General features: G+C 41.9%; 11 protein-coding genes across 12 annotated transcripts; 5 read left to right on the forward strand and 6 right to left on the reverse strand.

Annotated features, from left to right (window-relative positions):
* The first annotated feature begins 3,590 nt into the window (after positions 1-3,590).
* rorb (RAR-related orphan receptor B) lies at positions 3,591-22,771 on the forward strand. Of its 2 annotated transcripts, none has more exons than XM_085787308.1 (10): positions 3,591-3,940; positions 18,954-19,039; positions 19,172-19,313; positions 19,510-19,941; positions 20,428-20,549; positions 20,811-20,943; positions 21,083-21,190; positions 21,400-21,510; positions 21,595-21,707; positions 21,853-22,771. In XM_085787308.1, exons 1-10 carry the CDS (start codon positions 3,934-3,936, stop codon positions 22,015-22,017), a joined length of 1,419 nt encoding a protein of 472 aa, XP_085643434.1. In that variant the 5' UTR covers positions 3,591-3,933; the 3' UTR covers positions 22,018-22,771. The 2 variants fall into 2 exon arrangements, with proteins under 2 accessions (XP_085643434.1, XP_085643433.1); XM_085787307.1 differs by lacking the exon at positions 3,591-3,940 and adding an exon at positions 18,209-18,483.
* Positions 22,772-26,598: 3,827 nt separating this feature from the next.
* trpm6 (transient receptor potential cation channel, subfamily M, member 6) lies at positions 26,599-41,879 on the reverse strand. Its single transcript, XM_085787309.1, has 40 exons — positions 41,654-41,879; positions 41,443-41,522; positions 41,182-41,220; positions 40,462-40,651; positions 39,926-40,139; positions 39,572-39,696; positions 39,318-39,489; positions 39,054-39,228; positions 38,772-38,895; positions 38,622-38,694; positions 38,270-38,370; positions 38,043-38,177; positions 37,369-37,422; positions 37,017-37,151; positions 36,768-36,890; positions 36,365-36,636; positions 35,834-36,062; positions 35,431-35,583; positions 35,192-35,332; positions 34,892-35,020; positions 34,462-34,713; positions 34,203-34,377; positions 33,665-33,779; positions 33,369-33,565; positions 33,132-33,264; positions 31,662-32,100; positions 30,722-31,400; positions 30,503-30,600; positions 30,251-30,353; positions 29,933-29,979; positions 29,730-29,791; positions 29,606-29,635; positions 29,443-29,495; positions 29,228-29,293; positions 28,807-29,102; positions 28,570-28,652; positions 28,224-28,429; positions 28,082-28,133; positions 27,811-27,923; positions 26,599-27,049 (listed from the first exon to the last, which is right to left on the reverse strand). Exons 1-40 carry the CDS (start codon positions 41,669-41,671, stop codon positions 26,955-26,957), a joined length of 5,976 nt encoding a protein of 1,991 aa, XP_085643435.1. The 5' UTR covers positions 41,672-41,879; the 3' UTR covers positions 26,599-26,954.
* Positions 41,880-43,790: 1,911 nt separating this feature from the next.
* Positions 43,791-45,684, reverse strand: LOC146981779 (uncharacterized). The gene is made up of 2 exons (XM_085788197.1): positions 45,155-45,684; positions 43,791-44,873 (listed from the first exon to the last, which is right to left on the reverse strand). Exons 1-2 carry the CDS (start codon positions 45,557-45,559, stop codon positions 44,703-44,705), a joined length of 576 nt encoding a protein of 191 aa, XP_085644323.1. The 5' UTR covers positions 45,560-45,684; the 3' UTR covers positions 43,791-44,702.
* A 2,877-nt stretch (positions 45,685-48,561) lies between these two features.
* carnmt1 (carnosine N-methyltransferase 1) lies at positions 48,562-54,889 on the reverse strand. The gene is made up of 8 exons (XM_085787310.1): positions 54,752-54,889; positions 54,084-54,279; positions 53,799-53,965; positions 53,497-53,637; positions 53,106-53,284; positions 52,729-52,842; positions 48,935-49,038; positions 48,562-48,845 (listed from the first exon to the last, which is right to left on the reverse strand). The coding sequence occupies exons 1-8, from the start codon at positions 54,883-54,885 to the stop codon at positions 48,651-48,653; spliced, it is 1,230 nt and encodes a 409-aa protein (XP_085643436.1). The 5' UTR covers positions 54,886-54,889; the 3' UTR covers positions 48,562-48,650.
* Positions 54,890-55,865: 976 nt separating this feature from the next.
* On the reverse strand, positions 55,866-58,136 carry LOC146981781 (serpin A3-5-like). Its single transcript, XM_085787319.1, has 6 exons — positions 58,095-58,136; positions 56,985-57,615; positions 56,811-56,881; positions 56,478-56,671; positions 56,227-56,374; positions 55,866-56,141 (listed from the first exon to the last, which is right to left on the reverse strand). Exons 2-6 carry the CDS (start codon positions 57,607-57,609, stop codon positions 55,947-55,949), a joined length of 1,233 nt encoding a protein of 410 aa, XP_085643445.1. The 5' UTR covers positions 57,610-57,615; positions 58,095-58,136; the 3' UTR covers positions 55,866-55,946.
* Positions 58,137-59,247: 1,111 nt separating this feature from the next.
* LOC146981782 (dual specificity protein phosphatase 26-like) lies at positions 59,248-60,790 on the reverse strand. Its single transcript, XM_085787333.1, has 3 exons — positions 60,347-60,790; positions 59,652-59,863; positions 59,248-59,562 (listed from the first exon to the last, which is right to left on the reverse strand). Exons 1-3 carry the CDS (start codon positions 60,523-60,525, stop codon positions 59,366-59,368), a joined length of 588 nt encoding a protein of 195 aa, XP_085643459.1. The 5' UTR covers positions 60,526-60,790; the 3' UTR covers positions 59,248-59,365.
* Positions 60,791-61,355: 565 nt separating this feature from the next.
* Positions 61,356-65,460, reverse strand: bag4 (BCL2 associated athanogene 4). The gene is made up of 5 exons (XM_085787331.1): positions 65,191-65,460; positions 64,496-64,615; positions 64,072-64,302; positions 63,584-63,853; positions 61,356-63,163 (listed from the first exon to the last, which is right to left on the reverse strand). Exons 1-5 carry the CDS (start codon positions 65,281-65,283, stop codon positions 62,693-62,695), a joined length of 1,185 nt encoding a protein of 394 aa, XP_085643457.1. The 5' UTR covers positions 65,284-65,460; the 3' UTR covers positions 61,356-62,692.
* Positions 65,461-65,957: 497 nt separating this feature from the next.
* On the forward strand, positions 65,958-68,901 carry lsm1 (LSM1, U6 small nuclear RNA associated). Its single transcript, XM_085787335.1, has 4 exons — positions 65,958-66,144; positions 66,271-66,339; positions 66,517-66,632; positions 68,377-68,901. The coding sequence occupies exons 1-4, from the start codon at positions 66,099-66,101 to the stop codon at positions 68,545-68,547; spliced, it is 402 nt and encodes a 133-aa protein (XP_085643461.1). The 5' UTR covers positions 65,958-66,098; the 3' UTR covers positions 68,548-68,901.
* A 2,307-nt stretch (positions 68,902-71,208) lies between these two features.
* On the forward strand, positions 71,209-96,253 carry grk5l (G protein-coupled receptor kinase 5 like). The gene is made up of 16 exons (XM_085787311.1): positions 71,209-71,652; positions 85,496-85,591; positions 85,695-85,807; positions 90,005-90,082; positions 90,388-90,485; positions 90,622-90,714; positions 91,791-91,854; positions 91,956-92,096; positions 92,179-92,369; positions 92,504-92,541; positions 92,675-92,764; positions 92,858-93,066; positions 93,162-93,299; positions 93,531-93,668; positions 93,785-93,916; positions 94,048-96,253. The coding sequence occupies exons 1-16, from the start codon at positions 71,601-71,603 to the stop codon at positions 94,129-94,131; spliced, it is 1,755 nt and encodes a 584-aa protein (XP_085643437.1). The 5' UTR covers positions 71,209-71,600; the 3' UTR covers positions 94,132-96,253.
* Positions 96,254-100,010: 3,757 nt separating this feature from the next.
* Positions 100,011-102,078, forward strand: star (steroidogenic acute regulatory protein). The gene is made up of 7 exons (XM_085787332.1): positions 100,011-100,137; positions 100,424-100,531; positions 100,615-100,745; positions 100,933-101,091; positions 101,247-101,431; positions 101,605-101,698; positions 101,845-102,078. The coding sequence occupies exons 1-7, from the start codon at positions 100,074-100,076 to the stop codon at positions 101,962-101,964; spliced, it is 861 nt and encodes a 286-aa protein (XP_085643458.1). The 5' UTR covers positions 100,011-100,073; the 3' UTR covers positions 101,965-102,078.
* Positions 102,079-104,005: 1,927 nt separating this feature from the next.
* elmod3 (ELMO/CED-12 domain containing 3) lies at positions 104,006-111,940 on the forward strand. Its single transcript, XM_085787312.1, has 13 exons — positions 104,006-104,162; positions 105,839-106,649; positions 107,443-107,514; positions 107,596-107,670; positions 107,757-107,826; positions 108,176-108,238; positions 108,336-108,424; positions 108,934-109,057; positions 109,176-109,298; positions 109,580-109,710; positions 110,196-110,272; positions 110,373-110,500; positions 111,050-111,940. The coding sequence occupies exons 2-13, from the start codon at positions 106,614-106,616 to the stop codon at positions 111,298-111,300; spliced, it is 1,239 nt and encodes a 412-aa protein (XP_085643438.1). The 5' UTR covers positions 104,006-104,162; positions 105,839-106,613; the 3' UTR covers positions 111,301-111,940.
* Positions 111,941-118,747: the final 6,807 nt, after the last annotated feature.

A 118,747-nucleotide genomic window follows, 5' to 3' on the forward strand; every position in this document is an offset into this window, starting at 1 on the left:
GCTGACAGTAATGTGTTAGCAGGCTGGGTGTATAGACCCCTTTCAGAAACCAGGAGAAGAAAAAAACCTGGAAGAAATCAGTGTAAATGGTAAAACTGCAATTACCATTTAGTGGTTGTATCCCACCTGTCAAGCAGTCTGAACTTCTGTCCAGACTGATAAAAATGTATGTACTGTAGTTAATAAAGATGTAGATAAAAGCTATTAAGTGTATTTTATCATAATAAGCATATTCATTTTTGAGTTACGGCAAAAACATATGAGAGGTCCCATTGACCTTGACCTTTGACCTCAAAAGTGAATAGACAATTTGAAAAAAAGAAAAACTCTGTATTGTACTGTATCTATGTAACAACTGTGAGTGAAATTGGATTTATAAACAGAGCAATATGGGCATTTAAAAGGAAATGTGTTTCCCATGTTCTGCTTCAAGTGTCCTATGCTGAAATGTATACTCCAACTGGAGATCATAACTCCCTTTCTGTGGTTTACTGGGACAATGTTATTCATTTGTTATGTATTTCTGGAGACATTATTCCAGGTTTATCCTGAATGTCTTGGAATCCATTGAGGAGCTGTTGAGATACAGTATATCACTCAAATCCATGCAAGTCAGTCTCACGGAAACACAACAGGGACAATCTGAGCATCAACAAAGCCATCAGGACATATTGTCTGTAATGTCTATACACATTTCAAGTCAATCCATCCAACAGATGCTGAGGCGTTTCAATAGAGGCCAAAGTGGTGGACCGACTGACAGACCAACATTGGCAACCCTGAAGCCATGCCGCTAGCAGGGTTTTAAAAAAGGGATGGAAGAAAGGACGGAAGAGACAAAGTGAAATAAGAGATACATTTAAATCAGAAAAAACAGATGCAAGCCCCTGAGATAAATAACAGACATGACAGACACAAAACAGATTCACAATCAGCCAAGCAATTAGTACAGACTTGATGAGTGTCAGTCAGACGAGTCGACAGACAGCGATGCAGCAGGCGATCGGGGAGCCAACAGAAATAGACAGTGAAACATAAAGGCAGAAGGACCTGAGATCCCATCTCGGCACAGAGTGCTGCTTTCTCCTTCTCCAAGTTCCAGCCTTAGGCATGGCCCGGTCTGCTTCTCCTGCTCCCTTCCTCCCTCTTACCACCATATGGACAGGGCAGCCTACACTCCAGTGTATCTCATCAAATGCAACCCTTTATTTTCTTTTTTCTTTTTTCCCCCCATCTTGCTCAACAGACAAAGCACATATTTGCTCATGTTTAAAGTCATTTCTCTGCTATCTCTGCGGCTTTGGGAGAACAGTGACTAGTTGGCAATGAGGGGTAATCCATCTTAATGGAGTCCCCAGCTCTCAGATGCATTGAAGTCCACGCAGCACTCAGATCACATAAGGACACATTTTATTGCTTTGACAAAAAGGGATGAAACCTTTATTGTATTTTGAAGAGCTAACTACTCCCTTGTTTCACCCCCCCCCCCCTCTCTCTTGTCTGTCTTCCACTGTCTCTTCTTTTCTTTATCTCTTTCTTCTGTCTGCCTGTCTTCAAGAGTGTTTCATCCTGACCAGTCTGGCATTTTATCACGCTTGCTTTGGTCATTACATCACAATTATGGAGCTGTTGGTACAGGAGAAATAAGAGATGAAAAAAAAGGGAAGAGTGGAAAAAAGCGACAGATGAAATGTAGGTCAGTGGAGATGTGCTCGGGGCAGTTTCTCTCTCTGTTTCTCTGTGTGTCTCTCTCCCTGAGCCACAGCTAAAGAGGCTAAAAGAGACTGGGGGTGAAAGTGCCTCTCACCCACACCTGCCTCTCTCCTACCTCGCACACACCGACAGAAGCTCCGACAGTGTTATCTCTTAGAAAACCGCTCTAATGACAGACGCTGAACACCGGCCATGACGCTAACTGTGTGTGACAGGAGTGGCTCTTTTTAGTACTGAAAGGACTGACATTTATTTCTGCACATTCATGACATGATCAGTTTTTAAATTCTGCTTATATTTCACCAGAGGTCACCAGGAGTTGGTGCAGGACCTGGCACTGTTTCACTTCAGCTCAGTCAGTCAAGGTTTACCCCCTATATGCTGATGACTTATGTGTCCTGTACACTGCAGTAATAAAACATGAATAGTCTAATTGATCAATTGTCCATGTTTAGCGCTGCAAAAACACCAAATAAGGCAAAAAATAATGTGCTGCAGCCTCAATTATTTAAAAAATGTAGCAGGTGAGCAGAAATATTACAATACTATACTGTAATTCCATTCTGTAATTTTGTTATAAGATAAAGTAATGTATGATCCATTTCTACATGTGTCTGTTTTTGTGTACGGCAGCATCAGTGACAGCTGGAGTTTTTGATAACAGTGATTACAGCACACACTGACAGGCAGTGTCTCAACCTGGATGTGGTCTTGATGTCAAAGCAACATCCAATACAATGTAAAATGTCCATGGTCCTGAGTGTTAGTCCATGAAACACACTGTAACTATTCACAAATGGTAGCCTAAGTGTTGCCATCCCACCCTGAGAGCAGTGATGGCTTTGAAGATGCTATTTTTAAAAAAATAACTGAAAGACCACTGTTCATTATTATGATATGCAAGAATCACAGGTTAAGGTAGTTTCATATATATTGTTATACATCTAATAACTGGAGCCTACACTGGGTCGGTCATTGTTCAGCACAGTAGTGGACCTACTCTTTCATTTTCCAGGTCAGTGTTTCAGTGCTTCTCAGAGGAAGGAGACGACCCCACCCTGAAAGCCATCCTGAGGACACCTGAGACAACTCCTGTCACCTGAGCAGCTCTTCTTTCTGTGACATAAGATCTATTAGCCTTTCTGTGCATGTGGGTATATATATATATATATATATAAAGTTTTTGTTTCTTTCTTTTTTTTTAATGCGCACATACTTTTAAACCATAATTATAGTGTTGTGTCATTTACTAATTTACTATAACAACTGTGATTTGAGTTGAACATCAGCAAACTCACAGAGATCATGGTGCTCCAAACACTTCAAACCTGCCTCATATTCTATCTCCACAGATTACATGACTATGTTTCTATGATATATATATTATCAGTCTGAGGACTATTAGTTAGCTCTTCTGTCTATTTTTATTCTTCCACAATTCTTACTTATCTAAATGTCCCGTTTAAACCACAACCTTCATTCATAAAATCAGGTTTTAAAGTTTTACTTCTCAGTCAAAGAGAGATGATCAGTTTTGTTCCCTAAGTTTCTATGAAAAATTGCAAACAAGTAAAACTGCAATGGGACAAACAAGGGAATAAAAAAAAACATTTGCACAAGATTGAGGCCGGAACTATTTTCTATGCTTGCATGAAATATAGTCGAAAGGCAATATTAAAAACTTTGTTGTGACTGTATCAGTGCATTTTAGCGGCAGAGAGCGCTCAGGCCGTGTGTGTGCGTGCGTGTGCGTGCGTGTGTGTGTGTGCAGGCTCCGGGCTGGAGGCTGAGCAGGAGAGAGTGGGAGGAGCGGAAAGTGCTCCAGTCCAATCCGGGCCGCCGGGTAAAGCCTCTCCTATGCGCTCTTCCCTCCCTCAGCCCGCAGAAAACAGTGAAACCCTCCCATAGAGGTGAGAGCGCAGATGTCATGAGAAAAGCGACCACACGACCAGAGCGCAAAGACCGACGCACCGTCCAACCTCAGCCCGCCTCCCTGCGCCCCGGTCTGGGATGCTTTTAGCGCAGAGACGCTTCCACTCAGGGCAGCCAGTGGACGTCGACGCAGATCATCTACACTCTCCGTTGTTGTTATTTTTAACCGAGGATCTTCCCCCAACCCCCCGCAACCCCCTCCCCATCTTTTAAGTGTTTATGTTTGTTTCTTCATGACTGCTGCTTTGGGAAGCGAGCCTCAGCACCAGCTCCAGCAACGCCAACACCATGCGAGGTAAGACCATCACACTGCTCCAAACACCGCCGCCACTTTTTACCCCAAGCTTCAACCCGCATAACACACACACATGCACACACACACACACACACACACACACAGCATCGCAGGCTTTATCCAAGATTTGGTCTTGAAAGTTCATCCTGGGAGTTTTTATTTTGCTAAAAAGCGGTTTTGTCACTTTTTTCCCCAGCAAAACTGAGGGACTGTGGTTGTGATTTGTCTGCAGCCTCATCAGCCACCTTAGGCATAAAACTTTATTTGGATCTGTCTGTATGAGTATGAGTGTGTGTTATGTGTGAGTGTGTATGTGTTTTGAGTCTAAGTGTGTGTTTGTGTGAGGGACAGGCCTGCAGTTTTTGCAAATTCATGCGTAAAGCCGCTGGAGTCTGTGACTGGAAATTAAAAGTGGCGCATGATATTTGATTAAAGCTTTAATCATTTGAGCTGCTCTCCACACCAGCGGAAATTACGGATAGGCTCCCACCAGATCCGATCAGATGATGTGCAGGAAAACAAACTTTCATTTGTCATTTTATGGTGATAAACTTTATTGAATATGTTTCAGGGATACGCTAATTTTCACGCGCTCCACTAACCCATTTCCATAACGCTCTGCACCGCGCCGGGTATGTTGAAATTCAACGTCAATGTCTTCCTGTGTGCGCGCACACACACACACACACACGCACACACATGCATACACACACACACACACACAGTCTAACACGCAGATAACACATTCACACATACACACAGGTTAACGCAGCTCTCTCCACTCTCACTGCGCCTCTCCTCCATGTTTGAATTTCCTTTAAATCAGAAAAAAAAATGGTTTAGCAGCTTTTTTTTGTTTCTGTTGATCAGTTGTTTAACATTAAATGTTTCAATATTTGACTTGATTATTATCAGCTATACGTTTGTTTTTATTTGTTTTTGGTCCTTTTTTGGATTTATCTTTATATTTTTCCGTGGCAGATTAATGTGCAATTATCGCTGGCGCAAAGTTGCAACACTCGTTCAAGTGGATGATCATGAACACTAAATTCTGAGTGGATCTGACATTTCAAACAATTAATGTCATGGACAAGTGGATGTGTTTGAATGAACCCGCGTCAAGTTGGAGAAGAAAGACAGGATTATTGGTAGAGAATTTCGATCCACATGCATGAAAGTCTAAACTTCATTTAAAATAAAAACAGCTCGCCGTTATAATCTGAGGAAAAATAATATCATAAACTAGAATACACCTCGAGTCTTTCCAAATAAAACACACTGACAACATTTCCCACTTCTTATTGTAATGAGTTGTACAGTTTTGTAGTAATTGTTCTAATATCAGAGGGTAAATCATTTTAAACATCTATCTATCTATCTATCTATCTATCTATCTATCTATTACACTTATGTATTTTTTTGTTTTGTTTCAATGTAATATAAAGCTTTCTGCTACCAAAACTTCAGGCCATCAATCCTCAGGCAAGAAAAAACATGAGAAGGCCAAACACCCCCCACCTCTCTCTCTCTCTCTCTCTCTCTCTTTCTCTCTCCTCTTATCCCATGGCAAACTCCTCTGTCATGCACCTTGTATTTTATCCACATTTTAATGGGCCTCGCGACCACTCTCGTGCATGGGAAGCTTTGGGGGGTATACGGAAAGCTCCTGCTTTCACTTTATAGCTGTGGTTGGCAGAAGAGGCCCCTGAAGCGTCTCTCTCACCCCTCTTTCTCCGTGTCTCTCTCTCTCTCTCGTTCTCCCTCTCTCCCTCTCTCTCCATCTTCCTCTCTCCCTCTGCACGCCCCAAAGGGTTTTGTCAGATAGAATTAAATCAGTGTGGGCCGTGCGGCCCCCACTCTCGACCTGTGTGTGTGTGGAGTCTCGGCTGCCCTTACACAGAAATGTGCTCACAACCACAAGGTTATAAAAAATAGAGGCCCCTCATGAGCTGTGGTAATTATCATTTAACAATAGCCACAACTCCTAAAGCCCTGACCGAAGATGATGTCACCCCATCACCCGGCCAGGAAAACACAGAGAAATAACAGATAAAATAATATCATCAGGGCCTTTTCTTCATGTCAGAAAATGGAGCATTGTGAGTTTCTCCCAACATGGCTCAGTGTTGTGTAGGATGTTGTAAACAGGATAATTATTGCACCATGATGATGTAGTGCTGTGAATCGTGTTCCTCTCAAAACCAGCAAAGAAGTTGCGTGATGAAATAACAACAGTAAAAGGAGCATTATATTTTTCCATTCAAAAGTTTTGGTGATAGCAAAGTTTTAGTTTCAGGACATAATATGAATTATAACAAAGTCTAAATGGATATATAAATAATATAACACGTGACTAAATTCTTGGAACCTGCTCTGATCTTAATTGACATTAGTCATAATTATCACAATTACATGTTATGTTGGAGAAATAAGCACAGGTTTCCAGAGCCAGTCAGCAACACCTACCTATAGGAAATGTTTCACTTACAGTCAGTGTGAGAACAGCACTGAGGTCTCTGCTAAAGCAACAACCACACTTAAATTTATACAATCTAACAAAACCACACTTAACTGACATTGTAGATGTGAATTCTGTGCCTCAATATTTTTCTATTTTCTGTGATCTTTACATTAGTCCCCATTAGTCTGTGTGTGTGTGAATGTGTATTACTGGCAGAAGCCTGTAAGAGCGTTTTACATCTCACAGATGCACCCGGGTCAAGCATGTCAAAGAGTTCAACAATGGAGGGAGCAGCAAAGGGAGGAGGGGCTCACAGCGCCATTTGATCTCCTCTGTTAGCGATATGTGTCAATCACATTCTCTCACACTCCTTCACCATGGGAAAAGATAGAGTGACAGAAACTGGGAGAGTGTAAGAGAGCAATAAACCAGAGAGGTGATGACGAGCGGCGTCAAAAGACAAGGACAGGGACCGCTAAGTGGCTGGAACATACAGCAGCATCATTACTCTTCAACATTATTACCTTGCAAGATGGCATGTGCACACATACAAACGAAGATAGCACTGACGCACGAGCGCACACATACACATACACACACACACACACGAATGGCTGCAATACTATGCATGACGGCCCCATGCCAATAGAATTAGTCCTATCCAGCTTTGCTTTGGAGGCTTGTGTGAGCATTGATTTGGCCGATCCTAAAGCATCCCAGGATCAATTTTTAGTCACAGTCAACGGAAACAGTCTGTTTAGATAAATCTATTTCACATAACGTCAATGGGTTTCCTTTACTCTTAATGCTAAAAGTCTGTACCTTTTAGTAATTTGATCTCTTAGCAGCAGTTCTAAATATGTAGGCTAATTCTTGCTTTATTTCTTATTTGTTTTGCTGTTGTAATGTTTGTTCATATCTTTAGTTATAATAGGCTATGTTGAAATGAGTCCATGTGTTTTAAGATATTGATAACACTTTAATTTTAAGTTCCCTATTTAGCACTTATAGGCAAAAAGTAAATGAATGTATATGAGAAGTATATATAAATGAGAAATTACAAATGTTGACAAATACTGTAAAGATAACTGAAATCATTGTTGAAGAGTTGTATGATGACTGAACTGCACTTAGCACTTAGTATTCGGAGCCTGTTTGGAAACTGCTGCTCCAACCTCAGTCAGAAACAGTAGGTAGTACTCACTGCTCTCTGTTTTCACCACTGCACTCAAAGTGGGCACCTGGCCTGAGTGAATCTCTCTGGTTTGCAGTGTTATCAGAGTATGTGTGGTCTGTTGTGGATCTCTGTGTTGTTGATTGTGTTGTTTATTGTGTGTTTGTGCTGACTAATGGTCCAGTGTTATGTAAGAAGAGAGGAGAGATTACCCCAAGCCCATGCAGGCCACACTGTTAATCCCTCAACACAGCCCTACTGACTGACTGAGGTACCACCAGAGCACTGTTGCAACACACACACACACACACACACACACACACACACACAGGCTCACATTCAGGACTGACTTCCCACTGTCTGTGCACCTGTCTTCAGACACCCACAGTCTACTCCTCACCTTAAGTGTCTGCTTGACCTTTTTTCAAGCCGTCTACTAAAAACATCCCACCATGCTGTGTGTGCATGTGTGTGTGTGCGCGCGTGTGAGGCCTGGATGGCACTTCTGTGGTCCCACTGAGCCTATCATAGCCTGTGTTTGTTTAGCATGTGCTCAGCGTGCACTCCATGTTGGTTTTATCTCTCCGCGGCTGTCTGAGGGAGTCTAGGCGAACAGTTTTTCTACCCCTCTCTCTTTCCTCCTATTTCTCTAATCTTTACACACACAAAGCGTGGGCTATACGGCACGCTTCGGTTTGTGTCTTCACTTTATCTCAGCCGGGAGGGATTTTAGCCTGAACCACTCCTAAACTCTAAATCTGCCTTGAAGTCATAGAGTCCTCTGACAGCTCCCTCTGTTTTGTCAGTTTTACTCATCCATGAAGGCAGCATGTCTCAATGGAGGCACAATGATATTCAATATTCACATTTTCCTCCAATTTACACTCAAGTAAAAACTGAGGGAAGAGAGTGACTGCGCTTGTTAAACGCAGAAACCGATTAATGTATGAACAGAGAGACCAGAAATATCATTGGAGGGGTAGCTTTCATGAAAAATGTGCTCATATCAAGGGCAGGAATTCATTTTGCTGTCTTATAATCAATCTCATTTTATGGAAAACGCTTTAAAGGGTCACTGTCTGACAGCTGATAGTAAGACAGCATGTTCATCTGCACTTCTGAACTCTGGTTTCAGGGGTCATCGCCATGTAGAATTGAGAATCTGTGGAGTGAATGCATGTCAAATTAAAGTTGAAGTGGGAGATAAACAGAAAGTGAATGAACGAGTGAGATAAGAAAAGAGAGAGCAAGTGAGGGAGAGACTTAAGAGTTACATAATAGTGCATGTGTGTGTGTGTGTGTGAATTTGCTTGAGCAAGAGAGAGTGAAAGAGTGAGGGATAACAGAATAGAGGGTGGATAAAACGCTGAATCTGTGTTTACTTGCACGGTGACGCAGACACACACACACACACACACACACACACACACACACAACCAGAAATAAACTATCCTGTCCTCACATTACACTTGCAAACCTTAGCAATGAATAACGACAGCACCCATAATAGTAGAATCCAAAGTCCACACTGGCAAACCAACCATTAGACTTTAGTTAACACTCAAAGCAGATTAGCTCATTTTCTGTAGGTGTATGTGTCACTGTAACATTCCAACGTTTGCTTCATACATAATCATATACATATACATTACAGTAAATGCTCTTTTGTAGGTTAAGAAAACTTTGTCTCAGGCTAAAAAATAAAACCTTGATTTATAAATATTTTTTATTAGAAAAAGAAAATGATTATGTGACAGTAGTTGAATTGTTGTTACTCTGACTACTGTCCTTTTAAAAAACAAGCAGTGACCCTCTCCCCATAGTCACTAGAACAATGTAAGACTGATACTGTATTTTCTCTTTTACTGAATGTTACTAAATGCCTCTATTCTGTGAAGGTGTTCGGTTCTGGCAGGTGCATAGTACGCACTAACAACAATAAGCCTATAATATGACTTAGCCTAGTGCGGCATCTTTTCTTAATGACAAAGATTAGCCTGTTTTAGTGCTTGTAATCTCATTGAAGAGACTCTTATTAGGTCTGTTTCTTTCTCTCCACTTCGCTCTCTCTCTCTCTCTCACTGTGTCCAAATCCTGAGTTACCCTCACTTAACCCATGAGTGCGCGCGCGCTCACTTGTGTGTGTGTCCTAAGCAGCGACTGTTGACGAGAAGTCTCCTGTCATTCACAAAGAGAATGCAATTATGAAACCAAGACTGTTGCTTCTGCTGCTTTTGTTCTCTCAACTCAGAATTAATGTTGATAACACATTCTGTTAAATCATCCCACAAGAGAAAGAGAAAAAGAGAGAGAGAGAGAGCAGGTGAAGAGCAAAGCAGGCCGGGTCGAGCCAAGCTGAGCTGTGTGATAGTCTTTGTGATCAATTTGCCTCTGTGAGAGATGCCCCTGGGGCCACTTTGGGGAGAACCTTGTTAGGCTGAGTTAAATTGTTGCCCGAGGCGAGCTATTAGCGGCCATCCCTGGGAGAGAGGACACACACATACAAATTCACACACGTGTGCTCACACGCTCGCTCAGACGAGCCGAAACACACACATGCATTCAAACCTTTTGAAAACGCACTCGAACTCAAACGGGAACTCATTCATTCATATGCTCATGTTCACTCTCAAGGAGCCAGTTAGTCCCACTCAAAGAGACACGTACACCCACGACCAGAGGGGTGGCACATGGGTGAGCGGCAGTGACGCTGCAACGCTCTGCTCCTGAGAAGTGCTACAGAAAGAAACTTCCTTACAGGTGATACAACAGTGTAAAAATACCACTCTCCAGTGGCTGCACTGGCCACAGTGGTTAGCTTTGAAGATTTTTTCTTTTTTTCCTGCACGTTGAAGTGCTGTGCCATTTTTATTACAACTTAATTCATCGCTGACAAGCCAGCTTTGAAGAATTTGTTCATTTGACTGAAGTGCTGCAAAAGCTTAAATTCTGTTGCATGGTTGAAGATACAGCTGGTAGAAATGTAAAGTGCAGGTAGTTATTTGGCTCAAACATTAAAAAAAAAAAAAAAAACAGTTGTTATTGTTGGACATATGTAATGGATGCATAAATGTGCTCAAATTATTTTAACGTTGTAGGAGCCAATCTTAGCTATGTTATATAGTGCACTGCTCACATCTACACTTCTACATACACACATCTGTATATGTCTATACAGCCTATACAGTATGTATAGATGCACACACAAACAACCAGAGCCGGCCCAAGGCATAAGCGAACTAAGCACCTGCTTGGGGCCCCGTGACTATTGGGGGGCCCCCAAAAGGCAAGTAACTTTTTAAAATTGTTGTGCGTAACTTTTGTCGATCCTTATAGAAACACTGTGTACTTACAAAAAACTTTGATTATTGTTGCATTTCAAATTGTTGTTGCACTTTTCTGTAAAAAATGTAAAAAGCAGATGATGTGTTTACAGTAAATGCATTGTCTGTTGGTTTATTTTGTTACTTTTAGTCGACCTATAGGTGACATTCAGTATCCAAGTACTATATCAATTTGAAGATTAAATGTAAATCAACCCCAGGCTGCACTTTTAATTAAATTTGGTGCCATTTCAGAATAAAAACCATAGATGGGTACAAACCTGCCAGGATATGATGATTCGTAATGACAGAGTAAAAAATGAAATAGTATTATTGGCAGTAATAGAGGGCACCAAAATAAAGATTTTGATTAGGGCCCCATGGAGGCTTGGACCGGCCCTGCAAACAACCGCAACATTTAATTAGAATTAAAGGGAAGCAGTTTCGATAGCGTTTCAAACAAGCTTTGACACACATGGTTTCCATCCTTCTCAGTGATTTAAATCTGTCAGCTATTCACTCTAAGTGCTGCTCTCTTCATTAATGCTTTAAAGTTCATTCAGCCTCACTCATGTTGATGTTCCTGTTTGCCGATTTTATCTGACTAACCACAGACCATCACAACAAAGGATGTGACTCCAGCGAATCTGAGGGCACATTTCTCTACACCTTATGTAAGAACTGAGAGTGATTTTCTGTCTGTCTCTCTGTGGATGTCCCTCTCTTTCTATTTCTCTCTCCACACTGGGAAAGCCACCTTTTCCTCTCCCTTCCCCCTCAAACACACACACACACACACACTGTCATCTACAATTAGGCTCAAGAGAAACACCATAGGAGGCGGAGCGTGAGGTTAAGGGAGGATGAGGACATGGCCAACGCCAACAAAACATTATTTCCTCACTTAAGAGATTGAAACAGCAGGATCTCTGTCAGAGTGTGTGTATGTGTGTGTGTAAATAATATATTCCTCTTTTGTTATCTCATCCTAAACAAAACAAGAACACCACAACTGGCTCGGTGTTTTACAGCTCTGTGTGCACACATGCATGTCTGCTAACGTGACGGAGAAGGCGTGAGAAGAAAGGAAAAGAAATATATAAGAGACAGAGCTTAAAGCACTGTGTGTTTGTGTGTGTATGTGTGTGTCTGTGTGTGCGTGCATGTCTGCTGCAGCAAGTACGCCTCAGTGTGTGTGCATTCTCATGGCTGCTCTCAGGACGGTAATGACCAGATGCAGACCTCTCACACTTGGACTCGTTGCTTCCACTCTGATGCACTCTCTCAGTCCTTAAGGAAAGGTCAAAGGGCGCCCGGGTCCTACAGGTCACCCAGGGGGCTGGAGTGTGAGCGCACGCCTGTGTGTGCGAGTGTGTACAGTGACCATGAGAGGCAGATCTGAAGGGGCAGATGGGCACACTGTGTGTGTGTGTGTGTGTATATATATATGTATGTGTTCAGGCAGGGGTTGGGTTTACCCTGTGGATTTTTTTCCCACGCCTCCCTCTCCTCTTATCCATCTGAGGACACATGCTGCACTGGGTGGGAGAGTGCGTGAGTATGTGTGTGTGTGTGTGTGTGTTGGGGGTGCGGTTGGGGGGTGGGGTGGGGGGAGGCAAGCAGAAATCATACAGTGTAGTCTGCTTTTTCAAAAGCAGTTTTCAGTAATGTATGCATTCAAGCATGTCTGAATGTGTGCCTCTGTCTGTCTGTCTGAATGTGTGTATGAGTGTGTGTGTGTGTGTGTGTGAATCGATGCACTGGATGACAGCCAGTGGCCCCCTTCTGTTCCCTTTCTGTAGCGTCCAATCACGCCGCAGCACAATATTCTATGAGCAAACTGCAGCTGATCCCAGACCTGCTATCTGAGCAATTACCCAGAGTGCTTTGGGGCCGCATGGCAAGCTGGACAAGCTCATGCCCTATGACATACAGCATGGGGGGAGGGCAAGAGCGACTGTTTTTCTGACTGTTTGTACATTTGTGTGTGTGTGTGTGTGTGTGGGGGGGGGGGGGGGGGTTGATGACGTTACACTGATGGGAAAAACAGAGGTGGGGGGTAGTAGCATACTACATGCAGCAACAGTGTGACTGTCTATATTACAGAGTGGACAAAGACATGCTTGGCAGCGAGGGATGGGGCTGGGGGAGGGGAGATGGGCCTGCTGCATGGCATTATGATTATTACAGTAGCACACAGCACAGCAGACTGGACAAACAAAGACAGAACCGGCACACCGTGGTGTCACCTTGTGTTAATGAGGATGCACTGAGTTTGTTAGTCGCTGTTCTGTTTATCAGTCAGCTCTGGCCTTGATGGTGGAGTCGAGGGATGGTCATCTCCAGTGTCAAGTTCACTGCTGCGCTGTTGGAGCTGTTTTTTTTTTTTCAATTAACTGAGCAAACCTTTGCTCTATTGAATGTCATAAAATAGGAAATAAACATACACCTTATTTTCTCAAACTCCAGGGAGACTTTGGGAAATATCATGTATTAATTTGGTTAAATGTTCCAATGACATAAACCAGAGAGAAACAGGAAAGCCTAAACCAGGGGCACTTTTGCTTACTGTAAATAGTTACCCACTAATTTTTGTGTTGATCAGCCAATCAATTAATTAAATTATCATTTGTAGCATGTCTTTTGGTGTTTATAAGCTGTTACTAAAGCAACTGCTCTGACCATGGTGCTGTCATCCAAAGAGCTCATGTTTAATATGAGCGTTCAACAAACTGAAATGAAGAGCAAATGTTCAAGTATCAAAAGTCAGCTAGATGTGGGGTCAAATTTTTTTTTAAACCATACTGCCTGTGTATATTGAATTTAGTTTAGTTGAATCCTGTTATAACCACTTGTGTTTGTTTAAAAAAAAGAAATTGTGGGAAAATGACATTGTTTTGGCACTAGGACTGAAAAACTTTTTCAGTGTACATATATAAAGCCTTAATGAGAGAGCATACAGTAGACAGAGGCAGTAAACAAAGAGAGAGGCTTTGTACTTTGAACTACACTGTCAATGTCTAAACCATAATGCTATTTAGGCTCCCAAAACAATGGAATTCATGATAAATACTGCACACTGGTTTATGTAAAGAAGATGCACAGTATGCAGGGCAGATAAAAGTGAATGAAATACATTTATTTTATTGTATTTCCTTTTTTTTTTCAAAATCAGAGCAGATAGTCCACCACTCTTCAGAATATTCATATATATTTCAGACAGTAAAAAGCGACAGGAAAGAGAGAAAAGTGTGACAGCACACAGCACAAGTCCGTTTGAAACCATATGCAGTGGCAGTGTTTCATTGATTTTAATGGGACAGTATGATGTGAAAACATGACAGGAGACACAGGGGAGGTAACCCAAGCAGCACTGCTATACGCTATTCCCAGCTGTGTGTGTTCATCCACTCAGCGATCACGCCACCAAAAGTTTTCTCAGTGTTTTTCATCATCGGCGGAGGAAAAAGGAAAAAAACGCTTGTTCTTTTCTAAGCTCTATGAGAGACACGGAAGACAGAGTTACACTGAGATATGGAAATAGATCATGAAATACAGAAACTGAAATGATTTCCCAGTCACACAGCCACTTACAGCGTGTAGGAACACTCATAGAGGAATGAAAAAGTCAAACAGACTGAAGTGGAGTGGATGGCGAACAGTGATAGCATAATTCACAGTATAGAGACATCTAAGAGCAGCGTCGGAGTTGTTCAGATTTAACAAGGAGGGGAGGGGTGGGGGTGGGGTGGGAGGGATGGGGGGGTAAAGTGCTGATCTCCTTCATTTTCCCAGAAGATATCTAGTTAACTGGGAAGAAGCTATGCATATTTTTAATGAAGTGAAGATACCACCCACATTCATCCCCAACAAATCAACCCCTGGGACTGCAGTAGGAGTTGTGTTTGCATTTCTGAAGTGCCTTACATTTGGCAAAAGTTATGCCAGAAAGTGATTTTAACTGTTCCATTAACTGTGATACTACAGCATGAACCTCTAGTGTATACCACCGTTCTATTGTTAACACATGATACTGTGTATGCCTAAGTGTCTATGTGTGTGCTGCTTGTTGGATAAGTTTCTGTTGTCGACCCACACCGGAGGCTGAATGAATGAAACATGCATGTCCAGTCTGCCCCTTTTGAAGCACACACATACACACATACACACACACACACACACACACACACACACACACACACACACATAGAAACCAAACATGTATAGCAACACCTAGTGGCCTTCATTGGCTGGTACATTATCAGTATGGATCAGGAGAGCTGTGCTTTGTGTGCATATCTAGGTGCAGGTATGTGTGTATTACTGGTGCTCTGTGTGTGAGCTACATACCGGTATGTGCCTCAGATAAAGTATTACTAAGATATTGGTGCTAGGCTCTGCTTTTTTCTGCACTGCAATGTAGATAATTAGGACTCTATTTAGAGAGAGGGCCAGCCCAGGAAATACACAGGAGATCCTCACTTCATTAAAAATCAATTATCATAACACACGTGCCAGTGCAATACAAACCTCATGGCCACAATCAGCTACACACACATGCACGTGTGCAAACTCTCAGTAGTGTAGTGCACACTAAAACGACTATCTGTGCCTTTATGAAATCCACCTCCAGTTAGTTCTCTCTATCATTTTCTCTCTCAAGAGATTGCGCAGGCCTGATCCTCCTCTTAGCTGAGGAATCGCCAGCGTTGCAGTCCCGCTCTTACATAATAACCTCAGGATAACACTCGCACTCTCACTGGCCGAGGGTGCTGTCAGTCACTCTGATCGGAGGGGGTCAACTCAGGTTAGAAAGAAGTCCCGCTCTCCTCTGTGAAAGATCTAGGAGCAAAGTAATTGCTACAAAACAACAACAACAAAACAAACAAAATGAGTGGCTTTCTTCCGCTAAGGTTTTGTTTGGAAATGGCTGCCTGTCAGAGAGACGTTAGGGGAATCGCTGCATTAGACTCCTTTCTGTGAAGTTGTACCCTATTTCTACTACAACTTTGAAGCTGTGAGTTTGCTTCTCTAAACTAAAACCATGGAATCAAATACCCAAAATGCATTATCATCCATCCAAACTTTGAAAACAATGAGAACAGAGCCTCCTCTGAACAGCCAACATTTAACACTTCTTAATTCTGCTACACGTATAATCCACCATTGCGGCTAAAGTGTAAGAAGGCGGCAGGCTTCTATTGTTGACTGGATGTGAAAGTGGGAGTCCTTTGGTAAACAATTCACAAAGCCTCCGCTGCTGAGAGAGGGCGACAGGACGAACAGTGAGTTGGCTGCACACAGCGATGACATCACTTCCTTTAAGACTGTGACAGCTTAGCACATCATCGCTGTGACAGCCAGACGAGTGCAGGGAGTGGGTGGTCACCCTGGCAACAGCGATGCTGTCATGACCGTCTCCCTATATCCTACCTGACAGTCCCCGCTGGCAGTAAGCACAACACACTCTCAACAATGCACACACCCACACTCAAACGCACATTCACAAACACTTTGTCGAACACACACAGACACGTACGCATACTTTACATTTCTCTGTGTCTTTCTTATAAGTGAATCACTCACTCAAACCCTCTCAGAAACACACACTAAAACAATGCACATGCCCACATGCCCATACTCCTTTGGGCATAATTATGTGATACAAAGAGGAGCACTATCTCCCATGGGGTACAAAGAAATGCACTGAAGATATACTGTAATCACTGGAGAGAAACAGTAAACACACAGCCCTCTGGGGTAGGGAAATGTAAAGGGATTTCTCTAAAAATCTACAGAAATAATACATGTGGATATACACAGTCTCATACATTGCGATGTACGATAACGACAGTATATCCACATTGCAGCAGCAGCAGCAGCAGCAGGTGTGGGCTGAACACATTCAGCTAAACCCACAGAGACTCTCTAGCTTCATGCTCGAAACTTAAATCAGAGTTTGTCGAGAAGTTTGTGATAAGCTTCCGCAACAGGAGAAAGTAAGAGGCGACTGCGAAAAGCTGCGAATGAAGGCAATATGACATCGACTGGCGTGGTGGTGTTGTCCTGTCGTCTATTTGGTCTGATGATGATAACATCCATGTCCCAAGTGCAACTGACCTGTTTTTACTGACTATAAATAGCGTGTTGCAGGCCATGTTCACTGACAGCTCAGTGTATGTGTAGTCTGTGTGTCGTCCCAGTCCAGTGCTCCGCTCTGACCCAGTTTGGAACCAGTTGGCCGGGAATTGGTGGAAATGGGTCACGTCTTGAGCCACACCAGATCGCCCAGCATGAGCCGTGCTACCTTGAGCACACAGTCAAAGAGCGTGTCATTCCATCTGCAGGTCATTCGCTCACAGGCAGGCTGCTGCGGCAGGAATAAGGATACAGTCATCCTTTGTTTTTTATATACCAATTTGGGATAAATAAGAGCGCTAAGCCCAACTATAAAGATAACTACCACAATACATACAGAAAGACGGTGTGTTGTTCAGGGGGTCAGTTTTTAGTTAGTAGACGTTTACGTGAACTAATGGCCACTAGGGGGCAGATGAATGAAATGAAAGAATGAATGAATGCAGGGGTAACCAAATGAATGACTATATGAGCTTTCTGGACCAATAAGGTTCTTCGCTCTTGTCACTTCACCATCATTATATCTGCAAAGTGTGTATAGGTTCATGTAGGGAGAACACAGTGCATATACAGTAGAGATTTATTCCATATGAATCGGTATCTGTGTTTATTATAGCAGGTATGTGATCACACACTGTGAGACAGTCCAACTCCCTGAGGTGCGGACTATAGCGTGTATAGACAGCAGTCACTGTCTACAGTAAACGTCTACGCCTGCTCAGCTGCTTGGACAGACAGAACTATCTCCATTGATCCGCATATAGGATTATCCAATTATATATACTGCACACTCATTCCTCCACAGATATTTAGTATACCCACACGTGCATATTATATATACACACATGTGTCTTGCATGGACACAAGACGCACTCATAAACGCATATGGTAACACAAACACAGAAGACACAATGCCATCTGTAAATTCACACCTCCAAAAGCATTAATTCCAGTCACACAATGTAAATTTTGTATTGTTCTTAAGGGGGATAAATTAGGCAAAAGCTATGCATATTTGCAGTATAAAACTGACAAAGCTGCGTCTTCTGTTCTGCTTGTTGACTGTTTGGGAATTTTTAGTGAAGTTCATAAAACTTAAAAAGTATTTCCTGCAGCTGGGACTATATGCAAGGTGATTACATGTGAATGGCTATTTCAGCTGTGGTTAAGCCAGTGCTCAGCAGAGGAGGGAACCAGCTCGTCGGGAAATAATTTAGGATTAGATAGGCTGTCTAATCTCTTTATAGAGGGTGTGCCATCTCAGCAGACATACCTGCCTACCTCTACATCCATCTCATATCACTTAACAGGAAGAGCGGCTTTCTCTTTCCATATATTATGGATAATAAGTTGAAAGACACTACTGAGAGGTGCTTCAGTGTGTTACACTGAAAGACTTGCTGTTCTGTGCCTTTGGTTGAGCTGTACATGGAGCTACCTTTACACAGTGAGTAAAATTTTGACAGCAATGACAAGTAGTTCATTAGTACATTTGTAGATTAAGTAAAAGCTTCTGAAACTGTGTGAGAATCAGACCTGAAGAGCGAGAGAGGTCCTTCAGCCTGTTTTCTCATTATGGGCAACCTTTCTAACCTGCAGGGGTCTTCAAGCCTAACACAAAGAACACAGTTGTGTGCATGTACGGTGTGAATGTATGATGCCTCAGTCAATAGAACAAGTACTACAAGGACATACATAGAAAGTCCAGATGTCACTGTGCCCTTGTGAAATTGTGCACACGTACACACACATCTCAGTCAAGTCCCACAGCCACCCAGGTTATGTGCTGTTCAAACCTCAAAGTGGACCACTACTGTACAAGTAGGACTGAATTAGACCTGAAACGAAAGTTTATTCTTTGTCCAAAATTAGATTTTTAACACATGTCTTTTCTCCTCTCTCTCTCTTTGCCTGCAGCCCAAATAGAAGTTATACCATGCAAAATCTGCGGAGACAAATCATCAGGTATCCACTACGGAGTCATTACGTGTGAAGGATGTAAGGTGAGACATGATGCATGTTTCGACAGAGTCTGTTTCCTCTGAAAATCTGCACTCTTGCAATTTATGTATTACAGTATGTGTGTATGGGTACCTGGAAGTCTGTATTCATGCGTTTTGTTGATATGCAACCAGGGTTTCTTCAGACGGAGTCAGCAGAACAATGCATCCTACTCCTGCCCCCGCCAGAGGAACTGCCTCATCGACAGAACAAACCGCAATCGCTGTCAACATTGCCGTCTGCAGAAATGTCTCGCACTAGGAATGTCCAGAGATGGTGAGGCACAGTGTATCTATATTGAAATCTATAGAAAGAAATTAGTGATTAGTGTAACAGCATGCACAACCAGTGCACATTTACATCTAATTTGTACTGTTTTCCGCCAATTATTCTATTTCACCTAAAGGAGCTGAAAAGTTGCAGCAGGTTTTTCTCAAATTTTCTGTCTTTACATCATTTTCTCCACCTACAGCGGTAAAGTTTGGCCGCATGTCCAAGAAGCAACGTGACAGCCTGTATGCAGAGGTGCAGAAGCACCAGGCGCGGCTGCAGGAGCAGCGGCAGCAGCAGACAGGAGAGGCAGAAGCTCTTGCGCGCGTTTACTCATCCAGCCTAACCAACGGACTGTCCACTCTTAACCATGAGATTGGCGGCACCTATGCCAATGGTCATGTCATTGAGCTGCCCAAAGGTGGCCATGGTAATGGAGGCGTTGTCCCGGGGGGCTACTATGGGATGGATTCCACCCAGCCGTCTCCAGACCAGTCAGGTTTGGACATGTCGGGTATGAAGCACATTAAGCAGGAGCCGGTGTACGACCTGACGCCCGTACCCAACCTCTTCAGCTACGGAGGCTACCAGGACAGTCAGCTGGGACCCAATAACGTCAGCATGGGAGAGCTGGGTAAAGACTATATGATATTTGGCTTGGTTTGTGAAACAGACACAGGAGAATGGTTCACCATCTAAAAACTACATGAATTATCCATATGGAAAACGAATGGTTACCCACAAAGTAGTCCTGGTAGAAAGCGTGAGTCAGAGTGCTAATCTGAGTGCAGAACAGGAGATCAGACAGGCTTACAGAGATAGCTGACAAGGTGTCATATTACTGTATGTACAGCTCAGGCAATTTGCGCATGTTGAGAATTAGTTCAATTTAATCACTTAACACAAATCCAAGGGAATGTTAAATTAAGCTGTAAAGGGTAGAAATGAAAGAAAATCTATTTTCAACAGATCACAGCATCCTCAGTATAACGGGCAGAATACTTGCTTCCGTTACCCATACATATACCATACACTGCTGTAGCAAAAGTATAACTTAACTAAAAAGTGAATTGACATTCTGTAATGAAAAGATTGAGTGAATATAAATCCTGTCTTCCAGACCGTATTGCTCAGAATATCATCAAGTCCCACTTGGAGACATGTCAGTACACAACGGAGGAGCTGCAGCAGCTTGCCTGGCAGACACACTCCTATGAAGAGGTCAAGATGTACCAGAGCAAGGTGAGACTTAATGTCACGACACCGCTCTCATGCACAGAATGTGATGTTTACATAGTCACGTATGTATCTCTGCTGATTTTGTCATTCTAGTTTCGTTTTCAGCTACACCTGCAAGTTCAGAGGTCTTGTTGCATTCTTAGATATGCTGTCAATGCATTTAATGCCTTTTATGGGCTTTGAAACAATTTTTTTCCATTAGTGAAGCTTCAAATTACAAAGTACAGAATATATAACCCTCAACTGGATGTTTTTGTTTTCTAGCCCCGGGACGTGCTGTGGCAGCAGTGTGCCATCCAGATCACCCATGCAATCCAGTACGTGGTGGAGTTCGCCAAGCGCATCTCAGGGTTCATGGAACTGTGCCAGAATGACCAGATCCTCCTGCTTAAGTCAGGTGAGACAACTAGACTGGTAATGTTGGGCCAGGCCCATCTCTTGACTGACCAGATAATGTTACTCATTGGGTCTTTCTAATTATTTTGTCCTTTGGTCCGTCTATCACTGTCAGGCTCTAACGATGTTTCTGTCTCCAGGTTGTTTGGAGGTAGTCTTGGTGCGGATGTGCAGAGCGTTCAACCCTCTCAACAACACTGTGCTCTTTGAGGGGAAGTACGGAGGCATGCAGATGTTCAAAGCTCTAGGTAAGGCATCACCACCTAGGTGTTTCATCTTGGTATAAATAGAGGAAAAGGCCAATTGGAACTGAAAGAAAAAAGTAAAATACAAAAAAATGAAATCAAAAGAATCCTCTACCTGTGAGGTATTTTTGCTCATCAGCTCTCATCAAAGTGTAATTTAAATCTCTCTTTTTGTCTCCCCCTCTCTGTCCTCTTCTTGATTTCCCATCCAGGTTGTGATGACTTAGTGAGTGCAGTGTTTGACTTTGCCAAGAGTTTGTGTTCACTGCAACTGACAGAGGAGGAGATCGCTCTCTTCTCAGCAGCTGTACTAATTTCCACAGGTCAGTGAGCATTTACTAAATTCATTGTAATAATAAAGGAAGCTATCTGCGGTGACTTATAAAAAAGAATATCTTTCTACACAGATCGGCCATGGCTGATGGAACCTCGAAAAGTCCAGAAGCTCCAGGAGAAGATCTACTTTGCTTTGCAGCACATTATGCAGAAGAACCACATGGACGAGGATGCACTGGCTAAGGTAAGTCAAGCCTTTGTAGTGACATAAGTCGTACTGAGATAGTCAGACTTATCAAACATAGACGGCGGCTCTAACCTTGTCTCCCCCTGTAGCTTATCAGTTTAAATTTCCTCGTCCTTGACTGTGTCTCCTTTTTGTCTGGCAGCTGATCAGCCGAATCCCAACACTGTCAGCCCTGTGCACTCTCCACACCGAGGAGCTTCAGGCCTTCCAGCAGCTCCACCCAGAAACAGTCAACGTCCTCTTCCCTCCGCTCTACAAAGAACTCTTCAATCCCGACCCCAACTCTGCCATGGCCATGCCCAAGTGACTGCCTGTGGCTCAAATGCAACAAACGGTGCCAGCGCAGGACCAAGAAAATAAGACCACAGCCACGTCTGACGAGACAGCAGTGTTGACTATGTCATCATTGCGGCAACCACATACTCCTGAGCTCCCCCAGCCTCATTTCAGCCTGGGGGATGAGGAATCATCTGCCAGAAACTTACAGTTACCGCCAACAATACTAGGAATGTCCAGCACTTATCCCATCCTGTTCACCGATACAGTCTGAAGAATGTATATATAAATGAAACGCACCCCCAAGCCACAACCTGAGGGGGCTTCCTCCTGTCTCCTGAACTGAACTGACTGACCAGAAATGTACAGACTTTAAAACATCTAGGAACAATTTTAAGCTGTCAATCTTTAAGAAAAAAACTGGGTAAGTTAATTTGTTTTAACTTTGAAAAAAAATCTTTTTTTTTTTTTTTTGTATTTGTTTTGTTTTTATTTTCACATGAAGACATTGTGAAGAAGCTGAAAAAGGTGGATAGGGGAGGGAACCGTGGATTTAGAGAAGCTATTGTAGATATTCTCCTAGTGCAGAGCGGATTCCAGTATTATTCTTGTTCTGTTAAAATAAGTTAGTCCTAATTTAAATATACAGCAGCCCACTGAGGCTGTCTATACCTTGTCTATGTGTTTTTATTTTATTTGATAGTTTCTTGTGTACAGAATTTGTAAAGTTGAGACTGTAAAAGACTATTGGGTAAAAACCGGGAGCTGATTCGGGTTTGTTGATAAACAGAAGCCTTGTCTGGATTTTGTTCATATGTAAAGAAGGTACCGCAGCCTTCTGATGAGAACTTATAGAAATGTAAAGAGAGCATATGAAGGATTTAAAAAGAAAATAATGGCTACTTTTCAAGGTGAATATATATACATAAATATTCTATTTTGCAAGAAAAAGAATCTGGCAGATTTGCCATCCTATCAATCATTTTTTTCTCGCTGCAATAATTCCGTCCAATAAAAACTGGACTGCTTTCGAACAATCAACCAGAAACAACCAATCAGAAACTAGGACCTCACAATGAACCCCACCTCTTCCCCAAGTCCCCTAAACCTTTCCCTCATTTCTTTTGTACCAGGGCCTTGACATGAGATTTCGGCAGACAGAAGTGTATAGAAATTCTACCAAGAAGAAAAAAGATTAAATCAAGACAAACTATCAAACTCACGACTTCCCAATTTTTAAAGTGTGTGTAAGCACTGTGTGCCCTCATCCCTCCAATTACTATTTGCACAATCCAGTCCATGGCTGTCAATCACTCCGGGCTGAGAATATGAAGGACCCTTTTCTCTAAAGAGCAATAACTTTCACACTGCCTTTCTGATGTTACTCCTCTCCTTTCCCTTCCTTTCCTTTCCTACTCTTCAGCTGTTCAGAACAGGGTAGCAGTTTTAACTGGAATGCACTATATTTGACACTTCATCATTAATTATGTCTAACAATCATCTCTATGGATGGTACTCATTCCACCACAGACTCTGAAGTGATCACAATATGATCCAGAGTTAGGACAAACGACAGAGCACTGACTGAAAGATGTGGAAAAAATGCTGCAACATTGCATCAATGATTGATTACAGAAAGCTGTGATAGACAATCACTTTTTGCTTTTTTTTTTTAGTCATTCCATAAATATTAGCACTTACAGACGCTTCATTAATGTTATGTTTGTTTACATTTGGCCACTGTGTAAAATCACACTGGTTGGTTAATCTGATCACGGTGTTGTTGTCGTCATCTGGCAGTTAATCACTACGTTTTGTGGTGAAGGAACAATTTGAACAACACATTGAAGAGGTTTGTGCAGTACTGGGTTCAGCCACTAGATGCTTTGATAAAGAGGTCTGTAATGAACTCTGTTATGTACGAAGTTTGTTATTAGCACAAACATATTCTGCTGTCGGTAAATTTTCAGTTTGTGATTTAAATACTTGTTTGATAAATTGGCACTTAAACCTCATCTTTACCTACTAAAAGTTAAATTATTGGACTAGATGTTCTACGTGGAGTAGATATTCATTGCACAGTGGCCAAATGTCTACATTTTTATATGCATGGACACAGTCACAGCAGTTTTGCATTCAGCTAAAACACTTGAATGTTTTGGCACCTCCCTACAGCACCAGTACATGCTTTCTCCACATGTCGACAACATGAGGAACAAGCATTAAACATAAGCGATCTGCTTGCATTCATCTGATCCATGCTGTGTCAGTGATCCATTCGCAGCAATTTCCTTCCTTCAACCCCCCCTGACCTGACCCCAGATCAGAGGCCAGTGACTCTATAAGACAATCACTTGCTCATAAAGGCTCGATGCACTACGCAGCATCTCTCAGGGAGCAGCTCTTTTTCTGTTCGCATTAAAAGAGGGTTTAATATTTTTGCAAATTTACAAACATTTAATTATGAAAGAATAACTTTTTAGGGTAAAAAAAAAAAAAAGGCATACTGTATGCCGTCGTCGACGTATGCCTGCAATTGCATCTGCCCAGACAAGGCTTTGATAAGTGTGTGTCTGTGTGTATGTGTGTATAGAGCATGAATTCACTGTCCAACTCTCTTTAGAGCCCAGACTATATGACAAGCATTGTTACGTAGCACAAGAAAAAAAAAACATATACATATACTATATCTATCTATATAAACACTGTATGTCAGTGTGCTTTTGTCACCACTGTACACTCATGTTTACTGCTTATTTTGCTGCTTTCGGGACAGTGAGGGAAGTCCAGTAGTAAGCTGTGAATCAAGCGCCATCACAACACCCCTGGGACAGTGAATTCCAACTCTGAATATGACGTTTTTGTGTGTGATGTTTTTATTTCCCTTGTTAGACTGTGAATCAGAGGGGTGGGATGGGGTTGTGAAAGGGGATGTGCTGGCAAGAACGAGTGGCAACGCAACACTGTAAGTAAGATACTGTAGCAATAAGAACTGGAGGCATTTACTACTGTCATGTTTGCATTGTAAGATTATTTTTTATTTTATTACTATTTACTATTATTATTGTTCTTATTATGACTACTATTCTTCTATTACTATTAGCCTATTGTTGTTCTGTTCTATTTGCATGACGTTTCATTGCAATGAAACATTTGGGGCTTATTTGTGTTTTCTCTTCTCATGATATTGTGGGTTTCGAGGGAGGGGCTATTGGCAGGGTGGGCGATGGGTTTCAGGGCAAATGCTACGTCAACTCAATCAGTTCAAAGCAATTTTTTTTCACAAGCTGAAGGAATTTTTGAATAAAATGCTCTTATTTATACACAACCAATTTAAACATTTGTTGTTGGATTTGAATTTTTTTTTTTTCTCAACCTTTGAATGTGTGAGTTGGTTTAACCAGTCAGTGAACGGCCCTTTTCTGAACTGGCCTTATTGAACCAGATCAGAGACCCTTAGACCCTGCAGCAGGAGGGAACGATGTGGGGAGGGTCATCTATTCTGAATGTTATGGAGTTCAGTGTGAGGGGCTGAACGCATCATGCGCCTTTACCACTCCATCGACATGGACTGACATCGCAGAGCGCACAGTAAAACTAGTCGTCATTTTATGTGACGACTTGGAGAAATTGCGCAGACATTTTTAATACACTTGGTTTGAAATGCATTTCCTACGTTTAGTCAAATAAACTCCACCCCAAGCCTCCTCCTCCCTTTCCTAAGAAAACCTGTGTGAGCGAATGTGTGTGTGTGTGTGTGTGTGTGAGTGTGCATGTGTGTGTGTGAGACAAAGAAACAGAGAGAGTGAGATGTTTGCTCTACCAATGCTTTGTAAACTTTCTTGATGCATTACACATGCGTGCAATTGGAGTAGTGTTGAAAATTGTTAATTTATTGTTTAGAATGTCTTTGCATCCCAGCCAGAGCAAATAAAACAAAATGTAGCAATCTGTAACCGAAAACCTAAAAGGTACTTGGGCTACAGAACCTCTTTTACACAGGACTAACAAAACAAAACAAAAGAAAAAACACAAAAAAAATGACTTTTTTTGTTTTCAAAGTGCCATAGCTAGTGAGGAGACGAGGGATTGGCAGAGTGGGGCGTAGATGCTTTACTGTGTGAGTTTACTTGAGAAACCAATCAAAAAAAAAGGGGAACTCCACGGAAAATGTGTATTTGATTACACTGACAAACTGTTTTTACATTTATGCTTTTTTCATTTGGTGAGGGGGACTCTGCTTGACTCTGAACTCTGACTCTACTTAAACTCCATGAGCTCTACTGTACAGTCATTTTCACACGAGAATGAAAGGTGCATGCATTTGCATTAAAAAGAGCCACAAAAACCCACATTTGATGGATCTGACTGGGTTGAAGTTCAGAGCTATGCAGGGCCCTTAGTGAGTCCTCCTTTGAGATGTATATACAATGTGAAGGTCTGAAGTGATTTTTGTTAAATTCTATATTTTATCGCTTTTGTAGACATTTTGTTGTGGGAAGAAAAAAAAATAAAAGAAATTTTATGGGTGCATTTCTGCCTTGTTTTGTGTCTCATGTACTGCATACACATTATAAGATTGTAACGTTCAACTTTTTATTTTGGAACAATATATCACAAAAGTTGTCATTCTCTCAGTATCAAAACGTTTATAAAAGTACAAAAAATTGTAATTTTCCCTATTCAAGAAATCTGTAGTGGTTCCTATTATGATTCAAGAGATTTGGAATGAAACCTTCTTATAAATATACTATGAAACATATCTGTCTTCCTGACAGTATTTACTTAACATTTTTGAAATAATATATTAGCATCCTTAGTGCAAATTACACAGTTAAGTAGTGCCAATCACAGACGGCTTATGTTTCTCTCATATCACCTTGTTTCTACTGTGAAGGAACAAGGTGTGACGTAAAGTAGTGCAGGCATGTGTGTGTGTCTTTTTCTCCCTACTTCTGGGGTCAAAGGTTACACCCTGCTTTGATAGTCCTCTTGTTCTCCTTGGGCCAACACAGGCTCCTCTTCACTGCTGTTCTCGCGGCTGTCCAGATGCTTCCTTAAATCTGAACAACAGAAACATCAGTTAGCGACATGTCGCTCCAATAACACAGTCATTACCACAAGAAAGAGAATACTGACAGGCCTGGGAGGAAGTCCACGCATCCAGCATGAATAATTTGGTTTGATTTGTTGGAGAAATCTTGGAGCGAACACAAGAAGAGGAAGAGGAAATACAACACACCTTTGAAATATCAAAACAACTGTGTCTGAATGTTTGTGTTTGTGTGTTTGTTTGCTGGGCTTGTTTGTTTTTGAGCACAGTTTCTTTCCGAGCAGTTATCCTCCAGATGCCGGTACCATGTCTACCCAGAGACGTTAATTAATAGCTAATCAAAGCTAATGTCTCAGCAGCACATCGCCAGCACAAAGAAATGATTAATACGTAATCAAAGGCCGTGCAGCATAACGCACAAAGCAAGGCCCACCCCCATGCCTCAAACACTACTGTTGTTAGAGAAATAAACGAACATTCGTGGCTTAATTAGCTGGCTGTTGGTATGAGCTGTCTTCATTTGAAGTTGTTGGGGAATTATCTCAGAGCCAAAGTTGGCCTCCTGAGTGACGACACAGAGGTGACATACGAATACGAGCACATACACATACACACATGCACAACAGAAATAAAAAACACATACGGAGAAAAGAAAATCCTATGTAAATGCTCATAAACATGTCACACACACATCTAGACACAGATACAGTACCCTGTAAGTATTTAAATTCACATTCTCTTCCTCTGACAGACTGTTTGGTTATTTCTCACCTTCTAGGCCCAGTCTGCGGCAGCAGACACTGCAGGAATGTTTCTGCAGGAAACCATTGAAGGCAGCATCTCCAAGGTTATCAGGACCAAAAAGCATCTCACCCCTGTCACCACTGCAACAGGGTCAGAGGTAGAATGAGAAAAGAGACTGGAAAGTGTTTTATCTGCCCATCATCAATACCAATTTGATAATTAGTATTGATTTATTGATTAATCTAAATCTACACACCAAATCTCATTAACAATCTTGATGCATAAATGGTCACTGTACCTGTGGTCGTCTGCCATAATCACAGTTGGATCAGTCAGCTCCTCTCCTACTCCTACCAAGAAGAAGTAAATGAACAAATACAGAAAAAAACATAGACATTGTTATATACACAGACTTGCCACAAACACAAACAAGGACCTACCCTGTATATCGAGCACCAGCAGCTCTCTGCCCGAGTACTCGTAGGTCCAGTGGGAGAACGCAAGCAGCATTTCTTCCATTGAACAGCAGGGGGTGATCTCTTCTCCTGTGTTGTTGTTGTACTTCCTGAAGTCACCGGACATGTTTCTCTCAATGGTCAGCCACTGGCCATTGGAATGCCAGAGGACGAGTGACACATCAAGAAATCTTAAAAAGAAAAAACAATAGCTAAATGTATATCATACAGATGCTAGAGATAAAACTCTTACATACGCAAACACACACACACACACACACACACACACACACACACACACACACACACACACACACACACACACACACACCTTGGTGAATGGTGCATGTCATCAGGTTTGACTTGGTTGAACACTTGCATCATTTTCTGGGCTGCTCTCTGCTGCTGGATCTCCTTTAGGGATGTCAAATACAAACCCATATTAAGTTACTGGCAATTCAAAAATGTGAATAATATGTATCTAAATTGATGTAATTTTATGAATTGCCGTTGTCATCAGTTTGTAGAAATGTCAGTAATTCTCTGCCTAGGTGCATTTCAGACTTACCCTTAAACAAAGCTGCAGTGCTGTGCTACTGTGAAAATACCTCTGCCAGGCACGGACCACCTCGGGCCTGAAGGCTTTCACCACATATATGTGCCCAGGTCTGAGCACATCCCTTTCTGCCCACGTACACAACACCCTGCAGCCTAAGCGGAGCCCCCCATCCAGAGAGCCCTCCTCACTGGAGAGGGGCTGCAGCATTGCAGACAGGCCTCGTGATGACCAGGAGACTGTGCTGGATTCAGGGTCAGCATCAGAGGGCACATCCTCCAGAGAGTAGATGCTCACCTCTTCACCTCCTAAAGAGATTGGGGAATAAATGAGTCAGTAGAAAAAGAAGGAAAGAAATTAATAGTAAAATACCAAAGTGAACCAAAAAGAATAAATTAAAAAATAAGATAACTGAAAATGACAATAAAGTTACCTAAAATGGAAACAGGAGTGAAAGGGATGGTATGAGCCAGTCTCATCAGATTGTTTCTCTCCATGGCTGTTAACACAGACACAATAGTCAAACTACATGGAGACCTGAAATTGTTTCTCAGAGCCGTACAAAAACAGAGAGATGATTCAAAGATATCAATTGCACTAAACATATTAATGGTCACTGATTCAACAAAAGACAAACTCTTGGATTACCTGAATAGTGTGGATACAAATTTTCAGTGGACTGGAATGCAGAGCCCTTAGCTGCAGCAAACATACAAATTGAAGTACAAAAGACACAATAATGAGCAAATGAATAAAACATATTTTACAAGAAAATTATCCAAGGTCCACGCGTTCTGAAAGTTCTGAAATACCTTCTGCAGCAATGCCACTCTGTAAACTGCTACAAAAAGAAGAAAATACAGTATGTTGTAATTAGAAATTAGTGTTCAGAAATTCACAGACATTATGGCAGGACAATAGCAAAGCAGACTTACGAAGACCTGTGGCCGATGGATCTGTTCCATGCTGAACCATGCTGTTCCATGCTGCGCGCATCCTTCAGGTCAGAGCAAAAATTATCACAGCATTATTCTCTAAATATACCTTATACAGTAAATACACCTAAATATATCTCAGTGTTCCCATAATTACTACAGTATATTTATCACAATTTACCACAAAATCCGCCATAGCCTACCTGATGGGGAAACACTTGTTTCTGCAACAAATCCATGGGTTCAAAATCTGAAACAACATTGATATTATCAGTTTTCAGAAATGTATAACAAAATTTACAATGAAGGTAACATACATTGTATAATATCTTATGAAGCTGTTGTTTTTGGTCTTGTTACATACACTGGGTTTGTTGCATAATAAATTCAGAAAGTCCATGTATGACAAACCCACAAGCTGGTTCATTGTCCTCTGCTCCTCCATCTCCACCTGGCTGAGAGCCCTAGTTGCTTATACAGTACAGCAGGTACTCAATCTTTACATGACTGTAGGTCCTTACTGAGCTGATTGAGGCTAGTTGAGGCCGACCAACACGTAGGTTCTCCTCTGAGCCATCGCCGCCTTCTCCAACAGGCATCTGATAAATGTGACTGCGTGGCGCCCTGCTTTCCATAAGAAATAAAGACATGGAAAGATAGCAAGGTTGGCAGGGTTTCAGATTTATGTTCAGTGCCTTACTGAATCTTAATGGATGGAAAAACTTCAGGTGTCATGCATAAAAATCAAAACAGTATGCTCTCTGTGACATTACAGTATCTTGACCGCTCTCTTGTATCTTCACTGTCTTCCGGGCCTGGGGTTTGCCTTTGCTGTCCAAGACTTGAGTGAAGTCGGAGGATTTGGACCACTCTGCAGATACAATAACACACATCATCTGTTTTAAATTGTGGCTAAGCAATAACACAACAATAATAAATTCTTTAAGGTGATTTTTGTAATACCATATAGCCCCCTACAACTTAAATACTACCTCTGCTCTTGATGCGCTGCAGCGATGTGTTGTCCTTGAAGCCCCTCACACAGGACTCTTTGGTCATCTCATTAAGAGAGGGAAATGATCCCCTTGTTGGACTGAGAGTTGCCCCAGAGAAAGCCATATTCTCCACACTGGATGACAGAGATCTGCAGTAGCCGTAGGGGCGGTCTCTGGACAGACATGCCCACCTGGATGATTTCACAGGTCTGACTAACTGGCTGGAAGTTCTGGACCGAGAATTTGTTTGGCTTTTGTCCTGAGAAAAGGCAGGATTAACCAAACCCTCTGAGATGTCTCGAGGGTCAGACAGAAGAACAGCACCGCTAGAAGCTCTGGATACTGCTTCAGACAGCTGTCCCTGTGTCCTTTTCCTTTCTTCTTCTTGTTCTTCGTCTTCTTGTTCATTTTCTCCTTCCTCCTCCTCTACCATGGGAGTCTCCTCCTGACTGGGATACAGGTATGGGTCACATGGCCAGAGCTTAAGATGTGGTGACTCCAAGCCTCTGGGAGACAGAGGAGATGCAGAGCGGGAATGTCCACAGGACTCGCAAGCTGTCTGATCCCTGAAACCACCAGGATGAACTCCATAAAAGTGAGAGAAAGCATGGGATGCAGGTCGAGGAACTCCCAGCAACTTCTCACTGGGAAAGTCAGCATTAGCAGAAAGTGAGTCCTAGGAGAAAAATGTGTGTTAACACAACACATTTTTAAATGTAAAGTTATTGTAAATAATTTTAATGTGGTGGTTCTAACGAGTCCTAAAGCTGACAACATGCATGGTATCAAAATGATAATAGTTAACAGTCCCTATAAGGAAATTCTCTTTTGTCTTAGCTCCCCTCAAAGGCTGAGGTCAGGAATGCAACATTATCATATTATTGCTCATTTTCTTTCACTTCCTACAACTTCATTGTCAAGAGAAAACTGCAAGCACCTCCTTTCCTCCTTCCTCTCCCTCCTCGGCATGTTCTTGCCTTCCTCCCTTGCTCCCCCTGGCTCCGACATGGCGCTCCTGTGATGCCAGCCTACTCGTCGCCAGAGTGTAGCCGTTCAGCAAAGAAGGTGGGGTACTTTTGCATGCCTTCGACATAAGCCGACGCATATTAAGCACATCAGCGTCTGCTCCATTTCTGTGCAGGAGGGTCCAGCTGTGAGGGAGGATGTGTCGAGAAGTCATGACAGGTCGACATTGAGCCAGACGTGCCTCCTCCTGATGTAGGCTGTCTGAGGCAGACAGCAGGGTGAGGGTGTCCACAGCCAGCACAGAAAGGTCCTGGAGATGACCCAACTGACAGTCCAAGTCTGACAGACTGTCCTGAATGAAGTGCACCTTCTCTGAGACTTCCCCCACCACCAGGCACATTTCCTCTGCCCTGGTGGGAACAAAAAGATGCATACTGTTCATCATGTTATATTGTTAGTTGTTCTTGCCATATAACAAATCTCATGGTTGACAAAAACATGTGTCATACACACATAAGTTCATACCAATGTCACAATGTGACTGACTTTTTCAAGCCACAAACAGGAAACATTTTCTATAATACTGCTAGTCAAATATGAAATAAGTGACTGTGTCATAGGTAAAAATATTTTTTTCCTAAGCACTCTAACTTGAATATTTTTACCATTTACATGCAGTTACATGTGTCAGAAAAAGGGTAATTTTTGGATGACCACGAGGTCATTGAAAACTGTCTAATTACAGAAAATATAAGGACAGACGTCCTTATGGGTGTTATAGAAGCAAGACTAATCTTCCATTTACTATGAGAACTATGTTCCACTACACAACCCCACTTATATAGGGCAACAGCACATATGTACTGTATGTCTTTACTTAAAGCAGAAGTAAGCGATCCGGTCGTTTTGGCTAATGCTGCGTTCCAGGCAGGCTTTTGAAACCGTAAATTACAGCTTCAAGTCACAACTTACGACTTTGTAGCGTTCCAGGCAACCCACTCGTGTTTTTCCGACCTGTTTTACCTGTGAAAGTCACTATAACGGCCACTCGTAACTTCCGACCCGTGAACTCGTACCAGATCGAACTGGTACGACTTCACAGGTCGAAAAAACACTAGTTACGAGTTGCCTTGAACGCACCATAACAGTCCTTGTCCCTACGTCACCACATTCAGGCGCATCCCTTAGCTGCACACACAGCCCTGCATGCCGTTCTCTCCCCTCATTGGATAAAAATTGTAGGATACGAGAAAAGTTTTCTCCTCGGCTCAGAGCAGAGCAGAGTGACTGACAGACCCGTGTTTCGGTCCAAACACTCCATGTAAGTGATTGCTGTCGGAAGATATAATTATTTAAGACTTATATTAACACAAAAATACCGCTTACTTCTGCTTTAATCCCACACTCATGGTTTCTACAAATCTATTAGTCTCAAACAGACCTCTCAGCAGTGGCTTTGATCCTGTTATTTTGGCTGCCGTGGAGACCCTCACTTTTCTCATGGAAGTGGGCTTCTACACATTTCCCCTCAAACTCATGGAGCCTCTTAAGATCCTCATGGGGCAGGTAGAGTTCTGGTAAGGATGTGCAAGACAGGACAGTGACTCTATTAGTACCGGTAGATGTGCTGTGGACTGACTTGGATGACGTTTTTTATGACACAAACTGCAATACTCACTGAGTCCAGTGCCCCTCTCCTCTCGCTCAGCATCTCCACTAAATTTCCTGTAGATGGCCGTCAACCCCTGGGCCATGTGACTGAGGAGGATAAGAGGTGGAGGCAGCCATGGCCTCTCCTGATATGTCATTATGTAACGGTAACGGTTGTACCTCCACAGTTTGTTGGATGTTGCAGCCATGTCGAAGTAGATGTTGCTGTTGGGAAGGAAACATTCAGTTCCATGAAAGTGATCTTTACTGGGGTCCGCCATTAGTGAAATTAAATTTGAACTTTATTTCAAGGACCAGGCGTACTTAAAAAATGCAATGAGAATGTTGACCATGATGATGTACTGGAAAAACAGATAGACAGCCTGGAGGAACGGTGTAACAAATGAGGCAGGAGGACAGGTGCTATTGTTGGCACATGCTGTTAACACACACAAGCACAAACACACAGACTTTAGTATGGTGACACATACAGTACGTTACTCATATATTTGATAACCAATTTATCAATACAATATAGAATATTTATCTTATCTCATTTTGATTGCGACACATGATGTGCAATGTTGAAACAGAGAGCCACAAAAACAAAATAAGCATCACTTCAAATGAGGTGAGACTGATTGACCGAACTTTTGTCTATAACCAATAACTCACTTTGCTTTAACAAAGTTTTGCATCACTTGACTTGTTTGTGTCATCTCATGTGGTAAATGCAGCAAACCTGCATTAAGCACTTTGACTAAAAAACTGAAGGCAAATCCTAAACTGTCAAAGTGAAATGCTACTAATCTAAAACAAAGCTTGGTAACAGATATCATGTATTTCCTATTAAACCACTAACTATCTATTTCTGTTGCGTAGACTTCTCCATAGATCATCCAGTAGGGCTGGAAGACCACATCTTTTGCCAAGCTCCAAGACGGCTCCTCATCTGGCGACAGGATGGCCTTCCTGGAGACCCCAAAGCTCAGCAGCACTATTGCCATCATCACCACGATGAAGAACATGTTTCTGGTCTGTGCAGACACGGAGGAAAACTGGGGTTACAAAAAAAATATTCTCAGGTTTCTTCCACTCCACCAAGTAGTTTCCAGACTCACCATCTTAGTGATCATAGTGAGGTAAGGACCAGCGTGCTGATTCACAGCCAGCAGATCCATCACCCTGACAAACCAGAAGATGAAGTCCAAACAGTAAGAGATGCGCCCTGCCGTCCGGTAGGGATCGGCATGCCATCGCATTGCCAGTCCAGTCAAGAACAGCAGGATGGCAATGAAATCTGATAGGTTCCAGTACTCTGAGAACCAAATCTTCAGCTTGTGGCACAGCTTCCTTGGCTCAGACATGACCACCTAATTTAGAGATACATTTTGTCATTACTTAGCATTAAGCTTCTTTAAACAACATCTTTATGTGTTGTATTGTGTTCTTATTACTTCTATTACAACCTCAAGATGATACTACTGGTATGCAGAGAAAATGGATCACAAATGCCTACACCAATACACATAAAAATACTGGCCGTCTCACCTCTCTGGTTTTTTCCACTGCAGTTGACAAGATGTACGCTATGACCAGCCACTCCTGAACACTGGGCCGATCCTCCATCTTCACCAAGACAACATAGGCGAATAACATCAGAAAGGCCAAGTAGGACATCTAAAATAAAGACAGAGCCAAAAAATTGACAGAAAATTGAAACACGAGAACTTTACATTCAATGAAATGTATACTGTGCATTAGGGACAAGGAGGTACTCCTTTTATGTGTTTTCAGGAGAAGGAATATTTTAGATTCATTCGCAAATATAACAACAGTGATTTCACCTACTGTGTGAAACCAGAACTTGACAACAGGAGCTGTGTAGAACTCATAGAGTTTTGTGATCCAGGAAAGACAGTGTGCACTCATAGAGGACAACGTTTCTGACACAGGACCGAGACATTTGCCTTGCTCAGCATCCTGACTGTCCTGTGAACGCAAGAAGAACAGTACTAAGTCTATTAACATTCTAGTTACAGTTTCACCCCTAACAATGCTGGACATATATCTCACTAGCACAACTTTACCGTGTGGTCAGTTCCTTCATTGGCTGGTACTGACTTTGCAGGGTCAAGTCCAAACAGCATTGCCTCATGGGACTGTGGTACATGGCACATTTCAGCTTTGCTTTTAAACTCCAGTAGCAAGATAGCAGGAGGCAGAAGAAGGCTCAAAATTATCTAAAAGGAAGAAATGACAAGTGTGTTATGTAATTCTATCCTGACACATCGGTAAACATAAGCTGGAATAATCAATGTTAGTTAATACTGAATAAAATAAATTATCATTTTGTGATGGTGACATTAGCAGTGGCGACTTGTGTTTTTCAATCATCAGTTAATGCAAAAAATGTATACACCGACACAGGAAAATCTTTGTTTTGACACTCAAAATAAACATGATAGAGATTAATAAGTTTCCAGTGTTCACCTTCAAATAGGAGTTTTTTCTCATGTTGAGCGGTCCGGTCCAGAGATCTGTGAGGAGGGTCTGGGTGCAGGAGTGTGAGACGAATGGCCTGTGACATGAGGAGACAGCCATCTGCAGACAGGTGAAGTGGCTCCATGCCTCCATCTCTGAAGTCAACAGCTTCATGGCCATCTGCTCGTTCTGACGAAACGCACAGTCTAACACATCCACCGCCAGCTGACCAAACTCACTGAGACACAGAGGCAGGAGAGACATGCACTCATACTGTAAGACGGTTCCCATACAAAAACCTGCATGTAGTCCATAACAGTGTGCAGACACAGAAACGGCTCATTCTCAGGACAGGAGAGACGCTTTTAGATTGCTAGAGAGCTTGATTTGGGGACAATACACTACGAATACAATGTGGTTGGACAACTTATACCTATGTGAAATGGTTGAAAAACAGCATAATATGGGACATTTAAATGAACATAAATAGACTGCATGTTGATTCATACTATGACACACATACACAGAGTATATACTTACAGCGAATACGACTTAAATCGCTCTGCAATGTTGTCGTCCATGCTACTCTGTCGTGCCTCCAAGGCCATGGACCGGTAAAGCTTGCAGGCCACTGTGGCACGTGCAAGTGCTTCCTCGCCATGTTGCCACAGGAACAGTGCCATCTGCTGCCGCTGTTGAAGCACAGCCCATACAAACAGGTCGTTGAAGTTGAAGGAAACTGAAAGCGGAGCATCACCGAGGCCAGGGCTCAACGTTACGTCTCCGCTGCTCCCAGGTGATGCATCTTGCTCCTAGATGGAGGAAAATGGAGGGAAGTAATGGGAAAGTAATTCATTATAAAACCGAGCAGCATCAGTGCTGATTCATAGGTTTGAATGACTTATGAAAACATGCCTCATGCTGAAATAAACCCCCCACACACCTTGGGCTTGTAGGGCTGAGCAGTTCTAAAAAAATGCAGGTCCTGCAAACTCCTTGAAGAGTGTGGCATAAATCCCCGTCTCTCTGTGTACAAGGAGGTGGAACTACTGTTTCTTCTTCCCTCCTATGAACAATAATGAGGCCAGTGGATTATTTGCAGTTAAATTCTAGAATAAATCCAATTAATAAACATAGGAAAATAACAGAGTCAAACTTTTTTCTAGGACATTTATATAAACAAATTGCTCACTCTATTTTGCAAGCGGCTGTAGGCAGCTCTAAAATGTTTCCGTGTGTAAACGCTGCGGTATGCTCCTCCAATAAGATACTCTATCACCAGGCCCATGTCAACGAGGGAGAGACGGTAACCTATGGGGAGAGAAGTCTACTCACACACAGAGACATCCACACACACACACACACACACACACACACACACACACACACACACACACACACACAGATACACTAAATTATTGTCTAGTAAACAGATGTAGATATGTCTGCTACAGTTAATATTCTGAGTAAACGCTAAGAAGGTCTACGTGAACAAGGGCATAACTTTTATCTATATGATTGTAGCTGCTCTGCTCACTAATTACCTGCTTCACATCTTCAACAAGGTGGTGCAGGAAGCGATGTGTCTGCCCATGTGGCTGTGGAGAGAAATCTGTATCATTAGAATCCATGGTGAGATACAAGTAAACAAAAAGTAAAAAACAAAACAAAAAAAACATACTGGTTACTTTAACACAGCTGCAGATTGCATGTATGGTAACAGCTCTGGGATCTGTAGCTTGTTTCTTAGAGGGACTTATTATCCCAGAGTTATGAATAAGTAAACAAGCTCTAATACACAAAAGATAAAGGCAGCATAGAGAAAGCCAAGAGTGAGAGTGGTGATGACAAACAGTTCTGTGATCTCAGAAGTATCCTAAAACAACAACAACTGAAAAAATACCCTAGAAGCAATTGACCACAAGACACAGAGAATACTGGTGCAAAATACTTACAGTGCATTATTGTGATTTCAATCAAAGCCATAGTGTTGGAATTTGTGTTTCAAGCCACAAACAAAAGAACTGATTTTCTTGTGTTTGTAAAGCAAAGTGAGAGTCAAGGGAAAACAGAAGAAGAATATAGCACTGCAAGAAACAAACATGCTATGGGGTGAAGGTATTTTTTGATTTAAAAAAAAAGAAGAAAAAAAGAAAATTAGAGACTGCAGGAAAATGTGATAAAGATTTGAGATAAAGAGAAAAAAATATATAATAACTGTGTTGTAGAGCTCCTCAAGGCGATCCACAGTGAGGAAGCGACCCATAGTCATGCCATTGTCAATCAGCAGTTTGACAAAACTGACGCGGTCCATCACAAGAGCATCCAGCATGGCTTGCTCTAAGGAACCCACCTAGATACATCACAAGAAATGATGACAGTAGGTAAAACAACCTGACAATGTACAAGGTTCCTCATGTGCAACAATGGTGTGCAATTACACACCTGCCAGTGCTGTCTATGCACGAGAACATCTTTCTGTGCAATGTCAGCCCTGTCCCAGACAAGAGCCATACTCAGCTGCTCTGCAGGACTGGCCCTAGTGCCTGTTCACCATATAGAAAACAAACAAGAGAAGCTGTAACACTCCATGTCCAGGTTATAACACACCTTTTCATGGCTTATCATGGCATGAAAAGTCCAATTATTAGTCCAGGTTAATAATTATTGTTCAGTTCAAGTCATCCTGGTGAGCCAGTCAGCAGCGTTTTCATGTTATCAACTACACCCGTGGATTTCCAGCTAAGACTGGTCAGCATATCAATTGTCAAAAATAAAAAGAGGAGAAAACAAGTACCCTTGAGAATAGTTGTCAAGATGGCTGCATCGGGTGTCATCTGGTCCTCTGACTCTGAGTCAAAGATGGTTATCTGTTGTGCAAAAGACATACTGAGTGAGTAATCCGTCACGTCCCAACACACACATTCCAAATCTGTCTTTCACTTACAGACTGTCTGTGCTGCATACACTGCAAGAGGAGACTAAAGACGTGAGAGGCTTCTGCTTTGTCAACCCCAAACACGTCTCCAATCCTGACGAGGAAGTCCTCTTTAATGTCTTCATCCAGCTGTCTAAAGGCATGCAGTGAAAGTGTGCGTTATATACGTGACATGTCATCTGACTCCTTTTAGGTTGTTACATGAGCTACGAAAAATATAGTTTTATTCCACACGATAAGGTGGATCCATTAGACCTGCTACTGTAGATACAGTGAGGTAGATGTGCATACCTGTCAACAGCAGTTTGCTTGTGTAAGAAGGCTAGCAGGTCAGCAGCCCTGCCAGAGCCCTCGAACACGAACACTGGCACAGGGGGAACACTGCTGACATAGTCCAGCACTGTGGACACAACGGCAGGGCCTCCTTCCACCACCACACACACCACAGGCACTCCTTGGTTCAGTCCTAGGAAAGACAGTGAGAGTGAACCAGGGGCTTTCTCACTTCCTGTTTGTATATTACACAAAGACCCACACCCATATAAACAGACTCACGAGGGTGTATCTTCTGTATTTGGATGTGTTTCTCCAGCTTCCTCCTGAGGCCTTGCTGGGAGCCCTGTTTTCCCAGCGTACCATCATCCACCAACAGAAAGTGAGAGTGGAAGCTGTTGAGACAGGCCCTCTTGCTCAAAGGGTTGCCCAATGGCTGATAAGGCCTGAACACCTGAAAAAACAACAATGCTCAAAACATTTTTTGGTGTCACATTGGTGAGGTAGTGTTATCAACAAGAACATTTAATACGTACATCTTTGCCAATGAGGTCGATGTTGTTGTCGATCACACCCCACGGTGTTATGCCGACTGTGTTCCTCTTTCTGAGGTCGTGGCTTCCAAATGTTTTCACTGCCTCACCTACATACTTGGACACACCTAGAGGGTATGCAAAGAGCAGCTGAATGCACAGCAAATATACAATTCAAAGGCATAATAACGAGCTCCTCAGACTTCAAACACACCTATTTGCTGCATAACATTCAAAAAGCAAACAAATGAAGAGAGCAGATCAGTGTGAGGGGCGATGAGAGCAAATAGACCGACATTTCACATAGGGATGTTGATTGTCCATGAAGTACTGACTCTCACAGTGTGAAACGCCTACCTGTATTAATGCCATCAGTAAGTATCCATGCCCCTGTGCTGAGAGCAGCAGTGATCAGCCCTTTGCTGAAGGCCTGCTTTACTTTAGGAGGCAGGGTGAAGTTGTCTGAGCCTCCCTGCACAGTCAGCAGCAGCTTGGGTCTCTCCATCTGCCACTCCCTTCGCATCATTTGGAGCAGGGCCTCTGCCTTTGAGTCTACAGCCACACGGACATACTGAAGAGGACACAAGTGGAGCAGTTTGTGACTGAAAGACTCTTTGTACAAGATACTACTTGTCAGACTGTTTAGCCCCTACTGTTTGAAATAGATAACATCTTTTGTACAACTCTCTAATCTTTGCTTATATCATAGCAAGCTTTAAGATTGTTTAGTCAACCACCAAAATCCAGATTATTCTCCTGTTCATTTTGAAGCATTTACTTTAATTTTATGGGCAAGTTATGATAAAGAAGTTTAAGGTAAGTTAGTTGTAACTTATCTAAATTCTGTATGTTATCTGGACTGGTACACACATACAGTTGGTAAACTCACACACCTTGGCCCGACAGACGCGAGTGGCAGTGTCTTCAAAATCTACGGTCCCATAAGCGTTGGTGGGACTGGCTTTGGTATGAAGCTCTATGGACCAGTCCTCCTCCATGTCTTGTCCAGAAGCAGGAAAGAATGATATGGGAGGAAGCGACTCCTGCCAAGAGTGCTCCGCCATCAGACGGCCACAACAACATCTAGCCAATGAAAAGATGGTGAGCAGGTGGGAAACTAAACATAGGAACAGACACTTCATTCATATGTATTTGTGGGTCTTTTTTGACCATTTTCGGCAAAGAGAAATGTTGGTGTGTGCACTGTAGTTCATCTCAAAATCAAGAGAGGGTTGATGGGTATTATTCACCTGTCAGCCCTCTAACCTCCCCTCAGTTTATGTAAGTCAGGCTTCAACAATTCCTCCCTTTTTCCTGTTTCCCTCCCTTCCTCTTCACCTCCCTTTGTCCTTGAGCCTTGTCTCTTGTCTCTGTTTGGATGTGACCATGTGATCATTCTACAACCCACAGAATTTACACACATCTTTCACTCATTGATGGAGCAACTAGACTGTTTATGTCACTAACAACCATACCAAGGAAAATGTAAAAATGAGGGGGAAAAAATTACAAAAATCCACACAATAAAAAATCAAGAACTTCATTTGAAAGGGGTGGGTCGGGGTTTGAAGATTGTATAAAGGCACACATAAACACAATTAATAAATGTATACCTGATCAGGCTTTGGCATACTTGACATACTGGAATACATCTGGAAAAAAACAGGAAATAACACATTATCAAAGAATCTACATGGTCCCTATTCCTGGAAGGAAGGGCTGAGTGCCAAATAGTTTTGCTCTCAGAAAAATGTTGTTTCCAGTTACAAACCAGCCTGTATTTAATCTGGGAAGGATATTATTTACTGTACATTTACTGTAGAAACCATTTTGTAACTCTTCTGATTACCTAAGTTTATGTAAGTCCAGTTTACCTGTGTAAATCCCGAGAAGAAGGGATAAACTTAACACACTCTCTCTTGCAGAAGGTGTCCTCAATCCAAGACTTTCGTGACTGAAATGACAAGAGAAAATGTTTACTTACGTACACAGATCCTGGAGCAGCTAAGCAGTATTTTCTCAGCTTTATTGTCAAATCCATCCTCCAGCAAAACACATGCTTCCTGAAAAAATGTAATCAGTGACCTTTTCAGTGAAGCTCATTTCATTACAATGCCAGCAGCTGCCTGGTTGTTGGACCCACAGGAAACAATCTGTAGAAACCTGAACTGCACTCTTACAAACACACAGACGATGTGATATATTGCAGTCAACCTCTGATTCAGCCTTATGGGAGTCTTTTCTTCATGGCTCCCCTGGTCTTTCAGGGTCTGTACTGCTTCTGTGGTCAGTTTCCCATCGAGTTTCAACAATGGCCTGACTGAGAAGAGCATTGTTGGTAGGAAACATACACACATCCCCTTCCTGAGATTAGTACACACATGGTCAGGGGCGGTGCACACCCTCCCTGGCTCAGGCTGTGTAAACACTAAACAGGGCTCTGAAGTGTGGTTTCTTCAAAGGCAATAGCCTACTACTCACCTCAACACATGGCACAGCAATGTTACAACTGACACGTGATCAAGTCAGCTGGAGCATTACTTAAAAGGTCATATGGCAGCATGGTAATGACATAATGATTTGTTCCTTTAATAATACATTTTATTATATAGGAAACAAATGAGGATGTTTTAAGTGAGACGTCCACTCTACTGTAACTTATGCATCCTATGACAAAACCAATGGATTGTGTAGTTGCTCTTCACAGTAGTATTACTGATGTTTATGAAAACTTAGCGAGATGCCATGTAGGTATTGAGATGACCCTCAGGTTAAGTTAAACAGCTGAGTATCTGAAGTCAACGCTGTCGTCCAATGAGATGTTGTGGCGTTTCGCAAAATGCAAATTCAGACTCAAAGTACTGTTAGTGAAAAGTTGGACTCAGCTAGTAACTTAATGCTAACTGTTTAACGTTACCCGAGGCAACAAAGTTCAAAAAACGCTTAAACACACCATAAAGTCACAGGTAATTATCACTTCAGTTTATATCTATCATGTAATTGAACGGTAAACTGCGTATAAAGCCTATATTATTACTCCCACCTGCATGTTAGAGGCGATATAACTCAAGTCCAGTGAACTAACTTTGTTTTAGCTAACATAGAAATCAAAGGAAACACTGCTAGCTTTAGCTGTTCGCTAACGACAGCTAATGAGCAATAAATAAATAAAAACGTCACGTTTCAAACTGCCACAAGTTGCTGAGCCTCTTGTTCACAGTCTCTGATACAAGCGCTAGTGACACAGATAACTTACCATGGCTGTACACTGGAGTCAATGGCGTGAAGCGTTTAATACAATCAATGGGTCTGCACGGGTCTTGAGTCAAATCCCACCACCTCATCATTAGTCCCGACACGGACCGACTGCCCCTTTATCAGCCGCTGGTCCAAAGGGCACACAGTCTTTCCAAGTAGCCTTGAGGAGTTCGTGACCTCCTCCTCTTCCTCCTCCTGCTCCTCCAACCCGTTCCGCCTCTTGAGCTGATGGAGGTACTATATGCTGCCCCACCTCCAACCACCATACGGTAAACGACTCTTTTCTTCTTATTTTTTTTAATAGGATAAAAAAAAACATCCAGTTGTTCACCCTTACAACCCCCCCCCCCCCTCCCAGGTAATTATACAGACACACTGACAGTCACAAGTTTGGAGACACCTTCTCATTAAATGACTTTTCTTTCTTTATTTTTTTACTTCCTACATTTTAAACTCATACTGAAGACATAAAAACTATGAAGGAACACATGAGGAATTATGTAGTAGCCTAAACAAAATCAGCTTTATGAGGTCGTCATCTGGAGTGGTTTTCCAACAGTCTGAGACCTTGTTTGACCTTAACTCTGCACAGTCCGACTCATCCCAAACCATCTCAACTGGGTTTAGGCCAGGTGACTGATAACACTTTTGTTTTAATTAGGCTAACCCTTTTTCCGTCACTAGCTACATAACTCTATATGTGTTCCTTTATATTTTTGATGTCTTCAGTTTGAATCTACAATGTAGAAAGTAATAAAAATAAAGAAAGACCATTGAATGAGAAGGTGTGTCCAAACTTTTGACTGGTACTGTAAAGCAAATTGGAGCCCACAGCACCTGCAAATACATGTAATAGCCTACATCCCCAGCTAAAAACAGCAGGAATGGGTAGTGTGTTATACACTTTTGGTAACTGGAGGCATCACAGGGCAGAATTAAATTATCAATATACACATGATTATTATTATTATATCATCTTTTACTGAATATTGACTAGCCTATGTGTTATTACTCTCTATAGTTAACCTGTGTACCTACCCTGTTAAATTTACATTTACATGTGCCTGTCAATTGCTACCATATTTACTTTACATTTTATAGCTTCTTACAACAGGATATATTCAACAATGCTGACATTATGGTTCATTTAATTTTACATAACACTGCCTCTGACATGTACATTGATGCAAAACTGCAAATTTGAAACCACAAGAAGAGTTTAGAAAAGTTTTTTTACAATGAGATTTATCAGTAAAATGTATTAGGGAAAAAAGTGCTAATAGAAAAGGACTGAGTCACATAATCTGTCAATAACTCAGGGATGAGTAACACAAAGCAAGCTCTGATAGATTTGAGTGGTTATAATATGAACTGTAATCCAGACCCAACTTTCATTACACCTTTGACACCGTTATGAATGTAACAAATGTAGCCTATAGTTTAAAAAAAAACACTACTGTAGGTTTTACATGTGGAGTGCCAACATAAAATACAAAATAAACTGTCAACATCTGAAATATTTACCACAAAATGGGTATTATTTTCTAAAAAGGGACATAACAGTAAAAAACTAACAACAAAATAAAACGTATACAACTTGGGTGTGGATGGGTATCCATCATTGTTACAGTGCTGATACAGATCTTATTGGTGCTTCGCCTAAACCCATAATCTAACACCGATACAAATTGGATCAGCCTGTATCACTCAGACTACTGGTAAGCTAAACTGGCAGTCTGCAGCCTCTCACCTGGGTGCATCTCCAGCAGACTTAATGTGAACCTGATCAGACCCAGAGCGTCACATTTTCATCATCATGCTTTCATGCTGATGGTACCACAAAGTCAAAGAAGCTCACTGCTCCCTCCCATCACATTTAGGTCTCCATGGCATCCGAAGACGACTCTTTGACTTTTGAGTTTTGTTTTATTTGGGAACGGTCACTGACATCTTCTAGCAGTGAGAGGTCAAGCTCAGGTAAGGGGACCCTCCAGTACTGGAAGGAGTTATAAGCACAGTCTTCATGGCTGGTGTCCCCTTCAGGAGCCTACAGGAAGCATGAGAAAGAGAAAAGAGAGGGGCTGAGCTGAGGAGACATGTCCAACGCAGCTAATAGTGACATTTTAGACTGGATAACCCATAGTAGGTCAACCAATTAAAGGGAAAAACATATTAGGGAGACTTTGCGGTATCTCAGCGGGGTGTACAGTGAGTGAATGGTGACATCTAGTGGCCATTTACTGCCATTACACCAATGTATATTCCCTGTGTCCATCTATCTTAGCATGTTTTTAATTGCCAACTTATTCTACATAATCAGCAACTTACTGTATCGTTAGCTTTAGCAGTAGCCTCTGAACCTGCGGAGTCCTGCCGAGGTCGTTTCTTGATGTTTGTGGCAGAACTGGAGACGCCTCGGTCCTGGAAACTTCCAGAAGTCTGCACAGTCAAAACATTTGCAGCATGCTTCCTCCTAGTGTCGCAGTGTGTCGTCGTCTTGCGATGAAGCGCCGCTGCTGCTTCTTGTTCCCGCTCCGGGTCTTCGAAGTAGTGCGGCCTCTTCCTGCAGCGGCTGCCCAGCAGAGCCAGCAGCGACGGCGGGCTGAGGCTCACCCCCCCGGCCGGCGGCGTGCAGCTCTCCAGATGCATGTCAACACTGCACAGCGCATGGCAGCAGCATCTTTTGGAGGGAGAGTTGTGCAGCAGCGTGTCCTCGGAGCGTCTCTTCGCCATGGATGTCGGCTCTGTCAGCGCCCTGGTGTGCAACAGAAAACCTAAATTAGGTGGTAACAGCGACACTACTAACTACCTACTGCAGCTTGTTTTAGGCACAAACGTGTTGGTTCAGTCGTAGATACTTACTAGCTTACTTCTTCTTCCTCTGCGGTGTTGACGGCAGCTGACTCCCAGGTTGTTGGACTACTGCCACCTGTCGGCAGCATGCACTTCCTACATTGTTCGCCCTCCCAAATACTGGACTTTTTCTATGGCGTCATATTTATGTCATATTTTTCCACTTGGTGTCAGGCATAGACTGTGAAAATAAGGTGTCAGGCAGTGCACAGAGAAAAGACCCAAAACATGAAATGTATATTTTGTAGAGTGTACAATCTATTTTTATTTAAAATAATTAAAGCAGAAGTAAGTGATATATTTGTGTTAATATAAGTCTTAAATAGTTATATCTTCCGACAGCAATCACTTACATAGAGTGTTTGGACTGAAACACGGGTCTGTCAGTCCTTCTGCTCTGCTCTGAGCCGAAGAGAAAACATTTATCGTATCCTACAGTTTTTATCCAATGAGGAGAGAGAACGGCATGCAGGGCTGTGTGTGCAGCCAAGGGACGCCGTGAATGTGGTGACGTAGGGACGAGGACTGTTATGGTGCGTTCAAGGAAACTCGTATTTTTCCGACCTGTGAAGTCGTACCAGTTCGATCTGGTACGAGTTCACGGGTCGGAAGTTACGAGTGGCCGTTATAGTGACTTTCACAGGTAAAACAGGTCGGAAAAACACGAGTGGGTTGCCTGGAACGCTACAAAGTCGTAAGTTGTGACTTGAAGCTGTAATTTACGATTTCAAAAGCCTGCCTGGAACGCAGCATTAGCGAAAACGACCGGACCACTTACTTCTGCTTTAAGAATTAAATATGACTGAATGGTGTGATTGTAATATCTAACCAGAGAAGTAAAATGATGCTTTGTCAAGCCCTTCACCACTTCAATATCTATCTGAGAATTTAAAAAGAAAAACTAGAATTACTGCACTCGTGTGGTGGTCTGCCCCTGCCACTCATACTTGGTCTATACAATTATTTTTATGATTATTATAGACCCCAAGTTACTAAGACCCAGTGTCCATCATTGTGCAGCACAATTTCCTGTCTTTCTCTACTATACTATACTATCGATTACAGGCGAAAAAATCCCCCAAAATATACTCTAAATCTGCAGGTAAAAGATGCCTATGAACAAATGCAGCTATACAGAATAAATAAATAAATACTTCTTCCATGTTAGTGCATCTTTTATGATAAGAGCACAAGTACAACCTAATAGATCTAATACTAATACTAATAGGAGCAATTTCAGATTGCCATTAGACATCAACAGCAGCTTTTATTTTTTGAATAATCTGGCCAGTAATCAATCTCAAGTATGTCTGTAAAGAAAAGGCTTTGTGGTGTGGTGATCAGAACTGCTTGCTAACAACGCTCTGGGTGCCAACTGATTTGTTCTGACTCTCATGAGAAATGTGCCACATCCTTTTTCAGTGTGGGGAAATTTTGTTATACTGAGACGTGTTATGACCTGTACAAAATCATGACGACAGCGAGACCGTAAAGTGATACGCACAGTTGCAGAACTCTTAGAAGAGGCAGCACAATTCATTATAAACTATTTTTCACAAATCAGTTTTATCAATTTTCAATTAACTAAATCTGCTCACTTTATTGAAAAGTTTAAATATCCTTAGACATCACTTATTGAACAAATGTATACACTACTCACAAAAAGTTAGGGATATTCAGCTTTCAGATAGAATTTCAGAATTAATTCATCAATTAATGAACTTAATTTGACCTTCTCTAAACTTTTGAATGCACACGTCCGACTGTTAAATGTTTCAATACTGAAAACATAACATCGTGCCCTAACAAGCGTCTGATCCATGATTCAACCACTAAGCTTTCTGGTTCAATGACAGTTTGTATTGAATCAGTCCTCTTCATCATGCCATTCACATTTCTACATCATCAAGACGAAACCTGTAACAGTCCACCAACAGTACCTGGACATGTGGAGACTTCAGAGGATGGGATTTTCTCAGAGGGAAGTGTCAACTGGGCTCAGAGTGTCTCATCAGCAGGTTGAACAGAGAGACAGAGAGACTGGAAGAGCCACAGAAAAGCAGAGAAGTGGACGTCCTTTGGCCTCATGACAACTTATTGACACAGTGACATTTTTTGTTGTGGTATACCCACCACTGTTGTTAGCTTTTGTTTCAATGTTTGAGATACAGAAATTCCCATTGCATACTTTTACTTAAAATGCCCTACTTTCATGACATATCACTGTAGCATAGCATAACAACATAGCGTAACATAATACATAAATTTCACCCCCAAGTCAAATATACATAACTTTTTGCTAGTAGTGTATATCTCCAATCTGACAGTAAAATTATAGAGATTCATATTTTTGAAATGTTTGGCTTTATTCCAAAGTGTGATTAGAAATCAGAAAAGTTGATGAAAATCCTCTCCAACTATTCCCGAAACATGTTTTGATAACATTTTCATATCCAATGAGCTATGCAAGTGAACAGATGTGGTTACTGGCACCATATTTGAAAAAATAAAAATAAATAGATATCAAAAGCAGTTGTTGATGTCACATTCTCTATTCACAAACACATAAACTCTGAGGCAGTGAAAGCCAATGGGGATAAAAACAAATGACACTGCAGGCTTGGTTAAAAGAAATTTGCTCTTCATGGTTTGTAGCCAACACACAAACCAGTAAAGCAAAATAGCACCCAAGGGTAACTGACTCATCTCATGCCCAAGGGCTGAAGAGATATATAGCATTTAGACATTTGTCCGATTACATAGTACTATATCATGTCATATTACCTGCTGTGTTGGAAACATTTCTCCATGAGATGCATCATAAAAAATATATATACACAAGAAAAAAGAAAATCTATGTCCATTGATTTTTTTTCTTCCATTTCCATTTTCTTGGTTTTATCAGTCTAATATTTTCTTAGTCAATGGTTGTGCTCCTCTAAGTTCACCAATTTTGTCCACGGGCCTTTTGTCACGTGGGGTTGTCAGTGCCCTCTCTCCGAGGTGACTTAGCAGCTGGAGGAGAAATCTGTTGTTGGTCGTCTTCTTGACAGTCGAAATACAGCTCTGCAGGTTTTCTTGCCACGAAGAAGATGCAGTCATAAACATATCTCAACATAGAGCGGTCGTTCTCTGTGTAGGTGGTCTGCATCGACTCTTTCTCCACCTGTAGGAGATATATTCAAGACTGAAACAAGATTTCTGATCGGGAACATGATATTAAGTTATGAATTGTAATTTAAGTTGTTGGTTTACCTCAATGTGGAAGCCAAAATTAACCATTGCTGTCCTAATGTCTTCATAGCTGAGTTCAATTGAGAGCTCATTGGCCATGTTCTCAAAGTGATACAGCAGTGGACCTGAAAAAATATCAAAGTTAAATATCTCAGCAGAGATATGTTCATCTTGACTCTAAAAGACTATTCTTAAACAATCTGTCATCTTCTTCAGACAAACAGTAACACTGATGTAAATTCTAATTGTATTATGTGGTTTTGTTTTCTTATTTACTGATAACAACTCAAGTATAAATGTAATTTTATAAATATATGACCTAATAGACCAAATGCATTATAGCCACTATCTGAATGTGTCCAGTGTTTGGATTTAGCCCTACAGGAGACACTGGTGGTCCCTCTCAACATCTCTACAGGCACAACTACGGTAATCTGAGTAATGCAGAAAGTTGCCAACTGGTGTGTTTTTATTTACGGTAAGTACATTAAGTAACATCTGGAAAACCACAAAGAAATAACAACAACAAAGATAAATGTGATTTATATGAATCAGAAGTGACTGCAGGTTCATTGGGCTTTGTTTTAACAGTCATGATCTAAAGGAAGTGGCATATGTATTTAAGGTGTGTCAATAACCACTTGGGGGCTTGAGGGCATGATTCAAAAGGGTCGTGCTTAGTGTTGATTTTGACTGTTTTGGGCATGATGTACAGTAAACCAATCAGAGTGTCAGCCAGGTGTGTTTTGCTCTTGGCACATTTCTATTTTAATGGCACACTGGAGATGAGGAAATCAATGTGCTGCTCACAGCTCTGGAAGAGGAACTATGCAGGATTTCTACCTTAAAGGTTGAATATGGAGAATGCTTAAAAGGGGCGCAGAATATAAAGTATTGATTTTCCATTTTAAAAAAAATTATATTTAGTCTGAATTAAATAATTTAAGAAATTTTGACGGCTTCGACAATGACTTCCAGTTTACCTCGTACCAGCCAGTAGCCGGCATTGGGAATCACTTCCACTGTTTTGCTAAGCCTCCTCCCAGTCGTATGCATTTGTTTTCAACAAAGCCTTTTATAATCAATCAGAGGATCAATGGATTATCATACATATTACAATGTGTGTATTTGTGTAGTCTTATCTGTCATAACGGTTTACAGGGCGCGTTTGTGTCGCGAACTTGCGGTGCCACCGGGAGGAGAGCTGTGATGGGTCAGAGGCTCTGATCATGTAGGTTTGGTTTTCAGCCACAATGTGGAAGCGAGCCTCCACTCTCCCTGTAACAAGTTACAAGTCATTTATCTAACACAGGGATGCAAACGGGTCAGGACCAAAAAAGAGAGGAATTGTCTGGGGGAGGGGGGGTGCTCACCATTAACAAATAAGTACATTACAATATCATGGAAAAGTCCATCTCCAGTAGTTCAACCCCAACCAAGTATTGAGTGCATATAGATGGACATAGTTTTCAGAAGGCCAACATTTCTATATTAAAAATGCTTAAAAAAAAAAATCCTTTGCAATATTTCAATTTTGGAGATACTGAATTTTAGGTCTTCACTGAATGTTAGTCATAATTATTACTATTAAAATAAACAGAATGTGTTAGTTTCACTTTTTTAATTGAACACATTCTACATCGCGGAGGCGACGTCTTTCCACTTAGGGCTTCCTTCACCTCTGAAACGGGGCAGAGCTCCGTGGGAGACACCTTCCTGACACAGCAACATAGGGAACCGTGCATGTCCGCGGCGCACAGCTCCACGGACATGCACGGGGGGAAAAAACGGCGTTGCTGTTGCACCGACTGCACGCGGCTACGCGCCGCTTTGGGTAACGAGCGCGCATGTCGCGCGTCCACATTGGAGGTCGGCTGTTATCAGTATAATCAGAAGAATCCATGAATGAGTTCGCCTCAGTTTCACGTGATTGTCACTGTCAGCCTGTTAGAAAAACATTTTACTGACCCCAGCTGAGACGCTGAGACCCCCCCCTCCCAAAAACAAAAACTCTTCGGATCTGAACGATTCACACAAGTCACCTAATTGACCCTTCGCCAACTCCTCCCACAAACGGCTATTGTCCAATCCTACGTTAGCAACCGTAACTATAGGCCTGGCAAGCTTTCCGCAGTGAGTCATTACGTTTGCTTTTGTGGACACATTTTGAGACTAGGACGAAAAACATTTGTTTGTAGAGAAGGATGTTGTTGTTGCTGCTGCTGCTACTATGGTGGCGGTGGCGGCGGCAGCAGCAATATAGAGATGTTCAGATACGAGCAGACTTTTTTTTCGACTTGAGCAAGTGTAAATATGGGGATAACCATATGTTCACCTCCGAAATGACAGCTGTACTTTTAGGGCTTTTACCTGGGCTTTTAGGCGAGGGATCCTCCAGGCAGGGACTGCTTTCACTGACTGATACAGCGGTGGGAGAAAAAAAACAGCAACGAAAGCTGTATGTGGTTCACAATCGCCCCAAAACTTGCAGTTTGACAACGTTTCATGACCAGTGAGATGACCCAAGTCTTCGTGGGTTGATAGACGGTAAAAATTACCAGCCCTTACTGCTGCTCTGTACATTGTCCAGTCGTGTCGTTGAACAGATGTTTTATCCTCCTGCGCGAGTCACGTCACTGAAAACTCTGAATGATCTTTGTGACTTCTTCTCTCTATTATCTCAGAGCAGTTTATCCAGAAATTTGCTGATATTTCCTTTGAAATCGATACCAAATATTGCCAGGAGCATGGCTGGGAGTGAAAGCTTGCCCGGCGTAGCAACAGTAACCAAGGGGGCGGGGCTTACGCGAAGGGTCAATTGGTCATGAAAAAAGCGAGTAGCGCTTTTCGGCGCGCTGTTTGCATCCCTGCTAACATCACAATTAGTCCGAAACTGTTTAATGAAGGTAAAAATGAAACAAAGGTAAATATCCTGCGTAGTACTTCTCCTCTATATCCTCTGATCAAAGCGGCGTCCCTCGCAACGGTGTGTTATGGCCCTTTTCCACAACACAGTTACAGCTCTAGTTACAGATCCGTCTGCACCTTGATTACTATCATGATCAATAGCAGGGATGTGAATCTCGGGGTGTCTCACGATTCATCCTCTCAATTGACAATAGAGGATCGGGTTGATGATGGGCACAAGTCTAGTCACAGAGATTCAATAGGGCATTTTAATCGCATCAGTTTATGGTTAATAATCAGTTAACATGCGTCTTGGCATCTTGACTTCCTGCAACGCTGTGTATGGAAGCCTGTGAGGGCTGAATCGATCCAGAATTGTAGATGATAAGGATCGCGATTCTTACATGAATCGTTTTTTCCCCCCCACCCCTAATCAATAGATGGTGGTATTCTGCTCATTCTCCATATTCAACCTTTAGCTATGCTACATTGTAAGAGGCTGTGTACACATTGTGTACTAGCATACTGCCCCATTAATAATGCACTCTTAAAAGAAAATTAAAATGCTACACCATTGACTTCAGACCAGGTTTTTGTTGGCTCAATCAAAAGATCCCATTCTCAGGATGTAATGCACCGACAGTGTGGCTGACAAAAGCCTCATTTTAAGAGAAACAATGGGTGCAACTGCTAGTTGACAAATGTGGGTACAGAACAAGAAAATGACAACTGCCTTGATGTGAAACTAGTAAAGACACCTGTGTTTTGCTTTGCACAGCCAGCACCCTTTGTATACGACACCTAACTAAAGACACAGTTGGCTACACAAATTAATAACCATGTATTTGCATTTTGTACGCCACCACTACCAACAGCAGGTTATCAATAGCATTTTGTATTTTACTCACCCAGGTTGATCCACACTCCACCGGGCTTCAGAATCTTCCAGATGGTTTCCACATACTCTATGACATTATGAGCTGTGTCAATAAAGAAGCAGGTAGCCACACAGTCCCAGGAATCTGACAGACACAGAAAAATATAACATGATCACTTTTGATTAATACTCATACTAACCTAAGGCTCTTATATATTATTAAGATTCACAATTCATTGCAATTGCAATAAATGTTGCAATTGCAATGAATTGTTAAGTGTATGTAGATTCCCAGAGGGGCTAATGAATACATAAAGTTGCCAGAAGTTCATACAAAGGCATTAGTCTCTCCCAGGGTTTATGTACTTTTGACTGCTTGCTACAATGGCAACAACAGCATTTACTTACCTGTCTCATTGTAGACCTCCACAAAATCCCCTGCTACCATGGAGAAGTCTGAGGTCAGAGGTAAGCTCTGAGGGTTGACATCGGGGAATCTGATTGGTCGTATTTGGTCAGAGGATTTCTTGTTATTGCTGAACTGGTGGATCCAAGGGTACAGGGTCAGAGCATGGACCTTTTCACACCTGAATGGAGCAGTCCAAATTCATGGAGGAGAGGTTGATGGAAGTAGCATTCTGGATATAGGTGCATTGAGTATGAATTATTAATTTTTATTTTCTTTCTAAACACTCACAAATACATCATGCACTTCATACAAAGTTCAATCTCATGAAAGCAAAAATATGCCTGAAAGTATGCGTAAGAAGGTGAAAGGTAGTGTTAGTGTCTGTGTTACCTATTGAGAACAAAGTTTGAGGAGAACAGCATGAAGAGGCTCCACTCGTTGCCTTGGCATATATAACCCAGGCGAGCTATCTCCCAGGCTAGGCGGCCAAGGCCAGCACCCGGAACCAGCACGCTCACCTTAGACACATCACTGACATAATAAAATGCACATATCACATGGAAACCACAGAGAAAGTCACAATATCAGAATTTTTTCAATACAATTATGTAATCATATGTCTGGCCAAAATGTGTAGCATGTTTTTGGCATGCATGCATGCATCAGTGTACGGGAGTATGTATGTTTCCTACTATTGGTCACTTGGGAAGAGTCTTTGGATCTCTTGGATGATAGGCAGGTAGCAGGTGCTCCTCTCAACTTGGCCTGCATCACTCCAGTCTCTGACAAACTGCTTTATCGTGGACTTCAGCTTGTCCAAGTCAAATGTGGAGGCTGGTCTGGCCTTTTTTGGATCCTCCTGAGGGAAAACGTAAGTGGGACACATCTACATGCATTCTTGAAATAAATCACAATTAATAAATGTTCATACAACAAAACATTTACCCAGTACATGACCTGCCTCTCTCAGGTCTTACCCTTTCGCCATACCCGATGTTTTCAAACATATCAAGGCTGTTGTGAATGATGGCCTGCAACACCTCTTGGTTGTGTTCAGCGCACTGGCTGATCTGATCCAGGTTGGACAGGACACCGGGCAGCATGTTCTGGTGGTGCTGCGGTAGGCTCCGAAACTGGCGCTCAGCGCGTTTGACCTGCTCCTGGACATGGACCCTGGTGGAAGAGAGCACATGAGACAGCTGAGGATCACAAGCTCCTTCATGTCAGGTGGAGCCAAGGAGGGAGCACAAGTAGCAGTTGTTGTAAGGCCTGATTTAAAGTTATGGGCCTGACCCTTGGGTCCAATGGGGATGTATTATTATTGATAATAACAATAATAATAGCAACTGCTTTTACTGTATTCAAGTGAGCCACAGATGTGACATTGATTGTTAGAGAGAACAAGGGAGACACATTCTGACCGAGTTCAAAAACTCATCCAATAAATGAAATGATAAATGACAACAGAACCAAGTAAAGTAAAGGCTGATTCAACTAGGACAAAGCCCGGTAACGTTACACTATCCCAGTTTCCCTCCGGACCCAGTAATCTGTCTTCTCCTATTGTTATATGCTAACAACATCGTTTGTTGACACAACCCGCCGTTGCCTCCCCGTTATTTTCTTTAACCCATCTTCATCATACCTGTAAAACCTAAAAACGTCGATTATTCTCCAGAAATGCTGCCTTTCCAGCCTGGCCTCCTCTTCGGGGCTGCGTTTTATTCTTTCTTTGCGAAAAAATCCACCGTGCGCCCCTTCTGCTCCGGTCTCGGCCATGTCTGAGACAAACTTCCGTCCGGCCAATCAGAGCGCGGTTAGGTTTTTCTTCGTTAGTTGTATTTGATTCCAGCAGCTCAGACTCCAGGAGGCGCGTCGCTGCCCCCTGCCGGCGGACGACCGCACTGCAGCAAGTCAGCGTTGAAATCATTATGAGGGCCTATGAGGGCCAATGTAGGCTAATGTTTTTTATGTAGCACTCCAATGAATAGTAGGCTGTTTGTTGTAAACTATCAAGATTTAATCAGCATGCACATTCTCCTTTGGGTGGTGCTGGGAGCAGATCCCCAGTCAAGTTCAACATAAAAAAAATCAACACTTGCTCCCGCATTCACTTGAAGCTCTTTTATTTAGTCATTTAGTCAACGTTTCAGTCTATTGACCTTCATCAGGACCCAGTGGGTTCTGGGTCCTGACTGAGACGTTGACTAAATGACTAAATAAAAGAGCTTCAAGTGAGTGCGGGAGCAAGTGTTGATTTTGTATGTTTGTTGTAAACTGCCACACCTTTTCAATGTTCCCAAATAAAAAAAGAAAAGGGAAACTTTCCCTCAGTTGGGTCAGAAGATTTCATATAGCTCATAATTTCATGTAGGCTATGTCCCATTTGGTGCCCCCATTTGCTTGGTCCAGTGGCTGTCCAGCCCCATAATATTTTCACATTATGTAAAGAAATTGTGACACTATTACATTGTGACAAAATGCAACATTCTCATTTAAGGTGAGGCAGTTTTTGTGAATTTAGGAGAATGAAAGAAGACCAAATCAAGTAAAATAACCACCTTTATGTGGATTTTCTACTGTTTCTTTCCACTATCCTGAAAGACGACATGTTAAGGAAGCAAAATAGCCCACAATCTCCAAATTGATCAGTGCACGAAAAAAACAATGTAGGCTATATTACATTATATATAATTAGCCTAATTAGTTGTTTGATTGTATCAGTCATAAAAGAAGAAAGAAAGACACTAAACTAAATATTTATTTATGTGTTTTTATTTTTTAAATTGTATAATCTGATGCAACAGCTGTGCTTGAGTAAGGATAAATTCTCTCCATCATCATTCATTTGGATTGTTAATCTTGCCAATGAAGAGGGTGTCTTCTGTGACGCGGTCAGTGATGATGACCATAAATGGACGATTGAACTTCAAGACAGGGATGTGGCGGAAGGACAGAAGTGTGATGCCAATGCCTGTAGCAGCTGCAGCGGTGGCTCCAGCCTCATCCACATCCAGTGTAGCTTGGTGCACAACCTGTGGTACAAGAAAGGCACGGTGAGATGAAAGGTGGATGGAAAACAGGGAAAGGAATACAACATTACATGCTCTCGGTCTTTACCTCTGACACTGCCAGTTTAGCCCCCTCTGCGATGCCAGTCAGGTCTGCGCGATCACTAAACATGTCTGTCATTCCCATTTGATTCAACACATCATTCAGCTTGTAGGAAGTCTTGATGGAGAATTTTGGAACATATACGTCATATCTCCTATAAAATTGAAAAAATAGATACACATTCAGTGATTGATATGACAGGACAGAAATGAGTTTCAAACCACTTGTGTTAGAATTTAAGGATGATTTCTCCCAACCTGGACTTCATCCACTTTAGCCATTTCGTGACGTGGCCTGGGCAAATGGCACCCTCCAGTTCTGCCATATCATCAGGCAATATCAGCAGCATGGAGTTGGAGCTGTTGAAGGGAAGGTGGAGGACTGAGGTGTTAATGGCCTGGTCATAATAGATGTCAACGTTGTCCTCCATATTCATCATCTGGACTGGAACCTGGAAAGTGACAATTTAAACACAAAACTCTTTAACTGGAAAATGCAAACAGCATGCTGGAGGCATGATGATGATGATGATGATGATGCATAATGATTGCAACTCCAGCCCACTCTGAATAAATGATTGAACTCTGAACCTTGGTGTTTGCAGCCACACTGAACTCATCCTCCTTGGTCAGAGAAGTTTGAAAGGGAGTCTGCCACATTCCTGTATGATGGTGATGAGCAGGAGTACAACTCAGTTTGTATAGTAATGCATTAAACTTAAATTTGAGAGAGAGAAACTATATATCATTTATGTCACTTTTTACCTTTGAAGTAGATGTAGCTGATGAGATACATGACTGTGCTTGCATCCAGGTCTTCAACCAGCTTCTCGATTTTCCCATTGGTCTTCTCTGACACATACTGGTTGATGGTATCGGCGCTCTCTGTGGTTTTGGTGAAGTCAACATTGAACCCTTCTGAAAAGTAAGACTGCTTCAAGACATCCAGGAACTCAGGGCTCGCCTTGAAGAGCTTATCAACAAACACAGCTGTGCCCTCACTGGTGTCTTGAGACAACTTGGACCTTTCGAGGATTGTCTGGAAAGCCTGATTTACATTTTCCTGTGTCAGCAGGGAGTTGTTGAAACCAAGACCGCTGAAAAGCTGTCGGTGGGTCTCCCCCCGAGCTCCTGCAGACAAGGCAGCCAAGGCGGTGGACACACTTCTTGGTGAGAAGAAGATGTTCTTGCCCTGTGAGTCAGCATGTGCTGCCAACTTCCTGTACAGACTGTAGGTAAACTCTTTGTTTGCTGAGGACACCAGTGAGACAGGGGAGCTTACAGTCTCTTGAGTCTGTTCATCAGCCTGCACATGACCTTCGTGGTGATGGCCTCTTCCCACGCAGACCACTGCTGATAAGATCCAGATACCAAGGACTGCATGCATCATGGTGAACTAAAAGAAAGGTACACCACTGTTCATTTGGGTTGCACAATATTTGCTAGGGCAAATTCTCAGTAAACATACGATGAATATGTTGTTTTAAAATCTCTGAGGGACTATTCTTATTATGTGTTATTGTTAGTTATAGTTTTGGTCAATCCAAAAGCACATTTCCACGAACAATTCAAAATTTTACAACATGCCATTTTCTTTAAATACACAATTCAGTGTTTCAGTGTTTCTAAAATAAAACATGTGTCGTCATGTTGAACTTAATTTCTATTTACATTTTTGACTCATCCAGCAGCCAAATACACTTTTGATGTTCTTTTTTTTTTTTTTTTTTTTTACAAAAGATGTGATTTTACCCACATCATCCAAACAACAGCTGCATGAACTTTGGGTGTGCACTATGTCTGCATAGGTGGAGCACTTTAAAGTAATAAGCAAAAAAAAAAAAGTATGCTCTTTAAGTCTTTTGGAACACTCACCTTCTACTGAATGCTGCTCACAGAGTCTCACCAACCACAGACAGTGAGGCACAGGATGGTCAGAGGGGGATATCCCATTTTATAGGACTGACCACCACAACTGAACTTTGGTTTTGTTTATTCTCTATCAAAGCCTTTTATTTGCTTGGCTGCTGTATTTGTTCTGTGTAATGATTACTGTGCAGCCCTTACTGAGGTTGCAAACGACAAGTAGACAACATGTACGAAAACATGTTCTCAAGAAAATTAATAATTGAAGCAGTGTTTATGTCCGTCATTGATTATGGTGATATCATCTATAGACATGCTGCTGCCTCAACTCTGAAACGTCTAGATTCAGTCTATCATTCAGCTCTAAGATTTATCACGGGTGATAAATATGATACTCACCACTGTGTTTTGTATGGAAAAGTTGGTTGGCCTTCTCTTGAGGAAAGGCGCAAGAGGCACTGGTTTTTATATATTTTTCAGGCTCTTACAGGCAAATTGCCATTGTATGTAACAAATATGTTGGAATGGAACTCTGGTACTTACAGGACCCGTTCGGCTGAACTACTGCTACTCAAAGTTCCTCGAGTCTTTACGAGTATTGGCAAGACTGCTTTTTGTTATGCCCCTAGCTCTTGGAACGTGTTACAGCACATCCTGAGATTGGACGCGCTCCCTTCACTTAGTGAGTTTAGGTACTTGGTCATGAATAACTGTGTTTCCATTTGTAACTGTTTCAGATGATTGTGTTTCTTGTTTCTTGTTAAGTGTATATTGGTTGTAATCACTTCAAATGACTGTAACCACTGTCAATATTTTTAACTGCGTTGTAAACTCGACGACATTGAAAATGAGGGCAACCTCAATGTCTCTCGAGAATAAATAAAGGTTATAATAATAATAATAATAATAATAATAATAATAATAATGTTAGTGATGATTACAGTCTTCTTATCATACAGTAAAAACCCACTGAATGTGTAAGAAGTACCCATCCATACTTGCATCTATCAGTATACACAGCCTATCTCTGCAGAGTTATGTAAAAGGTAGGTAGCACTGATGTGTAAATTACATAGACAGCCAGACATTCAATGCACCAGTTATAATTTTAATGTAAAACCTCAATAACATACTGACAGAATAAAAAGTTTTGATCCAAGAAAGGACTGTTTAGTCCCTTATACAGTGGTAGTCCCTGTAGTGAAAAAGATAATGAAATCATCACTGTAATCTCTTAAACAAAGAATACTTGAACTGTCTGACCAGTATTCAGACATTGTTCAGTGATGTGTGCCAAACAGCTGGCCATCTAGTCTGATGAGCTGTCTGAGGAATCCTCGATTAGGGATTACACCACGGTTCTCTTTCACAGCACAAATAGCCTCCACGAGGGTGAGGTTCTGCTTCAGCATCAGGTAAGCCAGGACCAGGGTGGCAGAACGGCTCACTCCTACATGGCAGTGCACCAGGACCTTTCCTGTCAACCAGAAAAAACATTACATTAGCCGGTCGATTTCCAAGCAGATACTAAGCATATAATGGCCCCCCACCTCCTTTTTTTTTTACCTCCTCTGCTGAGAGCACTGTGGATAAAGTCTGCGGCAGCATGGAAGTTCACGCTCATATCAAAGTTACAAGCGTCATGAGCCTCTATGCCCATGTAGTTGATGTTCATGCGTGTGTAGATATCGGGCTGCCCTCTGCGTTGACTGTGAGCTGCGTTCAGGATGTGTGTGATACGATGCATTGACAGATCAGCTGCGTTCTCTGCACTGTGTCTGAAAAACACAGCACTGTATTAGGTATCTGACAATAGGTGGAATACACAGTAAAAATGCTGCAGGTTTCCTGCTGAATCATTTGTATGCAATGTATTTAAGAGTGATGGATTGATATTCAGAAAACTACTTCAAAAATGTGAGCTAGTACTTATCTGAATCCTGATACATGCTTTCATGTCCCTACATTAGTGGAAACTCTCACATATCATTGCTGTAGTTTACTCAAGTTCCTTATCTGGCATGCAGCTCGAAGGGTCTTGGATTACTCGTCCTGCAATTAAATCTGATTTATCATCAGTGCAGCTCTTTGACACATGTGGAGTGAATCCAGGTCCAGACTAGGGTGACATTTGTACGAGCGGTTCAGCCTTCTCTCTCTGTTACAATACGAATATTCAAAGAGGAAAAAGTCACAAAGCCATGCTTTGTTTTTGTCTCCCGGTCTATGGGTTTTTACCAAAAGTGAAGCAAGTTACTTACTGGTCACCGATATAAAGCCTTGGCCAGACTTCATCTGCATGGCTGATGATGCATTTGCCAGTAAACAGGAGCCTTTCCAACTCAAACACAGCAAGACCGGGGGAGCTCAGGTCAATTTCCACCTTCCGAGGAGGAGGTTTATCATTCCAGGATGCAGGAAGTTTAGATGTATATGACATAGCTTTTTCCACTTGTGACAGCCACCAGACTTGTACGTGACAGCAGTTCTATATTTTCCAAACTAGTCGATAAAAAAATCCAAAGTTTAAAAGAATAAAAAACTTCTTACATGTGTCTGAAAGCTAGAAGAGCAGTATTCCCGAGCAAGCCCCCTACAACCGCTGTGTCAGGCAGAGCAGTGTGAATACCAGAGGTGGTTTCAGTCTCAGGCTTCTGTGCCTCAGAGTCACTCACCACAGGGTGTCCCGAGTGTTGTCAGGCCATTTGACCCTAAATTAAATCTAGCTTGTGCGCCTCAAGCTTGCACAAGCCTGTGTTATGCTTTTGCATCAAAATAGCTGTCTATTTAAAGGTCTGAATGCTGGCTGGCAAAAGTAGGAAGAGTGGACCCCTGCAACCAGCAACTTGACAAGAACAAAAACCAATAGAAGAAAATGAAGGAGAAAAAAAAAGATATTCTTATTCTTGTATTTTACAACAGCAGATGTTTGCACTGCCAAGACATTATGCTTGGTTATCCATCTGGAGCCACTACCCACAAAGACCTGAGTGTTACCACTCAGAAAAACTTGTGTTCTCTTAACTGTAACTGAACTTAACTGTATTTGTACAATTTAAAATAACGATAACAGAAAAATAAAATTCATTTGATTGCAGGTTAAAAAATATACTGACATTTAATCATTTCTGGATTTTTTTTTCCTCATTTGTCATATTTTCAGTATTCATCAGGCAAAGATTCCCATCCTGTGTTGGAAACATGCATTACATCTGAAACTGTACAGTTGGGCTCCATTGAAACACAAAAATGAACACATGTGACAGATGATTTTCTTTTTCTCCATGCAAAGCTTGTCATCTTATTTTATTTTTTTCTAATTATACAAAACCATCTCCTGAAATATGGCACTCTTTTTTTCCTAAATCAACACATCAAGAACGACTGGGGGAAAAAAAGACCTGCTTTACACAAGAAAATGGATGGTGGTGAAAATCTGGGTTTGATATAACAAGGATATCAGTGCTAGAGTAAACAGAAAAAACTGTCAAACTAAACATCTGACCAGATTGGTGTGTCCAACATTGTCCTTAAGCACAAAAACATTACAGAAAAAGTACACCTGTTCCTTTATGCTTTACAGCAACTGATTGACGTCTGAAAATACAATTCTCCTGCCTTTTCCTATGCATGTTCCAAGTGTTCAAAAGGGAGAGATCAAACACAATTGAACATATTTTCAAGTAACTCCTACCATATTCCTATGCATCTGCAATAAGAGCAGTTCCTAGAGTGAAATACATGTCATTCAAAAATAGGTCTGATTCTAGGTCTGCACTTAAGAAGCAGTTTCATCCAAAAGATGAAGTAATGGGAACAGTATTCTTCAGGGGGTTTTCACTAATTTGCTACACTCTAGGTCCAATTATGAGCTTGGAGATGTCATGACTGTACTGAGTGCTTATCTGACATTACAGTGCATGCGGGGCTGGGAGCACATTTGAAAAGGAAAAGCGTTGCACCTATTCCTGCAGAGACGTGAAGTAGTAAGTATGGGGAAACTAAGTGTATGGACCCTATCAGGCATGAGGACGATATCATGACCATGCAAGTGGACTGCAACATGTAATAATTAGACAGCTAAGGAAGTGCACGTGTTGTTTGATGTTGGGTCAGACTAAAGCCGACCCACAATCCTGAGGGACAGCATGACGATAATCTGAATCTGTAGCACAGGTTAGAGACAACTAACAGTTGCAATGTGGCACTAAATAAAACCACCTTCCAGAAACTCCGCCGGGCATTATGCTGGCAAAGCCATAACGTAAAAGATAGGCTGAGCAAGAGTGTCAGATTGTGTAGACAGCACAGCCACCCATTGAGGCTGAAAGTCTTGACATATATACAACCACCAGTCTGCTCTTCTACTGCCATGTCACTCACACCAGCATAATATATGGTTTAAAAAGTTGGTTCCATGTACCAGTAATTGCTCTTGTTCTTGGGTCCATACATTTCAGGCTTTTTATATTATGGAAGTGGAAAAACAAACCGAAAGAAAACACAGCTCCAAAGAACAAGACTGGACCCTCACTGTGTTCATGGAAGATCTGAGAGAAGAAAAACAGCAAGACTTAGTGACCCACATACTGATGAATAAGTCCAGTTCAGAAGGCTTTCTTCTCCAGCCGGTCCAAGATGGCCTGGATCCTCTGTACAGCCTCCTTTCGGGATAACCGGACAGTCTCCTGTCCCTGAGTCTCCACAGAGTCCAGCTCCAGCAGCTCTTTGGTCAGCAGTTCCTCCAGACACCGGTAACTCTTGTCTGACTTTTTGCCAACAAACTCGTCAACATCCTCCTGAAGCAGCAGCACTCGGGCCATGACCTGCTGGACTTTAGCGAGGCCGGGGTTGTCGCTCAGGAGCTGATGTCCAGCCTGGCCTGGAGCTGGAGCAGGAGCTTGGGCCGGGGCGGAGGGTGGGGGCTCACCCTGTGAAGGGTTGGGTTCACCCCTCCCCGTTTTGATGTACATTTGGGGGGGTGAACTTATTTCGGCTGGCTTTCCGTTGGGGGGATTTGGGGATGGGGTCGGCCTGGGTTTAGGTCCCACTGGTGGGGCACGTTGGTGCTGTTGGTCCTGAAGTGATACAAAACAAAAGACTGCATTTAAGAAACTTGTTATTCCTCCGTCTGTTTAACATATAAGAACAGCAAGTTTGAATGTTATAAACTTATTTAGATGATTGATGCCTACACTGTGATGAAACTTGGCATCAGTAGTATTGCATTGCCAGCAAGACCAAATGTTGTGCATCTAGACCAGATAGGCGTCCTAATATTTATAGATAATAAAATTAAGATCAAATAAAGTATATAGTGCGGTTGTGCATCATCTTAACTTATCAATTCCAGTTTCTCATCTCAGGAGGTTGAAATAAACAGTTTGTTTAATTATGTTTTATTAGTGGCCTCTGCTTCCATTTATTTCAGTCAATTGCCAAAACCAAACAAATCTTTTGGAGAATGAAACAACTCTGGAAAAGCTGTAGCTTCGTACCTTAGGTTGATAAGGCGGTGGAGCGCCAGTTCCGGTGCCTGGCCATGCTGGAGGATGCGGAGGACGGACAGGATTCCCGTAGTGGTTTTGAGGAGGCTGCTGGCCTGGCTGCCATTGCTGCTGTGAGGGGGGTGCGTACGCACCGGAGTGTGCCCACGCTTCAGCCTGAGGACTGGGATGGAGAGACTGGCCAGTGGGGTATGGAGGATTTGGAGGCATCGCATGACCACCTTCACTATAGTGATATGGTCCAGGTGGATATCCAGGAGCCTGAGAAAGAGGAAGGACAGGTTTATGTTGTATTTCCAAAAATATTCAGATTCCTTTAGGCGTGAATGTACATTTGGTTCAGGGAAAAAGCCGAAGCAAACCACAAATATCACTGTGCATGGTATTCAACTTCAATGTGACATTTGGCAACTACTACTTCCTAAATTTGACTTTGGCCTGTGTTTAGATTAAATTAAATTTAGATTAAATGAACTCACCCCTTGACAGTGTGGAGCGGGATAGTGATGATGTTGGTGCTGAGAGTGTGGCTGACCAGACGGCCCACTGCTCTGCTCTGCTGGACAGCCCTGGTTTGGATAAGGACCTGGACCCGGCCTCTGGGGGTCAGCACAGTAGAAAGGGTTGGATGGGTGGAAACCACTTGTTGAATATTGACCCTGTGCTGGGCTGTAGACACCATGGCCATTTGGATAACCCCCAGGCATTACCTGCACGGAAAGCACAAGAGGAGGAATTAATGATGAATCTGTGTAAAAGTGTAAGTCAGTGATGTAACACAGCAGCACGCCATTGAAAAGTGCGAGGGAAAGGTGAAAGCTCTTAGGAGACTTAGGATAATGAAGATTTGCTCCTACACCAATGGATTTAGAGGGCCGGGCTGTGTTGCATCATGAGCCGTACCTGTGGATTGTACTGAGGCTGAACATCTGATCCCGAGGGATAGGTGTTTGCATAGTGTCCTGTGGAGTGAGACTGAGGATACCAGTAGTGTGAAGGGTAGCCGGGATACTGGGGAGCATCCTGTGAACACAGGGCATCACACAGAAGAGTTATTTACAGAGGACATCTCTTTGATTAAATGTCAGTAAATATTACTTGACTGTGATTTGGTAAACTCTTAACAGAGAAACAAAGAAGCACACTTTGAACAGCCCATCCCTGTTGGTACAACAACAGAGTAAACAACAGCACTGACTCATTCATTACTTGGTGAAGTGTTATCCACGGCGGGCTGAGCCAGTGCAGCTGACCGAGACGAGGCCAGGTTGAGTGTCTACAAGAGACAGCATCCTGCCGCGTGTTTATCACAGCTGTAATAAGCGCCACGACATTAACGGTGGTGTCGTCACGTCAAGATAAACGTGACAAACTCTGGGAACAGCTGAACTAGCAGGGCAGCGGTAACTATTACATAACACCAGCTAGCTGCGTTAGCCGTCCAGCTAGCATGGACACAGCTCTCTACGTCAGCTAGCTGGGCAATGATGCGAGTCAGTACAAACTCAATTTCTAAAAAAATAAAAAATAAAATAAGCACCCACACAGACAGCGAACACACGCCGGAGGATTTGACTATGCTGTATCCACTCACTTACCATGGTGTTATTCCAGTTTCCGCTGTTATTTCCCGAGTTACAAGTCGAGGGCCAGCCAGACTTCAGATCTGACTGCATCTGGTGATGATGCATCAGCTAAGCGCGTTCAGCGGCAGCCGTCCTGTCACCTGCCATAGCACAGAAACAAACCTTCAGCAGCCCTACTGTCACTTAGCCGTGCCACCGGTCGGTCTGAACTGTCCAACGACGTCTGTGTTTTTCTGCTGAAGTACAGACCGCTTGATTGAAATCAGGAAACGATTGAATGACGCTGAGCTCGGGCAATCCCGTCCTGTCTCTTTAATGAGGGCCACACGTCAAACCACAGAGGTCTCACTCCGCCGCTGGTTCCTGCCACCGCAGACGGCTTTGCGGAGTGAGGGATGTCAGGTCCTTCCGTCTTTTTTGTCCTCACTGAAGTTACCAAAATGTAATCATATTGAGGTTCTAATGTTTGGATGTGTTTAGGTGAAAGAATATTATTATTTTTGATGGTGTAAGTATGGCTGCTCAAACAAATGGGTGCGTTGTTCCGAATCTGCCACTGCCTCTGTCACATATACGATCCTTGGCATCACATGTGCGTCATAGACGCTATTAGCCAATGGGAAAAACGTCATAAAATATACATTTCGCCCAATAATAACAAATTTCTTATTGTTAATAAACGTTCCGTCTTTGGTGTTACTTTTATTTAAAGACGTATAATTAAAATACCGGCCCTACAAAGTGTACCAACACAAACTTAAACAGCCCACCGGCGCTCAAAGGGTTAAACGTCTACAGGAAGTTTATCCCAGGCGTGTATAAAAACGCTTCCTGTGCTCGTCTTGAAAGAAACATATTTTGAAACATTCATGGCTTAACGTTACATCAAGAAGAACGAAGCAGATAAACAGTAGCCCAAGATGAACTACGTACCGGGGACGGCAAGCCTCATAGACGACATCGACAGTAAGTTGGAGAGAAAGGGTTGCGGGAGAGCTGGTTTACAGAAGAAACATCGTTTCAAAATGTGGCATCGTGTTTGATACAAACTGGATGAAGTCTGAACCTGTCTGTGCTGCTTGTGTCCCACAGAGAAGCACCTGGTGCTGCTCCGAGATGGCAGGACACTGATCGGTTACCTCAGAAGCATTGATCAGTTTGGTACAAATCATTCAATTATCTCCCTCTTGATTCCTTTTGTGCAACGTGCAGATGATCAATCAAAACACGTCTGGCTAGTTCCTTTGAATGCTCATGTGTACATATAACCTATGCATACCCGCTGTTCTGTGTTACATTGCTCTGTATCTCTCTAACGCGTTTCTCTTGTCCTCTCAGCCAATTTAGTTTTTCATCAGACAGTTGAGCGCATCCACGTGGGGAAGAAATTTGGAGACATCCCCAGAGGAATCTTCATAGTGAGAGGAGAAAATGTAGTCCTGCTGGGAGAGATAGTGAGTGAACATGTCCTCGTTTTACGTTTTACCTATGTGTTTGAGTCTCATCATACAAATAACAATAACACTGGGCTACATGGCAAGCAATTACTGCAACCAATGATGGACTATAGTCATATTATTTGGTCTCCTGACAAAAATTATTTAGTAGGCTAATAGGCCTAATGAGTATTTGAAAAGAAGTTACCACAAACACATAGCCAGATATTTATCTTGCAATTAATTGAATAGATTAATAATTCTTTAGTCTACATTTTTGTTTTCATTTTTAGATTTTCAGTAGGTGGGCATATTGATTATGCTTATCTGATCTTAATATTATATTTTTCAATTTTTATGGCTATAAGATGGTAGGTTATAAAATAAGTCACTGAAAATATGACATAGCTGCTAATTTGTTTTTGTTTGTATCATAACTGGATTTGTGTGAAGCCTCCTACAGCTGTCTGCAGTTTATGACAGGAAATTTTGCAAATTTATGAATCCATCCTTAAAATGCTAAACATACATATTAAAAATACAAGATATTTATAAAGATGTATCCACTCCTGCTCAGCCACTTAAACAAGCTGTTATAGATGGCAACTGAGAATAGTTGAGATCAGAAAAGTTAAAGCAGAAGTAAGCGATCCGGTCGTTTTGGCTAACTTCATGTCAGCCGATGGAATTGGCAGTCCCTGTCCTCGTCCCTACGTCACCACATTCACGCGCATCCCTTGGGTGCACACACAGAGAGGACTGCCCCTTTATGCCGTTCTCTCTCCTCCTTGGATAAAGGTTGTAGGATACAAGGAAAGTTTTCTCCTTGGCTTACAGTAGAGCAGAGTGACTGACAGACCCGTGTTTCAGACCAAACGCTCTATATAAGTGATTGCTGTCGGAAGATATAACTATTTAAGACTTATATTAACACAAACATTCCGCTTACTTCTGCTTTAAGATATGCAACCTTTTGCAGCCACCATGCATCGTTAATGTGAGCTAATAGCCAAGACACTTAACAGCCACATTACGGTGACAGTATCGGCACGGTATTTGGCACAAGCATGACTCATGAACCCAGACTCCATATAAATATGCATCATGCAGTCAGTCACACAGCAGCAGAGAGTGCACGGTGTGCTGAGTGCACGGTGTGCTGAGTGTATCAGTTCACATACACAATAATGAATGATCGAGCTGCCATGAAGTTATGAGGGTCAGAGAATGTGATAATGTAACACCGACACAAAGCGTCAGTCCACTGTTGTCAAGCTCAGTGCCTCAGGTGATCTTCACTTTTTTTTTTTTTAATGGTTGGAGAGTCATTCATCACTCCTTCTCAAGTCATTTCTATTTTACTTGTGATCAGAACGAGAATTGTTGGCAGTGATTTAATCTGCAAGCAGGCTAGTTTTTTTTAATTTTTTTATATACCCCTTGCCCCAATCCTCTATCTTGAGTCTGTCTGGTTTGTGTAAATTGTCCCTGTAAAGCAAGGCTAGGTTTGTGGTTGAGCAGTGCAGGAGACTCTTCAGGTACATGTAGCGAGATATTGGATGATGTGGCCAATAGTGGCAGCTCTGTCTCAACAGTACCCAAACACTGTATGTTACTGTGTCATAGATACTAAAACTGCACACAGTTGATTAAGCAGAAAAACACAAAATGGGTCATTGTGGCTCATGCAAGTGTTTTTGAACTGTGTTTTAATGCAAGTGTAGTCACAAGCATTTAAATAATATGATGTCTGTCTCTGTAGGATGTGGATAAGCCCAGCGACACGGTCCTGCAGCAAGTTTCCATTGAAGAGATCCTGGAGGAGCAACGGTTGCAGCAGCAAGCCAAACAGGAAACGGAGAAAGTCAAAATGCAGGTCCTGAAGGACCGAGGCCTCTCCGTCCCCAAAGCTGACAACTTAGACGAATACTAACACAGCCTTGATTTCCCACGAGCCTCCTCCTCATTTTGAATGGGACTGAAGTTTGCTGGTGAATTTGAGTTTGAGAGAGCATGACTGTGTTTTTTAAGGGTACATGGGTGCATCACGCTGGGCCTGTTTATTGTAGTGTACTGTATGTTTAATTTCAATTAGGAGAGAAGATGTCATGGCTGCTCTCACTTTTGCAGATCATGGCGATAAAATGATGAATTCATATGTTTGTCTTAAGATCACTATGTTGACAATTTAGCAATTATTTTACAGCAGCACTTTCTCTTCATGATATGGGTAGTCTTATTGTTTGGACTCAAAAACTGTCTGTGCTCTATTAAAGAGTTGATTTTTTTTTCTTTATGGAAAGCTGCTTTGGAAAAAAGTGTCTCACCTTATCTTATGTTTGACTTTCAGGTTTAGCCTACTCTGGAGTAGATGCTTAACCGTTGAAGCTGAAGTGTTAAGGCAAATTTCACCCATAACAATCAGTCTTGTCCTGTCTGATGGCGCCATTCTCCCCGCACTCTACGATGTTGCCTCAAACGTGAGACTGATTGTGCATTTATTCGCCATGCATCAGGAAAGGGCTCTATTTGGGTAATTAATTTAAGGCGGGCGCCATATCAGTGCATCAGACAACCTCATGTCCAGTTTATAGAGATAAAGAGCACGGCCGGAACAATCGATCCTATCTGCTTTCATCAGTCAATAAGAAGCTTGTTAATCGTTTGTCCGGATACAGTGAGTTAATATGAAACAGGCGCAGTGAGCGCGGCCTCTGCACCGGCTGCAGCAGAGGGCATGAGGCCGCTGGCTGCTGTCAACCAGCCAAACACTAATCATGGCACCACGTGAATTAGCCTTTCGACGAGATTCGGTGTATAGTGATTTTTTTTCTTCTTCTCCTGTTGACAGTGAACACTCTGCAGCCTGTAGATGGAGGAAAAAAAAGCTTTAAGACGTAAAGACGTACAGTTGTATAAGAAATTCTTTCCGGTGAGACTTCAAAATAAAACTCCTGCCTTAAAGAGACCAAAGCTGGACAGTGGGCTTAGTATGTCAGGGGTTGTAGGGAAAGCAGGTGTTGATAAAGTAGTTGTACTTTGTGCCTTTTACATATAAAAATGATGGGCTCACGTTTCATTCTAATACAAATGTTGCGTGTTGAGTCTCCTCCGTAAAGCTTTGTGTAGTGTTGCCTGCCCAGCATGTGGAAGATGAACCATCAATTCATGAACTATAGGAAATTAGCAAATCACAAATGATAAGAATGATCAAAATGTGAAACACTGCTATCTTAGTCTAACAGCCTACTTCAGGGCAGTTTTTTAAGTGGCACCATCAAAATAACGAGCCTGAGTTAAACCCCACTGACAATTGGTGACCAACAGAAACAAACTTTGCAGTCCACTCACAATTTTTTTTTAGTTTTGTTTAATTGTGAGGAGAGAAAGACAGGTGGCTTCACGGTAGTGTCCAGTTTTGATAATAATAATAATAATAATAATAATAATAATAATAATATAGGCTATATGAATCAGAGCTCAGCAATTAACTGTTAAATTGATTGGCATAAATTAATGTGTGTTAATGTGATAATAACTAATAACTTAAAAACCTTAACATATCTTTATTGTAATAATTTGCATATTTTCATATGACAAATATCATCTGTTTTGGCACTGATTTATATGAAGATGGTATTCTCGACTTATGACAGCAAAATGTGTGTTTATACTTTATGACAAAAAAGTTGGGACACACTTTGAGGTGATGGTGGTGTTGAGGGTATCTGCCAGTGTAGGATTTAAATGTCTCCCTTCATGCACTCATCAAAACAATGTTCATTTTATACCTTTTTTCCAATAGTCATCCAGAGACTGAAGTTTTATACACTTAGAAATCACATGATTTATTATGAAAACACACCATCTAACACTAATCTCTTGTGTCGATTTGTTCATGTCTGCACAGACAATCAGAGAAAGATATTATACTATCTCATAAAGCGGCAAGGCCTCTTGAGGCTGTTTACATAACTTCATTCACAGGACAGTTCCTGCTCATTGTACAGAAACTCCACCACCAGAGGGCGACTTTACCTTTTGTCCTCCATTCAAATATTCACTACCACAGTTGAAGCTGCTAATTTTACTCTCATTTGTGTAATTGCAACAGAGACACAATACGGCTCCTGTACCAAGACAAAGATAGATTGTGTATGCTATGTGTCTGTAGATTTGTCGGCTATTTATATATTGATGTATGTGATATGTGACACAGAGGGCTTAAAGTGGCTCACAAAGAATGATGCACTTATATATGAGGTCATATAACTCATGTGGTAAGTTGATACAGCTCCACGGAGAAAACACAAAATCTGACTTTTGATATCTTCTATTGTATGCTCGTTTTAACAACGTGGTCATAGTCCGGGCTGGGAAGTACCACAAGGTAGAGACAAATGAAACTAGTAGTAGTACTAGGCCCAATGGTGGTTTTATTTTGCAGCCAAATTGAGTGAACTTCTGGTGGAGTTGTTTCTGTCTCTGGCTTGACGTAGCTGTGACACAGAGGCCCAGCCCATTTTGATTACGCACCAACAGAGGAGGAGGGGGTGCGCGCTGATGTCCTCTCTGGTGCACTCAGCCAACCCCTGCTGTTGTAATGTAAAGCTGGTAGTATCCTGGCGTACCGCTGTTAAAAATCCGCTGAAAGGACTCGGGTTTAATACATAGCTGCCTCCAACTTAATTATTTTCGCCATCGAGGAGATTCCGCGCCCAAATTACGCATGGAAAGGTTTTGGGGGTATTGGAGTAGAAATGCAGCGCCGCACTTCCAGCCCACAACAAGAACCATGCCCAGCTTACATTGCAAGCAAATCTATGACATCCTGTTTTATCCGTTATGACTTTGATATGAGTGAAATTTGCTGGGATACCGACGAGGAGTGAAGAAGACACACAGCATACAAGCGGAAGGACGCAGCTTTCGCTGCAGACGCCTGTGAACCGAAAACCTCTGCATTTAGGATTTTTTTTTTCTTTGATGGAGCTGGAGAACATAGTAGCCAACACTGTACTGCTAAAAGCGAGAGAGGGTAAGTTGACACACAGTGAAGCGAAGTGCAAATAGTAAATAGGCCTGGTTGTGTCACCAATATGCAGAAAAGGTGGGAATAATCGTAATGATGACGGCACTAGGTAGCCCTGCGGACTGTACGGCTCCCCACAGCAGGTAAATCCTACAGATGCAACAGAAGGGGAGCGGGGAGGGGGGACTCCTTATGCAATATTACAGACCACACCAACACTTCACATTTAACACCGTCCGCCTGTGATCAGTTTTAATCGGAGATCAATCTCGCGGATTGTTTTATTCTCACTGATTTTTGACAGCTCATATGCGTTTTCCCACTTACGAAAGGGGGGGTGGGGGGTGTCTGCCTCCCACATCCGCTTTCGCTGTCTGTGCAAATGAATGTGCTCTTTCGCAACGTTATACATGCTGAGGCACACACCGAAGCGTGGAATAACTCGTGTCTAGAGAGGGAATAAATGAGTGCAGGCTGGCTGACATTTGAACGGTGATTTGATGACGTGACTGGTGTTGAAATCTATGTGTGAGGCCTGCACAGAGAAAGACTCAGGTTATCAGTGGATACGCGGGTAAACGTACTGAGAAGGCCAAATCTTGCCGTGTAACAGTAGTCTGGTATATTTTATATATATAAAAAAGAGTAGGCCTATACAGTGTCATGAATGACTGTTTTTCAGGGAGGTAGGGTCGTGCAGAGGGACGGAGGAAGCCTGCAGGTAAACAGCATGCAGTCTGACTCCATGATTGTTTCTCATGAATGGGCATCAGTCACTGCAGGTTACACAGGCACTAATATTACACTGTTAAGTCTCGTCAGCAGTCTGCTAATACATGGGAAATGTTATTTCATTCTCAATTACAGCATAACTATCTCACATTTAAATATACAGAGCTGCAAACTCAAAACGGAGGTGTCTTTCCTGGATGTTATAAATGGGAATATCAATGTAGCACATTATCCAGGTGAAGATGAATTATGTAAAAATAATAATAATAATAATAAAAAAAACTTTCTTGTGTGTCTTAAATAGAGTCAGTGCCAAATGATCTTACCTAAAATGGAGTAAAGGTTATCCTGATTGTACTCTGGGCTCTAGTCGATCTCAGCCTTCTGGAGATATCCAAACTTGTTGGAACCAGCTTGTTTAAAAAAAACAACTCTCCATTATCATACTTCCTTGGAACTCTGTTCTGCTTGCCTAAATCTCTTCATAGAGGTTCTCTAATCTTTCACAAGCTGCACTGGAAAATGATAAGTGACTCAGTTTTTTGGTGTGTCAAACATGCACACTCTCTCACACACAAGTGCATACACAAGTTTCATTGCATGCAGGACATTGTTTCATGTGGCAACAGTCTCTATGGAGTTGCAGGGTGACGCAGGAAAAGTCTGTGAGCCTCTGGCAGCTCCCTCCATTTATCTCACAATGATGACATACGTACTCCGTGGAGAGGGTAGAGGGAGTTTCATGGGAATTAATGGAATAATAAATTGAAACAGGAAGCTGACACGCTGTTGAAACCCTTACGAGGGACGTATTTGCCTGGGCGTCAGACTGGACGTTTGTTTCATGGGAGCCGAGCGGGACTGGGTCGGGTGAATTAAGCTTCATGAATTAATAAGAGAAGTTAATGACCCATGACAGATCTTGCTTGTCCCAGCTGCTCCATTGGTGCTCATCCAGTCCCTGCCCTGACTGTGTGTGGGAGAGAAAAAGGCCTTTTACAGTTTCACATTAAGGGATGAGATGGTTCTTTGATTTAATAGCTGAGGCACGACTTTCTCAGTAGCTTGATCAATGGCCCTCCAAATGCAGCATGTGAGACTGATTCAGCAGTTGAGTAAAGATTTGTTGCTGTGTCTACAGTGAAACATGTCACAGGTTGTTGTGAGTGTGTTACTGGTCGTGTCCTTTAACTGTCTGAATCATTAGAGGTTTTATCTTACAAGGCCCAGTGCCAAAGGGCTGTGCAGATAGATCCCTGTGTGCTGGTGGTAACTCCTGTGCCTCTAGTACAGTATACACACAGAGGCTCATTTTAGGTCACATACCAGCAACAGTGCGAGAATGTGAATGGAGCAAATAAAGAGTGTTTATTCCTGTTTGTTTATGCGATTGCGTCTTGAGCCACAGCTGAACCGACAGACATGTATCCTCTGTCCCAGGGACACATGACAGGAAGGCCCAGTTTACACTGCAATCTTTGCCTTGTTTATGCCAGCATCCCCACACCTCCCAAATCAGTAAAACAGTGTGAGTGGCATTGAAGCGTAGAAATAAAAAGCTATTGATATCCCCATGGCAGAACAGCAAAACTGGCCGTGAGCCAACCTTGTATCGCTCTTTGGCTCTTCTGTGTCAGCTGTGACTGCTCTGACACTATGGGCTGGGTTTTACTGCAAAGGCCCTGTGAACACTAGTCATTGATTATGAGAATTTAGAGATAGGAGGCTAAAGCCAGCTGAACTTTTGGATTAAAGAGGATTTATGTTCAATATACAGTTTCATGATAATAACGGAGTGCAAAAAAGAACAGATTTAATTTCCATAGGAAAAAGCGCCGCTCCGACCATCTTGTGAAGTGACCGCTATCTTACATAAAGCCAAATGGTATTATACACTATCAGTCAGATGCAGCCCATAAGCTATTTAATCAAATTGATCGTTACATAACAAACTGAGTGGGCCACTGCCATCAGAGCTCCATCTTCCTGTGGAGCTGCTCTCCGGTCTCTCGTTGGAAGATACTTCATGGATGATGAGTATGCAGTGAAATGAAACACCCTGATCTCCGGCGTGGTCATCTGAGTATCATCTGACAGCTACAGCACTGTTAACCATGTCCGAGCAGCAGGAAATGCTGATGTGCTGATGTGAAAAGCACTGCTGTCTGTGATCTCTGTCAGCTGAGGATGCTGAGGGGTCACTGCAGATCAAGAAGAAGTTCTTCAGGCCTAAAACTCCTCTGTTCAAATGGGCCTACTGTTAGCTGACATTATTGGTGGACTAGGTGTGAATGTTCAAAATCTGGGGGGTGGACTCAAGTGTGCGTTATAGCAGATGAGGTGGGTGGGGGTGAATTCCTTTGTTTAAATGAAACCTGAACTCAGCCACTCTGATGAGGGTAACATCAGTGCAGTAGACCCTGAACCTATTGTGTGTGTGAGTGTGTGAGTTTCTGCCTGTTCCCCATTCACAACTCTTGCTGGCAGCAGTCGCAGATTCCAAGCCAGGCGAACAAACGTCATCAGCTGTCGAAGTGAATGAGAGTAAGGACGAAAAACTGCATTGCTGCATCCAGATGCCTTTCTTGAATTGCGGTAATGGAGTTGGGGTATTTAGTTCGGGCTACTAGACTGAATTCCACTCGGCTGCCTGCTGGCTTTCTCATTTGGGCTGTCGTGTTTTTGGACGTTATAGTTAGGCTACATAGCCTAAGCCAAAATCAAGTAAAAATCTATTCAAATTCTCTGCAGGGACCTGCTCCATACAGTCAATCCAGTACATTAAAACTGGAAGAAACACATCTTCATGACAAAGTGACCTGGATATTTACACAGAATAGTTAAGTTACATGGAACTAAGGTAAGACATGATGAGACTAGCTCTCTGCTGCATTTTCACCCTTAAACAAAAGATTATAATCCAGATTTACTGAAAAAAATAATATGTAAATCTGTTAAGGCCTTTTGGTCATGATAGTGTTTATTTAAAGGAGCTTTTTGTAAATTTGGCTATGGCTACCTTGCCAAGAACAGAACAGTTAGTTAGCATGCTAACCGGCTATGGCTATGTACTGTAATAGCAAAACTTGTTGTACTGTTTTGAGCAATGATTAGTCCATTAATCAATTGATTTCCTGAAATGACATGAATGTGCAACTGTTCTGACTGTTTTGAAATCTTTAAAGTCGTCATCCAAGCAAGGATTGGCCCAATGACTTCATTTGATTACTCAAGCAAGTCCAGAATTATATAGCTTTTAATATAAATGGGTTTGGCTACATGCTGTCATTCCGACATCCCACCACTCCGACATACCACCATTCCGACATACCGCTATTCCGACATGCCATCGTTCCATCATTCCGACAAGGCTTTCAATATAAGGAAATGTGTGTTACTCAACAGGTGACTCCCTCCTACTTCTGGACTCTCTCTATCTATCTGGCCTGTCTAGCCTACATGGTATTTTTACTAAACTTAACCAACTCCTTTCATCATCGCCTAAGCCCAACCAGAGCAAAATCTTTTGGGGAAAAAAACATGCTATTAAAGGAATTGTTGGAAAGGCAGGATGTTTAAAAAAAGAAAAAAATACCTTACACAACCAGGACCTAATCGTGGTTGTATTTTTGACATCCGCCACTGTACAACAGGATTCTTGCCATGTTCAACATGCAACAAGCTCTGATTTGATTGTGTTTCTGCCACATTTAACTGTCAAGAGGTTATTTTGATTAGTACAAACATTACCGAACAGCTGATCAGATCTGATCAGATAACACAAGATAACAAATGTGAGGTGTCTGTACTAGTGATTTGTGTATAGTAATGTGCACAGTGTTCTCAAGCCCTGAAGCAGAGGGATAGGGGGTGGTAGCGGTGTTGTTGCTTTCTCATGTGATGCCACAGCAAGTCTCGGCAGGCCGGGGGGAGCAGATGTTGTTACAACTAACAGAATCACAGTGAAACAGGCTGTGTAACCTGTTTGACTCTGTAACCCCGGCCATCAAACACACAACACAAAAGTTTCTGTCGTCGTTTGATCCTCCTCCTTTTACATAATAATAATGTCAGTATGAATAATAGACAGTAGAGACTTTATTGTCACACAAAATCTCTCCCACTCCCACAAACAAAATCACTTGCCTGGAGTTAGACTAGGCCATGTCAACTTTTATGGGTAAGAAAGCCTTAATGGAGGGGAGAGTGTAGCGTACAGAAGAGAGAAACCAGCCTGTTTTTTTCTTCTGACTGAAAAGAAGGGAGGGATAACAGAGGAATACTTGGATTCAGTTGGATTAGTGAAGTCATAGATGTGTGTTTTTTTTAGATGTTTTCACGTCTGGCGCGAATACTTTAGGAGCAATCAACCTGCAACATTAGACTCTGGACGCTGTGTTTATTGACTGTCAGGGTTACTGGAGATACTGTCAGTAATAGGTCAGTGCCCCAAAAATAAAAGGGCACCGTCCACCCCTTTTGGTCCAGACTGACGTGTTTCTATGATATTGTGGGGTCCAAAAGTCTGGTTTTCAAGGGTCTGACAAAAGTCAAACTTTTTTTTTGACAGATGTTTGTATTATTTTGTCCACCACCCAATCAATAATTCAGTGCAGTTCAAAAACACCACAAATTGTCACCTTGTTGTATTAGACTGCATTAGTTTCAGCTGGGTGTTCCTAATAAACTGATCAGTCAGTGCGTATAATACATGAACAAATATTCAAACCTGTGCACACTTAACTGCTCATCAATCTACTTTGTATAACCCACAGTGACAAAGTGAAAACACGTTTTTTGAAATCTTTGCAAATTTAATACAAATCAAAAACTGAATCTGTCAGTACTGAAACTTTTCCACTTTATAAAAGCAGCAATTACAGATTTGGAGAAGTCTGTTTTTGCACATCTGGATTTGGGCAGTTTCTCCCCATTCTTCCTGGCAGATCCTCTGAGGCTCTGTCAGGCTAGATGGGAACCGTCTGTGAACTGCCACCTTCAGGTCTTCTATAGCTTCTTTTCTATTTAAATGAGTTCTGACAATTTGCCTGTATTTGACAGTCCAGAAAGACACAAGACACCAGGGCAGACGTGCATCGAAGGTCACTCCACCTGGCATACAATTGATTACCGTATGTTGCAAATACATGGTAATGCACCTTAACTATAATGCTACTGGAAGCCACCCTGCTGAGATATTCTCAGCACAGTTTTAGTTGAAACTAAAGTAGTGGTGGTTTTATGCATTTGCAGTTAAAGTCAGGGTTTTTTATTCATGTGAATACTTCAGAATAAAAGAGTAAGCCATTGTTTCTTGGCTCCCCATCTTCCAGCAGCAGTCCTACATGGAGATGTAAAGCAAAGAAGAAGCAGAGATACCCATTTCTCTATCGACAATACGCCACAAGGCTCGCAGTGTTTTGAGTAGGAGTGTGAGTCATTTTTTCTTGAGTGGAAAAATTCAGCTCTCTGGCTCTTACTATCTCTATTGTTATTGCTGCCTCTACCCACACATACAGTATACGTAACTCAGCTGGATGCAACAAGTTCACGCCTGTTCTCTGGAGGGTTGTCGAGTGGAATTCTGGGAAATATAGGAGTTAGTTATCTAAAGTAGAAGTAGACAATGCAGGCAGAGGGAAAGTGGATGCAGAAAAATTTATTTTAACAGTGCGTCACTAAAGTACTCTAGGAATGTATTGAGCAGCCAAATGGATCTTTTTTTTTCTCATGCCAAACACACAGGTGATAACTAATGCTGGATTTTTTTGTGTGTCTCCATGTGCTCCCTGTGCTGCTGCCATATCACTTTAATGGAATATCCATTTAATATTTGATGTGCCATAACCGTGAATGATCAATACTGTAACTTTTTAAGCTTCCGCCCTAATGTCTCCTGCTGGATGAGAAGCTTAATGCTGCCTATGCACTTTTTCATTTTGTACACATGCAACATGATGATGCACACACAGCAAAGTCAGATATTACAGAGGTTGCACTTACATTAGGACATGCTGTTTCTTTTAGCGTAAAGCCAACAGCAAGTAGATAAGGTCCAAGGGATTTTTTCATTTGTGTGTGTGTCTGTGTGTCTTTGTGTGTATAATATAATTAATGTCCCGTGGGCCACCACATGGGAAACTATAGCCTGGGGCTTCTGTGTGCATTCTGAGAGAGCAATAGAGCAGTTTATGGTATCTAATCTTGTAAAATCATAGTAAATCTCACTTGTCCTTATGGCTTTGTCTGAATTTTTCATCTGTATAGGAAAATAAGAGAAAGATAAACAGTTAAAGGAGGATGAACAGAAAAGACAGCTTTTTCTCAAGTTCAGCTCAGTTAAGACCACCACACACCCCACTCTTCAGTACCATGTGTGTGCGTGTGTCTGCGTGGACAATAAGGAAATGGAGAGCGAGCTTGAGAGCATAGACACAGCTTGAGAAGGGCAATGTAATCACTTTAACCCTGTTTCCGGAATGGGGTTGTTTGTGTGTTTGTGCGTGCGTGAGTTTGTGTGTACGCATGTGTACGCACACACCCACGCACCCATGTTCAATAATATCTATCCACATGCACCATGTTTTCCATCACTTTGATAAGTCTTGTTTTCATTGGAAGCACTCTCCTCCATGTTTGCTCACTTGTGATGTAACTGCAGAGTTTCACTCGGAGCGAGAAGAATAAAATCATCCCTCATGAAGGTTTAAGATTACATCGCCATAATGTTCATCCTATCAAAACATTTATGGAGGTGAACAAACACAGTAATGCCGTGTCAGAGCTATTATGGCTAGCTTCATGTGGACTATGCTCTGTCCTCTGCATCTTTATGGATGAACAAACACTGTGCATTACCCAGCATGCCCTACACTGTGTGGTGCTTTGATCGGTAAGCCTGGTGGGTTATATAATTTCAGTCTATTGAATGTTTTTTCCCCCCTCACATTCCATATTTTAGATATTTATAGAACAGGAAACTTGTGGCACCTTGCTCTTCCCAGACAGGAAATGTACCCTGCTTCTGCCGCTTTTGTCAAATTTCTGTCCTTGCGTGCAAGTTTTCTCACCGAGTATCTTCCTGCACCTTCACTCAGGAACATACACACTCACAGAGATAGTCACTTCAGCGACAACTGTCACAGCTCACCAGCTCTGAGGTCATGGACCGGTTTGACCACCTCAGTTTGTATTAACACATTGCTCTTGCCCTTGAGCTGGTTGCTATTTATAGTAGTAATGTTTACAAGGACATAAAGTCAGGAAAAAAGTCACACTTGATTTTATTTCTTCCTTCTTGTGAGGCTTTGTGCAAATGTAGCTGTGGGCGAAAACACTGTGAAAACATGTCTCAATCAATCTTTAACACATTTAGCTTTCATGCTAAATACAGCTACATTGTTAAGGTCAAGTTTGGAGATTCGGGTGCCAGGGCCATACACAGCTGCATGCTAGCATCAATACTCCTGATAAGATCTCCCTTTTATTGTCTATGACTGATTTTGAGTTTATGACCTCTCATTAAGTGGTTTAACATGTGACCCCCACAGCCATCCAAAGAATGGTTGAGTGTTGCCAGATAAAAGGTGGACGTCACAGATGTTTGGTTTGAGCGTGTTAGCAGATGTTATAGCCAGATCATCCCGCTATTATTGCGATAATGAGGACTACGTGGACAGAGAGGCTCTTTCAGGATGGTAATAAGGCAGCTGGACAGAGGGACCGACATGACATCATGGTGGAACAGGGCAACAAAGAGTGTCTTCCTGCTATAGTCCTCCCCTTCTGCTCAGGTCTGGGCAGCGTTTCCCCTGGCTTCCTGTGGCACACAGGCCACACACATAAACACACTTGCTCCAGTTAAACTAAACCTGAGGGTACTTAACGTGTCCTCTTTTCAATAACAAGTCATATGCATGTAGGGATAAAGGTGGAGGGCGACACTAAGCTGAGGCCTTAGTGTCGTTTTGCTGAGAGTGAACAAAAACTGAAACTTGTAGGAGTTCTTGCAGTGCTCTTACACTAGTGTATTCATCTTGTATACCTACACCTTTTCTTACACTGTATGCAAACCAAAAAAGTCACAATCTGGAAAGGTGGTATACTGTATTTCTAAACAGCTCCTCTTCTGTGTTTGCTGGAGATAGATATCTAGCACTGTGGCTTCTACTGTAGATGTCTTTGTGATAAAGCAAAGTCGCGTACCTGTTAAGAATCTTTCCGCAGGGCCCTGCAAAGCAGGAAGAGGATGTTTTAGAAAGCACCAATGCAAACTTCTCTTCTCTTCTTTGCTTGTTGTCTATTTACTATGCAAACTTTGCATGCATAAGAAAGAACAGAGACTTCACATGCAGATCTAATGCAAATAGAGTCCAAGTATTGAACAGCTGGACACTTTGGGAGAGAAGAAAGAGGAAGACATTGAGAACAAAGGCGTCTGTATGATGGTGTTGGTTGGCTTCATTGAGTTGCTACCTTTGCTGACCACCACGGTATGACTCAACCGAGGGCCGACATTTAACAGATCAGACAGAGGAGGTGATGTGAGAATGAGCGAGAGTTGGATAACCAGAGAGAGATAAGATCAGTTGTTTGTGAACAGGGATGAAAATTTTAGGTTGGTGCAGGGAGGAGGTGAGTGTGAAGAGTCAAAGAAATTTGAAAAAATCTTTCTCACTTTGTTCACAGTGTAGGTGTATATAGACAGAGAATAGAGAATAGCACATACTCACAGCTCTCATCTCTGCCAGAGCTCTCACATCACATTCTGCTGCAGATGTTGTTTCATATACTGTATGCTGTATGCCAGATGCACAGCGAGAGTTTCAGGATGTGGTTTTGACTATTTGTCCACAGCAGATCTAACTGCAGGTCTGGAGTGACAGTAAAAGTGAAGGTGTTTGATACCTCAGAGACCAGACACTGTGTGAAAGTGTGTGTGTGACGTGTATGAGAGAGGGAGAGAGAGAGAGCGCGCTTCAAACTGGTTAATGGCTTGGATTCTTTTGTGTGTCAACACTTTATGAATATAACCTCACAGCTAAGCAGGGACATTTTTGAATGTGTGGATAGATGGGGCCTGCAGGACTGCCTTAGTCGGTTAAATTGAGCATGAGGACATTACTAGAGAGAGGTCACAGAGGAAACACTGTGTGCACACAAACACACACAGATGTTTGGGATGCCGGTAACCCCCTGGTGTCGCGCCAGACGGATGTCATTCCCTCTCTGACCTTATTTTTGCTTCACTTGACGTGCCTTCATGATGTCAGAGCTGCTAAGCAGAAACATAAATAAAGGGCGGCGACCACACTGGCCGCATGGAACAAATTAGACCGACAAGTTCCTGTGTGCAGCGTACCCACGGTGCAGTGAATATTTCTACTCATGTGTAAGTGACATACTATGAGAAGCGAGGACTGATTAACAGAGAGTGAAATAGATGGGGGAATGAGGACAAAATGGGTTCATGGTCAACATTTATGAGCATGTTCATATTTTTAATAGCTGCGTTTTCTTAAACAGGAACCCAGAGTTACTGATCTGGACATAAACAAAACTCAACAAGACAAAACAAAACCCATCCAAGTAGGGCTTTTCGTCCTCCAGCTTCATACCATGATTTTAAGATCACAGTGCTTCCTTTTATGTTGATATTTACAATCCTTCTGTAAACTTCCCCCCGAGACACAGCTTGTTGCATTGCGCCAAAATATTTCCCCCTCGGCAAGCAGATATACAACAGCTGACTGCCACCAACAATGCAACACACAACTCGAACTCCTTTGAAAGGATTCAGAGTTGTTTAATTGAATTTAGGGCACAAGAACCAGAGATGTCAAAAGCCACTGGGACCAGACAGGAAATTACTTTTTACGTCCAGATGGATGCCTCATTATGTAAAAAAAAAAAAAGAGAATATTTTATACATAACATTTGCATGTATTTGTTTGTCTGGGATTTTTTCCAGGAAGGAATAAGAGTAACAGCACAGTCTTGTGTCGAGTACACAGACCTTAACGTCCATACACAAACATACCCAAAGTAGTTTGTTACAGCTGGACAAATTGAATATGCTGACAGGGGTTCTGGTAAGAGACTGCATGGCGAGTGGTGTGGATGTTTACATCTTCACTAACCTCCCCACACCTAACCCTCTTCTTTTCACACGCCCTGAAGAATGACATTGTAGGTTTTATAAGGCATCAAATACACTATATGGCAAAATGAATCCCTAACACTATCTTCGCTTACTGTTTGATCATCTGTGCAGCGGTTCCTGACCTCTGAGGACAAGATACCTGCAGAGGGGTTGAGATAGATAAAGGAATAAGAGGATTTAAAAGAATAAAAGTGGTTATAAAAAGCGAGTGGTGGTTAAAAAGGAAAGGAATTGCTGATCTACTGTGATGCTTAATATGCCCATAAAACTGAACACTTAATCCAACAAAGGGAGCTGATGGGCTTGAAGCAGCAAATGAGGTCAGTCATCGGGTGGCAGCAACTTAGTTGTGATGATGTAGAAGTAATGTTAAAAATAAAACACACACGCACACACAGCAAACAGAGAAAGAGCTAAAGGTGACGTCAGGAGACACAACTTACAAAAAGCAGGAAGGGAACGATGAGGAGTGGGGAGAAAATGAAAAATAAATAGCTTTAGAGGAAAGAAATACGCAAAGCAAACAGGACACAAAGAGAAAAAGGAGGAACTACATTATTTGTGGTTGTCTCAGCATTGTGTAGAAGTTGAATGCCTGGGTGGAGCGCTGATGTTTGGTACAATTATTTGACATGGCGTTGACCCTTCACAGGAAATCTACGACATTTGGTGGATGCTTTCATCCACTAACGCCTTACAGTAGCACAAGTGCATTCATTTTTAGCATGGTGGGCCCCGTGGGAAATGACCTTCTCTGCTCACTGTACTGTTCTGTTCTTTGGCAGAGTTTGTGTTTTTATTAAAAGAGATTAAAATATTGGACCACGCAGCAAAGCAGCGTGCGCTGAGGTTTTGTTATGGAGCATAACTTTACATATTAACTGTTTAGAGAGAACAACTGTTGCTTAAATAAGGAAGTGTGCCTGTTTATAGCTTGTTTGGTCTACAGTAATGTTGATGAGGAGCAGGTGCGAGGGGTTAATGATTCTCCTGGGGATATTTTGTCTTGAGTTATTAATACATTCATGCTTCATTGTGTTTGTGGTGGTACGGCTGTCTGCCACTGTGTTTGAGTGATGAAGGGTTCATTATCATTAAAAAAAAAATCTGAGCTGAAGTGATCCAAGACTTCCCTACAAGCCTGCAAAACCTTCTTGTGAATCATAAAATTAGGGAATAGGTTAAAAAGTGTATCTGCCTTCTCTGCTACAATGTTTAGCAGCACTAGCCTATCTTAGCCTATATTGTAACCTAACATTTCTTCCTAAGCCTCAGAGCACCCAAGTAACTGTGTTAAAGTTTACTCAGGTTATATTATTTGAAAAAAAGAAAAGAAAAGAAACTTTGTCCAGCAGTGCTACACACTGTGTGGGAGCTGTGCGGCTTGGATGATATCAGAGCTTATGCTAACATTAGCAGCTCTGTCCTGTCTTTATTGCATTAAGGAAAGGAAAGCTGTGATAACATCAGCTAACTGATTGAAATCTGCCTTTTCAGCTGACTTTATCTAAATTTGTTGGCAGAAATATGGTCTGCTGTTGGTCACCACTGTGTGAGTGTTGCAGTGATTTTGGTGTGGTATATCTAATTTCTGACAAACTGCCTTTGTGCCCATCTGGTGTGGAAATTATGTTGGAACCTCAAGTCAAATAAAATCCTGCTTTATTTGTAGTCTTTAGTAGCCTGTAGTGTATTAAACACATGAGAAAGGAAAAAGACCAAAACATAAAATCAGCTTTGTAGTGTTTCGCAATTTAACTTTTTCATTTGCAACATTTTCATTTACAGTATGAAAAATACAACAAAGTGTAGAGCATTTGTGTGAGACAGAAACATTTTGAGTCTTTAATTTTTATATTACAAAGAGTAATTTGAATTACGTCAATAGCCTACAAGTCGGGGTCATACACTACAAAGGCAGTGCTGAATAATACTGAGATGAATTTCAAACGGCAGCATGGGGCAGGATGAGGCAGTAATTCAGGAGGATTGATGGGGAAACTGCTAAAGCTTTCACTCAGAGGCTCCAGCATGACGTGGTGCTTCTCACATTCCTGGGTTATTACTTAAAGATGTCTGCTTGTCATTGCCTCTCCCGCTCTCATGCTCTGAATGTTGCCTCTCACATCAGGCAAGCTGCTCACAGCCAATTTCCACTGAACAGAGCGGTTAAAGGAAATCCCTGTCAGTTCATTAGAGCAGTCTGCGTATATTAACAAAAAAATAAAACAGAAATGAACATGACGCAGGGCACAGCAAACTGGAATGGATGGAAAACAGTGAAATAAGTGCTTAAAGTTGTGTTTAATCCAATCAGCAAAAGAGAGGAAAAGGCAGAGGGGATTTTAACGTGGTTTAGATCGGAAATGTGGAGATGGTCAAACGTGAAAGGAAAGTTTAAGACGGAATAAATTGGATTAATGGATAACTGCACGGGAAGTTTGTCTTATAGACCTAAAGAGTTGATCTGCATGTAAGTGATTTTTGTTCATGATGGTGTTACGTTGCTCCAGGAAGCTGATGCAAGTTATTCAGAGCAAAGGAATCCAGTCTGGCAAAGTCCTGGATTCTGATGGGAACTGAGCCGGTCAGAATAGGCTTTCTGTCTGTGTGGATACACACACACACACACACACACACACACACACTAAACACACACTGTTCCACTTTCAGAAAAGCTACTGAGGAAGAAAGTCAGCAGAGAGAGGAGAGATTTACGGAGGAAGTGAGACGTAATCTATGAATTATATATACACACTGAGACTATGATTTCATTCAGGGGAGAGGCCACACACAACCCCCCACCACCACCACCACACCATCACCACCTCCACCAGCCCTCTTTCTCCCACTTCTTTTAGCCTTTGGTCACTCGTTTGCTTCTCACCAGTGAAAATAAACTGAAAACTTTATGAAGTACTTATTTTTCCCTCTTGTGTGTCTTTGTTGCTCCAGGTGGAGGAGGAAAGCGGAAAGGGAGGAGCAAAAAATGGAAGGAGATCCTTCGCTTCCCCCATATAAGCCAGTGCACTGAGCTGGGAAACAGCATTGGTACGTGTTTGTGTGTGAGCTTACCTACATGTACAAGTGTGTACGTTTGTGTGTGTATAGGCTGCGTTTTAATGCATGTGTACCATATCTGTTGTTTTTGCAGACAGGGACTATGTCAGCATCTGTGAGAAACAGCCCATTGGACGGCTTCTCTTCCGCCTTTACTGTGAGACCAGACCTAAACTGCAACGATGCATCCAGCTTCTGGACGCAATGGTACACACATGCACACGCATCAATTGAGTGGGTGTCTCTTTACCAGAAGTTTGCAGTAAGGAATCTGGGAATACCCCCAGGAAAATGTTCGGAGTCAACAATCTTTTTTTCCTTTTAGTAGTCACAGTCAAAGCACCACTTAATTGACCAATCACAGCTTAGTAAAAAGGTTAGTACTTCATATCTCGAGTGCTGGCTATGTAGTGGTTTCATGATAGGTGGTGTCTTTCTAAAAGTAAAGTGTAAAGAACTGATTAAACAGCAACAGTCAAATCACTAGTGAACAGGTGTGGTGTTATGTTTGAAAAACTACAGCCGGAGCAACATCAGTCCTCTGGTTGCTAGTGGTCTATTTCATATAAATTAGAGTGGCTTCCCCCTACTTTTTAATTGGTTTGGGGAAGATGGAACCTTCACTCCAAAACATGCAATAGACAGCAATACATTTGCCAAAGTAACATGTCAGTGTCAAAACAATTTTTTAAATAGTTAATGCTGGAAGTACAAACACCAAAGCATAAAACTAAAGCATTAACCATTTGGATTATCAGAATGTGATGCTGACTTGTGTGGGCATGTAGCACTAGCCGGAGTTGTTTAGTTTTTAGACTTACACATTTGTTGACCTTGTGCATAATTATTTCACGACAATCATTTTAACATTTTCAATTAGCATACAGAGTTTGTAGCGTCAGCCTGTGCAGCCTATAGCTACACCTGATGAAAAACCTACTTGAGTCGTCACTAGTTTGGCCATAGTCGTTAGCAAGAAAAATGGGAAGCCTGCTTTTGAGTGAAATTAAATATCTGTTCTTTTGAAAACGACGGACAATTTGCTACTGTAAATCTGTCGTTATTGTGATCTGCATAAGTGCCGCTATGGGATGGTGAGCCTGCCAGGCGTAGCAGCAGTAATTAATGGGAGAGGGCCTCAGCAAATGGTCAGTTTCCTGCGGTCTTCTCAGGTGAGACCAGGAAAAAAACAGCATTCTTTCTAGCACATAGCCTATACAGGTCTAGTAAACACTCACACATCCACTTTTTCAATGCACTCACTTTGATTGCAACTTAACCTGAAAGTACACTGGTGCAGGGTCATGCAGCCAGAGGAGACAATTAAATTGAGTAGTGATTATTCAAACACTCAGACCCCAACTCCCCACCCCCCCACCCCCCTCCTCCAGCCAGCTTGCTGCCCTGACCCCCCTTGCTGTCCTCCGAACTCACTCTGTGCGTCTAGACAGAATACCTCACACATGACACATTTAAGTCTTTATCTATGCCCAGAATATCTTTGTGGGCATGCGACAGGGCAGAAAGGACAGCATTGTTTCCCACACTACCCCCTCCAATTACAGCACCCACCCAATCCCAATCCCCCTGACTCCCCACTTCCCACTCCCCACTTCCCACCCCACACAGATCCCCATCCCTCCCTCCCTCTCTCCGCTCCCTTCACCAGCCCATCCATAAAACTGACCATCACCCAGGGCGAGGGGGAAACCACTCACAGGCAGGCGCTCATCCTAAACACATGTTAGAGCTAATTCTGCAGACATGCGCTCTGTGTAGAGCATTATACTCACCACTTTACTAACAATAAACCAGGCCGAGGGTGATTACAACCAGGCAGGTGCTTGTATTCCAAGTGATTAAATAACATTCGAGCCCAGTGCAGTTATGAGGTTTACTAGAAACAGTTTTATTATGCAATCAAGTCACCAGTCACCGTTTCCAGAAAGTAAGTAAATTAGATGAGTTTGGTGGGTCAATCAGAAAAATTAGCAACATATAGTTAAAAAGTTTGTTTCTATAAAGAAAGCAGAACTAAAATGCAAGAAGCCATGAGAAAGCATCGACATGATTGTTCAGTAGGAAGAGGGAGATTATGTGTGTGTTTTGGGGACTTAAATCTGTTTACACAGTCACATTGTTGGGACTTATACTTCCTTATGGGGACACAAAGCAAGCTCCCATTATGTAAATCATAACAGTTAATGTGATGTTTTTTCAGTTAGGGTTGGGTAAGTAGTAGTTATGGTCCAGGAAATGAATATAAGCATAATGTCCTCTGAAGTCATGGAGACGCAACCGTGTGTGAGTCTGTGTATGTGCTTGTGTATGTGTGTGTGTGTTTCAGTGTGTGCAGTAGAGGAAGGAATGCGCTTGGGGGTTCCAGTGTTTCCTCTTACATCACGAGAAGATGTGTGTGTGTGTGTGTGTGTGTGTGTGTGTGTGTGTGTGTGTGTGTGTGTGTGTGTGTGTGTGTGTGTGTGTGTGTGTGTGTGTGTGTGTGTGTGTGTGTGTGTGTGTGTGCGTGTGTGTGTGTGTGTGTGTGTGTGCAATTTTATGTCTGCTTTTGTGTGTGTTGGATCCCCTCTGCTTCCAAAAGGCTAAAGGGGCGTCTTCTTTTCCCTTTGGCTGACCCCCCCCACCGGCAAAGGGTGGGAGTCAGACAGCTCATTTACGCTGTATGTATGTGTGTGTGTGTGTGTGTGTGTGTGTGTGTGTGGGTAGTGTGTGTGATTTCTCTAGAGCCACTGATAACAAAGCCTGGGTTAATCAACAATTGGCAGCAAATCAGAATTTACTTTTTGTTCCACCCGCCCTCTCTCTCTCTCTCTCTCTCTCTCTCTCTCTCTCTCTCTCTCTCTCTCTCTCTCTCTCTCTCTCTCTCTCTCTCTCTCTGTCTCTCAGTCATAATCTTTTATATTTACATTTGTATACAGCTTGTGTATATTGCTGGACTTCTTTAGGCTTTGTTCTGAAGTGTCAGTGACGCTGAGGCTTTTTAAAGCCTGTTTGTCCTTAAGCTCTGGGCTTATGTGTGTATGTACTGTATATATGCACATTTGTGTGTGTGTGTGTGTGTGTGTGTGTGTGTGTGTGTGTGTGTGTGTGTGTGTGTTTTGTAGTGGAAAGACGGTGACACTGGTGTGACACACTGTGACACTCCAGGACCTCAAGGAATCCTGTGGTGTTTACTGTGTGGTTGCCAGGCAACACAGGACCATGTTGGAAAAAAGCCACCGATAGAAAGAGTCGGGCCAGCATGTAGCATGGGAGCCATGTTGCTTCCGCCCTTTTTTGAGAAGTTAAAAGTGCCGGCTATGTGATGCCTCAGAGCAATTTTCACGTTGTTGCCTCCGCGAGATGTCCAAAATGTCCAGCATGTGACGGCCAGGCCTGTTTGTGTCAGAGGCAACATACGTTCAGACACGGGGCCAAAAGCAGCATATGTTAAATGTGAGATTGACAGGGTCACACAGAGAGTGAGAGGTGTGTGTCTGAAGTGGCCTCTTCACCACTAAGTACCAGCAGTAATTATAATAACATATGAATTATCATGGAAATTATATGAAATTGTTTTACACTCAGGAGAGAGACAGAGAGAATTTGATGTTTGGATTTTTTGATTTGTTAGTATTGGAAAGTAGCGAGGCCAAGATTATCAGGATTTAGTTTTTCTGGTTTAAGACCTGATCCTAAATCATCATCAAGGTAATTTATATTAATCTACTTTCTGGTGACAAATCTTAGCTGACATCTTCTGGTGGAGTGATTATGATACTTCGTTGGAGAGTCCCTTCTTTTATTCTTATTCTGAGGCCTCTCTGATACAGATTAAGTCGACTCTATTTTACTTTTTGTGGGAGATTATTTGCAGAACAGACAAGACAAGGCTTGTGTTAATTTTTTATATTGTGTCAGAAGTTATGCTTTTCAAATGAATGCTAGTATCAACTCCTGCAAAAGTCCCTGTGGGCTTGTGACTTGTCCCATTGTCACAAACAGTAACACTTTGTACATTATTGAGCAAAGTTGTAAAAATCAATTTGACATTGTTTCTCTCTCTCAGTGTTAAAGGTTAACCAGGCTGACTTGTCAATCAGTGATGAATCTACCAAACCACCCATTGTTTTAGCTTTAATTGCAGATGCATTAAAGTGTTGTGGTGGGAAAACACCAACCCAGAAATTGATTTTATTAATGTCCACACTCCACAGTAAATTATTAATAAAACTCCTTTAGTTACAGCCTATAAAACTCATATTAACGGTTACTCATTAGAAAGTGGCAACCAGAAATACAAAACTACTTCTACAAATGCAATACCTATTGCTCTTATGCATAGTTAGTGCAGAAAATTTAGTGAATATAACATTGTAAATGACTCTGAGGTATTTTGTTGTATAGGAAGACTATGAGGTGACACCTGATGAAAAAAGAAAAAGCAGAGGGGACCAGATCATCAAGACTTTTCTCTCAAAAGAAGTAAGTTTCTTTATCTTACACATTTACCAACCCCTGAGCCTACTTTATTATAAGTGTATTCAGTGACCTCTCACAGTGACCAGTGTTAAAAGGCTGCAGACAGCAGACATTAATGCTGAGTTACAGCTGTATGAAAGCCTCCCAACGCTAACACAGAGCAGTTGTACGTAATGTTCTGACACTGTTCTGTTCTGAGGAATAATGTAATGTTTCTGCTTAGTTCGATTGGTGTGTGTAATAAAAGGTAATGTATTTGTCTATGTGTGTGTGTATGTCACCGTGTGTCTTTACATGTGTTGATGTAGTCACCTCAGCGTGTAGACATAGCAGAAGTTTTCGCCGACCAGTGCAGAGAGAACCTCGAGCTGAGTCCATGTAAGGAGATCTTCAGCAACTGCCGCAAGTGAGTTGGCGCTGTCTATATTCCCTCTCACCTGTCTGCTGGACCCTCACCTGTTTCCCCCTGCTGTATATGAGCTTCCATTACATTACCCGTTGTCTGAGCCTGTTTTGAGCTGTGTGTCTGTGTGTCTGACCAGGGCTGTTCATGACTACCTGAGTGCAGCTCCGTTCGAAGACTACCAGAACTCCATGTACTTTGACCGGTTCCTGCAGTGGAAGATGCTGGAGAGGTTGTTTGGATCTTCTTCTTTTTTTGTATTATTTAGCTGATTTCATAACAGTGTATTCAACATGCTGCTCAAATGCTGATTGTACACAGTTTTTTTTTATGTTATTACTTCACATCTTCTGATTGGCTCAAACTTCAATCACTACACTCAAATGGGTTGAACATTGTTGAACACTAATAATTATTTATTTATATATTAGATATCATCAAGCTTTTTGTGAGTTCTTCTGTCTAGTCATAGAAAAGGCATTCAGATCTTTTCCTCACAACTTCATAACAGTGTAATAATACAAGTAAAATGTCTCAGATTCATGTCAGATTATAAATATTATCAGCAAAACATACTTGAAATATCAAATGTAGAAGTGTTCATTATGCATTATGCATTATGGTTTTTGTTTTTGTTTTTTTAATGTAACATTATGTATCCATGAACTTTGCATACTATCTAAGCAGCATGTAAATGATTTGGTTGCTGCAGCTGAACCTAGTTTGACCCTTTTTATTGTTGAGCAGTTCAGCCTCCTAAACTATTCTGTGTTTTATATAGTGGTCATATATTTTGTTTGTCAAACATTGATCTGCAACATGACTGGTATGTCAGATAAAAACAGTAGTATAATAGCGTATCCGAAAGGTGCAGCACATGTTACATTCAAGAATAACATAATAAATTATAATAATAAATTCATGTACATCAATAAATATTTAATCTTAGAAACACAAATGGTGCAAAAAAACTTTAAGATAGGTAACATTGTGAATATAAAAATACATCTTCGCTCATGTAATAACTGTCAGGTGGCAGGTAGAAATAATTGACTAGGACAGAGCGACACTTCACATCAGAGACTGCTCAGAGGAGTGTCATCTCTCTGGACAGGCAGTTAGAGACAGAGCAGGCTCTCAGAGCTGTCTTGATTGCATCCAATGTCTGGAAAGTGAAATTGCGTCCAAGAGGCCCCACCCTCTGTACAGGAAACAGGATGGTATTGAGTTCCACAGATAATATCCCTGTCCTAATCGATAATACATGAGCATCTATTAATGGATTTTGCTGTCTCTGTCTTCTGTCAGGCAACCAATCACTAAAGACACGTTCAGGCAGTACCGAGTGCTGGGGAAGGGGGGATTCGGAGAGGTAGGAGATACAGTTTATGGTGATAAATGTTGGGATGAGGATGATAATAACGATGCTCGTCATTTGAATAACAGTAATGTTTGTGATTTTGTTCTTCTCAGGTGTGTGCCTGCCAAGTCAGAGCAACAGGGAAGATGTACGCCTGCAAGAAGCTGGAGAAGAAGAGGATAAAGAAGAGGAAAGGAGAGTCCATGGCACTCAATGAGAAGCAGATTTTAGAGAAAGTCAACAGTAGATTTGTTGTAAGTCAACATAAAAGAAGAGTATTGTAGCACACCAAACATCGTCTGTTCCCTCCTTTAACGTGTTGTCGTCCTCTTCTAGGTGAGCTTAGCATATGCATATGAGACCAAAGACGCTCTGTGTCTGGTGCTGACCATCATGAACGGTGGAGACCTCAAATTTCACATCTACAACATGGGCACGCCGGGCTTTGACAAAGACAGGGTCCAGTTTTATGCTGCTCAAATCTGCTGTGGACTGGACCATCTGCATAAGGAATGTATTGTCTACAGGTGAGCACTGTACATGTTACACAGCCTTAAATACATTATGAAAAAGGTTTTTTAAAGTTTTCTTGACCTGTGTATGAACTGATACTGTTCTCGGACAAATTGCTTCACACACTCATATGCCTTGTTTATTGTAGGGATCTGAAACCAGAGAATATCCTGTTAGATGATAATGGTGAGTTCTGAAAGCTTCGATTTCTGATTACGGCTACTTTTGTTTCACTGCTGACGCACAATTTCAAACTACAGTGACACTGACGCACTTTCAATAACTTGAATGTATCATGCTCATTGCCGCTTTGCTGCAGGACACATCCGTGTTTCTGACCTGGGGCTGGCTATCAAAGTGCCTGAAGGAGAGCACATCAGAGGCAGGGTGGGAACCGTGGGTTACATGGGTAAGAAACACTGCAGTCAACATTTCCATGAGTAAACTAACCTGAGTAATTACAAGCTCTTAACCATAACAACCTGCTTCCCTTTCTCTTTAGCTCCGGAGGTGATAAACAATGAAAAGTACGGCATGAGTCCTGATTGGTGGGGGCTGGGCTGTCTTGTTTACGAGATGACCGCCGGACGATCGCCTTTCCGCGCCCGCAAAGAACGGGTAAAACGGGAGGAGGTGGAGAGGAGGGTGCAGGAGGAAGAGGAGGAGTACAACGACAAGTTTACAGAGGACACTAAGGCCATCTGTAGAATGGTGAGGTGTGATGGAGACGTGTTTATATGTATGGGGGGAAAAATGGGTGAATTATATAACAATTTCATGATTCATCTTCGCCTCTACTCACACAGCTGCTGACCAAAGACCCCAAGCAGAGGCTGGGGTGCCAGTCGGACAGGGCAGCGAGTGTCAAGGCCCACTCATTCTTCAAAAACATCAACTTCAAGAGGCTGGAGGCTGGGATAGTCGAGCCACCCTTTGTGCCTGATGTGAGTGTCTCATATCACTGTACAGAGTGTCAGTCCCACTGCTAAAATCTGGTGTTAAACTATCAGTAACAACCTTTTCTTTTAATCCTTATGCTAACAAATATAATCTATCTGGACTGACCACCACCGGAAGAAAAACTCCATTCTTATTAATCACCTATTAAGATAAACTAATCTCCTGTTTTTCCTCCCAACCCCTTGTTTTTTTTCATGGTCATTGCCCTCTCCCAGCCCCGAGCAGTGTACTGTAAGGATGTGTTGGACATAGAGCAGTTCTCCACAGTCAAGGGAGTAAATTTGGACCAAACTGACAATGACTTCTACTCCAAATTTGCTACAGGCTGTGTTTCCATCCCATGGCAGAATGAGGTAAGTGTGTGCGCTTAATATGACATGTTTAAATGCTCAGTGCAGATTGTATAACTGCTGGAAGAAAACACACTTACCAAAGTTCACCAAATCTCATCTCCTCTCCTCTCCTGTAGATGATAGAAACTGAATGTTTCAGAGATTTGAATGTGTTTGGGCCTCAAGGGACGAGACCTCCAGATCTGGACTGGGATCAACCACCAGAGCCACCCAGGCGCAGCCTGCTGGACAGGCTCTTCAGAAGGCATGTAAGTATACACACACAAACACACTGACACACAGGCGCATCATGGATTTACACACATTCATAGAAATTAACCCCACACAATTCTCTTCCTTTCTCTCTTTCTCTCTCCCTCTTTCGCCTCATCTGCTGCAGCCTCAAGACTTGTCCATTTCCCACAGCCGTGTGCAGTCTTCCAGCGTAAACTCTGTGGACTCCATGTCCAACTCTGCCCCCTAGTGGCACAGCGACAGTGTGGGAGCCACACACACAGACACACAAAGGGAAGGAGCTCTGAGGGGCTTCCCCGCTGCTGATTGGTCCACAGCCGGGGCCTGAGCAGCAGCCGGAGACAGCCTGTCTAAAAAGCCTAAATGGTCAGCCCATGGGGGGTGGGTGGGGGGTGGGTGACCAGGCCCTGAGACCCTGGGCATTTGTAGTGGGATGGTCAATGTTGCGGAGATGTTTGGAAATATTTGGACAAAGCTAACTCACCCTCAGGATTGTTGGACTATAGAACAGAGCCACTGATGTTGATGAAAACAAAAAAAATGATAGAAAACAAGCTAATATTCAGGGGATCCACTGTATAATAAAGACCACCACAGGGAATAGAAGATGGGGTCTTAGTGAATTTTTTTTTGTTTTTCCAGAAACTGAATTTCTTTTTCACTCACTTTAAGTCATTTACTTTCTGGCCTGTATCTCGTACCAGTAACTCTTGATCTATTCACAGCCCTCTGAGCATCACCACCTGTACAACTCATACTCACTAACTTATTCTTCTTTCTCTGTGTTTCCACCTCCCATACCTCAGATCACTCCTTAAACATTCAGAACACATCACCTCAGCAACCTCAACACATAATGTACATTGCCTTGCGTACACTCAGGCCAAAGATTACAGTTTAGTTTTGTGATACTGTTGTCATGTTGATTTCCTGGTTTTTGAAGGTTTTTAGCCATTGTTTAGAACCACAGGAGGATCAGAACGAGTGATCCATTTTCTACACTTTCTCTAAATATGAGCCTGCAGACATATCATATTGCTTAAAGCACACCACATACAGTGCATACATAGACACACACACACACACACACACACACACACACACACACACACACACACACACAGACTGAATCGTGAGAATCGTGTTGTGTTTTCATTGCATGGACAAGTGTAAGTATGGACAGCTATATCCCTCTCGCTTCTGCATACCTCATTCCACTGATGTTAGCATCGTATACACACGGACATCTCCCTCGGTTTACAGTGTCACTTTATATTTGACATTATGTGGAGTTTGAAAAATTAATATGCTGTACAGAAACAAAAATCTCTTCTTTTCCTTTTTTTTTTTTGCTCAATTTTCTGCACAGTCCCCCATGGAGAGTGGAGAGCAACACATGCACTCAGCCTGACTTACAATTTGCACAATTTAAAACAATGTCATGCTGTTTTGTCACCAAATGAAAAATGTTTTTACCTCTGATCATTAAGGCACATTATTGTATTGATATTCTCACACACGCCGGTTATTTTCTACATCCGAAACTTAAGTGTTCTTGCTCTCCCTATGCCTTTTTTCCATGTAAAAGTTATTGCTGCATAGCCATTGTTGTCACATGTACAGGTTTTTATATTTTTGCCCCTTTACACTTACTCTTGATGTGCTCTTCAAAATGCCTCACAAATCTAAAGGGTCTTCCTCTTGTGTTGTGTTCAACCTTATTCGAGGACACAGGGTATCAATGGCTGCGTGGAAGATTTATCCAATTTATCTGAATTTTTATTTTTAACGATCGTCGGGGAGGAAGACACCGCAGGATCCTGCAAACACAACCACAAAAGAAGTGGCCTTCTCGCAGCAGCACAGCCAATCAAAAGGGAGGAAGAGCTTGATCTCTTGTGCTTGTTTTAAGAATGTGGTATTTTCTGTCTTTGAGGTAGTGAAAGATGGTCCATGCAGTAATTTTAATCGTCCTTACAATCTCCTGCAAGCCTGTTTTTTTTTCTTCTGCGTACTTGATAAGGAAATAACGAATCTGAATCAGACTGAAGTGCCTCCTTGTTAGCATGATCTCCCAGACAATGCCCACACAGACATCAGCACTTTGTTTATTCTCTGACTGTCAGGCTCTGGTTGTTTCACCGGGGAACGCGTCAACACAAACACACATAGACTCACACCAGTTTGCTGGAAGTGGAGGGAGGAAGGACGCAGGAAGGAGGGAGTTGATGAATGAGGGAGTTTTCTTTCTTATTGTGATGTACAGCAAAGTGCTGAGTGCATGTGAAAGCCAAACCCACTGTGTCCTTCAAGTCCCAATAAACTCTGTGCTATAGTTTGAGTACTCCACAGTTTGTCTGTCTCTTTTTCCCATGTGACCACAGAACATTTCAACCTTCATAGGCAAATAAATCTTATTGATCAGAGATAGTATGTTCCTACTCATCATTTTATTGTAGTTCCTCGTGTACAAGGAGCAGCAGACAGCAAAGCTTTTATCTTTATAGGAATACATTACTGCTGTAATGCAGTTTGCAGTGGTGTTGTCATCCTTTAATGGCCTTTTAACATTTCTTAAACATATTATTTAATTTCCTTCATAATGAGACCATTAGGTCATAGACCCCATAGATTATCATTGTAATTGTTATTATTAGTTGTGGAAGTATTACACAACCACTCCACTGTCACCATAACATGATCTCCTACTGGCAAACACAAGTGTACTTTGAATCGGTTCACATTCTTTAAGGCTTTCATGTCCATATGAAAGACATACACACTACTGTATACAGTGAAAGAATTGATGGTGGCTGTAATCATTCCTCTGCAGCACTGTGTAGGGATTCAGTGGTATTTTACATGATGAACAGTGTTCTCTGGAAAATACTCATTGGGTTGCATAATCAGCTGAAACCTCATATTTTTTTCAGTTAAAGGGATAGTTACACATTTTGGCAAATTGGCCCGACATTGGCCTCGGCGGAGCAGAGCCACGAGCTGCTCAGAGCTACGCTACGGAGGCTAATGGGATTTCTTGGTTTCCCTCATCAAACTCATCAAATACACAATCCAACAACTAAACTCCAAAACGCTCTTGTGGACAAGTCGTGACCTGCACATTCACCACACTATGAGATATTAATGTAAGGGCCGAGATATACTTGCTGTAAACTACTATATCTCGGCCCTAACCGTCACAACTCCACAAGAGCTTTTTTTTTTAGAGGTCTTTATTGTCACTGCATTAAAATACAATGAAATTTTGGAGTTGTTGGATTGTGTATTTGATGAGGGAAACCAAGAAATCCCATTAGCCTCCGTAGCGTAGCTCTGAGCAGCTCGCTGCTCTGCTCCGCCGTTCTAAAAATAGCTTGCACCGACAATTAAAGGTAACGAAGCTACTCCTAAAACTATAGGGGTTATGACAATGGAACAATTTGCCAAAAATGTTGAACTATCCCTTTAAAGTTGTAAACATACAGTGCTTCTTTCTATCACTTTAATTGCCGTTTGTTTTCAGTTATTAACAACAGCAGGAACAAATACTGCAATAAAAAGCTGGTAACCTTGCACATAGTGTCGTGGTTCAGACATACCTTTAAATTTGTTCATCCAGCCTATACTGTGAGTCACTCACTGGTAAATATATTGAGACAATTGTGAAAGTTGTAGTGTATGAGACACCTCTTTTGTAACTCCATGTCTTTGTGAAGGAATGTCGTCACTGCCTGACTCAGATGGAATTATGGGGAAAAACAGAGGTGCAGGGAAATACACAAACACAAATGTTTTTCCTAAGGCCTTTTCACTACAGAATAAATCTTTATTTAAATGCAGTAAATGCAAGTAAAAGAAGTACCCAACAAAGCTACACATCACCAATTTAACGTGACCATAACAAATATTACCATTTCTGACAAAGTAATGATTGTCAGGACATGCTCACATAACCTTCTTTCTTCGGGCTCTTACCAGGATCCACATTACAGTTTGCACCAGGACTGAGGCTCATTAAAACATAATGCTGTCACATTCTGAGCCAATAGATACATGTGACCCACTTTTGCTCCTGATTCTTTGTCTCAGAAAAAAAGAGCGTTACACCACAAGAGACATGGCTGAGTAACGGGGCAGATAGTACTAGGTCTGTGTGTTCTCATATTATATGAGAGACCTCACCCTGCAGAAGGCCAAAGGGACTGATGGATAGTCATGCCATCCAGCCAGAGGGATGCGGGGTTGCAGGTTAAGGTGACTCACTTTTTCTTTGCAATTTGTTAATCTGTTCTTGTTTTCTCTGTGCCCATTCCTGTTCTCTAATCAGATAGCCTGCTACTCTGTTGACAGGTTTCTATTCCTGCAGTCATGTGCTCTGTTGACTCTTAGAGCGTGTGTGACGTGCAGCTTGCTGAGACAATATTGCTGTTAGATAGTTTAGATTTTGCTTAGGTGGAGTGAGTAAGGTTGTCAAAACACTTGCACAGCTTGATAAAACATGTTTGTTACAGATCACGCTGTGTCACTTGACGATTAAGCAAGCCTGCTGGATGAACTTCCAGAGGGTGATTCAGTCTTCACTGACAAAGAGGCTGAAGCAGATTCATGTAGCCGATGTTTGGATGTTGGCATTATGAAATTTGATGTGTTTGACGAGTCTAACCACCATGGAAAAACTGACAGGGCTGCTTCTGAGAAATGTTAAACTCTGACTGAGAAGTACTATTTAACCTTTATTCCTCCGGGGTTTAGTAACGGAGCATATTGTTGCAATGCTGCATTTTATATGTTAGAAAACATAAGCAGCTGCCACATTATGCAACATAAAAAGTTATGTTGATGTTGATGTTTTAGGAGGGGTCTTAGCTCAAAAATTGCAGATTCACTTCTCCAAAGGGAGGTTGGTTATCAACACTCACATCAGGCAATATCTTACACAGTCATGTAACCGCTGGCTACTTTTTGTTTCTCATCTTTGTCATTTACAGAACAGTAGTTTCTACATTGACTTTTAACTAAAATGTTGAAATAAACTGGCTTTACCTGCTCAGCATTTGGGGTTCCCCACATTGTATTGCTGTTTTCTATTTGAAACAATATAATGATGATAAAAATCAATAAATTACCCAATTTTATTTATTTTTCTTCTCATCTTATTAACACCCAACTATATTAAATACACAGGGTCTCATATAAAATATGTCACAGCCGGGAACAGTGTGTTAGTGTGCATTGAAATGTGGCCATTTAGACTCCCTGTTACCTGAACTGACCTAAACTATTGTTCAAAAGACAAAAGAAAAATCCAAAATGACTGAAAGTAATGTGAACTCGGATCACTGATACAGAGTGTATTGTCACACAATTGAGTCATATAACACAAGTCATGCATTTATCTTTGTATCTGACTTTAAAACCATATTAAAACCTTCTTGGTAGAGACCTTTCTTAAAGTTAGTTAGTATCAAGGTGATAAAACAATGGTGACTTTTTATGTCTTTTAAAATGCTGTAGTGAGCCCAGAGTCTTCTTGACCCCAGGCTGAACATTATGATTAATGACTGGTCATTTCCACTCAGTGATAATGACAATTGAGATGCATACCAAGATATCAATCATTATGGGGAAGAAACAAGCCAAAGTGGGTGGAATTTTTTTGCACTTAAATTCCACAGTGAGTGTTTAGGCTGTAATGGACCATGAAGGGATGAATGAGTCACTCAGGGTCTCTGCCTCTGACCTCTGCTTTGGACTCTCATCACTGAGGAGAGGCTGTCTCTCCTCTGTCGCCCACTGTTATGGGAATGTGTGTGTGTGTGTGTGTGTGTGTGTGTGTGTGTGTGTGTGTGTGTGTGTGTGTGTCTGTCTGTGGGCCTGCATGGGCACTGGATGTTATCTAACACAGTGTTTATGAGAGTCTGAGACAGGCTCGTCGTGTCCGTGAGGCAACCTTGGTGACATGGCCATTGGTACAGTGAGGTGATGAGTGTGTTTATCTATGTGGTGATAGCACGGCGGCCTTGTGAGCAGCGGTCTTATATATTCAGACAATCTCAAACTGCTACAGACAGAAATCCAGAAATCCCTCTCTGCAGCACTCTCAGCCAGATTTTGAATCTTTGTGATCTACTTTCATAGTTTTCAGCTTTCTTAAATCTCCTGAAAAAGAAAATGCTGCCTGCAACCTTCAAGCTGTGCGCTGGCATCTCCTACCGGCACATGAGAAACATGACAGGTGAGTGAGAGAATCCACTTTGGCAAATGTTCATCAGTGTTATTTTTGAATTATCCTTAAAAAGTGCACATTTTCTTCATGGAGTTCTGCATGGGGCTGGGGGATGAGACTGGCTGAATGAATGGATAAGGACAGAATAAAGCCATATGCTCTCTCATGATTTTCTTCTCTTGTGAGATCCTCTCTTTTATGCTGCATGCATAATCGGTGGATTTAATATATTGCTTCTTCAGGTAACTTTAGGTAGTAGTAACTGTAGTAACTTATTTTTGTCTGTGTCTTCCAGGGTTGAGGAAGAATGCCATGGTGGCCATTCACAGTGAGCTGAACAGACTGGCAGGTCCAGGACCCAGTAACTGGATCAGCCAAGTTCGCAGACGAAGTTCCCTTCTCAGTGAGTTGTCACACATTACTTGTGATAGTACACTGCAAGATGTCTAGTAGTAGTATTTTTTAAAGACATGACTCTGCCTTCAGGTTCTCGCATTAAAGAGGAGGAGGGATACAACGAGGAGGAGACTTCTTATGTCAAGCAAGGTGAAGATGCACTGCAGAAGGCCATCGGCATCCTCAGCGAGCAGGACGGCTGGACCATTGAAACTGTAGCTGTGAGTACAAAGCACTCACAGTAACAGTTCACTAAAGTATTGGGTTATTTCAAACCATATGGCTGTTATTACATTGGTAATGCGCTGTCGCATGATTTAATGTTTGAGTGGGAGGTCACAGAACTGTAGCTACTGTATTTGTATTTTGAAAAGGATATTTAAATACTTCCTGTGCTTGTTTATCCAGGCAAACGGGGACAAAGTCCTGAGTAAGGTGTTGCCTGACATCGGGAAGGTGTTCAAGCTGGAGGTGATGCTGGAGCAACATCCTGACAGTCTCTATGAAGAGTTGGTGGGGAACATGGAGCAAATGGGCGAGTGGAACCCAAATGTCAAACAGGTCAAGGTACGAGAGTTGCAGCACCAAGAGTTTTAAAAGTGAATGTGCATGACTTTTTCTTTTCATTTCTTTCTTTCTTTTTAAAATTTTTAAATCTCAATAAATAGTGTTGTATATCCAGGACTATTTTCATAGGCTAATTTCATAATGGGACTCCACAGATTCTTCAAAAGATCGGCCAGGACACAATGGTGACCCATGAGGTTTCTGCAGAGACACCCGGCAACGTGGTGGGACCAAGGGACTTTGTCAGTGTCCGCTGCGCTAAACGCCGAGGCTCCACCTGCTTTCTGGCCGGAATGTCCACCCAGCATCCAAACATGCCTGAACAGAGGGGGGTAGTCAGGTGAGTCAAGGGTGGCCGAAAGTCATTTACTTTATGTGATATGTGCAAGTCAATGTTTCTCTAAGAAGAAATGAATGGTTAAAGAGCAATGTAGCTATTAGTGAGCAGTGACAGGCATTATGCACCTCATGCTGTTTAAAGTGAAACTGTACACTGATCTTTCTATTCTTTAGGGCGGAGAATGGGCCCACCTGCATAGTTATGAAGCCATGTGCTGAAGACCCAAATAAGACCAAGTTCACGTGGTTACTAAGTATAGATCTAAAGGTACATGTCTGTCATGTCTGAGTTTATTTTCCACTGTGATTTGCACTGAAATGTATTCTGGAGCATAAAATTGTGTTAAAAAAAATAAAATAATGCACCTATATATTAAGTGATCTAATCTTGGCTCTTGTCTTTGTCATACACAGGGCTGGATCCCCAAGACAATCATAAACAAAGTGCTCTCTCAGACGCAGATGGACTTCGCCAACCACCTCAGGCAAAGGATGGATAATAATGTTTCTATGGAGATGGCTCATGCCTGCTGACACAAGATGCCTCTTGAGCTTTGGCACAGTGCACTCAACAGTGGCAGAAGAGCAACCCCTGCTCATTAAAAAAACATATAAATCTGCTTGTAACTGCTAAAAAATATTTAAAAAATCAAAAGTATTAAGGAGATCTGATAAAGATGATGTTTGTGTGCCATCTTAGGAAAATGTGAGCGCAAATGTAGGTTTCATTTGTGTTTTTCTTCAAGTACAAGTTCAAGTTTAACTTTATTATCCTCGAAGAGGAAATTCATGTTAAACTTGAACTTGGACTTGAAGAAAAACACAAATGATTTTGAAATTGAAATTGTGTTTTTCTTGCCCCTGTGAACAGAAACCCTGTCGTGAGACTTTGCATAGCCGACACCAATCTTACACATTGCGTGCCTTGATTGTTTCTGACACATTCATCCACATCACTCCACTCCACCTTGCCAGACACACTCAGCTAGTGTGAGCCATAAACATGTAACACAAATGGCACATTGTTTCCCTCTGATAACACCCCATTTATTGTCCCCTCCCTGTGCTGTAAAATTGAAATTTCATTTCAGTGTTTTATTTATTGTTATTGCACAGATGTGTTACTTTACAGTGACTTCCAAGTGAATAAAAGATTGCAATATCATTGACATTTATGTTTATGCTGTTTTAAAAAGAAAGGAGTGCTTTGGAGCTGCCTTATGCTGATGCATAACAATTTATAAAACGTATAAAATATTTTAGTGCCTGCTTGACTGCAGAGATAAAGACTAAAAACACAGTCTGCATGTGTAACGGATGTATTGATAGAAACGCAGAGGGCCAGATATGACATCGGCTACACATGCTCACTTTGAAAATAAAAGCAATTCTATCTCTGTAGGAAAAAAAATGATAGGCTACACAAAAGCAAAACATAAATCTGAACAGAAAACAGAAAACTCAACTTGGAAACTACAAAGCAGTTGCACAATGATTCCACTTCAACGGGGAGATGGATTAATCTGAAGGTCCTTTTTTAAACTATGAAAAATGTAGTTCATAAAGAAAAATGTCTTTTTGTTGCTTCATGGGTTTTCAGACTGACAGTCTGCCAGGATGAGCAGGTGTTTGGCCATTCAGATGTGTGAGGAGTCCAGCAGTGAGCAGTCCGGTGTGAGCCAGCAGCACATTCCCTGAGATCAAGTAACAGCGGATCTCATCCCAAACAGGAAATCTGTCCTCCATTATTGCCAGTTGTGTAACATTTTTCCTATTTTGTTAAGCCTTAATTGATCCAAAATGTTTTGTAACAGCTTGGATGCAGTGCAGACTTCAGGGGCCAAGATTAGTTAAGCCGACGAGTTGAGGACTCACTCTCTGTCTCACATGATTTAGTTGGCCGCAATATTTTCACCAGCACTATTTTAGATTAATGTTGCCCAATTATGTCATACCTAAAGCCTGAAGGACATTTCTGAGGTGAAATGGGAAGTTATGGCTGGCTGTAACCTGTGAACTGTGTGTTGTTGTTTTTTTACTTTCTCCCACTAGACTCTTTGGGAGAGAGAAATTCCCAGTTTGGGTTGAGCATGACTGTAGTGTGTGTTAAAAAACAACAACACAAACTTCAGCAAAATAGTTTCAAGTGCTGGCGTGTAATGCAAAACAAACATTTCTTCCTTGAAAGAACACCCTAATAATTGACATCTGCTTGAAATCCCTCAAAATCTGAGCATAAGCAGATGCGAGGAAGGTTGTTGTAGCCACTCAGATACTATGTTGTTTCGTTAGGCACATTTGTGTAATGAGAGGAGAAACTCTGGGGTAGGAAGGGGAAGATTATCCAGAGCAGATAAGTCGACCAGGAAGACAAAACAAGCTATCTAGCAGCCGCATTGGGTCGCTGGCACTGATGACAACCTTGATTAAATCTGTGTGTTGTTGGTCTTTTTATTCGTCTTTTGTTTCAAAGACAGCAGTTTACAGTATTTTATAGCAACGAAGAGTATCTGAGCTGATGGGAGTTGTAGACAGAAAAGGAGGTCGCCGGCTGCCTTCTCAACAATAGTCTGCAATTCAAGGAGAGAGAGGTAGAGTGAGCAAGAGCAATGACGTAATGAAGTTGGAGTCCGACAGGAAACCACAATTCCCAAGATGCACTTGAAATTACCGTGGCCACTGGACGGGGGAAGGGAAGCTGAGATTGGAGGGAGAAACAATCATAAACTGAGGTACTTTTAAAATGCTCCATAACACATAATATACTCGGACAGGCAGCAGCATGTAATGTTTTGTAGCGTGTTTGATATACCTTAAAGACAAAAGCAGGTTTATCCGTGTGTTGCTGTCGTATTTGTGGACAGACTCCATCCCCGTTACAGTTCAATAGAGGTACGGCTAGCCCCGTTAGTTAGCCTGACAGCTGGCTTTTCTCCTGCTAGCCAGCTCTCAGCTTCCTAACTGCACTTTAAATTCAAGACATTGACCTTTTCAGCTGCGTGTTGCACATTTAGGTCAGCTTGCACGCAGTGTGTATGCGGGCGTTGCACTGTCGGTTTGAGACGAAGCTGTAGCTGCGTCTTTGTGCCTGCGGGGCTGCTGCTATCTGACATACTGCTAGCTCGTCTGCTGCTAGACACTACAGTGAGCTAGCTGACGGTATGAGTTAGTCCGCTGCTGTAGCTGTCAGAGCGGCGCTGCTACAGAGACTGTCAGCCCGCAAAGACAACACACCGTCCGTCACTGCAGCCATTCCTGCTCTGCATCGGCTACTTTTAACTCTGCTGCAGCGGACTCTTCTTTTGTTTTGTTGTTTGCATTTTACTTGAAGTAAATGTAGCAGTGTTGTATCAATACTGTTTAACAAGTAGAAGTCCTGCATTGAAAATGTCGCGTTCATGACAGCGCCAGTGCTGTGCACGTTACTTTTAAAATAATTAGTTATAGTTACCGATTACCTGCCCCAACCAGTAACTGGGTTAGTAACTGAATTACTACATTATGAAAGTATCCGATTACCAGGGAAAGTAACCGTTACGTTACTTAAAAAAAAGCTTAAATAGGCTATGTCAAATTTAAGTTGGACTCGTCCCCCTAACTCCCCTAACCCTCCTAACCATAATACGTCTATCTGGAACTAACAAACTCAAAGGGTAGGGACTTCTAAAGTCAAGTAACGGCGCATTTTATTGTCAATAACGATAACAGCGTTATAAAGTGAGAAACAGTAACTTTTTTTGATCGCTCTGCGCCGTTAGTAGGCTAACCGTTATTCTCATAACTGGGCAGCACCAAATTCAGAAACCGTTTATTCTAAATGTGTTGTATTGTTTTACTGTTGGAGGCTGATTTTGACTATTTAACATACATACTGTTAAATATACATAAATGTTGCCATTAGCTCACTGTGGATTATGAATGTGAAATGAATATGACATAAAAATGAATAAGAGCTATAAAGTTGCATCATGGCTTCAACATGCAAATACCTTACATTTATCCAAGATGGACACTACTTGGATAAATGCTCTTCTTTACTTTTACACCATAGAGCTTAGGTTGTTCTGCCATGAAGTAAAATATAAAAACAATATTACAAGGGACAACATATTGAAGCCATTCATCTTATAGACCTTTTCACAGCAGATGTTTTTGTCGGAAAACCGTAGGTGTAACTGGTGACATAATAACTGATACTGTGCATGCTGGCACAGTGGCATGACTTAGTTGATGTAACCGAGCCATAGTAACACAAATAACTTTTCCTTTTCCCGCTTTGACAAGTGAGCATGGACTATAGATGGCTATTTGGAGATAATGCTTAGGTGATATCTGATGTGTGTGTTGCTCATTAAACAGATATGAGTAACTTTGTATAGTTAATAATTCTTTTTGTTCTACCTTTCAGATACTGTGTACTTATGACAGCCCCTCCTCACAAATCTGGCCATACAGGAAGTCTATCCATGATCCACCTCTCACTGTCCACCTGCAGCTCTGGATGTGTGCTGCTGTGTCAGATGAAGCTGAAGACATAACACAGCTTTGGTGCAAGACATTTGAACTGCACATGTACTGGCACTTCTAGGTGCATACTAGATTTGTCTTGAGTGCCAAAGTAATGAAGTGTCTTGGACAGGGAGAACCCAGCCCTGAAAAGCAATGTCATCATCCATCTTCAGTGTACCTCTGATGGGGCTGAGGAGTGAACCCACCGGCAGAGCAGATCTGTGGAGGAGAGGGAGGAGGCCAGTTTCCAGGAAACTTGTGTATTGATGGATAACCATTTCCTTTGGTCAGCTCTTGTAGACAGATACCTGCACATTCCTCTCTGTGTACACTTTCAAGGTTAGACTTTGGAGTAGCCGATAAAACCAGGCTCCCATCAAAACCACACAATCATCACTATTGCACAGAAACAGGTAATATGATGTGCACAACATGGATTTTACCTTGCCAGTGACACTTTTGTGAAATCATACTGATGACTGTGGACGTTGAGTACTCTATGCGTATGAAGAGATAATGAGAAAGTCTTAGATACTTGCAGTCGCTACAAATGTGCACTACAGAAACCATGGTGGTCCTTGCATCAACTCGTCAGCCCAGCTCAGTCCAAGACTTCAGAAGTCTGTAGAGGCCAGGATCAGGAACACGCTCGCCAGCCAACACACTCATATGCAATGGAAGAAGACATTGATGTCACATCCCACACTGAGGTAACATTATTTCACCTTTGATCCAGGAGGTTTAACAGTTTAATCTCATTCCTGTGTTTGGGTTTACACCAGTGTTAACACAATTAAAACAGAACGACAACACCTGCTGTGTTGGTCAACAAAACGGAAGTGGGCGCTAGCTGACCACCGTCGCCATATTGATATAGTCGCCCTCAGGGATAAATGTTCCCTTCCTGCTCTCTTGTTTAATGTTAAACAATTTAGAGCTCATTTGTTTAAGCAGTTCTGTCACATGTGTTTAACTTAAGGCCTAAAGTCAATCGTTCTCTCTCTGCTTTAGCTGTAATCTCTGGTCTGGCTTGGCATGTTTCCATGGCGGCAGCTGACAGAGCATTTCCTTATCCACAGCTTTGTTTTCTAGCCGTAACATTAACTCCTGCACCCTGGCCTCTATCCTTGTGTATTGCTGCTTTTGTAAACAGTTGGACAAGTATGCTTTTCTGAGTGCAACCTTACAGGGCAGAGGAAGTTTTCTTCAAAGGGAGTGCACCCTTAAATTACCTAATTCTCAATGTGTACATCTACCAGTGCAGCAACATCCTAATAAGGCAGAAGAAGTGAACTTATGAGATTTAATTTTGGCCTGTTGTACTTAATATAATATTTTTTTTAACAAATGTTCTCATGGATGCCAAGATTAAAATGAATAATATTAAAATATAAAATGTTGGTGATAATTGTTTAGCTGTCTTAAATTGAGTGAGAGATGCACTATTTCTACATGATGTTACATGTCTGACGCAACTGCTCTGTGTGACTGCCCTTCTGTCAGGGTCTGAATGGTTTGTCCCATGAATGTAAACCATTAGAGGAGATCACCAATGGACACTCCAATCATAAGCCTGTAAGTACATCAATAACAACAAGAAACTTCTCATTGATCCATTGCCATTTGTTTTTCTTATAAACTTTCCTTTCTTCACAGGTCATGAATGGACTGATTATTGGTCATAATGTTAAAGACCACACCAACGGCAGCGCACCACTCAGATCCCTGCCGGTAATTACATTCCATTCATAGTATCTCACTTCAACCCACAGGACCGTCCTTTCATGTTAGCTAATCCATTCTTTGTTACTGTCCAGATTTCAGCACTGAAGCAGAATGGTCTTCTGCAGACCCTGGCAGCTGGAGGGGACCAGCCTAAGCCTACAGGTAACACACACAGTCACACAGCCTCTCTTTTGTCTCACATCTTCTTCCCACAGGAATTTGTTAGTGTATCCTAGATACCAGGCGGCTGTTGCACGTAGACCCTCCCTCAGGAGTGAAGGTTGTCTGCGTGGAGGAAGCGCAGAGTGCATGCATTGCACTCTGGATGATGCAGGAAGGATTTATGACATGAGAGAAGTGGATGGGTGTTGGCTGTTACACCATATCTCATTGGCTGAGGAGAGCTTGAGTACTACAGCCACTGAAATTTGTGTGTGGAAAGTGTGTGAAACTGTGTTTATTGAGTGTATTAGTTTGTTTTCAACACCCAACTTTGTGATTCTCTCAACAGAGGAAAATGTGGAGTTGGAAAAGGCAAGGCAGGAGTGGGAGGCTCTGGACAATGTCCAACCAGGTCGGATACATCATGCCGTTTCACCTATTTGCTTTAAGATGAAGATGACCTCTTTTTTTTGTTTTGAAAGAATAATGTTTTATGTGATATCTCACAGCTCTCACTGAGGATTCAACCCCGACCCCACTCATCTCCTTCAATGAAGCCCTGCAGTACTTCCAGACCACAGACCTTGGGGACTTGCTAGTAAGAAATGCTACATACACACACACAATTCTAAGATAAAACTGTTTTTTAAATAGTAGACTAGTCTCAAATAGTTGCACTGAATGTGGTCTATCTGCATTACAATGGCTCATACACTAATTTCAACACAGTTATTTCTGTCAGTGAAACAACATTGTCATGTAAAACCTTCCCAGGTGGGAAGATGGAAAGGGAACTTTTATTGTGAAACAAACAGGGGAAGTGGAGTTTGCAAAACAGCAGACACCAGGAAATTAGCAAATGTACAGGAAAGAAGAGAAAATCAGAACTTACAGAAATCTGTCTCAAGTTAAGATCTGGCAAGTGAGGTAAATCTAAACAATCTCAAGTGGTATCGTATGTGGAGAGAAAAATGTGTAAACACAAAAACGAAGTGAATCGTGTTTGAATTTTTGTGGATGAATTGTATTGAAAGCAAACTATAGCTAACTAAAGTTAACTACAATTTAAAAACGGTATTGTATTTTTGCCATCTGTTCCATCTGTAGAAGAACATCCAGCCAACCATTCGCAGAACAGGTCTGGCCGCTATCACACACTTCCTCTTTGGACCTCCACGACTGCACCGAGAACTCTTGGAGGAAAGGGATCTAGTTTTTGCCATCGCACAGTGTGAGTGTGTGTTTGAGTGGCCTGTTTGTGTAATCATCCTAACAGGTGTAAAACTTGTGTATTTAATAAAAAACACAGATTTTCACTTTTCCATACCTGCTACGTGTATTTTCTATAGGCCATGTGGACAACAGCCAAACAGTTCATATGCGTGTCCTGCAGACCATTTACAAGAGGTTGATTGGCAGCAGGCTGGATTGTCCTCGCTATGGGGCGCACTGGGAAAACATCGGCTTTCAGGGTAGGACACCTGTATATCCCTTTACCAAAATACAGTGTTTCAGGTGTGTGGGTGTTCATTCAAGATTCAACTTCATAGTAAACAACTGGTTTGTACCTGTTAATAAACGTGAAGGCTCATGTGTCTCTAAATAAATGTTATTTAATCAAGATAAATGGTTTTGAGGCATATGAGTTTTTTATCTTAGAAATTAAAATTAAATCCAGAATTAATGACGGTTCACACCAAACCATGACTATGTGCTGCATCATCTCTGTGTTGGTTTGTATTCTGCACTGTAGGTACAGACCCGGCCACTGACCTACGTGGCACTGGTTTCCTGGGACTGATGCATACTCTGTACTTTGTGATGGACCCAGAGACTCTGCCTTTGGCTAGAGACATCTATAAGCTATCACAGCACCCTACACAGGTACAAGGCAAAAACGCCAGCTCTCAAAACCAATGAAAAAAGTTTAACTATAATGAGTGGAGTATATGCAAAATTTATATTATACCATTAAATAATAAGAAGGAAAAACAGTAAGATTTCACTTGCCAAGATTTTTTTTAAAACAAGTGGTCCCCATCTCCATAGTCAGCAAATAAATGCATGAATGTGCTTTATTTAATGTAGATGAACTCTAATTCTGTGTGTCATTTTGGAGAAATGATTCAGGAGTCGGATTTCAGTAACTCTACAGAGAGAGTGGAACTTCTCCCACTCCAGGCGTGCTGCTTTGTAGTTGACCCTGACCATCATCCTCTGTGCAGAGGGAACCAGAGGGCAAAAGAGAATTTCCCCTCAGGGATCAATAAAGTTGATGACAAGACATGCCTGTTTCAGGACTTCTTCATGTGGCCTTTTTAAGTATCCCATGGGGACCTGAGCTTCCTTGTGTATTTCCTTTGGTTTAGAACTTTCCATTCAGTGTGATGTCAATCAACATGACCCGCATTGCTCTGCAAGTACTCAGAGAGGAAGCCTTGTCCAAGTGAGTCACTGCTGCTCATTTATTGTTTAAACACATCTTCTGGAGACTCTATGTGTTGTATGCTGTCTGTTTTTCACATGACGTCTCTCTGTCACATCAGGGAGTGCAATCGTCGTCAGCAAGTGGTTGGTGTGCTGAATGAGTTCTACGTTGCCACGTATCTGCACCTGTACCAACTGTGGAAGACCCAACAGAAGACCATTGCCGATTCTGGTTTTGTACTAAAAGGTAAAGAATGGTGGTTAACATTTTCTATAACCATAAAACACTAAGAAATCACCTTGTTAATTAAGTTGAAATTCTGTCATTCTGCAGCAGATGTATTGTACAGGGGAGAAGTGTTTGGAAAACACCTAGCCTGGCTCTGTCAGATGCTGACAAAATATACCTGGAAAGAAATGATAACTCTGCTGAAAGAAAAGAAACACCACCACCTGCCATTTTTACACTTATGTTTTTGCATAGATTAAACAGGCGAGGTATTAACATGGTAGTAATAAACGTAAGGGGTGACGTAACCATAAGAGCCAGATTGGCTTTTCCCTCCCGTTTCCAGCTTTTGTGCTAAACTAAGCTGACCAGCTGCTGGTTTTGTTTTCATATTAAGTAGATAGATATGTGAGTGGTATCAACCTTCTCATCCAACTCTTAGCAAGAAATTAAAGAAGTCAAATAAAAATAAAAAACTGATGTGCATTCATATTATAGAAATGTACTTTCACACAGATTGTCATCTTAGCATGAGTTCCTCAGCTTCTGTGTTTTCTACCCCTATAGAAGTGGAGCTGTTTGCCAAAAAAAACCCCAAGCAGATGCTGCGCCGACTAGAGGTCTTCCTGAAAGAGAGGCGGGCAGGTGGAATCCCCCGTGGGACGTCGTCAGACCCTCAGGCCCAACAGCCTTCTCCCAGCCTGGGGGAGCGAGCGGCCAGAGTCGGGGCGGGACAGGGCAGCAAGGGAAAGGAGATGCACTTCACAGGAGTGTGTGATCTACCGCCAGACATGGAGGGAGAGGCCAGACTCATCTAAGCTAGACTCTGTGTGAGTGTGAGTGTGCGTGTGCGTGTGAGCAATCCTGCTTGTGAGTATATCTATTAGTGTATTTGCAAGTGGCTTACTCAGCTAGAAGAAGAACCCTACCAGACCCTGATCTAGGACCTCCTCTCTAGACCTTTTCAAACACTTCCACTCCTTCCATTGATGCTGGGGTGCTGCACTTTGATCAGATTATGCTTGGGGGTCTTTCAGAGTTATATTTGACTTTTTTTTTTAAATTTATTTATTTTTTTGGAACAGAGAACATAGATCAGTCAAATATAAAGAACAGATGCAGGTCAGAAACACAAGATGTCACAAAAACAACAAGAAAGTGAATGTTTGCACTTTTCTGTGGATTTAGTAGCCAAATCACTAGCTGCCAAATTCTTGTGGATAAACTCTACCTGCCTAGAAATCCAAAACATACACACTTGAATTGTGTTCCAAGGATCTCTCAGTCAGGTTGTGTTAGCATTGTAGAGAGGGGCAGAAAGCATGGAGCGGCTTTTTAAAAGGCTTGGCTATCCCTCTCACTCCAAGATACTGCTCCCTCACATGAGTACGCTGACAGCCCGTAATGCAGCCGAAGGTCGGCATTGTTAGGCATTTTGTTAAGCGCTCTGTTAACTTAAGTAAGAGAGAAAGTGAACCAGTTACGAGCCCTTCTGTAGAGCAAACATTAGTCGTTTTTTTTCTCTCAGCATGAGTGGGGAGGAGCAGATAGAAAACCCAGAGAGGTTACAGAAGCTTTTGACGAGGGAGTAGAAATTGTACGCTGTTCTCAGAAATTTAACAGTAGACTATGGTCCTGTTCAGACCTGGTATTAACATCTGTCCTGAGTGATCCTATTGCAAGTGGTCAGCTCTAAGTACACGTGTGAACACATTGGAAAGCCGATCACTCAGACCACATTTGAAGGTGATATGGGTGCGTCCACATTGCTGTGTGAGTGCAAATGCAGCCTGGCCACACTGACGGACCCTGCTGATGTCCTCTGCCACCGTCTAATTAGTCCTGCCACAGTTTCTTTATGAACCAAAAATATTTTACAATTTTAAATGAATGAAACTTTATTGTCTATTTATAGTTAGAGCTATAGAGCCCCCCTCTCTCTGTCTCTCTTATACACACACACACACACACACACACAACGTCATCTAAAAACAACATACTTGTTTTTGCATATACCAGGACATGTGGAGATTAATTTAAAGCAGGTTTGAAAAGACACACTTTGAGCTGACAATTTGTGATCGGATCATTGAAGATGTTAATTCCAGGTCAGAGCCTGTGAGTGCAGCTCGCTATGAAGGTCTAATCACTTTGCATTCTTTGTCAGAGTGTGAATGAATCAAACATTATGTGAAAGATGTGAAAGATGTACAAGAATGGACCGTCAGTCCAGATGTGTGGAGGTATAGCCAGTTGTTGGTGTACTCTAGTAGTGTCTGTTGCCAGGGGTGTGATAGACTAGGTCCAGAGCCCCCACTTAATATGGGGGGAATATATTTTAAATAATTTAAAAAATATATATCTATGTTAGTCCTTTCTGAAGGGACGGCTGTCATAACTTCACAGTTATGTATAAAAGCACTTCAGAATCGTGTTGTTCAACTGATGGCTGAGTGACCATGAGGAGGATTTTCCACACTGTTGAATTCCACCTGAACATCTGAAAGTCCTCTGACTTTTCGAGTTGTCACGGTTAAAGCCAAGGAGACACTTCATAACAGAGTCTGGGTGCTTGGCTTGGTCCCGGCTAAAGTCAAAGGTCTGGTATGAGCTTTCTCTACATTCCGTTACAAAGCATGTGATTGTAATTTTTTTGACCAGTTAGAAATTTATTCCTCTGTGTGTGTGTGTATGTGTGTGTATGAGTGAGTGCCTGGACATGTGAGCGTGTGTGCATGTGAGCGCGCGCGTGTGTGCGTGCATGGAGAAGTGACTGAGCTGATATTGATGAAGGGTGCCTCTCTTAGGAGATGTATGGTACAGTATGCAATCCCAGCTCTTACTCAATGATAATCAAAACGATAGTGCTGTGTGACGATAGAAATCGTTCCTAACTTCAGGGTTTGTGTGCTTGTGTAAGTACGTGTGTGTGTTTGAGTGAGCGTGAGAGAGTGTGTGTGTGTGTGTGTGTGTGTGTGTGTGTGTGCGTGCGTGTGTGTGTGTGTATGTGTGTATGTGTGTTGTATGACAGGAACTGACTACAGATGGGGTGCTTTCCTCTGCACACAATAAGCCAGCTTTACTAAGTACTTGATCCATCAAGCTGCAAAGACAGTACTTTTGTCATTTTAAAAATGGTACATAACATTGCTGAAGATTTGTCTTAAAACAAAGAACACCTTCTTTGGTTTGCGTTTTTAAAAGCCAGATGTTGGCTCTGGACACAGCTCTGTGGCCTGGAATGGGTAGAGCTCCTCAGCAAAGCTGGTTCCTGCTCTGTGCTCATGTGAAACCGTCTCCCATCGTCGTAGTCTCAATCTGTAGCATGTTCAGGTAGCACTAGTACTGTAGCATCTTATAGCCTCCTCCTCTTCGTAAAGCTTGTTGATGTCATGTCTCAGTTACAGTCTGTAGTGTCAATGAGTGCGCAAACTGTTACTACTATAGCACATCCATGTCATATTTCATAAAGCCTCCTTCAGTAGACACACATTACGGTGGTATGTTTCGCAGAGATTTGGGATAGGCTTGACATGTTATTGAGCTCAACCTTGTCTTCTAAGAAGGTGATGGTAAAAACGGTGCCTACATCCAGTGCAGCCATGTGGGGTAGAACGCTGGTTGGTCCTCGCCTCCTTTTTTTTGTTTTGTTTTTGTTTTAATTTGTTTGAGCCACCGTGCCACAGTAGACTTCCTCCATTCATCTAACGCAGTAAACAGAGTTGTTGTGACCCCTAAAACATGCAGGCCTAATAGATATATACACAAACAACACAGGCATGTAAATTTTCAATGTTGACATCTTCTCGATTTAATTGTTCTTTGACATCTCCGTTCTCCACAGTATAACTTCGAAAACGAGCTGATGTAGTTTTGCCAATTGTTTGCGAGTGTTTTGATTGATCGAAAATTTTTGCACTGTTGTAGATCTTTGAAAGTATGTGTGACGTATGCAAGAGGAAACAGGCCATCTTCAATAGCCATAATGTTCATTATCGCCCACCTCATGAAACAGGCTTCATAGAGTCAGATTCCCATCCTTGCTCTTAAAAAAAAAATTGCACCATGGATATGATCTTGCATTTAGTTTTATTAAAATTTAAACTGAGGAGCAGTACAGTGTATGTAAATCAGGAAGTTTGTATATAGAGAATTAATGATTGTAACTGTATGATTGTCTGTAGGGCATTATACTGAAACACATTGCTTACCTCAAGACTTGAGACAAATCTCTCCTTTCTCTCTCCTGATGTTTGTTTGGCCTCTCAGTCAGACACTATCTTTTTATGTTTCCTTGTACCTAGGCCTTCTCTCATACCAATTGGACATGTTATATATTGTATATTCATTACCTGAAGCACTACGTAATAACAAACTAACACAGAAGCTGGTCAATGTTATGTGTATTCTATTTAAAGACACATTTATAGACATTATATAGGCCCACACACGCTCTGATGCACATCTGCAGATCCTTTTTAAAACAACCTATAATTGGCTGATGTTTACCATGTTGAAATAAGCTGGTTTTCTTGTGGCTTCAGTGATAGTACAGTATACTTTTGCTGTGTTTAAGTGTTTGATGTCAGGAAAACACTCAGAAACAATCCTGTCTCCACAGCTACAGTCACAAACAAACCGTTCATTATATGATTGTAAAGATATAGGCTTGATTAGCAGTCATAATACTGTGTATGCTTTGACCTTGGTATATATTCAGTATCCAAACAAGGCCTGATTTATCCTCTCATATTACAAAAAGTTTTATTTTCAGCAGTTGTAATAGATCATATTCTTATGCGTTGATCATCATTTGGAATCTCCTCAGTTGTGAAACCAGAACCAAGAGAGAAAAATAACAAAAAATTTTAAAAAACAGACAAACAAAACACGGGTTCTTGCGGGATGTCGTATGCTCTGAGAGGTGTGGTCTGAAGTTCTGCTTCCTACAGCAGCAGCTCGGCAAATACAATCACTTCTCAATATCCTGCGCTTTATATGAAGGTGTTTTACTGTTGCTGTCGTCGTCATGTCCCTCAGAGCATTTTATGACTGTACCTTGATTGTAGAAGCCCTATTTTATACTGAGAGTTATTTCAGAATACAGTATGTGCAGTTGTACAATAAATGTATTGTATGGAGAAAGCTAAATAAATGCTGTTTAAAAACTATACATTTCTCTGTGAAATCACTGAATCACCCGAAACCTTCTAATCAATAATTGTTCTGACATTTGCCATCTACCAGTATTCTTTACTACATATACACTTTTTCATAAGATACTGTTTGTCCTGGTATACAGTTAGTATACAGCAAGTCTATGTTTGTGACAGCTAACACAAAAATGAGAGTGCACCAATGGACGTGGGTAAAATAGTGACTGAATGTAATTGCAAGTCAATCTATACAAAGAGAGAACAAAATGATTTATTACTTATTTCTTTCCACCACCCCCTACATTTTAATGTTCAAAATAAAAAATATATTCATAATTGAACCAAAAAAAACATTTTGATAATATTTTGATCAACTACTTCATTGGTTCACTATATCTCACCGACAGCTCCTCCCTGTTCTTTGAACCATGCAACTGTTAACAACTCTGTACTCCACATCAACAGCACAGAAACCATGAGTTTCACTTTTAGCAATTGTGACATTTCTGAGCTCTCAGGAATTGCAGAGAATCGCTACTGTAGTTTGAAATGAATTCACTATGGTTTGCCAAGGTTTCAGCTATTCTGTAGTATTTCTGTAATTCAGCCACTAGAGTGCACACTCTGATAGAGCCACAACTTAAACGACCATGACTGTGAGCAAACACACCACAGTCTACAGGTGCCATGTTATATATGTGGCATTCACTGTATGTATTAAAATACCTTCAAGAACCGGTTGATCTGTTGACTCTTGCCTGTACAGTGGCAAATACTGAGTTTGATTTATATGTTATATTATGTTTCCAAGTATTTCCAGTGCTTTCAGCTAATTCCAGTGAAATTTAAACCTAATCCGTATTTATCCATCCTCTGATTGTTTAGTTTTAAGTGAACCTCATGAGTTCCTCTGGTAGAGCATCATTAGGCCAGAGCACCAGTATTGGCAGGCTGTGTAGACGCTGTTTAACCTCCTGGACTCTTTTCAGTCTGTGCTTCATCTATCATCAGCAAAACAAATTTCTCAGATGTCACATAACCATAACCAGTTTATTCTAGTACAATGTTGAAATATTTTTCAACTGGTCAGAGAAAAGGGGCTTTGGTTGTGGGTCACTAAAGTTTGGGACACCTCCAAAGAAATCTTGGTGCTGCATGTTTCTACATCTGTGCTTAATCAGACTCATGGCTCCGGTCCCACAGTGCCAGATGACTGTGCTGCGGTGGACCTGCTGAATCACAGCACACACGGGATGGAAAAATATTTCAGCCAACTTTTTTTTAAATATTTCCAATCTGAGTCAAAATAACAATTCCATATACTATTTTTCATAGCTGTTAATAGTTTGTCTTAACTGTTCATGGCTGGATTATGTAACATGCACCTAGTTGTAGTGGAGAGACAAGTCACAACTGAAGTTATAATACCCAGGAGCCCTGTAATGTGTTAATAATGTACAGCACAGAAATCAATCATGTATCTGCATGCATCCTGGAGTATTTACGCTGTCTGGATGCTCAGTGAGAATAAAGAGAAAAGAGCAGGATGAAGTTTTATGAATCTGTTTCCATTTGTACCTAGTGAGCCTGCTGGATTACAGCATTTTTTTTCTCACTCTTGCCTCCCCTCCCCCAACTCCTCTCTTTCTCTCCCTCTCTGATGTCATTGTTTCCTGCCCAGTAGATGCTGACGCTCAGCTCAAGGCTGTGTGCACAGACCCTTAAACTTAATGCATACTGCTCTGCTTATGCTGACCTGTAGGAATTTACGGATATACAAATAAAAGTGATGTCAGGTCCATTAAAAACTCGAGTCTGTTAAGTGCACCAGTTTCTGTGATGCAGTTAAACTGTGTGGAAGTTGTGCGTGTGGTCAGTGTGAACAGACCCTTAACTCTTACTTTAGGGCCTCTGGTGCTCATAGTCACTGTCTGTCTCTGTCAGTCATCCATTGAGGTCAACTCAACTCACTTACATATTGTCTGAACAGTTACAATGTAAGTGGCCTGACTTTAGATTGTTGTGTCTTGGATGTGACCAGTACTTTTACTGAGTTTAAGTATTTAAACCCTGTAGGCTACTTAATAATGACTAGCAGCACTGACTGTAAAAATAGAATAGCTACTATGCAACATCCCTTCACTCAAAACCATGTATAAAAGTTATATTAACAAAATGTAAGTGTAATTAGTAAAATGTCTCATCATGCAAATAAAATGGCCCCTGTGAGCATAATGTTTTATCAGATCAGTCTCAAGAAGCCTACCATAACATTAGCAGAGTTCAATACTCCCCTTTTTCCTTCACTACAGTTGTTTGACAGCTGTAGTTAATGAATTAAGATTTCAAATTTATTAAAGATTTAACTACCCAGTACATGTATGAAGTAGGCTACATAAAACCTAACCATAACCTGTGTACCATTCATTTAAAAATGATAGTGAAAGACTTCTACTGGAGTATTTTACACAGGACAAATACTGTACGTTATTCTTATTTTTTCTATGCAAGACCTTTACTTGTAGAAAGATAAAAAGTCATAAGCCATAAATACAGTGTTGATCAGTTCAGTGCACTCAGACCAGTAGCTAAGGTGACTAATGTTAGCTATAATGTGAGCTAACGACTGTTTCTACCGTGCCACTGACATGACTCAGCGCAGCATCTTTGTGACTCTGCTCTACTTGTGCTACCGTAATTTTACACTACATTTTACAATACTACATACAGCCATTACTGTTTTCAATTGCTATGTAAGTCACAGTTGTCTGTTCACCTACGTTAGAGTGCCATTAGCCACCAAATAAGCTAATTCATCACTTACAAATTGAACTATTTAGTTGTAAAGAGAGAAATGTATTTCTTACTTCAGCTTTACATAGTCTTACTTTATGTAGCTATTGAACCACAGCCTCAAAACTATAGAAACCTTCCTTCCTCTGCACAAATGGAAGACATGTCTTATCTCACTGTGGCTTTCCTCTGGCACATATACAAATAAATAAAAATGATTCATGTACTGTTTTCTATGCTTTCATTTGGTTTTTATTACTTGGTCTTAGTACTTTCCACACACATTTCTTTCTGTATTGTGAAACAGCTTTCAGTG

Source organism: Trachurus japonicus, chromosome 9 (assembly GCF_045865225.1).
Source record: "Trachurus japonicus isolate A0001 chromosome 9, Traja_1.0".
NCBI classification, from domain to species: domain Eukaryota; kingdom Metazoa; phylum Chordata; class Actinopteri; order Carangiformes; family Carangidae; genus Trachurus; species Trachurus japonicus.

Bases quoted from the DNA above. Each gene is read 5' to 3' on its own strand.
- rorb (XM_085787307.1), top strand. The intron at 20,550-20,810 runs GTGAGACTTAAT...TTTGTTTTCTAG, and splicing joins TCAAGATGTACCAGAGCAAG to CCCCGGGACGTGCTGTGGCA. The intron at 21,191-21,399 runs GTAAGGCATCAC...TTTCCCATCCAG, and splicing joins GCAGATGTTCAAAGCTCTAG to GTTGTGATGACTTAGTGAGT.
- trpm6 (XM_085787309.1), bottom strand. The intron at 39,229-39,317 runs GTGAGTCTGTTT...TGTCTTTCCTAG, and splicing joins AATACAGAAGATACACCCTC to GACTGAACCAAGGAGTGCCT. The intron at 37,152-37,368 runs GTAATTAGTGAG...GTGTGTGAGTAG, and splicing joins TTGTTGAAGATGTGAAGCAG to ACTTCTCTCCCCATAGGTTA.
- LOC146981779 (XM_085788197.1), bottom strand. From the start codon at position 45,559: ATGGCGAAGAGACGCTCCGAGGACACGCTGCTGCACAACTCTCCCTCC. The intron at 44,874-45,154 runs GTAAGTTGCTGA...TGCTTCCTGTAG, and splicing joins CTGCTAAAGCTAACGATACA to GCTCCTGAAGGGGACACCAG.
- carnmt1 (XM_085787310.1), bottom strand. From the start codon at position 54,885: ATGGCCGAGACCGGAGCAGAAGGGGCGCACGGTGGATTTTTTCGCAAA. The intron at 52,843-53,105 runs GTAAGTAAATGC...TGTGTCTGTCAG, and splicing joins GGAGGTCTACAATGAGACAG to ATTCCTGGGACTGTGTGGCT. The intron at 48,846-48,934 runs GTAAACCAACAA...TATCTCCTACAG, and splicing joins ATTTTGGCTTCCACATTGAG to GTGGAGAAAGAGTCGATGCA.
- LOC146981781 (XM_085787319.1), bottom strand. From the start codon at position 57,609: ATGATGCATGCAGTCCTTGGTATCTGGATCTTATCAGCAGTGGTCTGC. The intron at 56,672-56,810 runs GTTCAGAGTTCA...GTCACTTTCCAG, and splicing joins GTGTGGCTGCAAACACCAAG to GTTCCAGTCCAGATGATGAA. The intron at 56,142-56,226 runs GTAAAGACCGAG...CTTGTACCACAG, and splicing joins CTAAACTGGCAGTGTCAGAG to GTTGTGCACCAAGCTACACT.
- LOC146981782 (XM_085787333.1), bottom strand. From the start codon at position 60,525: ATGTCATATACATCTAAACTTCCTGCATCCTGGAATGATAAACCTCCT. The intron at 59,864-60,346 runs GTAAGTAACTTG...TGTGTTTTTCAG, and splicing joins AGGCTTTATATCGGTGACCA to ACACAGTGCAGAGAACGCAG. The intron at 59,563-59,651 runs GTAAAAAAAAAA...TCTGGTTGACAG, and splicing joins CAGTGCTCTCAGCAGAGGAG to GAAAGGTCCTGGTGCACTGC.
- bag4 (XM_085787331.1), bottom strand. From the start codon at position 65,283: ATGCATCATCACCAGATGCAGTCAGATCTGAAGTCTGGCTGGCCCTCG. The intron at 64,616-65,190 runs GTAAGTGAGTGG...CTGTGTTCACAG, and splicing joins GAAACTGGAATAACACCATG to GATGCTCCCCAGTATCCCGG. The intron at 63,164-63,583 runs GTACGAAGCTAC...GTATCACTTCAG, and splicing joins CACCGCCTTATCAACCTAAG to GACCAACAGCACCAACGTGC.
- lsm1 (XM_085787335.1), top strand. From the start codon at position 66,099: ATGAACTACGTACCGGGGACGGCAAGCCTCATAGACGACATCGACA. The intron at 66,340-66,516 runs GTACAAATCATT...TTGTCCTCTCAG, and splicing joins CAGAAGCATTGATCAGTTTG to CCAATTTAGTTTTTCATCAG. The intron at 66,633-68,376 runs GTGAGTGAACAT...CTGTCTCTGTAG, and splicing joins TAGTCCTGCTGGGAGAGATA to GATGTGGATAAGCCCAGCGA.
- grk5l (XM_085787311.1), top strand. From the start codon at position 71,601: ATGGAGCTGGAGAACATAGTAGCCAACACTGTACTGCTAAAAGCGAGA. The intron at 90,715-91,790 runs GTTGTTTGGATC...GTCTTCTGTCAG, and splicing joins CAGTGGAAGATGCTGGAGAG to GCAACCAATCACTAAAGACA. The intron at 92,765-92,857 runs GTAAGAAACACT...CTTTCTCTTTAG, and splicing joins GGGAACCGTGGGTTACATGG to CTCCGGAGGTGATAAACAAT.
- star (XM_085787332.1), top strand. From the start codon at position 100,074: ATGCTGCCTGCAACCTTCAAGCTGTGCGCTGGCATCTCCTACCGGCAC. The intron at 100,138-100,423 runs GTGAGTGAGAGA...TGTGTCTTCCAG, and splicing joins GCACATGAGAAACATGACAG to GGTTGAGGAAGAATGCCATG. The intron at 101,699-101,844 runs GTACATGTCTGT...TGTCATACACAG, and splicing joins TACTAAGTATAGATCTAAAG to GGCTGGATCCCCAAGACAAT.
- elmod3 (XM_085787312.1), top strand. From the start codon at position 106,614: ATGGAAGAAGACATTGATGTCACATCCCACACTGAG. The intron at 106,650-107,442 runs GTAACATTATTT...CCCTTCTGTCAG, and splicing joins ATGTCACATCCCACACTGAG to GGTCTGAATGGTTTGTCCCA. The intron at 109,711-110,195 runs GTACAAGGCAAA...CCTTTGGTTTAG, and splicing joins TATCACAGCACCCTACACAG to AACTTTCCATTCAGTGTGAT.